Source organism: Nycticebus coucang, chromosome 5 (genome assembly GCF_027406575.1).
Source record: "Nycticebus coucang isolate mNycCou1 chromosome 5, mNycCou1.pri, whole genome shotgun sequence".
NCBI classification, from domain to species: Eukaryota; Metazoa; Chordata; class Mammalia; order Primates; family Lorisidae; genus Nycticebus; species Nycticebus coucang.
The window spans coordinates 21040682-21184860 of record NC_069784.1 but is presented as its reverse complement, the minus strand read 5'-3'; the positions used below and the strand labels follow the sequence as shown (position 1 = coordinate 21184860).

The 144179-nt window shown below is 39.7% G+C and overlaps 1 protein-coding gene across 4 annotated transcripts; it reads right to left on the bottom strand.

Annotated features, from left to right (window-relative positions):
- Positions 1–58385: 58385 nt before the first annotated feature.
- Positions 58386–112654, bottom strand: ZNF326 (zinc finger protein 326). 4 transcript variants are annotated; one of them, XM_053591404.1, is made up of 12 exons: positions 112272–112654; positions 109122–109166; positions 99564–99599; positions 99358–99469; positions 96815–97220; positions 94287–94485; positions 83840–83951; positions 79015–79162; positions 78199–78298; positions 75282–75412; positions 71520–71615; positions 58386–66391 (listed from the first exon to the last, which is right to left on the bottom strand). In XM_053591404.1, exons 1-12 carry the CDS (start codon positions 112285–112287, stop codon positions 66026–66028), a joined length of 1767 nt encoding a protein of 588 aa, XP_053447379.1. In that variant the 5' UTR covers positions 112288–112654; the 3' UTR covers positions 58386–66025. The 4 variants fall into 4 exon arrangements, with proteins under 4 accessions (XP_053447379.1, XP_053447380.1, XP_053447381.1 ...); XM_053591405.1 differs by lacking the exon at positions 112272–112654 and adding an exon at positions 110044–110303; XM_053591406.1 differs by lacking the exons at positions 96815–97220; positions 99358–99469 and having other exon boundaries at positions 99510–99599; positions 112272–112286.
- Between the last annotated feature and the right edge of the window lie 31525 nt (positions 112655–144179).

Sequence of the window (144179 nt, the reverse complement as noted above, 5' to 3'; positions counted from 1 at the left end):
TCCCCCAGAGGTAAATCCTGCATGTTTGTCTTAAAGAACATAATGATCAGAAGTGAAAGGGGATAAAAAGCGCCCCCGACAGAACCGTCCCCAATTTTTTCAGATCCTCTTCTTTGGCAAAATATCAGGGTTCTATTACCCTGTTCACAGCTCTCTCATACCATTGTTACCTGCGCTTTGATTGTTCTAATGAGACAGAAAGGAAGCCTTCTCCATGTTTTGTCTCCCCTGCCCCAAGCAGGATTGGCTGTATGTACCAAAGTTTTGACAATGTTGGTTGAGCTAATGAATGAATGAATGACCCTGAGAAATTACACGTGGATATCAATTTCTTTTCTGTGCCTCCGTTCAAAGTTTCAGAGAAATGCTACATAAAGAAAGCAAAAAGTTGTGGATTTTTTTTTCTCTTCCACCCTCTGCCCCTGCCAGCAAACAGCCTAGCAAGGCGTGGTTGATGACGGCCGACATGGCTTTATTTCCCCCATCTGTAGAATAGTATTACTAAAAAGAGCTCCCTCTTTGGGGTGAAAAAATAATCCATCTGAAGCGCCTACTATAGTGTTTGACATACAGTAAAATTTTCCAAAAATATTAACTAATATTGTTAAATTTTTCTATTAATTAACCAGTATTGTTAATCATTGCTATTATTAGTATTGCTCTTCAAAACGCTTGCAGATATGGTAGCATCAGAAGGAGATTTTAGAAAAATGTCATCAGTGCAATGCAAAGGTGCGTTCCTTTCTAGCGACATGAGTAGTCTGTGTGTGACCTTCTGGCCTCCTCTGTCCTGAGATGTGTTCTTGTTCCCGCCTCATGTAATTGCTCTCTAATTAGAGGTAAGACCTTCCTCTCTTAGATGTCAGTAGGGGAACTTGAAGTGGGTTCCACCAATCAGACACCAGGAAACCCAAATGTGTCCTGTTTTAACCTAAAAAATGAAACACCAATCAAAGCAACACAGTCCTCTGCCCATTTCCTCTCAGATTTCAGTTCAGTACAACATAAAAACTGCAGCTTCTGAGCAGGCAGAAAGGAAATGAGGTCCCAAACCCAACTTCATCTCAGGAAGGCCACAGAGCCCCTGATCCCAGCACCCCTCTCCCAGTGAGTCCTGCCGCAATAGAAGCTGCCAACCACCACTGACCAATAGTTATTCACATGTGTTGTAACTCAAGCACCCCACGTAATCCTCACAACCCTGTAAGAAAGGCATTTACAGATGAAAACACTGAGGTATAAGGGGATACTATCAAGAAAATGAAATTTTCTTACTGACATTTTCGTTTATTTCTCTTCTAACATTTTGCTTAACAACTTGCTGGACTGGTCTAGGGCACTCAGTTTCTCTGAGGTTGTACCAATTCCTCAACTTCTCTGGTCTCAAAGTTCTCATGTCCCTCCCTGGAGCAGGGGGGAATGTTGTGGTCCAGTCTAGCCCATTGTCCTGTATTTATGCCACCCGCTGAGCTCTCCACCCCCAGCTGCTGCCCCCTGCTGGCACTAGAATTTCTGTGAAAACTGCACACCTTATGTAATGATCTTCCTCTCCAATTTCCCAGGCCTTCCCGCCTCTAAAACTGGAAATGGGAGCATGTCAACCATTACCATTACGGAAAGAGGCCATTTTAGCAGAGCGCAAATCTAGGGAACACTATGGCCAAATAACTTGCCCTGTGATTGAGGCATAAGGGAGTAACCGTTTCCTTTTCTCTAGCACACTAACACGGAGAAAGTCAATCCTCTAAAAACAAATTGATTGATGATATAATTTAATATCTTCATCAGATTTCTAGCGGCAGAATCATTCAGCTACCAGCACAAACATCTAAGGCGGAGGAAAAGAAAAATTGCACCAGTTGCTTTTCCTTTATTGCACTTCCGGGTGCTCTAAGAAAAAACTCTCTCCAGAAAATCAATAAGGCAGATTGTGCCCAGCAGTCCCCCATTACAGAATTAAATCCATATGCCAACACAGAACAATGAAGAGACCCAACTAGCAAGGGATCCATTTGCTTTGTTTGACTTTGGCTGCCAGGGAATGAGACCACAAGACTGGATGTAATTTAATGCAAACCTTGGCCTATCCCGGTCATGCATATGACTGACCCTCAGGGCACGACCATCAATTTTCTATTAAAGATCAGAGATTTGACATATCAAAGTCAACATCTAGCTGAATAACTGCAGTAACTTGATAATAATTCTTTTGTGGATTTCACAGTGGCTTTTCAGTAAAGTATCAGAAAGGTAGCCGATTTCAATCCTGACCTGGCAAGATCTGAATATGAAATAAAGGATTTCAGCTTGATCTCCCCATGATGTGAGGATGAATGTTCTGGTAAATGTTAACTTAGTGCTCTGAATAGCTCAGTAATAGATGGGTTTAGGCAGTAATAGGTTTAAAATGTCAACTTATTGAATAATAATTTCATGTTGTACAAATACTATGTGTAAGAAGGGATTTGTTTTGCAAATTTTGAAATAAATGAATGGATTTATAATGTCCTTGACTGTTTCATTGTTCCAGTAAGAATTTTACAGAAGAATCATAATAAGTTTGTGCCTTCTCCAGTCTTCTTGTTTTTCTGCATTTGTCTCTACATCGTCTTTATAATTACTGGGCCTTCTTGAATTCTGGTCCTTAATTGAGCTCTTCCCTGTTTGGGTCTCCAAAGCCAGACCGATAGCATTACTTTCTAGTAAAAATAAAAACTCAATTATCCCTTCCTATAAAATGTTTCCTGACACCAATAGCATAAAAACCTTTCACCAACCCAGCTGTAAAATGTTCAACTGTTCAAAATATGAGAACTGAAAGAAATTCTGTTTCCATAGCTGAACTCAGCCCTTCAGTCCAATTATAAGCTGACAGCTCTATAAATCCTGGAGGACCACAAGTGTGGGTAAAATCGAATTGTGATTGGGACACAGAAGACCAGGGACAAACACCTTCACCACAGGCTGTGGAAAAGGTGCCTAGATTCTGCAACTAGCCCCCCCACCCCCACCCCACACCACTTCCAACCATCCTGTATGGAGTAAATATGTTTGCTTAGGGAAATAGGAGACGCCAAGAAACCCTCCAGATGAGTTGTCTGAATACTTCAGATCTCACTCTTCACCCCAGCAGTCCCCCTCAGCTTCCTGAAATGCTCAGGAGGAGAAACCAAAGAAGCCCTCTCTTGCCCATCACCCTGGCACTCTGAGTAGCTCTTGATCTAATGGACAAAGGACATCTCAATTCCCCACAAGCTAGAACCCCTTTCTTTGGTTTATGAGGCTGCCACCTGGGTAATATATGCACTAAATGGTCCTGGACAGATCTGCTCATGCACTGAGCTCCATGATTGAGCACATCTCTGCCTGGTAACCACAGGGAGGTCCTATCCTACTCTGGGTTCCCCCAAAAGCCGAAATGAGACAAAGATATGACTGCTAATTGAAAGATGAAGGGAACATCGGTTAAGAGAGTAAGACAAAAACATGAAGGCAGCAGGTAAAGGGTGCATTATCAAGCCAGTTACAACCACCTTGGGTAATTGGAACTTAGTCCAAGTGCTCTTAGTACTAAGAGCACTCTGAGCCAGTATAGAACACAAGCCTTAAGATTACCCCACTCAAGGAGCGAGGGCATTGAAGTACTCATACAACTCTCTGATCAGTCATTGGTCAAGGTTGCTTTTGTGGGGCATTAATTTCTTGGCATTTCCAGCCTACTACATGGGTGCCCAAAGGGATTCAGGAGCCAGAGAAAGCCATTAGAAAAAAATGTTCAGACTGGAAGTTGGAAGTCAGGTGCTATGCTTAGAAGTAGAAAAAGAAAGGGATATAGGCAAGGCACCCCCAGTCTCTGCTATAAGCACTGACCTTTTATTAATTCTTGAAAGTTTTCTAAATCGTTTTTAAGTTATAAAGGTAATGGTTTGGTCAGGCATGGTGGCACATGCCTGTAATTCTAGGCAGGAGGACCACTTAAGCCCAGGAGTTTGAGACCAACCTGAGCAAGAGCAAGACTATCTATACAAAAAATAGAAAAAGTAGCCAGAAGTGGCAGCACATGCCTATAGTCCCAGTGAATCAGGAGGCTGAGGCAGGAGAACCAATTGAACCAAGAGTTTGAGGTTGCTCTGAGCTATAATGATGCCACAGCACTCTTGCCCAAGCAACAGTGCAAGACTCTGTCCCAAAAATATCAGCCGGGCATGGTGGCTCACATCTGTAATCCTAACACTCCGGAAAACCAAGGCAGGAGGATTGCTTGAGTTCAGGAGTTCAAGAAGAGAGGAGAATAAGATGTTGGTTTTCCTACCCATAGCCCAAGACTGCACTCGTGCAAATGTGCTCTGACTCAAATGCTTCCAAAACAAATTATTTTTTTCCAAATGGCATCTCAGTTTCACCCAACCAAATCTTTTAATAAATAATTGATAACCAGAATTAATTTGAAATTTCCTTTTTATCAACACTCAATTACCATATGAATTTAATTCTATTTCTTTGTTATCCTATTTTAAATGTTAATAGATTTGTGATACAGTTTATTATCTGGCAAAAATTGTCCTCTCTCTTTAACCTGTAGAATTTTTCCATGTTTATTTCTCCAAAAAAGCTATTATGTCACTTTGTCAAGATCAAAACAAAGTTGGTGGTTTTTTTGGAATACGTGCTTATCTAAATTAATTTAGGGAGAACTGGCATGTTTACAATATTCATTCCCCCTACTCAAGAACGAAATATATTTTGTGTAGTTTTGTTTTTTTGTTTTTTAATTTTGTTTGTTTGCTTGTTCATTCGTTTTTGCTATGGGACATAGAAGAATAATTTTTCCTATTTATAACAAACTATTATCATGTTCTCCCTTGAAAAGACTTAAAGTTGTCTTTATATATGTCTTGTATCTTCCTTGTTAAATTATTTCTAAGTAATCACATTTGTAGCTTTGTTAAATGTTTCATCCCATTATATTTTCTAACTTCCTTTTTTTTTTAGACAAAGTCTCACTCTGTAGCCCTGGGTAGAGTGCCCTCGAATCACAGCTCACCACAACCTCAGTCTCTTGAGCTCAAGAGATCCCCTTGCCTCAGGCTCCCCAATAGTTTGTACTATAGGCTCCCACCACATCCCCAATTAGTTTTTCTATTTTTAGTAGAGACAGGGTCTCACTCTAGTTCAGGCTGGTCTTGAACTTGTGAGCTCAAACAATCCGCCCACCTCAGCCTCCTAGAGTACTAGGATTACAGGTGTGAGCCACCTGGCATATTTTCTAACTTCTTGCTGTTTCTGTGTTAGCTATTGGCTTTTTGTGTGTTAACTATATACCAGCTACCTACTGGATTATTATTACAATTATTCTCTTATTGTCTGTAAAGGCTTTTTTTCCCCTAGTTCTTTTTTTTTTTTTTTTGGATTTTCCAGATACATAATATAATATATAATTACATCTATAGAAATAATAATGTTTAAAATTTTTCTCTTATAATATTCATATATCAATCATTTTTCTTTGCCACTTGCACTGGCTAGTATTTTTTAAACAATGATAAGGAATTTTGTGGTATGGTTTCCATTTATAAATTCTGAGAACAAATGAGTGCACTCGGGAAATGGCTTTTAAAGTGCACCGTAATAGGGCAGTCCAGTGAACTATGGGAGGGCCTGACTGATTGGGACCCATGAGAGGAAAATGATGGTTTGCCATTGAAGAGAAGGGGAAAATTACATCAGATGATTCGATTTCTTGGTGGCAAGAAATAATAATTTTTTAAATGATTATTGATTTGGCAATTTGTGCCAAATTGTTGGCAATTGTCTTGATCCTGACTTTAACTGGAATGCTTCTAGTATTTTAATAATAAGAATGATGCTGGATTTTAAATATACATGTATTTTTTATTATATTTTTTTTTCTTTTTTTTTTGTTATTGTTGGGGATTCATTGAGGGTACAATAAGCCAGTTACACTGATTGCAATTGTTAGGTAAAGTCCCTCTTGCAATCATGTCTTGCCCCCATAAAGTGTGACACACACTAAGGCCCCATCCCCCTCCCTCCATCCCTCTTTCTGCTTCCCCCCCCATAACCTTAATTGTCATTAATTGTCCTCATATCAAGATTGAGTACATAGGATTCATGCTTCTCCATTCTTGTGATGCTTTACTAAGAATAATGTCTTCCACTTCCATCCAGGTTAATACGAAGGATGTAAAGTCTCCATTTTTTTTAATGGCTGAATAGTATTCCATGGTATACATATACCACAGCTTGTTAACCCATTCCTGGGTTGGTGGGCATTTAGGCTCTTTCCACATTTTGGCGATTGTAAATTGAGCTGCAATGAACAGTCTAGTACAAGTGTCCTTATGATAAAAGGATTTTTTTCCTTCTGGGTAGATGCCCAGTAATGGGATTGCAGGATCGAATGGGAGGTCTAGGTATTTTTTATTATATTAAGGAAGAATCTATCTATTTTTATGACAAAAGAGTTTAATTCAGACATAGGTGTTTGATTTTTCAAATATCTTTTCACTATCTATTGAGGAAATTTTCTCCTCTAACCTAGTTATATGGCAAATTATATTAACAGATTTCCTAATGATAAATTATGAATTCCCAAAATGAACGTATTTAGTCACATGCTTTTGCTATGGCATTGGATTCCATTTGCTGTAATTTACTCTGGAAGATGAAAGTATAAGTGGCTTCTCCTCCCACCATCCTTCAGTGGTGCCAGAATGTTGAGTTTTCTTCTGAACCGAGGGGTTCTCTCAGGAGCGACTATCTTGATAGTTCTCCAGCTGAGGAGGCTCCCTGCAAGGGCAAGACAACACCAGCAGAAAAAGCCTGGCAGTCTGGGGTGGCGCCTGTGGCTCAAGGAGTAGGGCGCCGGTCCCATATGCCAGAGATGGTGAGTTCAAACCCAGCCCTGGCCAAAAAACCAAAAAAAAAAAAAAAAAGCCTGGCAGTCTTCCACCTTAGGCGGGAGCTAAGGGAAGAGTTATAAAAGCTCAGCTGGAGAATGGGTATCGAGCACGGGAAACCAGTGCACCCCAAAGGTCCCCACAGGGATCGCCAAAGAACCCACCAAATACCCAAAAGAGAAGCAATTTTGAACTTGTACCATTTGTTAGGAATAGTGGCCCAATTCAATGCCCTCCTGTGAAGCATGGCATTGCCCATTTATCTCTCTTCTCATTCTTCTGACCCTAGCGCAAGAGGATGTAACAGCATAAAGAAAGGGGGCAGAGTAGAACAAGACAGAATAATAGCAGAAAGAAACGCCACTAGCCTCCCCGGTTGGTCTATAGATTTGCAAGTGGAGTCTAAGCTTAAAAGGAAGTAGAGGAAGGGAGAGGTTTGGAACTGGGTGAGAGAATGAAGTTGTGTTTTGAACTGAAATAGGCATTTTAATTCCTACAAATTATACAACTCAAAAACCAAATATGATTGGAGAAGCTATAGAATATGTCCAGGATAGCCAAGGTGTGAGGGAGACCCGATAGTCCATATTTGAAGGCAGAGGTGAGACATATGGCATGGTAAAAAATCCCTTTGACAATCTCCCAGGAAGGGGTTACAGCAGAGAATAACACTCCATCTTTCATTAAATCCCAACAGAGCAAGTTTTCCTTCCAGCACCAGAACAGATTGCATCTATTTCAGTTGAGCACAGATGAAGTAGTTGGCTGAGTTTGCTGCCATGTTGTGGGAAAAATATGTACCTTTAAACAAAGAATCACACCCAGCACAGCAATATGCTCACACTATGAGAGGCACTGCAAACCTGGGTCTGCGTGAGAGAAGGGAAGACAGAGCCTGATGGTTTCCCAAATACTGCTTATTCAGGACGATAAGCTCATTAAATGCAATGATGAACAACATGACTTACTTGCCTTAATTAAACCTTTCTCCTTCCTTTCTCACTCTTTCCTCTCTCTCAACTTCACCCAACTATTTGTACAGTTGGCCCTTGAACAAATGGAGGCATTGACCCTCATGCAACTGAAAATTTATGAATAATTTTTGGCTCCCCAAACAACTACTAGCCTACTTTGACCAGAAGCCTTACCAATATCATTAAAAAATTAACATATTTTGAATGTTATATGTAGTACATACTATATTCTTACAATAAAGTAAGCTACAGAAAAGAAAATGTTATAAAGAAAATCTTATTATGCAGCCTTAAAGAAAGATGGAGACTTTACCTCTTACATGTTTACATGGATGGAGCTGGAACATATTTTTCTTAGCTAAGTATCTCAAGAATGGAAGAAAAAGTATCCAATGTACTCAGCCCTACTATGAAACCAATTTAAAGCTTTCTTAGAAAGCTATAACCCAATTATAACCCAAGAAGAAGGGGAAAGGGGGGAAGGAGGGGAGGGGAGGGGGGAGGATGGGGTGGAGGAAGGGTAATTGGAGGGACCACACTTATACGGTGCATTTTACAAGAGTACATGTGAAATTTACTAAGTGTAGAATATAAATAAATGTCTTAACACAATAACTAAGAAAATGCCATGAAGTTTGATGAAAATATTTCAAATTGTATATAAAACCAGCACATTGTACCCCATGATTGCATTAATACACACAGCTATGATTTAATAAAAAAGAAAGAAAGAAAGAAAGAAAGAAAGAAAGAAAGAAAGAAAGAAAGAAAGAAAGAAAGAAAGAAAGAAAGAAAGAAAGAAAGAAAGAAAGAAAGAAAGAAAGAAAGAAAGAAAATAAATCATAAGAAGCTTGTGTGGTGGCTCAGGCCTGTAATCCTAGCACTCTGAGAGGCCAAGGCAGGTGGATTGCTTGAGCTCAGAAGTTCAAGACCAGCCTGAGCAAGAGTGAGACCCCATCTCTAAAAATATCCATGCCTTGTGGTGTGTGCCTGTAGTCCCAGCTACTCGGGAGGCTGAGGCAAGAGTATCACTTGAGCCCGAGAGTCTAAGGTTGCTACGATGCCATGGCACTCTAACAAAGGCAAAGAAGTGAGAGTCTGTCTCAAAAAAAAGAAAAGAAAATCAGGGCGGCGCCTGTGGCTCAGTCAGTAAGGCGCCGGCCCCATATACCGAGGGTGGCGGGTTCAAACCCAGCCCTGGCTGATCTGCAACCAAAAAATAGCTGGGCGTTGTGGTGGGCGCCTGTAGTCCCAGCTACTCGGGAGGCTGAGGCAAGAGAATCGCTTAAGCCCAGTAGTTGGAGGTTGCTGTGAGCTGTGTGAGGCCACGGCACTCTACCAAGGGCCATAAAGTGAGACTCCGTCTCTACAAAAAAAAAAGAAAAGAAAATCATAAGAAAGAGAATTTATAATTAGTAGTAATTAAATGGAAGTGGATCATTATAAAGCTCTTCTTCCCCATTGTCCTCATGTTGAGTAGGCTAAAGAAGAAGAGGAATAGGAGGGGATGGTCTTGCTGTCTCAAGGGGGCAGAGGTGGAAGCAAACCCACTTACAAGCGAACCTGTGCAGAGTAGGGTCTCAGGGAATCAAAGAATTCAGTGGTTGTCACCCCACAGAAGATAGAAATGGCCCACCCCAAGCCCACCTTCCTGAACAGGAGGCACCAGTGTCCCAGGCAGCAATCCTTTCCTTCTTAGTTGAACTTGGAAAACCATCTCTTAAAATTTATAGCAACAAAAATAATGCCTTTTATTACAAAGATTTGAAAGTAGTTTCTTAAGCCCTTTCAGGGGTTGAATGAGAAAATCCCCCCAAAGGTCAAATCTTATTCAAAGATATTAAATATGGCAAGTTTTGGAGTCCTGGCTAGATCCACGTTGTCTGACTCCTGATTCAGCACTCCACAGCTCACTGCCTCTGAAGTAGAGAGCTGTTAATAAAACTTTAAGACTTATTACTCCTAGAATAATACTGTACTGACACTAACTATAATCAGATATTGACATACTCATAAAAGGTTCTTTTTTTTTTTTTTTTGAGACAGAGTTTCACTTTGTCACCTTCAGTAGAGTGCTATGGCATCACAGCTCACAACAATCTCCAGCTCTTGGGCTTAGATGATTCTCTTGCCTTAGTCTCCAGAGTAGCTAGGACTACAGGCACCCACCACACGCCCAGCTATTTTTTGTTGCAGTTTGGCTGGGGCCAGGTTCGAACCTGCCACCCTCAGTATATGGGGCCAGTGCCCTACTCACTGAGCCACAGGTGCTGCCCCTTATAAAAAGTTCTTAAAAGAAATTTGCAAGGGTGGCGCCTGTGGCTCAGTGAGTAGGGCACAGGTCCCATATGCCATAGGTGGTGGGTTCAAACCCAGCCCTGGCCAAAAACCACAAAAAAAAAAAAAAAGAAAAGAAAGAAATTTGCAAAATATCAAGAATTACAAGCCCATAAATGGACACTAATAGAGGCATGAGGCTAAGGTCAAAGATAACTATGTCTACAGGAATCTCAGGTTTTTATTTATAACTTGATTCCAAGCCCCATGAACCAAGGTGAGATGCATGAGACCATACCTTTGTTGTTGTGGAGTTGTTCTTTCAACTAGGCCTAGTCCAGCTTTGCTCACTGATTTCTTGGACCTCTTAGGGTGTACCTGAAGAATGTGATCTTAGGCTAGGATTCTCTGCTTCTAGAGGCAGCATGATATAATAGGGCTCTGGCTTAGAAGTCAGGAAACTTCCAGGCTAGTCCAAACTTAGTCATGAACTAGCCAAGTGATTCATGTAATCTTTCTGGACCTCAGTTTCACCATCTTTAAAAACTGAATGTAACAGTTTGACTAAGCTTTCTCACAAGGTACCCTGAAATCCAGCCACTGCCTCTGCCCCACTGTCATCTTCAGTCTCCAGAGTCTTTACTTGCTGTTTTCAGGGACAGAATCAGAAATCTGACTAGGATTGTGCCAGCCCAAGAACAACCTTTGGATACAAGCCCATCATTATAGCCCCTAGGCAATAATGCAGGGGATAATGGAAAGAAACACCCTTTTCCTCTCCAACTGGTAATTGGTAAAAAGAGCACTAGGAATCAGATCTTCCAACTCTGCATCGATTGCACTGCCCACTACCTCACAGTTCAGGGCCCTCAGCATGGCATGGAAGGGTCCCCATTGATTGACAGGATAGAGAAGTGTGACACTACAGCATGGTTGGAAGGAGGAAAACCAAAATATTGATGAACATCTTAATAATGCCACCACGTACACCATGCTGTGTCTCATGCTGGACTTTGACCCATTTTGTCACCCCTCCCTGAGACAGTCTGTCCACCTTACCCCTTCACCTGAATATCTTCTCATCCAGATGGTTTCACTTAAAGTTCCTCTGAAGACTTTGTTGACCCTAATCTGCAATCACCACCATCACCACAGCTGGAGAAAGGACCCCTCCAATATGCCCAATCTCACCCTGTAACTGTAATAGATCATACTATTTTGGTTTCAGTTTGATTCTCCTTTTTTTTGGTTGCAGATGTCATTGTTGTCTAGCAGGCCCGGGCTGGGCTCAAACCCACCACCTTCAGTGTGTGAGGCTGGTGCCCTACTCACTAAGCTACAGGCATTGAGCCTCCGTTTGACTCTTCTTCACTAGAATAGAGAAAAGCATCCCAAAAGCAAAATCCAGTCTGCCGCTGGTTTCTATAAAGAAAGTTTTTTTGGAGCACACTCACGCATATCCATTTACATTTTGGCTAAGGCTGCTGTCACCCTACGTCAGAGTCAAGTCATCACAGAGAACATCTGGCCCCCAAAACGTAAAGTATTTGCTATCTAGCCTTTTAAGAAAAAATTTGTCACCCCCTACACGAGACCCTAATCTCTGTGAGAGGAATAGTTAGTTCTATTCTCTGCATCCCAGCACCTGCCAGAGCCATTGGCTCATACTAGTCCTTCCGTACATAGCTGCTGAATAAATGAAGAAAGTACATGAGTGTTGACAAAATTAAAATCATCTTTGAGTAAAAAGGACAAAAAACAGAGAATGGAGAGCATCAGAATTTCATATTTGGGCAAGACAAACTCTTTCAGATTCTCTGTTCCAGCTACACATCCCATCAGTCTTTTAAAAATTATAAACTCTGGGAACCAAAATTAATCTTGTAAGTGTCAAGGCAACTAGAATTTGCCACTACTTAGAACAAATTAAGCAACCATGACACTTATGAAATATTTTTAAATTACAAAATTACAAAATCCACATCCATTTGCTCTGTAGAATATTTCATTCTCTTTGATTAACAAATCTGACTTAAATGAGGTGCAGGCCCTTTCCCTCAGTATTGTACAGCCTTCAAAAGCACCACAACTGGATAGGAATTGCCTTCAAGCCTGATCTACGAGGAAACATCAGTGAACTGGCTCAGAGCTTCCAGAAGTAAACACCCAGCACTGTGTCTGGGCCCTGGTGATTTTACAGCATAGGAAAAAGAAGATCTTAAAATACCGGCCAGACCTGGAAAGTACAGCACCCCAGCTTGTTTATAACAGCAATTTCAGCTAGTACAGATCCACAATTTATTTGCAAACAGATTAATTAATGTTTCAGCAGCTGTTTGCAGCCAGTCTGTGATCTCGCTGAGCACAGATGACACTTTTTCCTCTTCTATCCCATAGGGGTAATGTCAGCAATGCTTAGACTGGGTTTTTACTGTATCAGCCCACATGATAAAATCAGTCAAGTCATGAAGCAGCAAAGATGGCTTTACAAGATCCCCAGGCCACCATGTCTCGGGTGATTCCCCCCTTCCACCTTCTCTGGGCTTCCTTTTAATTATGGCCCCAAAATGCCAGTTTGCAAACCAATCTGCAAGATGAAAACCTGACATTTTAAAAAATTGTTTTTCCCTTCTACTTTTAGGTCCCTCAGGGCTGGTGTTCAGCAGTGTGTTCCAGTGGGGGTAATAAAAGCAAATGCTTGAATATTTTTTGGTAACCTGCCAGAGAATAAACAAATGGAAGAACAAATGCTGATGTGAGTAACACGCCGGATGAGCTGGGCAGATCGCAGCTGACAAAAGCAAGGCAGCTCTTCTGATTCTATTTTGCTTCTTGAAGGAAAAAGAAACAAGGAAGACAAGACAAAATCCCCAAAGCCTCGCTGAGCTAAATTTCCTTACTCTCCTTTGAACAGACTACACAGATTTTGTTGACTAATTGAGATCAATCCCAGTTGTAAATCGCCTAGCTATCCTACAGCTTTAATTAAGCTACCAGAGGGAGCTGTTTATCAATTAACACTTGTTACAAATTATTAGTAATTATATGGACTTTGTGTATATATCATAGCCTGCAAGACCAAAACTGTGTTTCCCAGTTGTTAGAGAAGCAAACTGAATAGTTAATGGGCCATTTGGATGAAGGCACCAGTCATCACCATAATTACAGAATTCCTTCTTTGGCAGAAAGATTTAAGGTGAGTTTCAGCACCATCAGCAGTAGTTAAATAAGTACCACTGTAAGTGATATTGGCCAGGAGTGTGCCAGACCATATTAACTGGTGGACTTTCTAATACGGACTTCAGGACTGTATTTACCTTTGAGTAACAAGCATAATGAAGAAGAGGATATTTGGTAAAAGTTGATAATGTATGCAAGCATTAAAGCTACCTATTGCGGTATGCACCACATTCTGTGATAATTTTAATTGGCTTAATTGAGATGCACAAGCCTGATTAATGTTTAATTCCTTTATATTAAAAAAAAGAGTCAAGTAGTTCGACATTTCTTCAATTATGTTAGATCTTTCTAGACTTCAAAGGAATGTTACATTAGACAGCTAGATACAGGGTGAACTGATTAAAGAATAAAGACTGCTCATTATAATCTAAGAGTACAAAATTGGTTTGTGTAGCCTTTGAAAGTCAAAATTATGAGCTAAAACTTGAGCTACAGTAATTAACCCAATTTATAGCCATTCTTGCTTATCTATTTGCTTATGATTAGTAATTTTAAATGATCCATGAGATTGATTTACAGATAAAAAGCCCATTCAGGGAGCCAAAATGCTTTGTCCATGATTCTTAAAAACGCTGGAGAAATGTATATAGTAACACTAGTAAACATCTATTGATCAGTGAAAACCATCGGTACAAAATTATTGGATAGTTAACCTCATTATTCTAGATGGACAAAATGCTAATTTGTATAATATATTTGCAAAAAAATTGAAATATTAACTTGTATTTGCTGTGGCTTTCTGGAAAAATGAAATCAACATAAAAGTATAGATTTCTTAATTATCAACTCTTAATTACTTTTAATTAATAAGTCCTTTAAAAGGAATACAGATAAAATAAAATCTGCTGTGGCATTTAACTAAGTGTACCACTTTTACTTCTATGGGAGTCACCCCTCCCCCACATGCATGTATTTTCCACTGTGCTTTAAATTTGCTTCAGCTGGTGGTATGGTGCCAGATTGGTAGAGGATGGGGCAGAAACCAAGAGGAATCAGGAGATATTAGAGAAGTATCTATCAGAAATAAATATTCAGAGTGACTAGCACATTTGCTAAATTTTAAACATCTCCAGGACCTCACTAATATGGGAATAAGAAAATTCAAAGATGGCTTGGCACCTGTGGCTCAAGCGGCTAAGGCACTAGCCACATACACCTGAGCTGATGGGTTCGAATCTAGCCTGGGCCCAGCAAAAACAATAACAGCTGCAACCAAAAAATAGCCGGGCGTTGTGGCAGGCACCTGTAGTCCCAGCTACTTAGGAGGCAGAGGCTGGAGACTCGCTTGAGCTCAGGAGTTGGAGGTTGCTGTGAGCTGTGATGCCACGGCGCTGTACCCAGGGCGAAAGCTTGAGGCTCTGTCTCAAAAAAAAAAAAAGAAAAGAAAACTCAAAGCTTTCCATCTGATGAGGGACACAGAAAACTGAGGCAGAGAAAAAAACTTCATCAGAACTCTACTCGGGAAAATCCAGAGGCCCAGAGCAAATCACATTTTCTGGGACCATAATATTATGGTCCATATAATATTATGACTCCATGTTACTTTCTGTATGAGCGAATGTGTGTGTAACAGTACTTTTCAGAGTGGCTTTCGTGGAACACAAATTCATCCAGCTACTCCATAAAAAGGGGATTCCAAAGACAAGTAAGCTTGGAAAACTTTGCACTATATCCCTCCCTTCAAGAATCGTAATACTGATTAGCATATTAAATGCTCTACACTTTTTACTACAGAGCTTCTTTTCCATCAAATACCAATTAATATTAGCCAACATCCTCAGACCAAAATATGATTCTGAATGAAATACTGGTGTTTGTTTTTTCCAGAGCAATGTTTATCACCGACCTCCAAAGACATGAACTTCTCCCATCTCACCTGCTGTATTGGTGGAACAAGGTCACGGGCCCTAACAGCGACACGGTCCTACCCTCATCACCTGTTGCCAGCAAGCACTGAAGAGCAGTGAGGCTTTCACACTCACTGTTTCTAGCTGCCTGCATTGTTCTGTACCTGGTACTCCAGATAGCACATGTGCTAGAGTTTGCAACTATAAAAGAGATGGGGGAAACATGTCCTGAAGTTGGGGAGGAAAAGATGAGCCATTAATAACTAGATGAACATATGATTCCTATAAAACAAATTTAAGAACTAATCAAACACAAAATAATAATAATTCCTTTCTCATTGCTCAGTAACGTGAATAAACAAAAGCTAGGCCCCACAGACGCAGAACGATGTGGATGTTCTGTGTGGGTTTTCTCTAGCTGTACCTGCAGAGAAAGACTAGAAGCACTGATTCCTCAGTCCTGATGACCAATTGGCACCGAGATCTTGGTGTCTAAACACCACTGCTCACCTCCATGAATAGGACTCTATGACAAGATGTGTGGTTCCAGGGCTATGGTAGGATATGTATGACATGCACCTAGAACATTTTGCTATACCAGAAAGTAAGGAAATATTCGAAGGCTGATGGGGACATGTCAGAAGGACACAGAATCTAGCTTCAAAGGACTCCCAGTCTCTTACATCTAGGTCAATTTGAGCACCAAAATAACTAATTATAGTAGCAAATTACAACCTATAGAATATAATAAGACGGTGTGATCCTCTATGAAAGGAAAGGAGGGAGGGACGGAGAGAGGAAAACTTTTCTGAAAATAAAATTGCCAACTAATAAATACAGTAGGAATGATGAAATTCAAATCACCATCTGACAGTTGCCATAAATAATAATAACAGTTTCATGTAAGGATCATAGTGAATATTAAAATTAGTGGATATAGCTTGATGAGAAACAAGATATTTGCATAATCTCCAAGTATTTTTTCACAAAACACTAATGACCAAAGGTAATTTTTTAGTGGAGAAATCTGGCAGACATCAGGTGGACCAAGTGATCAAAGTCATCACCAACACCGACAAGATGTATCGACATCGTGTACCTCCTGAAGTGATGCGCGGGGAGGAACACAGCCACAACACCACTTCTGCAGTTTCCCTGGAAAAGCTGGGCTCTGAATCTAATCACGATGAAATATTAAACAAGCACAAGCTGAGGGACTTTAAAAAAATGCCTAGCCTGTACTCTTCAAAAATGTCAAGGTCATGACAGACAAAGACAAACTGAGGAATTGTCCCAGATTTTAAAAGATTAAAAAGACACGCTAACTAAATGCAAAGAGTAATCCTGGCTTGGATCTTGAATCAAATTTCCTTTTCCTTTTGCCATAAAAGGGCATTAAAAAGACAATTGGCAAAATTTAAGTAAGGTTTGTAGATTTGTTAATTTCCTGATTTTGATCATTATATTATGATCATATAAGATCATTTCATGGTTTTTAGGAAATATATTGTGAAATACATAGAAGCAAAGTTAGATAGCTGAGACTTAGTCTCAAATGATTCATAAAATAACATTTTATATCTATGTATGGATGTATCAGGAGAGAATGGGAGGGCATACAGCATATGGTAAAATTTTAACATTTGGTCAATCTAGATGAAGGATATAGAGGAATGTACTATGATTTACAATTTTTTGAAATTAATTCAGAATTGAAAATAAAATAGAAAAGAAAAGCTGTAGTCCTGGAAAGGAAGTACTCTCAGAAGAGCCCTGAAATGTATGTATTTGGCTGGTTATATACAGCCTTTCCAGTTAGATTCCCAAGGGCTGTGTTGCCTTCTGTTTACTTGAAGGTCATTTTCAGGTATTCGGCCCCTGAACCATTCTTCCTGTCTGCCCACCCCTGGCCAAAGCCCAGGACTAGGTGACTTCCCATAGGATGTGAACCCTAGAAAGAACTCTGCACCTGCTTCAAAGAAAATTCACTGATAGGCCTGTACACCACATGTTGCCAAGGTCACATGGCAAAGCCCAGCTGCTACCTCTGGGAGAACATGAATGAGGGTGGTATAAAACTGTGAGTAATCATAGAACGAAGGTCTTCAAATCATTGTTAGAGGGAAAGAGTAGAGCTTTTGAGTCTTCTAGGCTGTGAGACCAACCATTACTCTTCCCTTTCAAAACCTTGTTGTGCTTTATACAGTGCCACAGCTACAGCAGGTTGGGCAAGGAGCTGCCACCGGGAAAGCAAGATGACAGCTGCTGGAGTAACTAAGAAAATACGCACCAAAGAAAAAAAGTAGAAATGTTTTGCCATTGAGATCCCTGAATGCTCAGTGGTACAAGCTAACAGTATCAGGTAATTAGTGATGAAGATAACTGCTAAGAACAAATGATGACAGATAGTATAGGCTTTTTTTGAGACAGACTCTCACCTTGTTCCCCTTGGTAAAGTGCTGTGACGTCATAGCTCACAGCAACCTCAGACTCTTGGGCTCAAGCCATCCTCTTGCATCCCAAGTAGCTGGGATTACAGGCACCTGACACAACGTCCAACTATTTTTTAGAAATGGGGTCTTGCTCTTGCTCAGGCTTGTGTAGAACTCGTGAGCTCAAGCAATCCATTCACCTCAGCCTCCCAGAGTGCTAGGATTACAGGTGTGAGCCATCACACAGGCCTGATAGCACAGACTTTTAAGTGTGAATGCTTCTCAACTCGTTCCCCTTCCTGATTTTGTCTTCAGAGACTGAATTCATTGAAAAAAAAAATACTAGAGGCCAAGGTGGGTGGATTGCTTGAGCTCACAAATTTGAGACCAGCCTGAGCTAGAGTAAGACACTGTCTCTAAAAAATAGCCGGGCATTGTGGCAGGTGCCTATAGTCTCAGCTACTTTGGGTGACAAAGTGACACTCTGTCTCAAAAAGAAAAAAAAATACTCACTGACAATAAAATGTTTAGTGGTATTAAGCCTTGATAGGTACTGTCCTTATTTAAGGTGTATTACACCCCAAATCACTTTCTGTAACTGATAAAATGCAAGATGTTGCTTATTAAGAAAAGCAGACATCCCCCAGAATTGTAAGGAGGGAGTAATGGTATAATCTCGAGGACTTGGGCAATAGCCTCGAGGAAAATGCAACTGAAGTTGAAATACTATTGCTATGTTAAGAGATTTAAGAGTGAGTCAGAATCAAATTGGATTTAGCCCCGGTAAATTTGGAATAATAGAGCATTATTTCAGAAGAAGAAAGTAGCTCCTAAAGATGTTTTCTCATTCTGTTGTGCTTAGTTTTGCCATCATGAGGCCTTGAACAAGTCACCTGAACATTCTGGGCTTCAATTGCTGAGTGGAGAACTGCATATAGAAGGACAAAAAGTGTGTAAGAGAGATCAGTTAGCGGTCTATTGCTGCAACCCAGGCCAGGACTAATGGAATCTTGGGTGAGGATGGCGACCATGCAAGTGTCAAGTGAGGGAGTTAAACCAAAGAGCCTAGGAACTTACTTGTAGGACTTTCTTCCCAACTAAAGCTGAGGGAGAAGATCAAGGCTATGTATGCCTTTGGCTCTCTAAGCTAACTATCAACCTGACTCATTCACTTAACATTAATAATAATATTTATTAAATACATATTAAGTACTACAACCTATGCAAGGTTCTAGGACCTGTACAGTGGTGAATAAGATAGATGGCATCTCTGCACCCACAAGTTTATAGCCTACTTGAATATAGAGATAAGCAAATTAGCCATTACAGTGCAGTGGAAGAAGAGCTAAGATGGGGGAATTCAGAAGCTAAAAGATCACAAATGATCTCACCCAATTTGGGGAGAATCAGAGAAGACTTTGGAAGAGATAACATCTAGGCCGAGAACTAAAAAATAAAAATAAATTACTCAGTTAAAGAAAAGTGGGCAGGGTGGGAGAAGGGATGATTTCTGGGCAGAATAGCAGAGAGAATAGCAGGAATGAAGGCACAGAAATGAGAAAGGGTAAGTTGGAGTTGCTGACAGTGGTCTGTGTGGACCTGAGGGTGTCAAAGATGGGCAAGCAGGCAGGGGACCCACAACCCCTGTTCAATGAAGGCAATGGAGAGGGCTTGAAAAGTTCTAGCAGGACAGAAACAGTCATTCATTCATTTAATAAATAATTACTGGGCATCTAGTATGTGCCAAAGATGGTTCTAAATGCCTGGGAAATAGCAGCTAAACATGATCAGATATATATATTAGAACAGCAAGTTTGACTACTTAATGAGAACTGTGTAGAGAAGTGAAGAAGAGACAAGAAGAGCAGTTAGCAGTTCATTGCTATAGTCCGGGTAAGGACTAATAATGGCGTGGTCCAGGCCTGTCTGTATACATGGAGAAAACTTAAACATTTAACCCTTTGTCCACTCTTATGTCAGACCTTCTCCAACATAATAATTTTTTTGTTGTTGTTTATAAACAAAAATAAACAAAAAAACACTTTAATTATTTCATGTAACCTAAAATAGATAATAAAATCATCAGGTATGTTCATATTTATGTTTTTCTGTTTTGAAATTGTAGTATAACTACAAGTAATCCAGCATCCTCTTTCCTACCCCAAATAAATCAGCGCTGGGGAGGATATGGGTGGCAGAAAAATTGGACTAGAAAGGGTTTTAAATTTAAAGACTTTAAGAGGCACTGGCTCCCTTAGCCAAGAGTTTCATTGCTATGTTTAACAATAGGAAAAGAAATTGTGGTGATGAATAGCATTTAGCATGCTACAGACTTCATCTCTGAGAAAAGAAGGCTGTTGAAGCCTCCCAGTGAAACCTTAAATTATTGCTTTGATATCGAGCTTTCATCAAGTTCTTTACTGGATCTGTCCCTACTTACCCATACAAACCATTATTAAAAGTATAGGAGCCAATAACAAATAGATGTAAGAAATAATTAAAAACCTTCCAACAATAACAACAAAAAATCCCAGGACCAGACAGATGGCTTCATGCCTGTATTCTACCAAACGTTTAAATAAGAATTACTACCAATACTTCTTAAACTCTTCCAAAACATAGAGCTAGAGGGAACACTTTCAAACACGAATCCAGCATTACCTTGATACCTGAGCCAGACAAAGATGATGAAAGAAAAGAACTACAAGCCAATATCTCTGATAAACATTGATGCAAAAGTCCTCAACAAAATATTAACAAACTGAATTTGACAGCACATAAAAAAAAGATTATGCATTATGACTAAGTGGGATTTATCCCTGGTAAGCAAGATTGGTTTAAATATGAAAATCACTCAGTGTAATACATCATGTTAACAGAATGAAAAATAAAAACCACCATGATCATTTCAATTTATATAGAAAAAGCATTTGACAAAGTTCAGCATCCTGTAGCTGTTTAGGTAGAGAGGTAAACTTTGTCAACATAATAAAAGCCATTCATGAAAAACTCAACAGCAGACATCATAATTAATGAGGAACTACTAACGCTTTTCCACTAAGATCCACTGTAAAGCAGGAATTTCCCCTCTCACCACTCTATTCAACATAGTATTGAAAGTACTAGCAAGAGTAATTGGACAAGAAAAAGAAATAAAGACATCCAAGTCAAAGAGGAAGAAGTAAAAATATCTCTATTGGAAGATGATAGGATCCTGTATTTAGAAAACCCCAAAGATTCCACACCAAAAAAAAAGAAAAGAAAAAAAACCTGTTATAACTAATAAATTAATTCAGTAAAGTTATAAAATACAAAATCAATATCCAAACATCAGTAGCATTTCTATACACACCTGTAACAACAGCTATCTCCCAAAGGATAAGAGATAACAAACATTGGCAAGGGTGTGGAGAAAAGTGAATCATAGTACACGGTTGGTGGGAATGTAGATTGGTACGGCCATCATGGAAAACAGGTTCCTAAAGAAATTTAAAGTAGGACTACCACATGACCCAGCCATCCCTCCTGTGAGAATATACCCAAAGGAGATGAAATCACCACCTCCTAAAGATATCTGCATGCCATATTCACTGCAGCGTCATTCTCAACAGCCAAGATGTGAAGACAACCAAAGTGTCCATCAACAGACAACTGGATGTTTTACGATGTGGTATATATGCAGAATGGAATGTTATTCGGCCTTTAGAAAGGAGGACATCCTGTCATTTGCCACAACATGATGGCCCTGGAGGACAATAAGCTAAGTGAGATGAACCAGACACAAAAAGAAATACATCACATGATCTCACTTATATGTGGAATAGTAAATATCTATTCCATGGATTGGAGGAGAGGAGGAAATAGGGACATGCAGGTCAAAGGATACAAAATAGCAGACCTGTAGGATGAGCAAGTATACAGATCTAAGGGACAACAAGAGGACTAAATAAAATTGTACTAGGGGGGTTTGTAAAAGTAGATATTAGCTGCCCTTGTCACTAGAATAAAGTAACCATGTGGGATGATAGATGTGTCCATCTGCTTTCCTATAGTAACATTTTACTATCTATATGTTTCCCAAAACATTGCATTGTAAACCTCTAATATACACAATAAAATGTGTTTAAAATTTTTTTTAAAGTACATGAAATCAGAAAGAAAATCAGTCTGTCAGCATACCTGGTTTCCATCTATGCAGAAAAGTAAATACAACTCAGAAAATGTGAGCTAAACATAACCTTTTTCTCAGTCACTAGAAATAGCGTTGGAAGCTTCTAGTGACAACTTATTTCATTATATTCTAATGATGTAAACTGCTCCCTCAGGATGATTTAGCTTGCTGCAGACAAAATGCTTATTGCTTCTTTACTCACATAGAACACAAATGAATTGCTGAGAAACTCAAACCTAATATTCAAGATTTTAAGCCAACCTAACAAACCCGCAGAATTCTATGGAGAATAAAGACGATTGAACAGTAATACATTTTACAGCCTGAATTACTGCCATGAGGCATTCTGTATGTGAAGTCTATTAATCCAGGGTTCATTCTGAAGCCTAGAATTTGGGAAGTTGAGGGAATTTCTTGGCATGGTTCCAAACCTTCCTCAGCCAGAACTGGGCAATCAACTGATTCTTCAGCTAGAGTCCGTGGGTAACTCTTGGGAGTAAACGCCTGCAGAGAGACCACATGCCACCTCCAGCCGTGGGTGGTTTTTAGGTAATGGTTTCTAAATATTGTCCAGAAGACCAGGTGTTTCAGAATGGTCTGGGGTGATGTCAGAAGCAAGGATTTTGTGGACCTACCTGAGGCCTCCTGAATAAGCACCTTTAGGACAATGGCCTGCTATTTTAAGGGATCATCTGAGTGGCATCAAGCACATGAGCTGGACAAAAGCATCTCACTTGCTGTATTCACCAGAGCACCTGTTCAAACACTCGAGTTGCCTCTGGTTTCAACTCTGACCCTGCACTCCTGAAATGCTCTCCTGCTTCCATCTTGAGGAAACTAAGGCTCGTTTCACAAGAAAGCCTGAGTGGTCTGGAACTCAAGGTGATGAGGGGAACTGCCAAGATGATATTCTTTACTTCCCAGGAAGCAGGAACCAGAGTCTGTCATGCTGCCTACATAGCAGTGTGCTGGCTGACAACAGGCGAGTGATGATGATGATGATGATGACAGTTACCACTGATTTATCACCACATCTGTGTCAAGCTCCACGGGAAGGACTTCATTTGAAAGCATCTAGGAGATGGGTACTACTAGTCCCATTTTCCTTTTGAGAAAATTGAGACTTATAGAATTTATAAAACTTGCCCAAGCTCACGAGAGGTAGCATCCTGGGTTCTCATATATTAAGTACATATACCCTGATTCCAGCATTCCTTGTTTTCTGCCCAGAGAACTTGAAATCATGCATAACCAATATGGTTAAAATCAGAAAGTATCTAAAATTCCATGTAGAAAGCTCATATCCTCAAGCCAGTGTTATCCCAAGTTAAATCTCCTTACCTTTGAAAGACGATGTTCTGTGAGATAAATACCAAAAAGTGAAAGTCCTAGTCTGCCACTTACATGTGGACAATCTTGGATAAAATCATTTAAATTTTCTGAGCCCCATTTTTCTTCATTGATATAATAGGAAAATATATGCCCAGATAAGAGAAAAACTCAATTCCATTAAAGGATGAGGGAGAGGAAAGGGAGGACGAGGCTGGGTGTGCTCCCACTTAATGGGCACAATGTGAGGGCATAAGGCTCACCTTCTAGGTATGGGACTCTACCTAACAAATGCAAATATTATAACCTAATTGTTTGTACCTTCACATTAATCTAAAATAAAATAAAATAAGATAAAATCTAAAAAATACCTACCTCTTATGGTTGTACATGAAGAGTAAATGAGATAATAAATGTAGCCATGTCCTGAAGTGGACTATAAATTACATATAATAAATTATATTCACTTATTCCACTAATATTTATTCAACATTCACTATGTCCCAGGCACTGGAGATGTAAATGTGAAGTGGACACCATCCCTGCATTTCAACAGAGTTGAGAGTCTAGTCAAAAACAATTATAAAATAAAATGAAAAATGTCAAAATGGAGGGTATATGTAAACAATAAGGGTGCTTAGGAAAACCCAGCCCACTCGTGCGGGCTTAAAAGGCTTCCTGGAAAAGAAAAAATCTAAGTGAAAACCTGGAATTAACCAAAGAAAGAAAGTGGGAGGAGATGGCAGAAGGTAAAGGAGAGTCCAAGATCTCTACTAAGATTTTGTTTGAATAATAACAACTTTGGCAGCACCCATAGCTCAGTGGGTAGGGTGCCAGCCACAAACAACAAGGCTGGTGGGTTCAAACCCGGCCCGGCCTGCTAAACAGTAACAAAAATATGACAACGACAACAATGAAAAACAAAACAAAACAAAATAGCCGGGTGTTGTGGCAGGCGCCTAAAGTCTCAGCTACTTGGGAGGCTGAGGCAAGACAATCACTTAAGCCCAAAGAGTTTGAGGTTGCTGTGAGCTGTGACACCACAGCACTCTACCGAGGGCGACATAGTGAGACTCTGTCTCAAAAAAATGTTTTAAATAATAATAGCAACTTTTTCTGGTACAAGAAACACTGAAAACAAAGCATGTTTGGAAGAAACAATAATAAATTCTGTTTTGAATGTGGAGAGCCCAAGGTAGCTGTGGACAGCCAGGGAAAGCTGTCCAATATTAGGCAGCTGGATAAAAGAATCTGGACCTCAAGAGACTGATTTTGCATAAAGCTATATATTTGGAAATATTTATCATGTAAGATAAAACTTGAAAGCATGAAAAAGTTACATAAAGTAAAAGAGTCTAGTACAGGTAGAAAAAGAGGCTACAAAAGACTTTGGGTTCTAGTCTTTCCTGCTTTCACATGGACCTTATTCCAATAGCCAACACTCTTTGACTTGTTATTTTTTAACCTCTACCTTTTTATTAACTCTTTCTATGGTATTTAAATATACTGAGTCATTGTCATCAGAAAGATGAACGGCTTTTGTCCACCCTGTAACTCTCTCCAGTTACAGCCCTGCTCACTCCCTCTCCTTCTGAGCTGAACCCGTTACAATAGAAGCTGACGGGTGAAGTCTCTTCTCTTCCCAACTCACCCTGTTCCTGCTGCTGTCCCTGCCTCCCCACTGACGCACACTTATCAAGCGTTTATTGAGGTCCTCAGTAACCTACTTGTCGGTTAATCCAAAAGCTGTATCTTGGTTTGTATATGATCTTAACTGACTTCTCTGAGATTTGGGAGACTAGACATGTTGATTTTCCTTCTCCCTTAAATGCCTCTTCCTTTGGTCCCCTTAACATGACACTTTTTAGCTTTACCTCCCCACTCACCGAGTGTTCCTCCCCCATCTCTTTGGTTGTCTCTTCTTTCTCTGTCTCTCTCTTTCTCTCTTTAATTATTCCTCAGGATTCTTTCACAGGCTCTGTTCTTACTATACAAACATGTTCTCTCTCCTTCCCTCAACCTGGTATTTAATCCATACCATTAGCTTAGAATAGACAGAAGCCTGACTCTTTGGTTTTAACAGAATACTAGGGGGAAAGGATGGCTGTAGCCATCAATAACTTTCTTAGATTTGATTATAAGAAGTTAAAAGACTACCAATCTGATGGCTTATATTGTCTCTAAAAAGTACCAGGTAGGGTCTTCTGCTGAACATGTGGTAGAAGGTGATAGGATCTGAGAATATTAGGAAAGAAGGAGATATTGAAATAATCACCGTGGAGGACTAGAAAGAACATTAATCAGGAAAATATAAAAAGATTACTGCTATTGAAAGATGTGGAGAGCCTAGTTGAAGTTGAGAGTGATGGTTTTAAATGTTCCCAAAGTCCTGTGGTTTTCTCTGGAAGTCAAATTATAAGCATGGAGGAAGCCACAAGTGGTTTGATCTAAGGTGGGATTTTCAAAGTGAATCCACAAAGAACAAGCATGAATCCTATGTACTCAATCTTGATATGAGGACAATTAATGACAATTAAGTTTATGGGGGGGGAAGCAGAAAGAGGGATGGAGGGAAGAGGGTGGGGCCTTAGTGTGTGTCACACTTTATGGGGGCAAGACATGATTGCAAGAGGGACTTTACCTAACAATTGCAATCAGGGTAACTGGCTTATTGTACCCTCAATGAATCCCCAACAATAAAAAAGAAAAAAAAAAAAAAAAAAGAACAAGAAAAGAGTAAAAGAATTAATAATAACAGCAAGAGAATGGCCAAAGTGTTGATCCACGTATACCTATGCTTGGATGAGAGTAAAGTATAATTAGGAGGGATCTGAGAGTCTTAACAGCCCCCAGGAACAGTTGTAGCCAGCCATAACTGAGAACAACCTGGGAAGCCCAGTGGGCTCCCAGAGAGTGGGATTAAGGATTTTATTGCATCAAAGGTTGTACAGTCTAGATGAGGACAAAGCCAAGAACATGGCCATGGTGGTGGCTGAAGATGAATACAGGTGATGGTCATTGGAAATAAAAGGTGAGTTTATACCACTGGAGGGGCCAGTTAAAAAGTCATTCCTGGCTCGGCCACATACACCAGAGCTGGCAGGGTCGAATCCAGCCCGGATCTGCCAAACAACAATGACAACTACAACCAAAAAAAGTCAGCCATTGTAGCAGGTGCCTGTAGTCCCAGCTACCTGGAGGCTGAGGCAAGAGAATCGCTTAAGCCCAAGAGATGGAGGTTGCTGTGAGCTGTGATGCCACAGCACTCTACCCAGGGTAACAGCTTGACGCTCTGTCTCATAAATAAATAAATAGTTATTCCTATGAATTCATCATCCCCCATCTCAGACATAATATAGTCTTTTTCTATGCTCTTTCTCAAAAGCTCTTCTATTATTGCCAGATGCTACCATATTCTAATTAGCTTGGTCTCGGTTTATCTCTACTTGACTGTGATCTCTTCAAGAAGAGGTGTCAGATCTTTCTTCCCAGCCAGCACAGCACACACAAGATCAGTTAGCATACAACATGGAATACATGAATGAATGCCTGGTGATAACTGTTTAATGTGACTTCATATCACAGGCCTTTTTCTCCAGTTCCTGAAATATTTCATTGCTGCTATTTATCTATTAATAAAATTATGCATTTTATGTCTTATCTATCCATAATTCTCTTTCAATAAGAATACATTTTCTTTTTTCTAAAGAAATTATTTTCTAAAGTTTAGATATGGAACCATGATTATTATTTTCCCCTCAAATAATATTTCTACATCACTTTACCTTGCATCAGAACCATGCCAAGGGTTTGACTACTATAGAATTTAGTATCTTCATATAGATCCTTCCTTGACATAGAATCATTGTGTGATGTGTGAATGATTTATTAGTTGCCTTCCATAAGTCAGGCAATCCTCTAACAGGGTCTGGGGATAGAATGATGAACAGGACAATTGTTTTCTTCAGTTAGACCTGTAGACAGAGAAGGAGGCAAGACAACGGCCCAGGAATGACTATATTCTTCAAGATACATTGAAATAACCACAACCCCTAAAACAAATGCAGACTCTCACATATGCAGAGTCCAGGGAATGTTTTGGTAACTTTCATGGCAGCTGCCCTCCACATGGTGACTCACCGCTGCTTCTCCATGTCACACATGCTTTCAGAATTGCTGAGGCAAAGGAGGAGAGAGAGGGAATGGAGCACAGAATCAACATGACCAATTCTTCTCACAACTCCCGAAATCAAACCAGATGGCCACAGCTAAATTCAAGAAGGTAAGAAAATGCAATCCTCTCATTTCCTCAGAAGAAACAGATTCTGGTAAACAATGGAAATGCCTACCATAGCAACAACGCAGAAGGGTATTACATGTGTAAGAGAAGATGAGAGAGAGGTTTGAGGAGGCAGGGAAGGCCTGCTGGAGGACTGATATTTAATCTGAGAGCCAAAAGAGGAATAGGATTTAACAAATTAAATAGTTGTTTACAGGTGAGAATCCTAGTCAAAAGGAGCAGTCTCTATAAAGTCATGGAATGTTCATCCCCTTGCCTGGTCCTGATGGTGCTACAGAAGTTACAGTCAACAACACGAAGTCAATGGTGGAGTAAAGCATCAGGGCTGTAGGGATCAGTGATAAGCCTGTACACACACACACAAATGGAGGTGTATGTGTATATGCACACGCATACTGTTTCAATATGCATAAATAATTACACGTACGGATTTATCTGGTCCACATGCCATTGATATTGTATTTTCTCTGAAACTGATTATAAAAAGCAATGTCTCGATATCCTTTTTGTTTTTAATACTTTGAGGGAATGGAGATTAATTAATTTGCTTATGGCACACTGCAATTCACAAATATCTCTATAAAGTTTTATAAAAGTATACTCCAAAAAAAAAAAGTACAGAGGGGAAAGCTGTGCGTCACTGGTGTTTTCATCGTACTGCCTGCCTCCACTACCATTCTAGGGCCATGAATGCCCTGATGTGCTGAGAATTTCCAAGGCTCCAGAACGAAGTTCCTTGGAGTCCACTGACAGGGACAAAGGAATTTCCCAAGCAACTGGATCCACACAAAGGAGTAACAAGTTAGTTGTGTATCCCAACCTATTTCTCCTGCCATCTTCCGCCTGCAGAGCTTCCTCTCTGCTGTACTGTTGCACCATTACACAATTACTTCAAGCAGCATGAAGCTTTTAACATAACTGCCTAGCACAGGGGAAGACCACAATTGTCAGTTATTTACTCTTGAGCTCTCATTGAATCAACCATTGCTTGTTAAGCTACATACTTTGAAACCTCCGCAGTTAGTAAGAACTATCATCCCCATTTTACAGATGAGAAAACTGTGAATGGTAGTATAATATCACCAAAGATACCCACCAAGTAGTAGTGGGAGCAGAGATTTAAATGTAGGACTATCTTGATATGAACCCTCTTTAAAACTATGCTTAAATTATGACCAATCGAAGTAGCACTGCCAGGCTCACTTAGAATGAAGACAATACCATATCTGATTGAAATATTCTTCATGCATATTAAGGAAGGTATAAACCAGGAGCCTAATCCACACTGTAGCGATGGTGACCCACGGCCACACCCCTCAATGAAATACAGTAAGTCTTGCCATTTAATTTTACAATTTCTTTCTGATACTTTTATGACCCCTCCAGATTATTTTTAGTTGGTGAGAAGCAACTCAACTCTCAGAATCCTGAATCTCTTTCACTCATCTTGAACACACTTGTTAGTGCAGATTAGAACTTGTTAAAGATTAATTCTTAAAGCATCCTCAGCTTTCCTTTCCAACAAAGGAAACATCAATTATAGGCTCACACATAAACTTTGCCCCTTTCTTGAATACTTGCTGCCCTTTATAAATCTAGATTTCTTCCCCTTGAGTATTCCTTCAAAGGAGAGATTTTATTGCCTCCAGGGGTTGTTAAACTGATTGCAATACTGCCTATTTAGAGCAGTTCAGTGGGAATTAAGCTGGTTCAATGCTGTCAGACCTAGAATATAGCTGTCAAATAGCATTACAAGTAAAACACCCTTGATAAGAAATAATGACCAAATGTCAATCTGTTTTTCACTACCCTTACTACAGACTTCTCCTGCCACACACAAAAAGCAATGTTTTACACTTTATAGTAATAGGACATTTCTGATATTGCTGTTAAATTTCTAGCAGTATTTTCAATGATAAAAAATACAGTTTTAAATGCAATCTGGGCTCAAACGTTGATGGAAGCTTTCTTTTTCCTTTTAAATAAAGTTTTGGCAAACTGTTTCAAAATGAACACATTTTATTAAGGCAAGTAAGTGCAGAGTTATTTTAAAGCCATTCTTCAGTTTTATTATTCAACTAATATAGTTTGAGTCTCTTCAAGTTTGGTATTGTGGTAGACATTAGGGTACAAACATATGGTTTCTTGTGAGCTATTTTGAAGAGTCTAGATTTAATTCAGCAGGCAATGAGGAGTAAATGAAAGATTAAACATAATCAGATTGAAGATTAACATAGTTACAGTGCAGTCCCTCTCGTCTGTCATTCTCTCTCATCGTCTGTTTTTTCTTCCTAGTACTGATTACAGTTCATATTATGCAGGTTTATACCCTTCTTCCCACTAAATTATAAATCCATGAAGACTCACTTTTTTCATTATTATATACCCAGAACCCAATACAGTGCTTGGTATAGTAATTTTGTGCAAGATTAAATGAATGAATTAACAAATATTGAAGGAGTTTAAGACTGCACTTTAAAACATCAGTTAGAAGACTCTTGCTGTTTATAGACAATTTACGGTGACCTAAAATAAGGCAGTGATATTGTTGCAAAATAGGACTTGATTATATATTTAATGTGGGTAGTATAGAAAAGTAAAGCATTTAAAATAACCCATAAGTTTTTAATTTGATCAAGTGAATGTTGATGCCCTCAACTAGAAAATAAAGGATAAAAGACCACTCAATTACTGACTAACAATTATTTCTAAATGTTAGGCATTATAGAAGATATACCAAGAAACAAATAATGTATAATACATAATTCTTTTAAAATGTGTTGTATATCATTTTTAAAGATTTTTTTATAAAGAATGTTTAAAGGATAAATTACTAAATGATTTAATCAGCGATTTATTCAATTTAATCAATTAATGATCCATATCACACTGATTACCAACAATTAATCTTTCCCCTTTCCTCTCTCCCTCTTTCATCCTCTCCATCCAAATTATTTTTAATCTAAAAGGATAGAATATCAATAAATCATATCAAATCATTTCCTTTTCCTGAAAAGATTATGTCAGTACAATAGAAGAAAATTGCCATGTCCTAGATTGCAGAACAACAGATTTGGTTTCCAAACATTATTCACCTCCCTACATTCATTTTTACTACATTTATCATTCCACTGCCCAAAAAGTATTAATGGATTTCTTACTGCATTTAAAATTACATTCAAAGTCACTAGCTTTGCAGTGCAAGCCTCTGTCCTTTGAATTCTACCTGCCTTTCAGTTTGCCTCACATACATAACCAACGTCACCCAACGTCACCCTCAGAGGCAGTTTTGTGTTTTTGGCAACATGAGAAAATTAATCTCATTACACTGTAGCCATGCTTCCTGTCTTTGACCAAGAACAGCTTGGCTGTTTCAATAGGCTTGTTTCTGAAGGACTTTTGCTGTTTCAAAAATCAAACTCATTCCTCCACAGGAGAGATTTTTTTCCATTACTAAAAATATTACCAATAACAATAAAAAGTACAAGATCTAGAGGAAATTCTAAAGGAGATGTTCTATAAATAATGTAAGTAGGGATACCATCATTACAACAGGTGCCTACATTTCCCAGGTCACAATCTTGAAGGGACTCATTCTCGTCAGATGTGATGCAGTTTTTATAGCTGCTAAAAATATTGGTTTATGGGCAGAACCTGTGGCTCAGTGAGTAGTGCCCCAGCCCCATATACTGAGGGTGGCGGGTTCAAACCCAGCCCTGGCCAAACTGCAACAAAAAAATATTCGGGTGTTTGTGGTCCCAGCTACTCAGGAGGCTGAGGCAAGAGAATTGCCTAAGCCCAAGAGCTGGAGGTTGCTGTGAGCTGTGATGCCATTACACTCTACAGAGGGCCACAAAGTGAGACTCTGTCTCTTAAAAAAAAATTTTTGGGTTTATTTCTTTAGAGTTTCCAGTTGGATTTTTAAACTCTTCACTTTCCTTTGTATAAAATCTTATGTCAAATAAATGGTTGGCATTCTTTTTTCAATTTCAATTAATTTTTATACTATTTAGTGTGCTTTCTAAACAGAAAAGACAAATAATAAAATCAATATATTAAGCAAAAGATTTTAATGTTTTCTGCTTATTATATAAGCAAATAAATTAGATTAGAACAAAATGTTATTACAATACTTACAGAATTTTTTACATCAGTATATCAACAAGTAAATTGTTTTTAGCTCATTGGCATCATTGCTGAATTTACTCTCCAAGGTTAAAACTCTAAAATATTTAAGTATTCTTAAGATTTGTGTTTTACCACTTTATACCCAAAGACAAATAAATAGGAGTATATTCAAATAAGAAAAAATATTTTTAGCTGCTAAATAAGGTATAAAACCAGGCAATTTTTGCGATATGTTAATGGTAAGGCTATGCCTTTGAAATAAATAAATAAATAAGGCATGCCAAGCTTCAGTCATGTTTCCTGGGCTGTTTGGAACATTCTACATAGCTGATAAAAGAACAAATACAGAACTGAAATGAGAAGGGCATCAGTCATAAAAATTCAGAAGATTACTTAAAACAAAAGCTTGTAAACATTATATAGGGGGAAATGTCACCATTGGTTAAGCAAATTACTTTCATGTTCATAGGAAATGAAATGCAATGCCTTTCAAAAAAAAGTCTTTTTTAAAGACTTCAAATCAGTTTCTTTTCAACTGCTTACCTGAGTTCAACTCAGAGTTGCTGTGAGCTGTTTACCACTTTTCTCACTTGGCTTCATTACAGCTAAGTGGTTTCCAACCACTAGATCGCCCTCTCTAATCAACAATCCGACCATTCTCCACACCTGCTCTTACCTACCTTTACGCGGGCTTAAGCATGTAAGTGATCCTTGCCCCAAATATTCTTGGGCAATGGGGAGAAAAGCCAGCAGGCATTGAAGACCCTTGTTGTCCTTTTCCCTTCTCCATTAATTTAACTAAATTTTTATCTGTCCTTCCAGTCAATCCACATCTGAAACTAACCCTTCCATGCCCTCCATTTCCTTCCATCTAGTACTGAGACCTCCGGCCTCAGTCATCCCCTCTCTGCTCTTCTCTCAGCCCTGCCCTTGTCACTAGCTCCTTCACCTCAGCTTTAAAGTAAATACACTCATTTTCTTTCTTAATTTTCTTCTTGGTCCTGTTACTCCATTTATTTAGCACATCTTTCCCTTTACTTCCAAAAGAGTGAGCCAGTGTTGTAATGTTCCAAACACACTGTAGTAAACAAACTATTACTTCACATCCAATTTACGATGCCACCATATATCTATAGATCTGTGTGCCCTGTTAATTTTGTTTCTTTTTTCCATTTGTTCTTATCTATGTACCACATGGTTTATTATAAAATAGCTTCGCACGTGTTCCTTCTCTTCATTACTGTTTTTCACAGAATGACAACTCTACCTGGATATTTGTTCCATGTAAAGTTTTCATAAAGTTTGTTGAGTTCTTGACAAAAATCCTAATAGCACTATTATTGTATTTGCATCAGATAGAGGAAGAATTTGGTATTTTTATAATAACCTCACCTATGAACTCCATTTATTCTGATCCTATCATCATTCCACTTATTCTGATATTTTTGTGTCTCTTAAAAAAGTTTAAAACTTTTCTCTTTAAAAGTCCTATGTATTCATTTTTTTAAAATGATGATCTAGTGTCTTTTGTAACAACCTTGATGGAGCTGGAGACCATTCTTCTAAGTGAAGAATCACAAGAATAGAAAAAGAAATGCCACGTGCACTCAATACTAAATTGGAACTAATTGATCACCCTTAAGTGCATAGGTGGCAGTAAAACACAATGAAAATACAGCAGCTGGAAGTGGGGAAGAAAGGATGGATAAATTCACACCTAACATGTACAATACACACTGTCTGGGGGAGGGGCACCCTTATAACTTTGATTCAATCTGTACAAAGCAAACTATGAAACCAAAATTTGTGTACCACCATAATGTTTTGAAATACATGAAGGAAAAAAATGTCCTTCTTTATTGGTTAATTCCTAGATACTTTACAGTTTTTGTTGCTATTGTGAGTATCTTGTTTTTCATTATCTACTAGCTGGCTACTGTTGGGATAGAGGAGCACTATTGATTTATGTAAGTTGATGTTCTATCAAGTAACATTGTTGAATTCTCATATAGGCTCTAAATTTTAGACTGCTAAACTCTGACAGATTTTCTATGTTGATAATTATATACATACAAATTACATACAAATGATGACAGTTATGTATCTTCCCTAATTTCTATACCTCATTTATTTTTTCTTATTATATTTGTCGGAATCCTCAGTACAATGTTGAGTAACCATTAAAATGTAGATAAGGAGTATCCTTGGATTTTCGTGAACTTTAAATTCATCTTTGTTCAGTATTGTGCTTGTTGAAGATAAGTAAAATAAGATCTTTATTATATCATATCCTTTCTATTGCTAGATTTCGGAGGTTTCTTTTAAAGGATGTTAAATTACATCGAAATTTTTCATACGAATTGAAATTATCACATAATTTTTCTCCTTTAGTCTCTTAGTGTGGTGAATTTCTCTGATAGATTTTTCACCTCCTAAACCATCTTTGCATTCCATAGATAAATCCTATTTGATTGTAATGTTATTATTCATAGTAATGTCAGATATTTGTTAGCTCATATTGCACTTAGAATTTTCTAAAAAATAAATAAATAAGAGGGGAGAGGGAGGGAAAGAAAAAACTAGAATTTTCTTCATAGTTTTAAAACATGTGCATAAGTAAAATGGATCTGTAATTTTTCCCCTCCCATACCATTTTGATCCAGTTTTGAAGTCAAAATTAATTTAACCTTATTTAAAATGAAGATGTCCTCTTTCTTTAAAAACTGATAAGAGTGATCTAGAAAACCACCAGGACTGGGACTTCTGTCACAGTGGTTTTATTCCTCTAGTATTTCCTGCTAGTATTGTATGTTCCTCTAGAGCAGTTGGTTCTAAAGAGAACCAACCCCTCTGGGAAACCTGACCAGTAATGTCTACACGAAAGAGAGGAGCTAAAGCCCAGGCCCTAACTTGTTCCTCTTCTTGTGAGTTTAAGGAGTATAAGAGAGGGGAAATTGTAGTGGAGAAGTAGTGGAGAACGTCTGGCACTAAACTCTAGGTTTGACCATTTCCTACTGGTGTTTCAGGCACCAGATAACCATGTCTCACAGGGAACCCCTGCCCTGGTCCTTCCTGTTACCAAGCCTTTGCAGCGTGAAGACTTCTGGCTTTTATACCCAGCCTGCCTCCAGTACCACCCTGATGTCACTCCCCTACTCCCACCAGTTGCTGGACTGGTACCACAATTTTTCTTTGATGACAGTACAGGTCATGACATACCCAGGACAATGGGGAGGAGGAAAAGAAATGGCACAACTAAAAAGTTTTCCTGGCTTGACGTCCATAGCACAGTGGTAAAGGCACCAGCCACATACATTGAGGCTGCTGGGTTTGAACCTGGTCCGGGCCAGCTAAACAATGACAACTACAACAAAGAAATGGCTGGGCATTGTGGCAGTGCCTGTAGTGCCAGCTACTTGGGAGGCTGAGGCAAGAGAATTGCTTAAGCCCAAGAGTTTGAGGCTGCTGTGAGCTGTGACTCCATAGGCACTCTACCGAGGGCGACATAATAAGATTCTGTCTCAAAAAAAAAAAAGAAAGAAAGAAAAGTTTTCCTCTGCCTCTTCCTTCTCCTTGACTGCCACCTTTGTGCTCTGGGCCACCATTGTTTCCCATAAAGGGGCTTGTTTTTCTTTTTCCCCAGTGATTTGTCAAAATTTTTATATCCTTTTCTCTGATCCAACAACTTTTTGCATGCTTCATGTCACAGCTTCTGTGTTGAGTTCAAGGGGGGAGCCATAGTTCATGTTATATCACCATGAATTTTTCTTTTTTTGTTTTTTTCTTGTTAACGTGAGGATACAAATAGGTTACAATATTTGCATTTGTTAGAGTCCCTCTTGTAGTTGAGTCCCGCACCCAAAAAGTGTGTCATATACCCTCATACTGTGCCCATTAAGTGGGAGAACACCAATCCCCTTCCCTCGCTCCCTTCCCTTATTACCCCTCCCCCAAACTTGAATTGAATTGAGTCTTTCTCTTACATGGGCATGTATTAGATTGTCTACTGGCTTCATATTAGTATTAAGTATATTAGATATTTGGTTTTCCATTCTTATGATACTTTACTAAGGAGAATGTGTTTCAAGTCCATCCAGGTTAATACACAAGATGTAAAGTCTCCATCTTTATTATGGCTAAATAGTATTCCATGGTGTACATACACCACAGCTTGTTAATCCATTCCTGGGTTGGTAAGCATTTAGGTTGTTTCCACATCTTGGCAATTGTAAATTGAGCAGTGATAAACAATCTAGTGCAAATATCCTTGTGATAGAATGATTTCTTTTCCCTCTGAGTAGATGCCTAGTAATAGGATTATAGGATCAAATGGTAGGTCTAATTTGAGTTCTTTGGAGATGTTCCATACTTCTTTCCAAGGAAGCTCTATGAGTGTGCAGTCCCACCAACAGAGTAAAAGTGTTCCCCTCTCTCCACATCTATGCCAGCATCTGCAGCCCTGGGACTTATTATGTGGCCTGTTCTTCCTGGGCTTAGGTGATATTAGGTAGGTAGTTTTGATTAGCATTTTTTCATATGTTTATTGGCCATTCGTCTGTCTTCCTCAGAGAAGGTTCTGTTCATGTCTCTTGCCCAGTGATAGAGGGGATTGTTTGTTCCTTTTTTATTGATTAACACTACTTTTCTTATTTGTAAAACATGATCACCTCTGAAAAAATGGAAGCATTCAGAAAGGCAAGGATTATTGAATAATCTTAACTAAGATGCTCAGATGCATACCTGAGGTTCAGGATACAGCTGAACACCAACACAAGGTAACTTTCATTTAGGGCAGATCATAAGATTACCAAGACTGACACTCTCTATGTGCAAGAAAATTATTGAGTCAATTCCCAAATATCTAAAAGATGTAGGCTGGAAAAATTAAGAAGAAGCAAAGAAATCTTTATCTATCCAGAACACATTCTGCCATAATTACTGATTTCAAGATCTGACTATCATTTGACTACACAGAAATTATTTAACCTCTGTATGCCTTACAGGGCAATAATTGTACCCACTTTGTAGGGCTATTGTGAGAATCAAATGTATTAATAAATGTAAAGAGTTATTAATAACATCTGGAATATAATAAATACTCAATTAATGTTGGGTATTATTGGCATATTTTCAAATATAAATACTAGAGAAGCAAAAGAGCCCCAGGTTAATAGTCAGAAGTCCTCAGTTCTAAGTTTAGTTCTGGTATTAATTCACTGTATGACATTAGGTAATTCACTTTATCTCTCTTGTGCTTAATTTTCTTATGTATAAAATGAGGTGGTTCAACTACAAGTTCTCTAAGTCCCTTCCAATTGTATGATTCCAACTGTATCATGTTCTTCACTAACTGGAAGCTGAAATGAATACACATAAAGCGAGAATCAAGCCTTTTGTTCCATAAACACTTACAAAGGCAGTGTGCAAAGATAAATAAAAAACACACGTTGCCAGAGGAGAATTCACACTATCATAGACAACCTAGGGTTTGACCACAAAAGAATGACAGCATATTCTGTGGGCTAGAGAAGTTGTACCATAGGTTCTGCTTCCAAATTTAACTGTAATGCATACTGCATCACTCCAAGGAACAAGACCAATGCTGGCTAGACAATTAGCATACAGTTACTCTGGCCAGAGGCAAGAATGAGCACACTGACAGGATGCACAATTATAACAAATAGCCTCCTATTTGAAAGTATGTAGAGTTAGGGATCAAGGAGGATTTATGACACTTTTCTGTACAGGAGGAATCAGTCACCCTCCCCAACTTCCAAAATTATATCCTTCTTTCTCTAGCTAGAACATTAAATCACCATTAAAATGCAGTTGACCCCAAGAGGAGCGGGAGTCATCTATACCTGAGTATGAATGGTTTAATCAGTTCTTTTCTCTTGACAAAGGGAAGAAAGCATGAGGACAGAGTGCCCCGTTAGAGAGAAAGGCAAGGCAAGGAGATAACTGTAAAAGTCCTGTAATCTCTTGGAACTCACACTTCACTTAAATAAAATTTAATTAAATTATATATTATAGGTCAGGTGCAGTGGCTCACTGTAATCCTAGCACTGTGGGAGGCCAAGATGGGTAGATTGCTTGAGTTCAGGAGTTCAAGACTAGTCTGAGCCAGAGCGAGACCCACCCTCTAAAAATAGCTGGGTGTTGTGGTGGGCACCTGTAGTTCCAGCTACTTGGGAGGCTGAAGCAAGAGGATCACTTGAACCCAAGAGTTTGAGGTTGCTGTAAGCTGTGACACCACGGCACTCTACCAAGGGTGACAAAGTGAGACTCTGTCTCAAGAGTCTCAAGAAAAATTATATAATTATAATAACAAATAAGCAGATTTAGTAATATGCACAGTGACCCTCTATAAACACACACCTTACAAGGGGAGTCAATGCTCACAAAAACAACAGAGTGGCAAGCTGACACAGGAGCATCCAGCCCAGCATGGGCACAGCTGGCATGATTCCTAAGGGAATGAAACATGTGGCTTTGTAAAGAGCTTCAAATCTACTTCACAATTTTGCTTAGGATTGGGTCTCTTACTATTACCAAACTTTACCTCTGCTAATTCATAAATACAAAATAACACAAAACCCAAATAAGTAAATGTCATCACATTTTTGAGCCACATGCCATGGCAAGTACCTTTATTGTGTGCTAAATGCAAGGCACTGTTAGGTACTTTACTAAGTTTGACAATTAAGCTTGCAACTTGTTCTAGAAAAAGTGCTACATACCTTATAGGTGAATATCATTATGGTCGCCTTTGAAGTACTCCCCTTGGGAAGCTATGCACTGACATCTGCACACATTCACCCTACAAAGCAATCTTAGAACTCCTTTTCTGGAATTACCATCAAAGCTATCACTGTATTACTCTTAATGTCCTGAATGTCATCAAAATATCTTCCTTCCAATATTTCATGTAAAGAAAAAGTCATTGGGGGCCAGATCGGGTAAATAGGGAAGGTGTTCCAATACAGTTTTTTGTTTAGTGACTAAAATCTCCCTCACAGACAGCACTGTGTGAGCTGGTGCATTGTCGTGATGCAAAAGCCATGAGTTGTTAGCCATGATTTTCAGGTAAGATTTTCCTGTTTCTCTATCAATATTTACACGGTCTTCAATGCTTCTCACAGTCAGCTGATGATTGTGATGCATAGTCAGCTATGAATTTTTGCCATGTTTTTGGCAATTCTGCTTGTTATTGGCTACTTTGACCCCTCTCCCTCAGCAATGCTTTGTCTCCTCTCCAAAAAATATTTAGTCCACTTGTACCCTGCCATTTTCTTCATGGCATTATCTCCGTAAACTTAGACGAACATGTCCCTGATTTCACTTCCACTCTTGCCAAGTTTAACAAGAAATTCAATATTTGTTTGTTGCTCTAATTCAAGCTCCAACACCCTCACAAAGGCACACAAAAACACGCAACAACCATAATGAACTCCACTCAGCAAGACACCACCCCATGTGAACACAACCACAACTGGCAGACACTGATATACCAAAGTTGTAAAACCTTACCAAGTTGTATCTACAGTGCTGCCAACATAAGCATACAATGGCAAGTTCACAAACTTAATTGCCAGGCCTCATATGTTTATTACCTTATTTGGTCCTTACCATCTAGTATGGTGTAGGCATTATTTTTTCATCTTACAAATGAGGAAACTGGGGCACAGACAGATTAAGCAATTTTCCCAGAGACAGAACATCTGTGAAGAGGCTAAACCAGGGTTCAAACCCATATCCACCAACTCCAGAGGCTAAGCTCCTTGTTACTATATTTTGCTAAATTTTATGTATTACTGTGAAATATTACCAACAATATATAGGTACCATTCATTAATTAAAACTTGTCAAGCACTGAATGCCAGGCCTTGTGCTGTACACAGGGAATACACGAATGAGCATGAATAGGGCTCTATGTCAGAGGAAATTGGAATCTAGTAAAGAATAAAGCATAGTAAGACCACCTGGGTTCAAATGCTAACTCCACTTCTCATTGGTGTGTAAATCTCAGAAAAGTTACTTAATCTCTTTCAACTTCAGTTTTCCTCTGTACAAAAGAGGATCATAAAAGTTCCTACCACAAGGGATTGTTGGCTGGAATCATGAGGCAAATATGTTAACATTTAGCATAGTGCTTAAAAAACACTAGACCCCCAGTAAACATTAGCTAACATGATGACTTACTATCACCAAAACATGAATACTCACAGGACATAATCACAAAGCATCATTATTTTTGACTTCTACTGTCACTCTAAAATTTATATGGTGGGGGAAATCTCAATATCATAGCAACCTTTCTGACTACTCCTAAGTAATTAAAAAAAAAAAGCATTCTGGTCACTTTAGGCCATAAAGCTATCTCAATTTAGAAATGAGGAAGCCCAGTCCCACATAAGAAGTACATAACTTCTAACCCGATCTAATGTTAAATCCTCTCCCAGGCTGGCCTCATCCTTTCCCCTTGCTCCTACTGCCGCTCCAGTCCTTAGCAGTCCCCACAACCCCCCAGCTTGTTGATCTGGTTTCTGACTCTGCCGGAGGCAAAGAAAGTGGGATGGAGGAGAAGTAAAAGGGAGTCAGAAGCTCTTATTTTGACTGATCCTCTTTGAGGCCGGGTTCTTGCTTTGGAGGTCTGATACTTTTTAAAAATAACTCTTTCTAACAATTGCCTGGGTTCTTCAGAGAGCCCCCTCAGAAAATAAAATGAGGAATATCTGACTACTCCTCATCTGCCTCTGGCGGCCCACCTCTTTCCTCTGTGTCCTCTGTCTCCCCTCTGGGCAGCACTCTTGGGAAGGATTTTAAATGACTCCAGACTGGCTCAGTCCACATGGCTCACATTTGCTTCAAGGGAAACTCCCCAACTCACTCAAGGAGTGTCCCCTTGCTCCTGCCAGTACAGCAGCTGACCAGCCTGCCTTTGCCTTTACAATTTCCAAGGAAGATTCAGAAAGCAGCTGTGAGGCGGCGCCTGTGGCTCAAAGGGGAAGGGCACTGGTCCCATATGCCGGAGGTGGCAGGTTGAAACCCAGTCCTGGTCAAAAAACCACACACACAAAAAAAATAAATAAATAAATAAATAAAATAAAAAATCTATTAAAAAAAAAAAAAGAAAGAAAGCAGCTGTGTCTCCCTAACTGCCAGAGACATACATCTTCACTTGGTCACTGTGGAACCCCTCTGGACCTGATATTGAGATAGAAGCACTCTCCATGCTCCTCCTGGTGGGGGCGGGGCACTCAGCCCAGCATTTGTAAACAAATCCTCAAACACAGTCATGCAAACATCCCTAAATCTTTTGATCCATTTCTTAATAGTCTGCCAGGTCATTATTTGTTCCAAGCTTCAGTGAGCTATTCTGGTGGCATATGAGGAACAGCTCCAGGTGCTCTAAATCACAGAATAGTGCCCCTGTATCAATAAATTCTCATTTAGCCCACAGAAAGAAAGAGAAAGAAGAAAGAAAGAAAGAAAGAAAGAAAGAAAGAAAGAAAGAAAGAAAGAAAGAAAGAAAGAAAGAAAGAAAGAAAGAAAGAAAGAAAGAAAGAAAGAAAGAAAGAAAGAAATCCTCATCAAACTTCTCATCTCCATTCTCTTGATTCTTCAATATCTGCAAGGTGGGTGAGTTTTTTTAAGCATCAAGAAACTCATTTAAACTTCTATCTTTGGATGGTACCTCACTTTGGAATTTCATACTGACTGCAACTTGGTGCCTCAGTCAAATCTTCTGATTTAATATTTGGTTATTTTAGTTTTATTATCATTTTGCAATATAAAGCAACTTTATACAATGAGCTAAGTGCTATACTACAAATACAGTAGAACCTCTATAAGTTGATCACCTCTTGAAGTTGACCTAATTTTCATAAACCAGATATTCACCACATGAATGCATCAGTACAGGAAGCCTAGTTTCTTACATCAGCTACCTCTGTATGTTGACCAGTTTGTTGACTCATACCTTGGGTGGTCAACTTACACAGGTTCTACTGAATAAACAATGTGCTATGGTAACACAGAAGAATAAACAGATTTTACGCAGGATTGAGAGTAGAGGTTGGACATGGAAGGTGTCATTGAAGCAATGACATTTGAATTGAGCCTTCAAGGATCTACTTGCGTATTTAACAAATATTTATTGCATTTTCTAAGCAATATTCTGGGTGCTTAAGACAGATCAGTAAACAAAACAAAGATCCCTGCTCTCACTGAGTGTACATTTTAGTAAGAGGATGAGAGAACAGACGATGAAAATAATAAATTATGTAACTTATTAGATTAGAAAGTGATAAATGCTACTGGCAAAAAGAAAAGTAGGGCAGGAAAGAAAAGCTCATGAAACAGAAAAGAGGAAGGAGATTACCAGGGGGGAAACAGTATGAACAGAGGCCTAAAAGTTTAAGGAGAATGGCATAATCGAAAAACTGAAGATAATGTGGTGTGACTGGAATATAGACCAGTATTAAAGATGTGTACACAGCCTCATCCCAACTCAACAATTTTCCCTGAGCACCCAGTTATCTGCTCCCACCTTTCTCTAGAAACCATGAGTATGTCCTTTGTTCTTATCTCTATGGATACACATCTGACAGCTACTAAAAAATATATATAAGAACTAAAAAAATTGTTTTTTTCTTTTTTTTTGAAATTCCATAAGACATTGAGCTGAAAAGACTTTGGCATCTATTCAACAACAATCAAAAACATAATTATCAAACACCTATCATGTTAGGCAATGAGTTACGAAAATGTGCAAGGTAGATATGGCCTCCCTCCATCTAACATAGCATAATGAAAAAGGAAGAAGCAAGCCCCTCCCCCCTGCATGAGCCCAGCCGGATTTTGGTACACTGAGGGCTGTAGTAGGACCACCAGCTCAGTTACATCACCTGGGGGAAGACATCACAGCCACTAGAAACAGAAATAAGAAGCGTCATTCCACTTGCTTCATAGGCAGTTAAGAAAGCAGATGAAAACTGAGAAATAAAATGGCAAGAGATTGGAATGAACAAACGTAAGGTCAAAAATGGATTAGGTCAAAAAGTGGTAGAATGCTTTCCTTGTCCCAAAGCTGCACATCCTGGCATGCTTGTAGAGAGAAGGAAACACTTTTATACTGTTGGTAGGATTGCAAACTAATACAGCCTCTTTGGAGAGAAGTATGGAGAATCCTCAAAGAGCCTAAAGTAGACTTTCCATTTGATCCCACAATTCCATTACTAGGTATCTACCCAGAAGAAAAAAATCATTTTACCCTAAGGAGATTTGCATCAGAATGTTCAGCACAGCTGAATTCACGTGGAATCAACCCCGAGTACCCAACAACCCAGGAATGAAGTAATAAACTGTGGTATATGTATACCATAGAATACTATGCAGCCATAAAAAACGATGGAGACTTTGCATCTTTTGTATTAACCTGGATGGAGCTGAAACACACTCTTTTTAGTAAAGTATCAAAAGAATGAAAATGCAAGTATCCAATGTACTCAATACTGATATGAAACCAGTAGATGAACAACTACATGCCCACACAAGAAAAAAAACACAATTAAATTCAAGCAGGGAGAGAGGGAGAAGAGGGATTGGGGAGTGTGGAGGAGGGAGAGGATTTGGTAAGTGCTGATATAACAGGTACAAGGTGAGGGTGTAAGGCACACTTCCCTGGGTGAAGGACACAACCACAACTTGGATTTTACCTAACAACCACAAACAATGTAACCTAATTGTTTGTATCCTCATATTAATCTGAAATTAAAAAATAAATTAGGTCAAAAACCAAAGAAATATAAACTATTGTGAATGTGGTTTCATTCCCCACCCTTATCGTGGATCAACCTGACTTGAGAAAACCCAGCCAAAACCAGCAATCAGAACTATGGACTGTATTGACCACGACCATGACTATAATAGCAAATGTATCTTAAAAGTGCGAATGAGATGGATCTAATGTCTTTTGCTCTTTAAACACAAACCAGAAACTTCAGGATGCAGTTAGCCCTCAGACTAAAAATTTTCCATTGCAATTCTAATCCCAGCCCTTTTATTGAAATCGCTTCAGACTATCACCAGTAAAGAAGTTAAAATTCCCTTTTATAAGGAGCTTGCCATAATCAGCTTGAAGATATCCTTCCCCAAAGTTAAGCTTCAGAACCATATGCTGTACCCAAAGGCAGCAACTTAGAACAGAAATTATTTTCTACAACTTTAAAAAGGGGATATTTTTTCATTAATAAAAAGGATACAATGGGGGAAAGTTCTTGAGTTTATATGCGACTCTCCTTTGAAAAGTGGGGCTCGGTTGCCCCCTGCTGTCCATTATAAGAACTGCTTAAGGCAGAACTATAATCGCGCTAAATTATTGAAGAACAAATTTCTCTCTCTCCAACCCTCTCTCTCTCTTGCTCTCATATCACTCCCCTGCCCACACTTAGTTCCAAAAACTCTCTTCTTCTAAACCAAATAGTCATCTAAACAGTGCTTACCTGGATTCAGTAATAAGCACCCTGGGGGCAGCACACCTTCAGCACACGGAAGGCACCATGATTTGTCTCCAGAAATCTGCCCCATCTGTGCTCTTCCTGGAATACTCCTTCAACTTTAGCCTTCATTTTCATGTTGACAAACTTTCCAATCCTCGTCACCCAAGCTTTACTCATAGCTGGATATCCAGCCAAGGCCTTCAACTCAAAATGACCCACACCAAGCTGAGTCTCTTCCCTCAAAAACCAGCCAATACCCAGCTTTCCTTCTGTGAGCTTGATTTCTTTTAATGGTACTACTATTATCCATTCTCTCGAGTTAAATAATCTTATACCATCTCCTGCTAGCCTCTTGCACCGAATTTCAGGTATTCCCTTCTTCTATTCACTTTTTTTTTTTTTTAATGAGATAGTGTCTCACTATGTTGCCCAGGCTGGTCTTGAAGTCCTGGGCTCAGTGGATCCTCATTCCTCAGCCTCAACTTTCCTCTCCACTCTTACCCAGGTGGGCCCTCACCATTTCTGTCTGGAATGTTACACTAGCCTTCTAACTCCCATCTGCACCTCACACCAGTTTGTCTTCACCCCAGTACATCTTGGCATTGATGGCAGATTTATCTTCCTGTAGAAAAGTTCTGTCCATGTCACTCTATCTTCCCCTTGTCACAGTGTAAAATCCAAACTCTTTAGTCCGGCATACAAGGCCTCCATGATCTGATTCTACTACTGTCACCTGAGTGACCTACACTCTCCTGAGCCCCATGAAGCACATGCTATTGCATAGAGACAACACAGGATTTTCTTCTGTGTCTTGCTGACACATTTTCCTTGAATGCTCTTCTTCTACCACTCCCTTCACCCCACTTCTTTATGTTCAAATTGTATGTATCTTTTAAATCCTCAAATTCCACTTCTTTCACAAAGTCTTCCCTAATAGCTTCAACTAAAATCTTTCTTCCTCTGAAATCTAATTAATCTACCTGTTCCTTCATTTGGTTCAAATGAGCAAATATATAGTTTTTACTGTGTACAGGAATATGTTGTCTGAGCACATTGGGGCAAATAAAAACAGATATGATCCCTGTTCCACACACACCCCTTTTCTTAGAGACAGGATCTTGTTCTGTTGCCTGGGATAGCCTTCCAAGTAGCTGGGACTACAGGCAGGTGCCAGTATGCCTGGCTAATTTTCCTATTTTTGCAGAGATGGGGTCTCACTCTTGCTTGGGCTGGTCTCGAAATCCTGACAAGTGATCTTCCTGGCTTGCCCTCCCAAACTGCCAGGAGTACAGGCATAAGCCCAGCACTATCCTTGTGTATCTAACAGTTTAATATTTTTCACTTCCCAATCTGCATGCTTTTACTCCTCAAATCATTTTCTCCTCAGACTGAAAATTCCATAAATGTAGTATGAAATTCTGCATTTATGTATATTTCATTCGTTTTTATGTCCCTCTCACACATAATTACCTAGAAGAGTACATTGCATGTGCTTGTTAATAAATATTTGAACAAATTAATGCAAGTATTAAATGTTACCAGATAGCTAAATTTCAGGGTCATTACTTTCCAAGCTCAAATACCTTATTAATTGAGCATCTCACAAATTCTATGAATTTGCTGACTGAAAAATTCTTTTTCACTTAAATTGTACTGCCACTTTTCAGAGTTAAGGGCATATACCTTGGAATCAGACAAAACCAGACACGAATCCCAGCACTGCTACTTACCAAGTATGTGAACTAGGGGAGAAGAGGTCTGAAAAAAACACTCTGAGCTTCTGTCTCTTTATGAGCTTGGGTGATCAGTAAAATAACTTAATAAATGCAAAGCAATTAGTGCAATGGTGGCACATCAAGTCTTGACAACTTGAGGCCACTACTGTTGTTATTTATTTATTTTTATTGTTGGGGATTCATTGAGGGTACAATAAGCCAGGTTACACTGATTGCATTTGTTAGGTAAAGTCCCTCTTGCAATCGTGTCTTGCCCCCAGAAGATGTGGCACACACCAAGGCCCCACCCCTTCCCTCCTTCCCTCTCTCTGCTTTTCTTCCCACCCCCATGACCTTGAATTGTAATTGTCCTCATATCAAAATTGAGTACATAGGATTCATGTTTCTCCATCCTTGTGATGCTTTACTAAGAATAATGTCTTCCACATCCATCCAGGTTAATACAAAGGATGCAAAGTCTCCATTTCTTTTAATAGCTGAATAGTATTCCATGGTATACATATACCACAGCTTGTTAATCCATTCCTGGGTTGGTGGGCATTTAGGCTGTTTCCACATTTTGGTGATTGTAAATTGAGCTGCAATAAACAGTCTAGTACAAGTGTCCTTATGATAAAAGGATATTTTTCCTTCTGGGTAGATGCCCAGTAATAGGATTGCAGGATCAAATGGGAGGTCTAGCTTGAGTGCTTTGAGGTTTCTCCATACATCCTTCCAGAAAGGTTGTACTAGTTTGCAGTCCCACCAGCAGTGTAAAAGTGTTCTCTTCTCTTCACATCCACGCCAGCATCTGCAGTTTTGAGATTTTGTGATGTGGGCCATTCTCACTGGGGTTAGATGGTATCTCAGTGTAGTTTTGATTTCCATTTCTCTAATAGATAGGGATGATAAACATTTTTCATCTTTGTTAGCCATTTGTCTATCTTCTTTAGAGAAAGTTCTATTCACGTCTCTTGCCCATTGATATATGAGATTGTTGGCTTTTTTCATGTGGATTAATTTGAGTTCTCTATAGAGCCTAGTTATCAAGCTTTTGTCTGATTGAAAATATGCAAATATCCTTTCCCATTGTGTCAGTTGTCTATTTGCTTTGGTTACTGTCTCCTTATGTGTACAGAAGCTTTTCAGTTTAATAAAGTCCCATTTGTTTATTTTTGTTGTTGTTGCAATTGCCATGGCAGTCTTCTTCATGAAGTCTTTCCCCAGGCCACTATCTTCCAGTGTTTTTCCTATGCTATCTTTGAGGATTTTTATTGTTTCATGCCTTAAATTTAAGTCCATTATCCATCTTGAATCAACTTTTTGTGAGTGGGGAAAGGTGTGGGTCCAGTTACAGTCTTTTACATGTGGATATCCAGTTCTCCCAACATCATTTATTGAATACGGAATCTTTCCCCCAAGGTATGTTCTTCTTTGGTTTATCGAAGATTAGGTGGTGGTAAGATGTTAGTTTCATTTCTTGGTTTTCTATTTGATTCCAAGTGTCTATGTCTCTATTTTTGTGCCAGTACCATGCTGTCTTGACCACTAGGGCTTTGTAGTACAGTCTAAAATCTGGTATGCTGATGCCCCCAGCTTTCTTTTTATTACTAAGAACTGCCTTACCTATATGGGGTTTTTTCTGGTTCCATACACAACACAGAATCATTTTTTCAAAATCTTGAAAGTACAATGTTGATTCTTCCCATCCATAGCATGCTATGTTCTTCCATTTGTTAATATCCTCTGCTATTTCCTTTATGAGGATTTCATAATTGTCTTTATACAGGTCCTTCACCTCTTTCATTAGGTATATTCCTAGGTATTTCATTTTCTTTGAAACTATGGTGAAGGGAGTTGTGTCCTTAATTAGCTTCTCATCTTCACTGTTATTGGCGTATACAAAAGCTACTGATTTGTGAAAATTTATTTTATATCCTGAAATTACTGTATTTTTTGATGACTTCTAGGAGTCTTGTGGTTGAGTCTTTGGGGTTCTCTAAGATCATGTCATCAGCAAAGAGGGAGAGTTTGACCTCCTCTGCTCCCATTTGGATTCCCTTTATTTCCTTGTCTTGCAAAATTGTATTGGGTAGAACTTCCAGCACTATTATATTGAATAGTAAAGGTGACAGAGGACAGCCTTGTCTGGTTCCAGTTCTAAGAGGAAAATCTTTCAGTTTTACTCCATTCAGTAAAATATTAGCTGTGGGTTTGTCATAGATAGCTTCAATCAGTTTTAGAAATGTGCCACCTACACCTATACTCTTCGGTGTTCTAATTAGAAAAGGATGCTGGATTTTATTGAACGCTTTTTCTGCATCTATCAAGAGGATCATATGATCTTTATTTTTGCCTCTGTTAATATGGTGGATAACGTTTGTGGACTTGCATATGTTAAAGCAGCCTTGCATCCCTCGGATGAAACCTACTCGATCATGATGTGTGACTGTTTTGATGATAAGCTGTAATCTATTGGCTAGGATTTTGTTGAGAATTTTTGCATGTATATTCATGAGTGAGATTGGTCTGAAATTCTCCTTTTTGTTTGGGTCTTTTCCTGGTTTTGGTATCAGGGTGATGTTTGCTTCATAGAATGTGTTGGGGAAGATTCCTTCTTCCTCAATTTTTTGGAATAATTTCTGCACTACAGGAATAAGCTCTTCCTTGAAGGCTTGATAGAATTCTGGTGTGAAGCCATCTGGACCAGGGCATTTTTTTGGTTGGAAGATTTTTTATTGTTTCTTTGATCTCAGTGCTTGAAATTGGTCTGTTCAGGAGGTCTATTTCTTCCTGGCTAAGTCTAGGGAGAGGGTGTGATTCCAAATATTTATCCATTTACTTCACATTGTCAAATTTCTGGGCATAGAGTTTCTGGTAGTATTCAGAGATGATCTCTTGTATCTCTGTGGGATCAGTTGTTATTTCCCCTTTATCATTTCTGATTGAGGTTACTAGAGATTTTACTTTTCTATTTCTCATTACTCTGGCCAATGGTTTATCTATTTTATTTATTTTTTGAAAAACCATCTCCTTGTTTCATTAATTTTCTGAATGATTCTTTTGTTTTCAATTTCATTGATCTCTGATTTGATTTTGGATATTTCTTTTCTTCTACTGAGTTTAGGCTTAGATTGTTCTTTTTCCAATTCCATAAGAGGGCTTGTGACTTTGTTGATGCACTCTCTTTCTGTTTTTCGAATGTAGGCATCTAAAGCGATTAATTTTCCTCTCAAAACTGCTTTTGCAGTATCCCACAGGTTTTGGTAGCTTGTGTCTTCATTGTTGTTATGCTCAAGGAAGTTAATGATTTCCTGTTTTATTTCTTCCTGCACCCATCTGTTATTCAACAGAAGATTGTTAAATTTCCATGTCTTTGTGTGGAGTCGAGCGTTTTTGTTAGAGTTGAGTTCCACCTTTAGTGCCTTATGGTCTGAGAAGATACAAGGTAAAATTTCAATTCTTTTGATTCTGTTGATATTTGTTTTGTGTCCCAGGATATGATCTATTTTGGAGAATGTTCCATGGGCTGATGAGAAGAATGTATATTCTTTGTCTTTGGGGTGGAGTGTTCTATATGCGTCTATCAAGCACAGTTGTTCTAGGGTCTCATTTAAATCTCTTATATCTTTGTTTAATTTCTGTTTAGAGGATCTGTCCAGCTCTGTAGGAGGAGTGTTAAGGTCCCCTGTTGTTATGGTATTATCAGATATCATATTGCTCAGACTGAGTAAGGTCTGTTTCAAGAATCTGGGAGCATTTAAATTGGGTGCATAGATATTTAGACTTGAAATGTCTTCTTGTTGTATTTTTCCCTTGACCAATATAAAGTGACCATCTTTGTCTTTTTTGACTTTAGTTGCTTTAAATCCACGTGTATCTGAAAACAAGAACGCAACTCCTCTTTTCTTCTGAATTCCATTTGCCTGAAAAATTGTCTTCCAACCCTTGACTCAGAGCTTTAATTTGTCTTTTGAAGCCAGGTGTGTTTCTTGCAGACAGCAAATGGATGGCTTGTGTTTTTTAATCCAGTCAACCAATCTATGTCTCTTCAGTGGGGAATTCAAGCCATTAACATTGAGATAATTGGTAAGTGTGGTAGTATTCTATTCATCTTATTTTGTAAGAGTCCATTGCTTAGTTTTATCTTTTGCATCAGTGTGGAGGTTAGGTTCTGTCCTTTAACTTCTGAGTTCTTACTTTGCTGCTGATCCATTGTGGTGGTCAGTGTGTAGAACAGGTTGAAGTATTTCCTGTAGATCTGGTGGTGAATTTCCTCAACGTTTGTATATCCATAAATGATTTGATTTCTCCATCAATTTTAAAGCTTAGCTTAGCAGGGTACAGAATTCTGGGCTGGAAATTGTTCTGTTTAAGTAGATTAAAAGTAGGTGACCATTGCCTTCTTGCTTGGAAAGTTTCATTAGAGAAGTCTGCAGTCACTCTGATGGATTTGCCCTGTAGGTCAATTGGCGCTTACTCCTGGCAGCTTGTAGAATCTTCTCTTAGGGCAGCACCTGTGGCTCAAAGGAGTAGGGCACCAGCCCCATATGCCGGAGGTGGCGGGTTCAAACCCGGCCCTAGTCAAAAACGCAAAAAAAAAAAAAAAAATAGAATCTTTTCTTTTGTCTTGACTTTGAACAGGTTTATCACAATGTGTCTTGGAGAAGCTCGGTTGTGGAGGTGACCTGGGGTCTGATATCCTTCTGAAAGCAGTGTGTCAGAATCTTTGGTGATATTTGGGAAATTTTCTTTTATAATATTCTCTAGTATGGCTTCCATTCCTCTGGGGCTTTCTTCTTCCCCTCCTGGGATTCCTATAACTCATATGTTGGAACGCTTCATAAAGTCCCATAATTCTGACAGTGAACGTTCTGCTTTCTCTCTCTTCTTTTCTGCCTCTTTTACTATCTGAGTTATCTCAAGAACTTTGTCCTCTACCTCTGAAATTCTTTCTTCTGCATGGTCTAACCTGTTGCTGATACTTTCCATTGCATCTTTAAGTTCCCTAATTGACTGCTTTAGGTCCTTCAGTTCCGCTATATCCTTTCTATATTCTTCATATTGTTCATCTCTTATTTGATTCTGTTTTTGGATTTCCTTTTGATTATTTTCCACTTTATTAGCAGTTTCCTTCATTGTTCTAAATTCCCTTTCTGTCATTCCTAACATTTCTTTATAGGTGGAATCCTCTGCAGTAGCTACCTCATGGTCCCTTGGAGGGATTGTTCTGGACTGATTCTTCATGTTGCCTGGAGTTTTCTTCTGATTCTTCCTCATGAGTGATTTCTTTTATCTGTTTCCTTGCCCTAATTTTCCTTTCACTTCCTCTTGCTCTTTAGGTTCCCGTGCCTGTGCACTAAGGTTTCGATGAGTCCTTTATGGTCCAGGACCAGAAGAATGAGAAGGTTGAGGAGCAAGAAGGGATCAAAGAAAGAAAGAAAGAACGTAAAGAAAATAGAGAAAGGAGAGGGGATGGGTAAAAGGGAATAATGACAGAAAGAAGAGAGGCACAGAAAGAGGGAGACAGAGCAATATAGGTGTACAGTGGGTACTTTGACACAATCTTAAAAAAAAAACCAACCTCTTGGCGTGCCCGGTTGGGTGGTTCCCTTGAGGTCAGCAGCTCTTTGCTAACCTCATCGGACACAGTACCCCACCTCCACCAAGTGGAGAGGGAAGACAAAAATGCTATAAATCAAACCAAAACAAGCAAACAGAAAACTTTATGGGATAAAATTGGGTGAAAAACCAAATAATAGGGGTAGAAACACTAGCAAAAATGAAATTCTAATTATTGAAAAAGGCAGCAATGGGAAATGGTATTTAAACTAGAAAAATGGAGAAAGAAAAGAAAAAATCTGTATGAAAAGGGTTGAAATTAAAAAACAAAACAACAACATCAAAATGAACAAAAAACAAAAAAGCCGTATATATATCTTGTTGAATATTGTCTGGGCAACAGGTGGTCTTCTGGGGTATGAGATGTTAATCAAAATGCTGATACGACTGGAGGCCTCCGCTGATTTCTCAAACCCCACAGGGGTAGACACCCTAAATCTCTCTTCAGCCCTCTTAAAAGGCACTTTAAACTTCTAAACTTGCTAAGCAGAAGCTTTCCCAGGAAAGTGCTTGTCGCTGGGATCACTGCTGAAGTGGCTATCCACTTACCCAGTGTGCCAAAACCAGTCTTACTCTGCCCCTGAGGGTTAAGGCTGTAAGATGGCTCAGTCCCCGCCTTTAGGCTGCTTAGTCACTAGGTTACTAGCTCCTTCCCGATCCTTGCTCTGTGACCCTGATGGCAGAGCTTGCCGGGGCAGTTCTCTCACAATGGCTCCCTGCGGCCCACAGCCAAACACTATTAGCTCCGTCTGGCTCAGCAGCTCAGTTGGGCCCTGGACAACGCCCAAAGTTCTCCACACTCCTGCTCAACCTCTCCCAAAGGCAGTTCACCTGAGTGCCAAGTCCAAAAACACCAAAACAGTTCACAGGTAAGGCCTTTCTGGTTTGCAGTCTCACTGCTACTGTACCTATAGCTGGCGGCAGGATTAGACCAAACACACGCAACCACTTGCCAGTTTTCCACTGTTTTGTCCTCCTCTTGGGGTCCAGAAGTCTCTCACTGACTTCCTGTATCCTCAAAGGAATGATTATAGGCAGATCCCACCAACCAGAGATGCTTGGAGTCTTATCTCCCCAGAATCATGGTGCACAGAAGCAGGGATGCTGTTACTCAGCCACCATCTTGCTCTCTATCCTCTATTGTTATTTATTTTTATTTTTTTTCTTTGAATCATAGAATATCAATACTCTTTCCCAGAGCTTGTTGCTATTTCAGTAGCGGACTTGCTTCCTTAGCTTCTATGACAGATTCTGGTGGAAAACTGCCTCAACAGTCACTCCCAACTCTCTTCTTCCCTCCCATCTTCTACAATACGCAGCTAGGAATAGTTAGGTATGTGACCTAGTTCTGACAAGAGACATAAGCAAATGAATGCTGGAGAATTCCAAGGAAAAAAAATTTTTTTCCCAATTACAAAAATAGGTATGTCAGGGACTGCCTCCACTACCCTTTCTTCCTGCCCCAAGTATAGACATATCACATTGAGCTACAACAGCACCTTGAGAGGATGAGGGAAAGGCCGAAAATTCTGAGATGGTGACTCAGACAATACTGAGCAGCTGAACCAGTATGAGCAGTCATCTATCTCCACATTTCTTGTTATCTGAGAAAAGTAAACCCATTTTGTTTAAGCCAACCTACTTCAATTTTTGTTGTTTGCAGCCAAGAACAATCAAAACTGATTCTCAAGGGTGGCACCTGTGGCTCAAAGGAGTAGGGCGCCAGCCCCATATGCCAGAAGTGGCGGGTTCAAACTCAGCCCCAGCCAAAAACTGCAAAAAAAAAAAAAAAAAAAAAAAAAACTGATTCTCAGCCTCCTAGAGTACAGCATATGTAAAAGAACATTATAAAAAGAAAAATTAATAATAGCTCTGTTCTTTAAATATTCTTTAATGTATAAATGTCAAATATCTTATGAAAACCTCATATAAGAGGGGTTCTAAATGTCTAAAAGGGATTAAAACTAAACTAAGAATCACCCTGAAACCAGTCCTGAGGAATGAAGCTACAAGAACCCATTAAGAAAACCTTGGATGGCCAGGCACAGCGGCTAACACCTGTAATACTAGCACTCTGGGAGGCCAAGGCAGGTGGATCGTCTGAGGTCATGAGTTCAAGACCAGCCTGAGCAAGAGTGAGCCCGTCTCTTAAAAAAAATCAAAAAATAGCCAGGCTTTGTAGCTGGCACCTGTAGTCTCAGCTACTTGGGAGGCTGAGGCAAGAGGATGGCTTGAGCCCCAGAATTTGAGGTTGCTGTGAGCTAGGATGCCACAGCACTCTACCAAGGGGGAGGGGAGGGGAGAGGAGGAAAGAAGGAAGGAAGGGGAGAGAGAAAACCTTGGTTGTTTATTGAGTGTCTGCCACCATTCCAGATCCTGAGGATACAGTGACAATTAAAAGACAAAACTCTCCTTCTCTTGAGGCTTACATTCTAGCAAAGGAAGCAGGTGATAAACCAAGGAAACAATTTTAGATAGTGATGAAATAATCAACAAAGCACACAGACCATCTATAAAATGGGAGAAAATATTTGCAAGCTATACTTCTAATAAAGGGCTAAAGAATCAACAAGATCTCAAGAAAATAAGAAGGAAAAAAACAATCCCATTAAAAAGTGGGCAAAAGACATGAAAAAAAGCTAGATAGACAAATGGCCAATAAACATATTAAAAAATGCTCAACATCACTAATCATCAAGGAAATGCAAATTAAAACCACAAAGAGATATCACCTTATCTCAGTTAGAATGGGTTTTATTAAAAAGCCCCCAAACAACAGATGTTTGTGTGGATCAGAGAGAAAGGAAGGCTTGTACACTGTTGGTACAGACTGCAAATTAGCACAACCTCTATGAAAAACAGCATGGACATTCCTCAAACAAGTAAAAGTACAATTTGATCCAGCAATCCCACTACTGGGGATTTATCCAAAAGGAAATCATTTTATCAAAGACACCTACACTGGAATTTTATGGCAGGACAATTCACAATTGCAAAGATGTGAAATCAAACCAAGTACCTGTCACTTTATGAGTTTAACAAAATGTGGTATAACCATGGAATAGTATTCAGCCATAAAAAAGGATTAATTAATGCCTTTTGCAACGATGTGAATGGAACTGGAGACCATTATCCTGTGGGAAGTTATCTAAAGCATGGAAAAACAACCACCACAAGTACTATTAAACTACAACTAATCAATAAGCACACATGTGCACAGAGGGAAGAAAAACTCTAGTAGAAATCAAACTCCACAGTGTCACACAGACAAGAATTTTTTTTTTCCACAACACTTACCAATGTTATAATGAAATGTGATTCAAAGACCTGCTGTGGTTTCTAATGATTGTACCATTGCCATTAACTTCAAATTTTCTCCAGAAGGAGCAAATAATTTGGGATGTCTTAGCAGAAGGGAAACCCATGAAGTATACAGAGCATGTTTCTTTTGTGCTACCTAGAGGCAGGTTTTAGGCCTTACATAATTTGGGTTGGTTTGGAAACCAGTATTGTCAGACACACACGGGTTAAGTTGGTCGTTCCTGAAGAGCAATTACCTTTTAATTGCCTTTAAGATTGCTAAGGTCAAGGATCATGCCTGTTTTGTTCCTAACTGTATACTTGGCTCCTAGCATTAGTGTATGGCACATGGTAAGCACCCAATATATGTTGCTTGAAGCATTATTTATAAGCATCCGGGCTTGTAAAAATTTAAGAGATACCATACAGTAAAATAAAATAGCTACACATATTTAATTCTTTATAAAATGAATACATACAAGAGAAAAAGAGCTGTAACACTCATTCACCCAACAAATTCATTTTGGGGACATATACTATGGGGCGTGCACTACGTCAGAAGCTGCAGACAGAAAAAAGAGTAAGATCCAGGCTATTCTGGGAAGCAGAGATCTGCAACATATAATGGAGACACGTCTACAGAATTTCTGTGCATGCTTTGATAAAGTACGCTGGGGTGGGGACTGAGGGGGTTGGCAGGATTGGGAAGTGACTAGAGAATAGAGGGAGAGAAAAGTCAAGAAAACCAAGGATGCTCCCTAGAACAGCAGAATCTAAGCTGCTTTTGTGTTTACTTAGTTTTGGGCAAATCCTAATACCTTTTAGCAGAGCATTTACAGTTCAAATTCCACTCCTAACTTCTAGACCAGTGGTCCTCAAACAGGAGTGATTTTGCCTGCCAGAAAACACTTGGCAATGTCTTGAAACATTTTTGATTGTCACATCTGGCTGTATGCTACTGTAATCTATTAGGTGGAGGCCAGGGATGTTGCTAAACATGCTACAAGGCTGTGGTCCCCAACCCCCAGGCTGCAGACCAGTCTGTTAGAAACCCGGGCACACAGACTTGCCTCCTGAGCTGCATCTCCTTTGTCACCCTATCCTTCCCCGACCACTACCACCCCCGACACTAGAAAAACTGCCTTCCATGAAACCAGTCTCTAGTGCCAAAAAGGTCCTGTCTGTGGCCTACCGGGAACTGGACCACACTGCAGGAGGTGAGTGCACATCTCTATTTATAGCTGCTCCCCATCTCAGGCATCAAGACCTTAGCTCCACCTCCTGTCCGTTTCCACCACTCACACCCCTTGCAGGTCTGTGGAAAAATTGTCTTCCATGAAACTGGTCCCTGACGCCAAAAACGCTGAGTGAGGACCCCTGCTACAAGGCACAGAACAGCCTCCCATAGCAAGGAATTATCCAGTCTAAAATGTTAATGGAGTGAGAGAATTAGAAAGTACTACACAAATAAAAACACAAATACATCATTTAGTCAAGGTTTCTCTAATGCAAATAATGTGATCACGGAAATCATTTAATTAGCTGCCTCAACTGTAAATCAATAAAGTACAATAAAACGATTTTTTTGTGATGACTATGAATAAAGCACTTAGGTCTATGATACATACAATTCAAATATTTATATTAATCAGTCATATTCATAACATTACATATGAAACCCAGGCTCTCAGGAAAACACTGCCTGATTAGAATTCCAAACTGAAGAATGTCATACTTAAATAGAAATTGTGGTGAGGTTTTTAGAGTTTTTGTATATATATAGCTTTCAGTTTGTAAGATGGAAAAGGCTTAGCCCATTCCTTTTGAGTTTAAAACTATATTACACAGTCATATGTTCGGCATCCTTTAGCTGGATATATTTGTTCCCTGTGGGAAGTTTATAACTTGTAAAAAGAGTTTTATGCAGAATACGAATTGGGAGTATTACATGACTGCCTCTTGAGGACCTTAAGCTGTGCAAACAATATCACTTTATCCGACGAAGTGGCTTTGGATTGGTCCATCTGTTCACCCTGGGGCTGTCTAGAACTATAGATCAGGGACATCACTGTCATACCCCAGCTGCTGCAGAAAGCTACTGGAAGAAAAAGAGATTTATGAGTATTTTGGTTATACTGAAGCAAGAATAGAGAAGCTATACCACAAGGAGCCTAGTGGCTCTAAATTGTAGGCATTATGCAAAAATAAAATGCAGAGCAGGGTGTCAAGGGAGTCCTCCAAGAGCAATAGGACATCTTTGTAAAATCTCTAAAGAATAAATTTAACAGTTATTAAAGAACACCACCCTGTTGTTGCCGGCACTGAACTTTATACACCAGAAAGGATACATGGGATTTTCAGGACAACATCTGTTATTTAACAGTGATAGTGACCTCAGCACTGACAAGCAATTCAAATCACAGTTGACTGGGGCCACACAGTTGACTGAGGCCACTTGGGGGTGGCCAAGTTTGGAGTTTCATCATTAGCAGATTACTAATATCCATGTCAGTTGAGGAATTTTCCAAAGGGAAAAAAACACCATGGAGAACAACTATGATTATTATATGAGAAATTCGTAAATTATTCCCCTTCATTTTGACCAAAAGGCCTGTACAAACCTTAAAGAGAAATGAGTAGATGCAACACAATCTTCATGTGTTGGAAAGACTAAAACTAGGTCAAAATGAATTTGGGAAAACACAGCCATGCTTCTATATTAACTTTATATAAGGATTTAACAAGCCAATACTTCTTTTTCTCTTTTATCTCTAATTAAAAATAAAAACAATATACCTTGGAGATTTTCCTAAGTCAGAACACACAGATTTTTAGGTAGCAGTAGGAAAACTAAAACTTAAATGTTGAGGACTAAGCACCTCAAAGAACTAAATGCATTCATTTAATCTATGTAACAATCTTGCAAGTAAGATACCATTATCTTCTTTTTATAAATGAGAAAACTGAGACTTTTTTCCTTAATCTAAATGTTGCTCCCAGTATACACAGAAGTAGAAAATACTATAGTTGGGGTAGGCCATGGGAAGCGCAAATAAGGAAGCTCTATTGAATCCCAATGCTAATAAGCTGTGTTACACTATTTTGTCACAGGAATTACATTTTTATTAGTGTCAGACACATGAATATTAAAATTAATCACTTAGAAGAGAAAGCATTAGTACTGAAAGTTGATCATGAGCTACCTGCAGTACTATACCCACATGTCCAATTTTTTACTTGGTAGCACCATTTGAGTAACCCACAAGCAATGCCAATTCAACATGCCCCCAAATTTATTATTTTCCTCACCTACCTGTTTCTCTTACCTCCAGAAATAGGATCAATATATTTACCTTGTTGCAAGGAAAAACAAATGGATCATAAGAAACTATTAGCAGTGCTATTATCTGGGTGACTGGATTCATGGAATTTTTATTCTTTATACTTCTCTGTATTTTCCAGATAACATTTACATCATAATACATCATCGTATCCTTATTGCTTAAAAACAAAAAACAAAAATCGATAGAGCAAAAATTAAGTCCCCACTATCTCAATACTTTAACTTCCTTCCTCAAATGTAAACACCATTTGTATATCTTTTCATACATTTTTCTAGGTAAATACATTTTAAAGCATTTTTGTACAAATATAATTTGAATATTATATATTTACACATACATAGTTTTTTTATAAGTGAAAATCTAATATATATTGTATGTTATATTGTAACTTGCTTTTTCCCCCCTTAACAATATATCTTGGAGATTTTTCTAAGTCAGAACATACAGATCGCCATCATTCCTTCTAAGGGCTATACACTCAGTTATGATGCCTGTACCATAATTTAATTATTCCCTTTATTGATAAATATTAGATTGTTTCCAATTTCTCATTATTCCAAATAATGCTGCAAAGATGATTCTTATAGATATACCCTGTTCCAGCAATTCTTAAGACTAAATTTTTTCCCCAACGTTTTCTTCATTTCTTGTGCTTGGATGCACTTTACAACTGATGGCGTATCACCACCACCAACAGCCCGGTGGTATTTTTGTGTAAAAAACATTTTTTTTTTTCATTTTGACATTTTCCTGTAAGAGTTAAAAAGCATTAGCCTCAATACATTTTAGATGAAATAGGTATCTTTTCATTTATGTGCATGTCAGACACTTGGGATTTTAGCCAAATTACTTAGCTATTTATACGTGATATTGCTGAGATAAAGGGTGTGTGCATTTTGAATTTGCTGGGTATTTCCAACTTGCCCACTATATCAGGTGAAACAATTTATGCACTGCTTTCCTCAACAGTGGGTTATTATAAATTTTTGAATAATTTACCAATGTAATAGTTGACAAATTAGAACTCTCTGTTGACTTAATTTACTCTTTTGTATATGGGTCATTATGAAAGTTTTGAGGTATATACAAAAATCAAGAAATGTAAAATCCGCATAAAATCTGTATGGATGGAAATGAATGAAGCCCTCCCAGAGACACTATTCAGTTGAGCAAGTTGAAACTTGCACAAGTGAATTAGAAAAGACACCACCCGCTGTTTCTTAGAAATGAAATGAACAGGCTCAGCGCCAGTGGCTCAAACGGCCAAGGCGCCAGCCACATACACCTGAGCTGGCTGGTGGGTTGGAATCCAGCCTGGGCCCGCCAAACAATAATGATGGCTGCAACCAAAAAATAGCCAGGTGTTGTGGCGGGTGCCTGTAGTCCCAGCTACTTGGGAGTCGGGGGCAGGAGAATCGCTTGAGCCCAGGAGTTGGAGGTTGCTGTGAGCTGTAATGCCATAGCACTCTACCCAGGGTGACAGCTTGAGGCTCTGTCTCAAAAAAAAAAAAAAAAATGAAATTAACAGACTATACCCAGTCTATCTCAGCTAGCTGGGAGTGGCGGTTCACACATATAATCCTAGTACTCTGGGAAGCTAAAGTGGGAGAATTGTTTGAGCGCAGAAGTTTATGACCAGCACAGGGCAGACCCCATCTCTACTAAAAATAGAAACTTAGCCAGGGCATGATAACAGATGCCCACAGTCTCAGCTACTCAGGAGGCTAAGGCAGGAGGATTGCTTGAACCCAGGAGTTTGAGGATGCTGTGAGCTAACCTGATGCCACAGCACTCTAGCCTGGGGCAACACTGTCCCCCAAAAAACAATCTGTCTCAAAACTTTTGTAATGACCTATATCTATAGTCTTATCTTTATTGCAAATATTTTCTCCTCTTCTATTACTCTTCTTTCAATTTTGTTTATGGTGTCTTTCACCCTGTAGCTTTTTTTTCACGTGTACCAAATTTGTCATTCCTTACGGTTCTGAAGTTGGTATCTTGCTTGGAAAGCCCTTCAACTAAGGAAGGAAAAATCAGTTAAAAAAAAAAAACTGGGAAAGGACAGCCAACAGATTCTTTTGTCTGCTTGTCTTCTAAGAATGAATAAAAAGCCCCTTGTGGTAATCACAAAACACCTGGAGCAGTGTCACATTTCAGTGGCATATATGCTCTGCTTTTTACACTTTTTTGAGTCTCACTTTACTTGGCAAACAGCAAGCTGTTTCATGGCTGTAACTTGGAGTAATTCTGTGGACCACCAACGCTGAGACAGAAGTGAGAATGACTTACCTAGTTCATTAAAAATCTGGCTTACCATACAACTGATGCCCTATCTCACAGCTGCCTCTAAAACTGGAGTAATTCCTTAATTCTCATCTGTATGGCTGTCAGTTACTTGGCTCTTTTGGTTTCATCAGGAGCTAATTCCTTACTTTTCATCTTTCGAAAATACCTCCCAACACCCTTGTTGTCTTTCTAGTGTGTTTATAAATGTATCTTTATTACTGTAATTTTTTATTATATTTCTTCTGTAATTTTAATAGAACTTTAGAAAATAACAACTTAAACCCAGTATGGCATTTTGATCTGCAATTCTCCCAAATTCATACTTTACACTCATTTAATAACCTATCTACTTAAGAGTTGCCTTCCACACTCCATGCTGTCTCATACTTCCCTGTCGTAAAGGAAGGCAATTTGTCACCATCAAGACCTATAATACTTAAAAAAAATTTTAAAACAAAACCCAAGAAAATTAGGGAAAGAGAAAAGGAAAAGTGAGAAGAGACTAAACTATCATGGCTGTTTCTCAGGAGGCCTCAAACAGCGACAGGGCCTACTTAATTTACCATTGCCAAGAATCTGTCCTCTAGCCTTATAGATTCTCTGGTTTTGTTTGCATGCCAAATAGAGGCCCAACTCTCAGGGCAGACACTCTATCAAATAAAGCCAAATTGTTAACACAAAATATTAACTGTTAACTGTTGCGTGAACTAGAACATTTCTGCCTGAACAACTACTCCATTTTCTGTCCATCAATAGATGTCAGACTGTAATCAAAAGTTTGCTTGTAATCAATGCCATTGAGACAGTCCCCGGGTTACAAACAAGATAGGTTCTGTAGATTTGTTCTTAACAGATACATTTACCTATTACCTGTAATGGCCTCTGTTCATAAGTAAGAGTTGTATGTTGACTTCGATGTTTGTAGTTTGGAGACTGCCTATACACTAAAAATGGTTAGAATGATAAATTTTATGCTGTGTATGGTTTACCACAGTAAAAAAAATAAAAAAGTTTGCTTATATTCAAAATAAGGACAATCTGATAGACCAATAAAATGTTAAATAATATAATATGTCTAAGATAATCTGACAGTCTTTATTTCTATGATAAGAACAACCTTGCCAAGAAAAATAGAATTCTTGGCTGGGAGTAGTGGCTCACACCTGTAATCCTAGCACTCTGAGAGACCAAGGCAGGAAAATTTCTCAAGGTCAGGAGTTCAAGACCAGCCTGAGCAAGAGCAAGACCCTCATCTCTACTAAAATAGAAAAATTAGCCAGGCATGGTGATGCATGCCTGTAGTAGTCCCAGCTACTTGGGAGGCTGAGGCAGGAAGATCACTTGAGCCCAGGAGTTTGATGTTGCTGTGAGCTAAGCTGACACCTCAGCCAGAGACTCTGTCTCACCAAAAAAGAAAAAAAAAAAAGAAAAGAAAAACATAACTCTTAAATAAATTTCAACATATGCTATCAACATTTGCCTTTGTTAAGTTCTTTTTTTTTTTGCAGTGTTTGGCCGGGGCTGGGTTTGAACCCACCACCTCTGGCATATGGGGACACTGCCCTACTCCTTTAAGCCACAGGCGCTGTCCTATAAGTTCTTTTTTGGGGGGTCTATGTATACAAGACAGAGCTTGGTACATAAAAAATCTACTATACCTACTAAAATCACAATGTAATTTTAACTATTAAATTTTTTTTTTTTAAACGTTCAATTTTCTGGCTCCTAAAGGTCGGTTAGAGATTCCAAATGCTTTAATAAAATATTATGGAGAATCCCTCAAAACTATGTCTATCTAGGCTCAGCGACTATAGCTCAGTGGCTGGGACACCAGCCACATACACTGGAGCTGGCAGGTTCAAACCCAGCCCGGGCCTGCCAAACAACGACGACAACTACAAGCAAAAAACAGCAGGTGCTGTGGCGGGCACCTGTAGTCCCAGCTACTTGGGAGGCTGAGGCAAGAGAATCGCTTAAGCCCAAGAGTTTGAGGTTGCTGTGAGCTGGGGGCGACAGTGAGACTTTGTCTCAAAGGAAAAAAAAAACCTATGTCTATCTACAAAAGGACAGAAACTCCTATTTTGATATAAAAGAGTAGTTGTAAGGCACCAGAAATTTGTTTGAGGGCCCTATCAATATTCCCAAAGTGCAATCACTGACCACCACCTTCAAAATCACCTGGGATACTTGTTAAAAAAATACATCTCGGGTGGCGCCTGTGGCTCAGTCGGTAAGGCGCCGGCCCCATATACCGAGGGTGGCAGGTTCAAACCCAGCCCCGGCCAAACTGCAACAAAAAAATAGCTGGGCGTTGTGGCAGGCGCCTGTAGTCCCAGCTACTTGGGAGGCTGAGTCAAGAGAATCGCTTAAGGCCAGGAGTTGGAGGTTACTGTGAGCTGTGTGAGGCCACAGCACTCTACCGAGGGCCATAAAGTGAGACCCTGTCTCTATAAAAAAAAAAAAAAAATACATCTCCCAGCTGGGTGTGGTGGGAGGCTGAGGTAGGAGCCTAAGACTTCGCGTCTAGCCTAAGCAACACAACACAGCAAGATCCCATCTCCAAAGAAAATTAAAAAATATATATCAAAAGAATATGCTCTAGTAAATCTAGGGTAGTGCCCCCAAATCTTCACTTTCACAATTTAAGAACTACTGCCCTTTTCTAACAATTAAAATAACCTGAAGAACGAAGATTCCGCCAAGGAAAGCTGGTAGGTATAGGCTACAGAAAAATGCAAAGATCTTTCTAAAAAAGAGCTTCATCAAAAAAGTAACAGAAGGCCATTGTGGCTAGTGAGAAAAATGGCATGATATAAAGTTGAAAAGGTAGGCCAGTCTGATTGCCATGATAAGGAGTTTGGATTGTACAAGTATAAAAGAAAGCAGGAGACTAACTTTATCTGAATTGCATTTTTTGTTGTTGTTGTTGTTTTTGAGACAAAGCCTCAAGCTGTTGCCCTTGGTAGAGTGCTGTGACATCACAGCTCACAGCAACCTCCAACTCCTGGGCTCAAGCGATTTTCCTGCCTCCACCTCCCGAGCAGCTGGGACTACAGGCGCCCGACACAACGCCCAGCTATTTTTTGGTTGCAGCAGTCATTGTTGTTTGGCGGGCCCTGGCTGGATTCAAACCAGCCAGCTCAGGTGTATGTGGCTGGTGCCATAGCTGCTTGAGCCACAGGTGCCGAGCCCTGAATTGCATTTTTAAAAGCTTACAGTTCTGTGTAGTGAACTGAGTCTAGCAAGGTAAAGGTAGAAGCAAGATTAGTGGGTAATTTCAATAGTCCAGGGAAGAGATGATCATGACCGGTAGAAGCAGAGGTGGAAGAATGGGCAAATAAATTTTGGAAGTAGAACAGATAAGACTTTCTGATAGACTGGAGGTAGGAAATGATAAAAAATAGACATCTATCTTAAACAACTGTATAGGTTGTAAATAAACATCTTTGGTTATTTAGAACTATGTATCTCACTTCTTAATATCTTATTTTTTAATTAATAAGGAAAACAAGTAATACTTAGAAAATAGAAGTTGAAAGGTTATAAAAGATCTTATATAAATCCTCATTACAAAAGCAATGGAAATATAAACATTAGGGATCACAAAAATTAATCCACCTATAAATTAAACTGCCCATCTATAAATCATGCAATAGGAAATACAGAAATTTGAATTTCTGAATTAAGCCCAATAAAAAAATACTTTATTAATACTTTGCAATGAACTAGTCTGTATAAAGTCTCGTGCTTTCCACAAAAAATACTAGTTAAATGCACTCTCATTCTAAAACCTTTACCTAGAAACCTAGAGGTTGTTACACAAGGTTCTTGTTATATAAGATTCTTCTTTTTTTTTTTTTTTGTCTTACTCTGTCACCCAGGCTAAAGTGCAGTGGGGTCACCACCACTCACAGCAACCTCAAACTCCGGGGCTCAAACAATCCTCCTGCTTCAGCCTCCCAAGTAGTTGAGATTATAGGAAACCAGCACCCCACCTGGCTAATTTTTCTATTCTTAGTAGAGATGGGGGTCTTACTTTTGCTCAGGCTGGTCTTAAAAACTCCTGATCTCAAGCAATCCTCCCACCTTGGCTTCCCAGAGAGCTAGGTTTATAGGAGTGAGCCACCAAACCTGGCCAGGATTCTTCCTAAAAGTTTTGCATCTCAATCACATTACCAGATACATTCATTTTTTTAAATCACCCTACTTAGTATCTTAAGAACAAAATATTGAAGCCTACAAAGTAAATATAGACTCTTACACAAAATTCTAATTTCTCTAGTCTTCAATTAACTTTCTCTTATTTGGTTTCAAATCCCTGCAATTAGATGTAAACGTCTATTAGATATTCCTAGCTTAAAGGTAAACAAACCTATCTCCCCTCAAAAAAAAAAAAACCAAATTGGTCCAGAAAATCTAATTTTAAAAGTCCCGTTCTATGTAAAAAGTATCTGTGAAATTCTACATAATCATCCACTTAATACTTTCAAATTTAATATGCCCAAATATTCATCCATTCAATGCCTCAAAATTTTTAGAAGCTACTTTCATTGAAATAAAGCACCTGTCTCAAAAGAGGCCAAAGATTCAAAGAAATAGAGCACTACTTTTCAGTAACCTAATCATTTGAAAATACATTGTTAATGAGATCTTCAAGTATACAAGCCATAAAAAGTAAAAAAGAAAAAGAAGAGAAATATTTGGAAAAGAAATAATTATTCTGAATAAAGATAATTTGCTTCTTGCTTCTTCAGCCAAAAACAAACATGACAAAAGAACTTACGCAACTACGGAAAACTTATTTGTATTCAAGTGTATTTTCAGGAAGATTTCAAGATCTGACATAGGAATAGAGAAAAGGAACAAACTAAAACAAGTATAAACAAGGCCAGTTACAAGCTGACCTCTATTTGAAATGTGTTAAAAAAAATATTTTAGTCATACATTTTAAAAATATGATGATTGAGAAAAAATTTTTAATTCAAGTCTTCTCAATCATCTTGAAATACTTGTGACCTGAACTCATATGTTAAGGCAAATCTTGATTTTCAATTATTCATTTAATTGATGAACTGCTTCATTTAAATTGCTAATTCAGGGTGAAAGATTTTATAAAAAACATTTTATTGCTACAAAGGGAAACATGGTCACAAAAAGCCTGTAAGTGGATCTTCAACGCACATTACTATTCAACATCCAAGGCTATAAAAAAATACACAGAGCACAAAATACTTGCCCAATTTACCTCTTCTAGGGTAAGTATTCAAAAAATTAATGCACACTTGAATATTCACTCCCAAGAGCAGCATTTAAGTTCAAATGATTAGAACAGATTACTAACAATATACAGTAATTATCTTTAACACCAATAAAGTAATAAAAATCAAGCTTAAAAATTATACAAACAATTGATCAGATCTAGTTTGGTAACTATAAAAACTAAACTAAAATAGTCTAGTCTTACCTTCATTTTATTAAACAAATGCCAAACATTTAGAAATTATATAAAACACAATTTTAACATGTGGAATGCATGCAAGACGGGTGTTAACTCTTATTTTTAAGCTATTAAAATTCTTACCCTTTTCCACATTAGCACAGAAATTTAAAGCTCCTTGTAAATCTAATACCTTATATTTAATTTTCTTCAGGCTGCTCAATGGGGAAATCAGAAGGTTCTTCCCTTGCTTCTTCTTCCTCTACTGCCCCCGCTTCTTCCACTTCTCCCTCTGCCCCTGCGTCCCCACCTCCTTCTGTGTCCCCCTCGCCCTCTACTCCTCCAGTTTCTCCCACATCCTCTGCTTCCTCTGCTTCCTCCGCTTCCTCTGCTTCCTCCGCTTCCTCTGCTTCCTCTGCTTCCTCCACTTCTCCTCCCTTTGATTCTTCTTCTTCCTCTTCATCCTCCTCTTCTTCAATAGGCTCATCGATCTTTTCTTCATCCTCCTCATCTCCTTCTATTTGCTGATCCTGAGAATGATCTTCAATTTCAAAAGGATTCTCACCCTAAAAACATGTGAAATGCCTTTTAAACCGCCACATTCATTTTTACATCAGTGAAATTTTTATGTGGTATATCATGAAGAATAAATACTATTTAAAGGTTTTAACTTATGACCAGGCCATTATTTATTGAATACCTCCTTCTAACCAATATGGGTACATAATTCACTGAAGCCATTACTTTACATTCCATAAACTGAAATACTTAAAGGTCATATTTTCTTCTTAACTGAATTTCTAAAATCATATATTTATGTGTATGTGTGTAAATATATAACAAATAAGTGGGGGGGGGGGGCTCGGCGCCTGTAGCTCAGCGGCTAGGGTGCCAGCCACATACAATGAAGCTGGCCGGTTGGAATCCAGCCTGGGCCTGCCAAACAATAATGGCAACTACAACCAAAAAATAGCCAGGCTATGTGGCAGGGACCTGTAGTCCCAGCTACTCGGGAGGCTGAGGCAAGAGAATCGCTTAAGCCCAGGAGTTGGAGGTTGCTGTGAGCTGTGTGAGGCCACGGCACTCTACCGAGGGGAAAATACTGAGACTCTGTCTCCAAAAAAAAAGAGTGTGTGTGTGTGTGTGTGTGTGTGTGTGTGTGTGTGTGTGTGTAAAACAAATAAGTGGTTTATGGTAGAAAGAAAATAGATGATGCAAAGATTTACATTGTACTTAATTATACCAGTATTTAGTGTACAACTGTACAACTGTTACAGGATCTCTTTAAAACTCAAATGAAAATCAAGTATCTTCTTTTATCTACTACATAACATACTTTACTTATACTTCAAGAAAGACAAATCTTTAATTGGGTAAACACTTGCAGATACAATTTTATTTTAATATTTTATTTAAATACTTGAATTATGTATCTGTGTCAAATCTCAATATAAATTAGACCAAATGAGAAAGCTATAATAACCTGGTAAGAAATGAAGTGGCAGTAAAGGATATTAAACAGGCAAGTATTAGGAGTGGTTCTACTTTTAAGATGAGCCAGGCAGGAATGTGCAGGAAGAGGCAGAGTAGTAAGAAAAGAAATACTAGGGATTATTCTAATAGCCCAGAACAGGAAAATGTAAAAGTTGCAGTGACAGTATGAACAGAATAGGTAATTAGAATCCCAATTCCAATGGAAAGGAAACAGGAAAGAAGTAGGTAGGTTAGGTGACCCCATTAGAATTTCAGATATCTAACCATCTAATAGGTGGCTATAAATATGCAACTCAAGAGAAAAATTCAAAGTAAGACATTTACATTTGTGAATTGCTTGCACAGAGTGCACAGTAAGCAGGACAGCTCTGGGGTGGCACTAGAGGAGTTAAATATTAAAGGGGGCGGGAATAAAACTATGAAAATACCTACACTGTATGTACATGGGGGCAGAAGTTAGAAGAGAAGGAATACTTGGTGCAAGAAGAAACCCAAGAGTGCAAAATATTATCTGGGGGCGGCGCCTGTGGCTCAAAATATTATCTGGTAAAATAGTTTCAAGAATAAGTGAAAGATGAACACCATCAACTGAGGCAAATAGATAAAAGCACAAAAGGATTGAAAAGGATCACTAGAGCTGGTCATCGTCATAGCTTAATGAGGTTCTTTAGGATTTATTATACCATCCCCTTTACTTTTTTTTTTTTGAGACAGAGTCTCACTATGTCACCCTGGATAGAGTGCCGTGACATCACAGCTCACAGCAACCTCAAACTCTTGGGCTTAAGCAATTCTCTTGCCTCAGCCTCCCAAGTAGCTGGGACTATAGGCACTCTCCACAACACCCGGCTATTTTTTGGTTGTAGTTGTCATTGTTGTTTGGCAGGCCTGGCCTGGGTTGGAACCCGTCAGCTCTGGTGTATGGGGCTGGCGCCCTAGCCCAGTGGTTCTCAACCTTCCTAATGCTGCAATATATTTTCATTGTTTTAAAAAGGGGTCATGACCAACAGGTTGAGAACTGCTGCTAGCCGTTAAGCTACAGGCGCCAAGCCCATCCCCTTTACGTTTGTATGTTTAAAATGCTAAACAATAATACTGTTAAAAGTTTTAAAGGCCCCTAGATTTGATAATTACATCACTGGTAATCTTAGAATGGTTTTAAAAGTATGATGTAAACGACAACAGTCGTCCAAGAATGTGTCTTCATAATTATCTGTGAAATTCTCAAAATACACAGGCCCTGGTTCCACACAATGAGATTTTAATTATTAGTCACATCCTAGAGCTCTTGCTAAAAGCACAAATTGCTAAAAAAAAATCCGACTCAAAATTCCCAGGGGAGAAGCCTGTTAACCACCACATTGAAGAATTTCAGGAGATAGTTAAGAGAGAAATTTGGGAAACATGAGTTCAGAAAGTCTTAAAAAATGCAAAGAATGCTTTTTGGTCATTCTTAGCCTCACAGGTGATTCTGACTATATTCCTCCAATTGAGAATTACTAGTTTAAAAGTAAATAATAGGAAGTAAAAGGCACATGGAAGGTAAACTTTTCAAATGGTGGGAAGGGAAGAGATAACGGGGAGGGCCAAAGTCTAGGAAAAGTTAAGTCATTTTTAGTTTAGGGAACACATAAGCAGTCTGGGGAAGACCAGGAAAAAAACAAGAAAAATATCAGATGCAAATAAGGGAAGACATGATGATAAAACAAGTTCCCAGATGAAAAGCAAAGAAAAATATTTTCCCTCACAGATAACACTAAAGACAACATTTATTGAGCTCACATCTAATGGTCTCAATCTCCCTAATGCAAGAGAAGAAATAAGAATATGAGAAGTGAGAAGAATAAGAATGAAATTTGGGATATGTGATAAAAAGGTCTGGAATAGCCACTACAGGGAACACATACTTTGATAGTTAATATGTAAAATTATTATGAACTGAGTGAAAATCTTGTAAACACAGGACTGGCACAATTATATGGTATTTTTTAGCAAGATAGACAATTAATAAAGCTAACCACAAATAGCACAGTGCTGAAAACTGCTAACTGGTAAAAGAATAAAATTTCTTATTGAAATGAACGCCCATGAGTGCCCAGAGCAGCAAGTGAAGGCAAAACCAAATGATACAGCTGGAGAATTACCAAAGATTGATGGTTATTTGATGGGGGAAAACATTTAAAAGCAGGGCAGCGCCTGTGGCTCAATGGGTAGGACACCAGCCCCATATACCCGGGGTGGCAGGTTCGAACCCGGCCCCGGCCAAACTGCAACAAAAAAATAGCTGGACGATGTGGCGGGCACCTGTAGTCCCAGCTACTTGGGAGGCTGAGGCAAGAGGATCATCTAAGCCCAAGCGCTATAGGTTGCTGTGAGCTGTGACACCACAGCACTCTACCAAGAGCGACAAAGTGAGACTCTGTCTCTAAAAAAAAAAATAATAAAAAAATGAAGAAAAGATTTAAAAGGGTATTGTATCAGCACTTGACAGTGAAAGATTTTTAAACCATGACCAGAGCTGACCATGAGCAGAGGCTAGATGTTCTGAGGAATGACAACAGGAGGAGAAAGAAATGTTAAACAAAGCGAAATCACTGAGTCATGTGACTCCAATGTTTCTTGAATTTTAACATGGATATGAATCTACTGGGATCTTGTTAAAATGAAGATTCTCATTCAGTGGGCCTGGGTATGACCTGAAATTCTGCATTGCTAATAAATTTCCAGGTGATGCTAATACTGTTGGTCCATAGGTCACATTCTGAGTAATAAGGTTCTAGAAGAGTTCTAAACTCAGGTGCTTTCTCTACAATATTCACACGAGCAAGACATGTCCACCAGTGTCCTCTCCCATTTCATGAATGACTCAATAGTGTAGCTTGAAAATAATATATAAAAATTCTAATTTTGTGTTCTTCCCTCATTAAAAATTATTTTCATACATGAACAGAAACTACTAACTTCTCAAAAGTTATGACAAAGAGTAACAATCTAATTTTTCCTAATTTCACCATGATACTCTTATCTTTTTGATAAGGGTATCATAGCTACTAAATTAAGTACCATACCTCCCATAAACCTGGATTTCGATTCAGGACTGTATTCATTTTTTTTTTAATGTATTGTCAAGAATGTAGTAAACAGTGATGATATGATTAACAGATAAGAAAATAGGCCCCCCACAAGGAGCAAGCCAATATAACTGAGATTATTCAGCTTGGAAGTCACTGGTTGAGGGATAATTAAATTGAGGATCATTAAATATCTATCAGGTTTCTTCACAGAGGAGCTGTTACCACAATAGCCAAAATAAATGATACTTCTTTAAGCTACAAAACATTTACTTACTAACATAAGTAACAGACTAATGAAAAACTTTAGCATAACAGATCACTTCAGTATAGAATGATTTTAAGTTATGTATGATTTTCTAATGACTCACAGACTAAATTCTAAAATTTATTTCTGTTAATTTCCTGAATAATAATAATTTCTTATTTGTACAGTATATAATAAATTTTATGTCAAAGTAGACTCAAACAATACCAAATCTCAAAAACGCTAAAGAGTAGTCCAGGTATACCCAATTGTTCACATCTGAGTTGCCTAATATGAGGAGCAAACTTTTTCTCTGCTGCCTTCCTGATTCCATAAGGGGGTGTCTACTGGAGCAAATGTCTGTCCTTGGCAGAAGAAACTGGCTGTACATAATTCATTCCATTCTGGGTCTCCTCTTGTGGGTCGTCCCAGCAAATGAAAAGGTACATTCCAGTTTGCTCTATGCAGTGTGGTAAACTAGGGGAATCCTGTTCCTGTCCATATGGGCTGATAACAGAAGTTGGGGGAATTTACAGCTATCTAAATCAGGAGCAGAATATTAAAGTACACAATAACTACTACATGCCTAGGACATAGTCTCCAAGTTTATCTTATTTTTAAATCAAGAATAAAGCTGACATTCTGATTCTAGCCAACTCTTACGTATCTCTCAACTAATTCAGAGCTAGAAAGGGGATAAGAGAATAATCACTTAATATTCCTCTCCTGGCCAATCACAACAATTAGGAAAAAATCCAAGATGCTAAGTAAAATTTGTGAACATGAGTACTAGATTGAAATATCAAAAAGGGTTACTATGTCACCATTTAATTATTACAGTACTACGTTATTACCTGAAAAGCTTTTGCTCTGAAATCTTACCTTAACAAAACGTTCATATCGTGCCTTCACTATTGGATTATTTAAAATGCTTGTAGCAGTCAAGACACTCTCTCGTTTTATTTGTTCCTTATAAGCCTATTAAAAAAAAAGCACACACACATACACTGAGGGTACTTGAAAACTGTGAGATGAGAACTATTCCTATAATTGAAACAGCATTTATGGGCCAGGCATGGTGGCTCACACCTGTAATCCCAGCACTCTGGGAGGCCGAGGCAGATAGATGGCTAGAGCTCAGGAGTTTGAGATCAGCCTGAGCAAGAGGCAGACCCCATCTCTACTAAAAATGGAAAAACTAGCTGGGCGTTGTGGTAGTTGCCTCTAGTCCCAGCTACTCAGGAGGCTGAGGCAAGAGGATTGCTTGAGCCCTGAGAGTTTGCCCCAGGGTGACAGAGCAAGACTCCGTCTCAAAAAAAAAAAAAAAAGAAAAACAGCATTTATGTTCAAATTCTTAGATTTAAATGATTTACTGTCTCACAAAGCTATGGAGCAGTGATTTTCAACCGGTGTGTCATAGCACACTTGTGTTCTACAAAAGGATCTTAGGTGTGCCACAAAAAAAAAAAAAAAAAAAAAAAAAAAATTTTTTTTTTTTTTTTTTTTTTTTGCAGTTTTTGGCCAGGGGCAGGTTTGAACCCACCACCTCGGGTATATGGGGCCGGCGCCCTACTCATTTGAGCCACAGGCCCTGCCCACAAAAATTTTTAAAGATCATCAATTAAATTATTTTTGAAAGATGTTCAAAGCACAGTACTTTCACTCTTTTTTTGATCAACATAATTTAAACAGTTTAACTATAAGTTCGAGTGTGCCGCGAGATAAAAAAAGGTTGAAAACACTGCTATACTAAAAAGGTTGAAAACACAACTACGACTATGACCGTGATCCGAATCATCTATAAATTAAAGATTCAAGCCCGTCAGCTTCAATAAAAAACTCAGTACCCAAATACTACTAGAACTACTAGACAGTCGCTTTCTCTTCTTTCTGCTCTACATCTTCCTCCCCAGCTTGACTAATTTGCTTTTTTTTTTTCTTGGAAACAGAGTCTTACTCTGTCACCCTCCATAGAGTACAGTAGCTTCACAGCTCATAGCAACCTCAAATCCTTGGGCTTAAACGATTCTCTTGCCTCAGCCTCCCGAGTAGCTGGGACTACACGTACCTATCACAACACCCGGCTATTTTTAGAGATAAGGGTCTCACTCTGGCTCAGGCTGGTCTCAAACCTGTGAGCTCAGGCAATCCACCCACCTGGGCTTCCCAGAGTGCTAAGATTACAGGCGTCAGCCACCATGCCTGGCCTCAGCTCAACTAATTTTCATGCTATAAAAAAGAATAATTTGTCATACAAGAGAAATTAGTCTTCCTCCAGGCTGTCATTATCCAGGGGTCCTCAAACTCCACATGAGGCGGTGTGATTGTATTTGTTCCCGTTTTGTTTTTTTACTTCAAAATAAGATATGTGCAGTGTGCATAGGAATTTGTTCTTTTTTTTTTTTTGGCCGGGGCTAGGTTTGAACCTGCCACCTCCGGCATATGGGACCAGCGCCCTACTCCTTGAGCCACAGGCGCCGCCCTGTTCATTTTTTTTTTTTTTTTTAAACTTTAGTCCTGCCCAACAGTCTGAGGGACAGCAAACTGGCCCCCTGTTTAAAAAGTTTGAGGACCTCTGTATTATACAGAGGAAGAAAGATAATAATATGGAATGTCTAGTTGTCAAGAAGGTATCAAAGGAATATCAAGAAAAAGGAAAAAGATTAATAAAAGACTATATATGCTCAAAGTACCTAAAGAAGTCTGAATTAAATGAGGTTCACTTCAACACAAAATAGAAATTTAAGATTCTGGCACGCTCTACTTAAAACTTAAGTCTTTAATAGTTATTCTTTAAATTTGCTTTTTTTTGGAAACAGAATATCACTTTGTCACCCTGGATAGAGTGCCCCGGTGTCATACCTCACAGCAACCTCAAACTCTTCGGCTAAAGCGATTCTCTTGCCTCAGCCTCCTAATTAGCTGGGACTACAGGTGCCCGCCACAACACCTGGCTATTTTTAGAGACCAGGTCTAGCTCTCGCTCAGGCTGGTCTCAAATTCATGAGCTCAGGCAATCCACCCACCTTGGCCTCCAAGAGTGCAAGGATTACAGGCATGAGCCTTGGTCCTTGGCCCTAAATTTGCTTTCTTAACAAACTATTTCCCCACAACATGAACATTAGTGTTGCTTGAAGTAACTTTGACTAAATAAAGCCAGCCAATATAAAAAAGAATATGCTAATATAATAAAAAAACAAAACAGTACACCTGTAGTCCCACCTACTGGGGAGACTGAGGCAAGAGAACTGTTTGAGCCCAGGAATTTGAGGTTGCTGTGAGCTATGATGCCACAGCACTCTAACGAGGGCGACAAAATAAGACTCTGTCTCAAAAAAAAATAAATGAATAAATAAATAAGTAAAACAGTAAATTGTCCAGGGATACTCTACTCAAAAAACGTAACAATAGTCAGGCACAGTGGCCTGTAACCCCAGCACTCTGGGAGGCTGACATGGGTGGATTGCTTAAGCTCAGGAGCAAGATCAGCCTAAGCAAGAGCGAGACTCTGCCTCTACAAAATAGCTGGGCATCTATAGTCCCAGCTACTTGGGAGGCTGAGGCAAGAGAATTGCTTGAGCCCAAGAGTTTGAGGTTGCTATGAGCTATGACACCACGGCACTCAACCCCAGGGCGCCTAAGTGAGACTCTGTCTCCAAAAAAAAAAATAATAAAAGAAGATAATAACAATCCTACATTTTGGGTGGCGCCTGTGGCTCAAGGAGTAGAGCACTGGTCCCATATGCCGGAGGTGGCAGGTTCAAACCCAGCCCCGGCCAAAAACCACAAAAAAAAAAAAAAAAAAAAATCCTACATTTTAATTTTTTTCCCCCAACCATCAGAAAAAAAAAAATCAGTAATAATCAAATCTTTCCTTTTTGTTCTAAAGCACATACCTATATACTCACAAAATTATTTTGTATCAACTTAAAAAAAGTTAATAAAAATAATAGTTCAATAATTGCTATGATTTCCTGAATACTCACCATTACCAGGTACTATTTTAATTGCCTTATATGTTTTATTGATAATTTAATCATTAAAACAATTACATCAAAGTAGAACGATTACCCATCCTTATTGTACAGATAAGAAAACTTAGACAAAGAAAGGTTAACTTAGTTTAACATGTTATACACTGAACCAGGATTCAAACCCAGGAAGTCTTGCCCCAGAACCTACAATCCTTTTTTCATTCATTCATTTTTGATAGAGTCTGGATCTGTTGCCCAGGCTAGAGTGCAGTGGCATCATCATACCTCAATGCAACCTCAAACTCCTGTGCTCAGGAAATACTCCAACCCCAACTTCCTGAGTAGCTACAACTATATAAGGTACATGTCATCACACCCAGCCAATTTTTTTTATTTTTTCCAGAGACCAGGTCTTTTTTACATTGCCCAGGCTCATCTCCAACTCCTGACCTCAATCTATCCTCCTGCCTCAGCCCCACAAAGTGCTAAAATTATAGGTATGAGCCACTGCACCTGGCCCAGAGCCCACACTCTTAACTACTACACTCTCCAATGCCTCTCTTGAGTATACTCAGTTATTCACATATGAAAATGATAGGATTATATGTAAAACAATGGCAAAGGACTGATGTATAATTCAATGGCTTTATTAAGACAGATCAAAATTTACCTGCTTCCCTTTGATGTGATCAGGCGATTTTAAATGCTGCTGAACTGAACTGTGCAAAGCGGGGATATACACACTACAAGCGCTGCAGTGAACAGTCTCTACTTTCATCATGTGATCATCTGCAGTGACACCTACAAAAGAAATCCAATTGTTAAAGAAATGATTCATACATTTCTGACCAACCATGTTTTCGTTAGTGTTTCCATGATTATTTATATCAATCCTGTTTATTCCAAAAATAGGATTAGTCTATAGGTTTATGTTGAGCTTTTCTGCCATACCTCATAAATCTACATATATACATTTAAAAATACATAAATTAAAATTATAATTACATTGTATTTCCTATTCAGGTTAAAAAATCATACTCTGAAGTTTATAAATCCATCCCCCAAAAAAATATAAAGGAAAAAAATGTTGATTTTGTAAAATAAAAATTTCTATAATTATGAATATGGATAAGTAGGGAAAGGGGAAAAGATAGCAAAATTGGATTCATAAGGAAAAAATATATTTTAGAACTTGAAACTGGTGATTGGGGTTGATTACAGGTGAAGGTATAAATATCATACAAGGGAAAGGTGAAATGTGAGAGAAAGTGGGAACTTTTCGGGAATTGCAAATAATTCAGTACAGCTGGGACGAAGTATAAAGAAAAGACCAAAGGTGACAACCAAAGAAAGAGAAGGGCCTAGATCAGATCAACCACTGTGTTGCGGCATACTGGTTGGTGCGCTATGACAGGATCTTAGGTGTGCTGCGAACATTTTTAAAGATCATTAGTTATTTTCAAAAGAAGCTCAAAGCACAGTAAATATGTTATTTTACTTTTTTTGATCAAAATAATGTAAGTGTGCCATGAGATAAAAAAGGTTGAAAGACACTAGCCTAGATCATAAAGAGCTTTGTGTGCCTCATCTAATAATTTGAACTTTACCCTATAGAAGATGGGGAGCCCCTGAAAGTTTCTGAAGGAGTAAGATCATGAAGTAGAATTAAACATATAATAAAAGACTGAAAGAAGGCAAACTAGTCAGGAAATGCTACAATTGGCAAGAAAACAGATGAGAGTTTGAACAAATGCAATATTTTAAAGAGAAGTAATGAAGTAGATTTGGCAAATATTTAAAAGACAGAACCAACAGGACACAATCTCACAGATATAGTAAAGGAAAAGTATTGAGGATAACTCTAGACGTCTAGCTTTGTAGATGGTGGGGGCCCTTTTTCAAGATAAATGAAGTTGATAATTGCAAATTTTTGTTTTGTTTTCTTTGTGGGGTAGGGTATGCTCAAGGAGATGATAATTTTTGGATGTACTGATTTTGTACAGTACAGTAGAGAGATACCAGCAGTTAGATGTATGAGACAGAGTTTAGAAGAGGGCTGGGCGCAGTGGCTCACGTCTGTAATTCTAACATTCTGGGAAGCTGAGGAGGGCAGATCGCCCGAGCTCATGAGTTCAAGACCAGCCTCAGCTACAGTGAGACTCCATCTCTAAAAACACTCAGGCATTGTGGCAGTGCTTGTAGTCCCACCTAATCGGGAGGCTGAGATAAGAGAATCACTTGAGCCCAAGAGTCTGAAGTTGCTATGAGCTATGACTGCAAGGCACTCTTCCAAAGATGACAAAGTGAGAGAAACTGTCTCAAAAGAAAAAAAAACAACAACAGCCTGAGAAAGAGTGAGACCCCATCTCTAAAAAATAGCTGGGCACTATAGCAAGTGCCTATAATTCCAGCTACTTGGGAGGCTGAGGCAAGAGGATCACCTGAACCCAAGAGTTTGAGGTTGCTGTGAGCTAAGATGCCACGGCACTCTACCGAGGGTGACCAAGTGAGACTCTGTCAAAAAATAAATAAAAAGAGTTCTGTGCTAGAGATATAATGTAGTAATAAACATCTTGATATTAATTTAAGCTAAGTAAATTCATCAGGAAGAAATATGAAGGGAGACAGTAATGGGACTAAGAGTACTGAGAAATATCAAATTCTAAAAGACTGATAGGATAGAGAAAGAAAAGCACCGAGAGTAAAAAAAAAAAATGAGAGAACATTAGACCAGTGAGGTGCCACAGAAACCAAGGAAAGAAAATAATTCAGAAAGAAAACAGTTAGTGAAAAATGTTACAAAAGATGATTCAAAAGAACCTATGGAAGTCAGGGTCAGTAACATCTGTCAGAGCAGTTTCAGTAGACTAAAGTAGTAGAAAGTTGTTTACTATGCATAAAGTACTAAGAAGTGAAGAAGCAGAGAACGGTGTGGGTTTTGGTTATTTAAAAAGAAAAAAAAAATTTTTTTCTACTGGTTATTTAAAAAGGAAAAAAAAAAAAAAGAGCTACTCAGGAGGCTGAGGCAAGAGAATCACCTAAGCCCAGGAGCTGGAGGTTGCTGTGAGCTGTGTGAGGCCACGGCACTCTACCGAGGACAATAAAGTGAGACTCTGTCTCTAAAAAAAAAAAAAGGTTTGGGAGAACTAAACCCTTTTCTTTAGTTCCTTTTGTTGGCTGGGGTTTTTTTGTTGTTGTTGTTTTTTAATGTAATATTTTATTTATAGGCTCCAGAGACAGAATCAAAAGAGAAGGAAAGACTGAAAAGCAGAAGAGCTCACAATTTGAACTTAAGAAGATGAGAGGGAATAAGAGGGACAGGGAATAGACAGAAAATATCTTTCTTCTAGAAGAAAAGATGCCTTTTCCTCTGAAACTGAAATGAAAGAGGTAATGGTAGGTAGTGATAAACTTATAAACATGAGAACAGGAATCAAAGAAGTTCCTTTCTGAAAACTCACTCGGGGATAAAGCAGTATGAAATGTGTATTTTATAGCTCTAGGAGCTATTGTTTTCATTGGAATGGGTTACAGGTTATGGAACATAAAATACACATGTAAATTTATAAAACTATTTAACTATATACCTTCCATAACATCTTTTTCAATTACTTTGACTGCTTCTGTCTGATTATTTGTCTGTTGCTTACGAATAGATGTTTTCTTGAATTTATTCACCATACATTCCTAGAAAACAAAATAGGAAGAATCCAAATACATTTCAATGAGCACTTAGTATATGCTTAGCACCATGCTCTTCCTATAGAAGATACAGTATCTGCTATATAAGAATTAAAATCTTTTCTCAAATTTCTGCATTCTGTGACTGTATTCAATTTCCAATTCTTACTAGTTCATTGAGGATAGTCTCTGGGTCTTCAGTGCTTGACACTATATAGCATCTTTCATAGGTATTTTTAAAAAACTGGTTAATAATACAAAGCAAACTAAAACAGATCCCAGGCTCTCTGCATCTAAATTCAAACTGCCTCCTTGACAAAATCCTCTGTTGAATGATCGTTCATGATAATAATGAGTTGTTATGAGGTTCAACTAAAATAATGAATGAAAGTATGCACCACTAACCCCAGGTGCATAGTAAACCCTCAATGAATGACAGCTAAATCTACATCAATAAATAGTTGTTAAAGGAATTCTTTTTGTGACACCTCAGCTAGAAACTACTATAAAAAATGGAATGTTATTTCTTAAACAGTACCTTCAAGTTCTATCATTATACGAATCCACATCTAATGCTGGGTTAATTTTATAACAATACTTTCTTTAAATAAATAGCATATTAAGTTTTTAGAAACACAAAATGAGATAGAAGATTGTGAGAAATGAAATTATAAGAAAGTCACAACAGATAAATGCCTCTCACTCCAAAAACAGCTACTTACATGCAAAAACTCCATAACTACTTTATCAAATTTGGTTTGTTTCTGAATATGATCTAATGTCTCCTGGTGTGAAGAACTTTCCAGATGCAGTTCAATATCTTTTTCTTCAAATGTTCGAAATTTACAAAATGAACATGTAAATGCCATTCTAAAAAGGAAAACAAGTTTTTCTTTAAATATTTATTGGTTTATTCACTTAGGAAAGAGTTCTTAAGAATATACCATTGAAACTAATTTTACCAGCATAGATGATTTCCTTTCTTCCATTTTACGAATGACTTAAATTTAGTTTAAGTCAGAAAAAACAATACTACTTTAAGTGCCTATTTTAGACAGCACAGTCATGATACCAGTTTGTATTTCTACTCCACCTTGGAGCACTGGGTAAGAAAAACAGAATGAGTGATCTATTAACTATTCACTTTAAACCTAGGCCAATTAAAATGTCCAAAGCAAACCTCAAGAAGTCTCAAGTTCCAAAGCTCTGTAACTTATTTTACATGCTGTTCATCATCAAGCTTCTAAACCACTAAAGTAGTATCAACAAAGTCAAGTGATAACACTGACAACCATAATTCATTTTCATGGAGCTCTTGGTCCTTGACGTATGACAACAGACTCCTAACTAGTTTCCTTTTCCAGTCTCATTTTCCAGTTAACTCTTTGCAATGTTATTAGATTTACTTTCCTAGTTGAGAAACCAGACTCTGAAACTAACGTCTGGGTTTATATCCTAGCTCCCTTTTGTGACCTTGGGGCTTGGTTTTATTATCATAATGAGATGAGAACCTTCGCAGATTTTGTTAGGATTTAAAAAATTAATACCCATGAAGCCCTTAGAACAGTTCCAGGCACATACTAATTATTCAGTTAATACTGTTACTTCCTAAAGGAGGTAAGAGCACATGTGGTTCAAAAGACTTCATTGGTTCAGTAAGGCTGAAACAGCAAAGTCAGAAGCCTTTCAGTTGCCATTCAGGCAATTTTCTAACCTCTCCTGTCTTCTGGTTTTACCTACCAAAACCTCGAACAATATCCCACACATAATGTGCCTTCATTAAATGTTTAAATTAGATTACACCTTTCACCTCACTAGTCACTTCACTCCACACATAGACTTCCATTTCCTGAATATCAACAAAATATTCCTATTTCTTTGCTTTTACACCAAACCACACCGTCTACCTGAGTTGCTTCTCCCCACTCGTCCTGCATCCCTAACATGCCTAGACCAGTTCAAGTATCATTTCCATCATGCAGCCTCCCCTGGTTTCCCTGTCCTCTTATTTATAAGTCATCTCTCATAAGACTACTTTGCACTTCCCTTTTGGCAATATTCATCATATACTATTGTTTGTGTATACCTGCCACACATCCATCCCTATTCTCCGTGTTCCCTTAAAGGTAGGTATACATAGTCACCTTTCCATCCTCTTTATGATGGTGAAGGCATTCAAATATCTGAAGGAATATATCACAAGAATAGTCATTTACTCAATCTCTAATTCTTCTAACAAAGTAAAACTGCTTTGGTAAATTAAAATAATTTTAGACTATTTTAAAGGATTCTTATCAAAAAATGATAATTTAAATGAACTGATATACTTTGAGTTATATCATCAGGTTTATAATTAGAGATAAGGAGAAAAACAGCTAAATAAAAGTTCAATCTTTCATTTTCTCCAAATGGCACTTATACAGACTGTCCAAAAAGTTCTTGGGTGTTAGCCGGGCGTTGTGGCGGGCGCCTGTAGTCCCAGCTACTCGGGAGGCTGAGGCAAGAGAATCGCTTAAGCCCAGGAGTTGGAGGTTGCTGTGAGCTGTGTGATGCCATGGCACTCTACCGAGGGCCATAAAGTGAGACTCTGTCTCTAAAAAAAAAAAAAAAGATTTGTGGATTCTTCCCTTAAAATTTTATCTTTTATTATAAAATGAAAGAAACAAGAAAAAAAATTTTATCTTTTATTGGAGCATACTGCAAGGGTACAAGTCAAATCTATCAACAATAGAACATGTATGTCTTAACACAATAATTAAGTAAATGAGATGAAAACTATGTTGATTAGTTTGATGTAAGCACTCCAAATTGTATAAAAAATCAGTACATTGTACCACACAAATGCATTAATGTATTCATGATCTATGTGTATATGACTTAATAAAAGGAAAAAAAAAATGTATCTTTTAGGTTGGGTGCAGTGGCTCATGCCTCTTCCTAAACTCTGGGCAACCCAGCCAGGTGGATTGCTTAAGCTCAGAAGTCCTGGACCAGTATGAGGAAGAGTGAGACCCCTGTCTCTACTAAAAATAGAAAAACTAGCTGGGCATTGTGCCAGGTGCCTACAGTCCCAGCTACTTGGGAGGCTGAGGCAAGAGGATCACTTGAGCCCAAGAGTTTGAGGTTCCTGTGAGCTATGATACCAAGGCACTCTACGGAGGGTGACAAAGTGAAACTCTGTCTCAAAAAAAAAAAAAAAAGAAAGAAAGAAAAGAAATTTATCTTTTAAAGATAAAGTTTTAGCTACCTAGAAAATTCACTAATGTGAACATTTAGTTCCTTTCATGCTACACAGAGTCAACTTGTAAAGAACAAATATATATTTTACTTGGAAAACATACTGAATTTACTTTTTTTTTTTAGGAGACAAGAGTCGCACTTTGTTGCCCTTGGTAGATTGCCATGGCGTCGTAACTCACAGCAACCTCAAACTCTTGGGCTCAAGCAATTCTCTTGCCTCAGCCTCCCAAGTAGCTGGGATTACAGGCAACTGCCACAACGTCCAGCTATTTTTAGAGACGAGGTCTCACTCTGGCTCATGCTGGTCTCGAACCTGTGAGCTCAGGCAATCTACCTGCCTCAGCCTCCCAGAGTGTTAGGATTATGGGCATGAGCCATGGCACCTGGCCTGAATTTATTTTTAAATTTTATATTCTTTATTTTCTTAGCTTAATTAGTGCTTGGAAAGATTTCACAGAAAATTATGGGGGGGAAAAAACAATTATAGTCCTTTTAAAAGATTTTCTAGGGTCTTTTCTTTTCTATGAACAATTTATATTTTGCATATATACCTGCATTTTCTCCATTTTATTATGGACTTTTTTCATTTTTAACATGGGCCTAAGAGCTGGTAAAGGGATGTATCAAACCTTACATATACTTGATCATTCCCTATAGCTAGCAACTGGTTCCTTTGGGGGCTTTTCTAAGTAATATTATAATGGGCATCTTTTTAGATTATTTTCTTGGAGAGATCAATGGGCATTGGAAATTTTCAGGTATTTTTAAAAACTGGTAAATTGCTTTCCAACAGTTACATTATACAGCCACCAGCAAACTAGGATAGGTCCTTTGCACGTTGGCAAATCAGTATTTCTTTTATATTCACTATTTAAACTTTCAGTTTATTTAAATTACCGCAAGTTTCAACAACATCCCAGACACACTCGCACTCTGTTCCCCAGGCTAGTGTGTAGTGGAGTCATCTTAGTTCACTGCAACCTCAAACTCAAGCAGTTCTCCTGCTTCAGCCTCCTGAGTAGCTGGGACAACAGGTGCAGGCCACCATACCTGGCTTATTTTTCTATTTTTTGTACAGACAGGTTCCTGCTCAGGCTGGTCTCAAGTGCGAGGATTACAGGCATAAGCCACTGGGCCTGACTTTCCTAAAATTATTAACTAGCTATCATTCCTTCACCAAATTAAGTATTAGACATCTTAGTTCTCTTAGTTTTTGAAAAAACTTAGAATGATTTTTACCTAATTTAGACATTAACCATTTCTTACATTTTCCAAGTCTGTGGGCTTTGAAGTTTTAAGTTTTTATTTAGCCAAATCTATTCTATTTTTTCTCTCATAACTTATTCTATAAGTAACTTTTATGACTGGGGGGAAAAAAAATCTCCTTTCAGACCAGTTTATTTTCTATAATTTTCCTTGTTTAAAGTTTTCCTTTTTTTTTTTTCATGTTTTTAATCTAACCTATTTGGATTTGTTCAAGATAGTATATGAACAAAAACCTAAACCCTTTTTTGTTATTATTTGTTTAACCAATTCTTCTTTTGTTCATGTCTTTGGTATATTTTATATTCTTATATATAATGCAGTCTATTCACAGTTAATAATTCTATCCCATTGATTACCTTTGACTATATGTTTAAGTATTACCAATGTTTAATGTTTCAATACATAGAAAAGCGAGTACCTACTCATTTATTCTTTTTTAGAATTTTCTTTGGAACACAGATTGGAAAAATTATGTATTTATAATATTTAGTATCTTTTCCAAGAATATCACTATTTCACCATATATGCAAATTAAGTCTTTGTGGTTTTCTTCAAATTGCGACATGTATTTCTTTTAGAAATACTATTTCTGGCTGTATTTTTCAGAGTACCATTATGAATAGAATCTTATGCTTTTTAAGTGGTAATTACATATTTGATCAGATGTTTCCTTTGAATCAATTGATATATTTGCCTTTTCTAGGAAATTATCTTTTAATGGGCCAAATTTTCGTTTGTTTGTTTGTTTGTTTGTTTTTGAGACAGAGTCTCACTATATCACCCTCAGTAAAATGCCAGGGAGCTCACAGCAACCTCAAACTCTTGGGCTCAAGTGATTCTCGTGCTTCAGCCTCCCAAGTAGCTGGGACTACAGGTGCCCACCACAACACCCGACTATTTTTTGTTGCAGTTGTCATTGTTATTTAGCTGGCCCCGATGGGTTCAAACCTGCCAGCCTTGGTGTATGTGGCTGATGCCACAACCAATGTGCTACGGGTGCTAAGCCATTGGCCAAATTTCCTAACTCTACTATGCACAAACCTGTATCCATCTCCATACTTCTCGCTGTTTTTCTCTCTTCTGCGCCTTTGTTTCTCCCGTCGAGCCTCAATTCGTCGCTTTTCTTCTTCTTCATTTTTAGGATCGGTTTTTGCTAGGATATCATATAAAAAACTAAAATCAATTTTTTATTTTCCCTTTCCAATCACCAGTACATTAAGTACATACTTACGAATTTACTTAAACATGGTAATCTAAATTGAAGTCACAAAAAAAAAACAGAGTTTGAGACTCCACAGTATTTCTGAAACTTCACTGAAGAAACTTCATTTACTTGAAAGCCATTATCATGAATTTTGCCATATTTGCTTCTCATTCACTGTGATTATGTGCTACATATTTTTCTTTAAATGTGTTCATTTTTTTCTTATTATTCTGAGCAATGATATCCTTACCACCTAAAATCATGTTAAACACCACATACTTTGGGAAGCATTAGAGTAACCTCACCTAACATGTTAATGTAAAGGAATCCAATGAACACTGGGAAGCCCTGGATACAAGAATTCGGATTTATACTGCAGTAGCTCTCCCCCCAAAAAATTTATTTTTGGAGGGCGGGGAGACAAGGTCTTACTCTGTTGCCCAGGCTGGGATGTAGTGGCACAATCACCACTTTACTGCAACCTCCAACTCCTGGTCTTTGCTTCCTGAGTAGCTAGGACTACAGGTGCGTGTCACCACACCCAGCTAATTTTTTGAATTTCTGCAGAGACAGTCTTACTATGTTGCCCAGGCTAGTTTCAAACTCCTGGCCTCAAGCAATCCTCCCAGCTCTAACTCCCCAAGTGCTGGTATTACAGGTGTGAGCCACTGTGTTCAGCTCCAAAATTTCTTAAAATGTATAAACTCCAAATTAAAAGTAGATTCTTTTTCTTTTACATTTATATTATGACAAAATACACAAAATAGAAAATTTACCAATTTAACCATTTTAAAATATATAATTCAATTGAATTAAGTAATTCACAATGTTGTGCAGAACTTTTGCATCACTCCATTAAGCAGTCACTCCCCATTTCAATTCTACCCCAAGGTCCTGGAAACCATTAATCGTATTTCTGAATTTGGACCTATTCTGAATATATGTCATATAAAGGCAACCACGTTGTCTGCTGTCTTTTTGGTCTGGCTTCTTTTATTTAGCATGGGTTTTTTGTTTTGGGATTTGTTTGGGGTTGCTTTTTTTTTTTTTTTTTTAAGACAGAGTCTCCCTCTATTGCCATGCAGTCAGCCTAGCTCACAGCAACCTCAAACCCCCAGGTTTAGGCAATCCTCCTGCTGCAGTGATAGCTGAGACTACAGGTGCCTGCCATAACACCTGGCTAATTTTTCTATTTTTTTGTAGAGAGTGGTCTCAAACTCCTGAGCTCAAGAAATTTTCCCTCCCTGGCCTCCCAGAGTACTAGGATTACAGGTATGAGCCACCATGCCTAGCCTATTTAGCATGTTTTCAAAGATCATCCTTGCCTAGCTGGGTGTGGCTCACGCCTATAATCCCAGCACTTGGGAGGCCAAGGCTGGGTGTGATGGCTCACGCCTGTAACCCTAGCACTCTGGGAGGCTGAGATGGGTGGAATGCCTGAGCTCACAGGTTCAAGACCAGCCTGACCCAGAGTGAGACCCCCATCTTGAAAAACTAGCCAGCCATTGCAACAAGTGCCAGTAGTCCCACCAACTTGGGAGGCTGAGGCAAGAGGATCACTTGAACCCAAGAGTTTGACATTGCTATGAGCTAAGATACCATGGCACTCTACCAAGGGTGACAAAGTGAGACAGAAAGAAAAACAAAAACAAAGATCATCCATGTTGTACCATGCATGTCTCAGTACTTCCTTCCTTTTTATGGCTTAATAATATTCCGTTATACAAATACACCACTTTTTAATTCTTCACCTGTTGATGAACATGTATACTGTTTCCACTTTTTGGGTACTGTGGATCATGCTGCCATAAGCATTCATACACAAGTTTTTGCTTGAATACCTCTTTTCAGTTCGTTGGAGTACATACCTACAAGTGGAACTGCCGAGTCATATGAACGCTTCATGTTTAATTGTTAAAAGTTGTGAGAAACAGATTAGTGGTTCCTGTTTCTAATCTGTTTCTCACAACTTTATTTTCCCATTAGTTTCTCACTAACTTTATTTTCCCATTAGTAAAATGTGAGGGTTCCCATTTCTCACTATCTTTGTCAACACTTGTTATTTTTCACCTTTTTAATTATGACCATCCTAGTAGATAGGCATTGCAACCTCATTTTGAGCAGATTCTTTCTTATAATACATTTAACTTTACACTTGAAAAAAACACATCTATTTTCTTGTAAACTTTTTATTTTATGCGTTATTTATCCTTTTGGATTGTGTCTGGCCTGAGTAGCTGCAATTTTTTTATGTCATTTTTCTGGAATGCTACTTCTTTTTTTTGAGAGAGTGAGTTTCACTTTGTCACCCTTGATAGAGTGGCATGGCGTCACAGCTCACAACAACCTCAAACTCTTGCGATTCTCTTGCCTCGGCCTCCCAAGTAGCTGGGATTACAGGCGCCTACCACAAAGCCTGGCTATTTTTTACAGATAAGGTCTCACTCTTGCTCAGGCTGGTCTCAAACCTGTGAGCTCAGGCAATCCACCCACCTCAGCCTCGCAAGTGCTAGGATTAAAGATGTGAGCCACCACACCCAGCCTTGGATTGTGTCTGGAAAGGTACCTAGCATAAAAATCATGAAAACTTGAAAACTCATAAACTTAACAGTAAACAAATATTTAATTAAGCATTTGCTATGTATACGGTGAGATGAATTTCAAAATTATACAAAATACCTCAAATTTGGGCGGCGTCTGTGGCTCAGTGAGTAGGGCGCTGGCCCCATATGCCGAGGGTGGCAGGTTCAAACCCAGCCCCAGCCAAACTGCAACAAAAAAATAGCCGGGCGTTGTGGCGGGTGCCTGTAGTCCCAGCTGCTCAGGAGACTGAGGCAAGAGAATCACGTAAGCCCAAGAATTAGAGGTTGCTGCGAGCCGTGTGACGCCACGGCACTCTACCCGTGGGCGGTACAGAGAGACTCTGTCTCTACAAAAAAAAAAAAAAAATACCTCAAATTTGGCTTGGCACCTGTAGCACAGTGGTTACAGTGCCAGCCACATACACTGAGGGTGATGGGTTTGAACCCAGCCCCTGCCAGCTAAACAACAATGACAACTGCAACAAAAAAATAGCCGAGCATTGTGGTGGGTGCCTATAGTCCCAGCTACTTGGGAGGCTGAGGCAAGAGAATCACTTAAGCCCAAGAGTTTGAGGTTGCTGTGAGCTGTGATGCCACAGCACTCTACCACTCTACTGAGGAAACATAATGAAACTGTCTCAAAAAAAAACAAAACAAAAAACTATATGATACGTTGTACCTCTAGCCAAATGACAATATAGTTCCCTATTTACTAATTTTCTACAAGTTATGTATGTACTCTACAATGTAGCAAGACCTTATATCCTGGAAAATTCAGATGTCTTTTAAAATGCCCATTTACATCTGACAGAGAAGGTCTAATTTAACTAATGGATTTTTGCCTTCATTCTCAGCTACACCATACTATTCTCAAGTTTTGTTTGAGACAGAATCTCAAGCTGTCACCCTGGGTAGAGTACCATGGCATCAGAGCTCACAGCAACCCTTGGGCTCACTCCTACTCTTAGGCTCAAGCCAATCCTCTTGCCTCAGGTTTTCTATTTTTAGTAGAGACGGGGGTCTAGCTTTTGCTCAGGCTGGTCTCAAACTCCTGAGCTCAAGCAATCCACCTGGCTCGGCCTCCCAGAGTGCTAGGATTATAGGCATGAGCCACCAAGCCCAGCCTATTCTCAAATTTGTTAAAAGGTTGTGGGCAAACAGTGACATATGTATCTGATTTTTTTTTTTTTTTTTTGAGACAGTCTCAAGCTGTCGCCTTGGGTAGAGTGCTGTGGTGTCATACCTCACAGCAACCTCAAACTCTGGGTTTAAGCGATTCTCTTGCCTTAGCCTCCCAAGTAACTGGGACTATAGGTGCCCACCATAATGCCTGGCTATTTTGTTGCTGCTGTTGTTGCAGTTGTCGTTGTTTTAGCTGGCCTGGGCTGGATTCGAACCCACCAGCCTCAGTATACATAGCCGCTGAGCTATGGGCACTGCCATACATATCTACTTTAATGGCAAATAAGTTCCTGTACTCAACTTTGCAATATATATTTAAGTACACCTGCAAAAGATATCTTTGTAATATGTCCCAAGAGGATCAACTGAATTGTCTATTATAGTAATATCTAGTACAATTTCAAATTTGATACACCAATCAAAATACTGTAAAAGGCATCCCAACAATAAATATTCCACTTAGTATCAAGTTTCCAGAATTTCAGAACATTATTTGTTTTTAAACAATAAAGATACCAGTTACAAAGCACAACAGGAAAAGTGTATCAACCATAGCATTTAACCTTTCTTGAGTTTTACAGTTCATATTCTAAGGAAAGAATACAAAATTATAATTTCTATTTTTTTCAAACATGATGCATTAAAATTCTATAATGTTATAATTTTTTAAAGCTTTTTTAAACATAAAAGGGGAGGGTGGCACCTGTGGCTCAGTGAGCAGGGCGCCGGCCCCATATGCCAAGGGTGGCGGGTTCAAACCCAGCCCCAGCCAAACTGCAACAAAAAAATAGCTGGGCGCTGTGGCGGGTACCTGTAGTCCCAGCTACTCGGGAGGCTGAGGCAGGAGAATCACCAAAGCCCAGGAGTTGGAGGTTGCTGTGAGCTGTGTGACGCCACAGCACTCTACCAAGGGCAATAAAGTGAAACTCTGTCTCTACAAAAAAAAAAAAAGACATAAAAGGGGAAAAAATAATACAAAGCAAATTTGTTACAACTGTATGGTTGTTTAAGAGCAGGGTTTCTAGAGCAGACTTGCCCTGGAATAAATCCTGGCTTTGCTATTTACTAGTTAGTTGACCTGGGCAGCAAATTATTTAACTTTCTGTGTCAGCTTCCTCAGCTGTAGAGGGTTTGATACTTAACACCTGAGAAAGTTGATGTGAGAATTACATAAGTAATATATGCTATGGCTCTTGAACACAGTACACTGTGTGCAGTAAGCATTCAGTAAGTGCCCGCTTACTATTATTAGCAATTACTATAATTCCACTTTTATCAAATTGGGTATTTTTATTAATCCATAACCTACTTAAATGGAGATAAAATTTAACAAAGAAAACAAACATACTGTCAGTGTTTTAAAACTATACACCCAACTGTGAACTAGGACTGACCTTCATCTCCTTGCTTCTTCCTCTCTACCCCCCTTTTTGGAATTATTTGAAGGCTATCACTACTTGTTTATCAACTCCAGCAGTAAGGAACACTCTCTAATAAATCCATTATAACAGTTACTACATCTTAATTTTTAAAACTGGATATAAAAAATTTGACTACAGCAACAATTTTGGAATACTCATCCATTACAATTATCTGAACCTTTTCTGGCCCCAACTGTATTTAGTAATCAAACATTAACTCTAAAGAGGAGAATAATTTGTGCATACTTGCAATATCACCTACTTAGAAAATAGTCTTTAGTCTTCAAGGCAAAAAAAATAAAAATAAATAACAGTGTATTATACAGGCAAAAATAGACAAAATATGTATTATTGTGTATTATTTTACTATTACGTTTTCATACAGAATGCTGAAAAAGATATTCCCTAGGCTTTTATATTTATATCCTTGACTTGATCCAATTTGGTCAAATACATTTGATCCCATTTCAAGATACATTATAAAGTTAAAAATAAAAGTAACACAATAATTTGGCTCTGAGCTTTTCTATTTGTTTGAGACCTGGGTCTTGCTCTGTTGCCCTTGCTAGAGTGTACTGAGGTCATCACTGTAACCTCAAACTCCTGGGCTGAAGGAATCCCCCTGCCTCCCAAGCAGCTAGGTCCATAGGCAAACGCCACCATGGCCAGCTAATTTTACTATTTTCTGAAGAATGGATCTCACTCATGCTCAGGCTAGGCCTGACCTCAAGCAATCCTCCTGCCTCAGCCTCCAAAAGTGCTACGATTACTGGAGTGAACCAATGGACCTGGCCTGAACTTTTTTTTTTAGACAAAGTCTCACTTTGTTGTCCTCAATAGAGTGCCATGGTGTCACAGTTCACAGCAACCTCAAACTCCTCGGCTTAATCGATTTTCTTGTCTCAGCCTCCCAAGTAGCTGGGACTACAGGTGCCCACCACAACACCCAACTATTTTTAGAGACGGGGTCTCACTCTTGCTCAGGCTGGTCTAGAACCTGTGAGCTCAGGCAATCCACCGGCCTCACCCTCCCAAAGTGCTAGGATTACAGATGTGAGCCACCACACCTGGCCAAACAGAAGACCTGAACTTAAAAAAAAAAAAAGATTTATAGAGATATAATTCATATACCTCACAATTCACTAATTTAAATTGTATAAACTAGTGGTTTTTAGTATATTCAAACATGTACAACAATCACCATAATTAATTTTAGCACTTTTTCTTCACCTCACAAAGAAACTGGGTATCCTTCACGTATCACCCCTCATGTCCCACCCCATATCCCAAAATAAACCACTAATCTATTTTCCGTCTCTATAGATTTCCCTATTTTGGACTTCCAAATGAATGGAATCATGTAATATACAGAATTCTGTGACTGGTTTCTTTCATTTAGCACGATCTTTTCACAGTTCATCCAGGCTGTGGCATGTGTCAGTGCTTCATTCCATTTTATGGACATTTATCTACTCATACTTTGATGGATATCTGGGTTGTTTCCATTTGGGGGCTATTAAATGCTGCTATAAACATCCATATATACATTTTTTCACATATAAATTTCTGTGAACCTATATTTTCATTTCTTTCGTGTATATAACACCGAGTGGAACTGATGGATCATATTAGTTTTGTTTAATCATATTAATTATTAACTGATGGATCATATTAATTTTGCTTGAGAAACTGCCAGACTGTTTTCTAAAATGGCTGCCCTGTTTTACATTAGTACCTACCAGCAGTAAATGAGAGTTCTCATTTCTCCACATCCCTGCCAAAGCTTATTATCTTTTTGATTCTAGCCATCCAGTTGGATTTAAAATGGTATCTGATTATGGTTTTGATTTCTATTTCCCTAATCACTAATTGTTGAGCATCTTTTCATGTACTTACTGACTATTTATCTCTTTTGGAGAAATGTCTACTCATATTCTTTGCACACTTCTTAATTGAGTTGTCCTTCTATTATCGAGTCTAAGAGTTTTTTATGTATTCCAGATACAAGCCCCTTATCAGACATATGATTTGCAAATATTTTTTCCCATGATGGTGTCCTTTCAAGCACAAACGTTTTCAATTATGATGAAGTCTGATTTATCTCTTCATTTGTTGCTCATGCTCTTGGTGTCACATCTAAGAACTCTTTGCCAAATTCAGTCATAAAGATGCAACCCTATGTTTTTTTCTAAGAGGTTTTATAGCTTGCATGTTAGCTTTTGCAAATGGCTACCCAGTTGTCACAGTACCATTTGTTGAAAAGACAGACTATGTTCTTCCCATTGAACAGTTTTAACACACTTATTAAAAAAACATTTGACCAAAGGCAGGTGCAGTGGCTCAGGCCTGTAATCCTAGCACTCTGGGAGGCTGAAGTGGGTAGACTGCCTGAGCTCAGGAGTTTGGGACCAGCATCAGCAAAAGTAAGATCCCATCTCTAAAAATAGCTGGGCATTGCGGCAGGCGCCTGTAATCCCAGCTACTTGGGAGGCTGAGGCAAGAGAATCCCTTAAGCCCAAGAGTTTGAGGTCACTATGAGCTATGACGCTATGGCACTCTACCAAGGGTGGCAAAGTGAGACTCCATCTAAAAAAAAAAATTTGATGTGTATGTTTATTTCTGGACTCTCAATTCTATTCCACTGATCTATATGTCTATTCTTATACCAGTACCACACTATTACCACTGCTTTGCAGTAAACTCGGAAATTGTGAAGTACAAAGTCCTTCTACTTTGCTCTTCTTTTTGAGGATTATTTCGGCTATTCTAGGGCCTCTGCAATTCCCTATGAATTTCAGAATCAGCTGGTCAATTTTTGCACAAAAGCCAACTAGAATTCTGATAGGATCTGTGCTGAACTATAGATCAGTGTGGGGAATCCTGCCACCTTAACAATGTTAGTCTTCCAATCTAGAAAAACATTTATTTAGCTTTTCCATTTATTCAGATCTTCTTTAATTTCTTTCTTTTTTTTTTTTGTAGAGACAGAGTCTCACTTTATGGCCCTCGGTAGAGTGTCGTGGCCTCACACAGCTCACAGCAACCTCCAACTCCTGGGCTTAAGCGATTCTCTTGCCTCGGCCTCCAGAGCAGCTGGGACTACAGGTGCCCGCCACAACGCCCGGCTATTTTTTGGTTGCAGTTTGGCCGGGGCTGCGTCCGAACCCGCCACCCTCGGTATATGGGGCTGGCGCCCTACCGACTGAGCCACAGGCGCCACCCCTTCTTTAGTTTCTTTCAATGATGTTTAGTGGTTTCTGAGTGTAAGTTTTGTACTTCTTTTGTTAAATTTATTCCCAAGTATTTAATTCTTCTTCATGCTAACATAAATTAAACTGTTCTATTATTTTCTTAATCTTATTTTCAGATTGGCTCTTAATTTTTTAAGTCAATGTAAATATAGAAATATGGGGCAGCACCTATGATTCAGTGAGTAGGGCACCAGCCCCATATACCGAAGGTGGCAGGTTCAAACCTAGCCCCAGCCAAACTGCAACAACAAAAAAAAAAGCCAGGCGTTGTGGCAGGCGTCGTGGCAGGCGTCTGTAATCCCTGCTACTCGGGAGGCTCGGGCAAGAGAATCGCCTAAGCCCAAGAGCCAGAGGTTGCTGTGAGCTGTGGTGCCACAGTACTCTACCAATAGCAATGAAGTGAGACTCTTTGTCTCTTTTAAAAAAAAAAGAAAGAAATATGATTACATCTACAAGTCATCATGTTCAGAAGATTAAAAGCAAATTAATTTTCTAGAAGAAAAAGATTTTTCTAGTACTAAGGACTATGAAAATTTTTCTGCTTTGTCCTCACAAAGGAGATTCTATGTTATATGACATACCACTTCCTCCATAATACCTCCAACAATAAATATTACACCCTAGAAATAGTTTTGAATCAAAATAACATACAAGGGGCCGGGTGCGGTGGCTAGGGTTACAGGTGGCTCACACCTGTAACCCTAGCACTGTGGGAGGCTGAGGTGGGTGGAATGCCTGAGCTCATAGATTCAAGAGCAGCCTGAGCAAGAACGAGACCCCCTGTCTAAAAAAAATAGCCAGGAGTTGTGACAGGTGCCTACAGTCCCAGCTACTCCCGAGGCTGAGACAAGAGAATAACTTGAGCCCAAGAGTTTAAGGTTGCTGTGAGCTATGATGACACAAGACTCTACCGAAGGTAACAAAGTGAGACTGTCTCAAAAAATAAATAAATAAATAAATAAATAACATGCAAAGCCTTTTTAAAAATATAGATGCTCTGGGGCAGTGCCTGTGGCTCAGTGGGTAGGGCGCCGGCCCCATATACTGAGGGTGATGGGTTCGAACCTGGCCCCAGCCAGCTAAAACAGCAGTGGCAACTCCAACAAAAATAGCGAGGCGTTGTGGCGGACGCCTGTAGTTCCAGGTACTCGGGAGGCTGAAGCAAGAGAATCACCCTAGCTCAAGAGCTGGAGGTTGCTGTGGGCTGTGATGCTACGGCACTCTACTGAGGGCAACAACAACAACAACAAAAATATATATATATATATATATATACACACACACATACATATATAGATATAGATGTATACACATATATAGATGCTCTGGCCATACCACATAAGATTTAAGAAAAAGGAGTGAACCCCAGCATATAAATTTAAAAAACACCTTATTCAGGGCGGCACCTGTGGCTCAGTGAGCAGGGCGCCGGCCTCATATACCAAGGGTGGCGGGTTCAAACCCAGCCCCGGCCAAACTGCAACAAAAAAAAAAAAAAAAAATAGCCGGGCATTGTGGCGGGCGCCTGTAGTCCCAGCTACTCGGGAGGCTGAGGCAGGAGAATCACCTAGGCCCAGGAGTTGGAGGTTGCTGTGAGCTGTGTGACGCCACAGCACTCTACCAAGGGTGATAAAGTGAAACTCTGTCTCTACAAAAAAAAAAAAAAAAAAAAACACCTTATTCATGTGTGATTAATAAGTGTACTAGGGAATTCAGATCTATTAATAATTTCTATAATTATGTTTTTTTAACTGTTTTTATATGTAACGTGGAAAAATTTTCTAAGTGTATTAAATTTTAAAAGATAAGAAATATCTTGAACCATAGCAATTACATTTTCTTACTTACTAGGTGACTTGCTGAGGCTCATCTTCTCCATAGGTTTTGCTAGCTTGAGTTTCTTGATAAAAGTTCCACCAGGTTTATTAAATGGCTGCATGATTTTTCTCTTTATTCCTCTTGCAGCAGCAACTGTCACATTGGTGGGTTTGTTTTGATAGTCAACAACAATTCCAGGTCTATGAATGCTTCCAAAATCACCCATATGCTGTAAATTTGTGAAATCAAGAAATATTAGCATGTTGTCCAAAGATAAAAAATGAATTCATACAAAATTTTCATGTTATCTATCTACTAATTTTCACCTGAAAATTCCCTGGAATATAGCTACATTTTACCTGTCCATTTTGAAAAAACACATTGCAAAACTTTGTATTATTACATGAACTCAAATCCATCGAATCAATATTTTTATTTCCAGTAGAACAAATAATGGGTATTTGCTACCTCCTTTTTCATTCTTACAATTCAAAATTACTTAAGATCATAAACAACATATGTGCCTGTCAGAATGTTACCACTTGTACAACTCTCTGACAACTCCTCTTCAGAGTTCCTAATTGATGTTTTCCCATGAAAGACCTTGAAAGAAATCTTTATTTTACTAAAACTTGGCTTAAAACTAAGATACACAAAGAAGACCATATTTGTAGTTTGAAGTAAAAAAGATCCAGAAAACATTTAGTATTTCTCCCTGTTGAAAAAGGGAATGAGAAGGCGAGATGGAACATTAGTATGAAATAGGAGAGTTAAAGCATAACCATGCATCAACTTCCAAGACACACTTCAGATAAAGAATTGCATCTGACGTTCCATTCACATTCTTACCTAGAGAAACATATTCTGACCCCAAAACCCAAGAAGCAAAAGTTTACAGATGAAGAGTCATGCAACCAAACGACTCTTTATGTCCCTTCCTCTTCTCCTGTCATTAACAAAATCCACTACACCAAGAGGCCACATGTCCACATAAATTTATTCTGCTAATCTTACTTTTGGAAAATAAAGATTGAGGAGTAATCTGAAGAGAAGGACCCAATGGGAATTGTACAAGTGAAGATTGAAAATGAAGGTCCTATGGATGCATCTACTTCATTAACAGAAAGGAAGAAACCAAAGTCCATTTAGACTAGAATGGTAAATACAAACTGCAGGACTACTTGTTTTACTATCATGAAAACAATATTGATATTTGAAGTCTCATCAAAAAAAAAAAAATTCTCCTTTGCCTAAAACAATATACAGCATGGAAAATGTTAAGTTTTTTCCAAATTTTCAAACTGGAATGGATTTTCAATTTCAAAATCCAAGGCCCGTTACATCTACTACTTTCAATTAGCCTACAATCATTAAGTGTCATGGAACAGCAACCTATCAGATGCTTACATTTGTATATTATGCTTAGGAATACCTATCAAACCTAACAGTGTTTCCAGGTAACTTATGTAGTCACATCAGAAAAGTCTTCATTAATAATCCATTAAAGGTGCAATGCATTTTTACATAAGCAAAGAGTAACTGCAAATTTTCTACACCAAGTATGACAGGCTATTCTGATATACCAAAGGTTACTGAACAGTCAAAAACATGTACCCTGCTACATTTTTTTTATCCTAAATACCTTCCTCTGCAAAGAGAATATTAAGAACAAGTGACTTTAAAAAAATTCTTACAATACTCTTTAAATGATCAAACTACCAATAACCCCACACTCTACATACACTTACTAGGTAAAATTTCCATATCAAGTTACCTATGAACATAAAGCATAATCTTTACACTATACACCCTAAAATTAAACACTTGAAAACTAGTAAATTTATCCATTTAAGCAATAATTTACAAAGTATTACTTCCTAAGAAAGAGCCATAAACATGTCTGTACAGGTAGGAAATTGTAACTCAGTAGTAAAGCTAGTGACACAGGAAAAATGAAACAACCAGCAAAACGTATTGTAAGAGAGTAAGTTAGGAAAATTACACTCAACACAAATTCTACAATCTGTCATACACAGCAACTTTTTCACCCTGTATACTTAGCTAAACTATCCTGATCACCAAGTTTTAGTCTCTTTGTTTAATGTAAAACATGGAGCTTTGAAGAAATTCTATTTGCTAGAGTTTAGCAACAAAATATAAACATTTTATCATACATTGCACCTTTAACCTACTCAAAAATTCAAAAAGCCCTCAGTGACCCTTTCATAATAATCTAAGTACTGTTCCACCAGCAAAACTGCTAGTGTTTACAAGGAAAAATGCAACTCCTTTTAACCCCTTTTAGACCAAACCTAATGTCCTCACCTTTTTAATAAAGGGAGATTTGGCACAACTTTATAATTATCTCAAACTGCCACTTATTTTCTCAGGTGCTGAAAAAACTTTTACCATCAACCTAAAAATTACATTTATGACTCAGCTTTTGCTTCAAAATACACTGGGATGAACAGTGTTTACTCTAGTTGAAAACGATGGTCTTGAAAGGGTTTAAAAGAGTGACTAGTGAAAAGAATCTGAAAAGATTCTGTTGTACTTACTCCTCGGCCTCGGCCTCTGCCTGTTGATGGTCCTCCAAAAGCATCATAGTTTCTGCTTCCAAACGTACTTTCAGGATAAGCAGGCGTTCCTCTCCCCCGAGAGCCTACAGGTGCAGGCTTCATATGGGGTGAAGAAAAACTGCTGTAGGAAGAGTAATTCTCTCTTCCTCTGTCCTCCATAAACCCAGGCCTCAATTTTGAACGGGAGTAAGGTGCTTCCCAGCTAGCCCCGCCCTGGTTTCTACCTCCGAAAGAGTCAAGGCTATTCCGGTAGGAGCTCTCAAATCGACCACCATAACTACCTCCGAAGCGGCTTTGTTCGGGTTCATTAAAACCATAGCCAGATCTGTACAGATCTCGCCCACCCAGAGAAGACCTGGAGTCGTAAGACTCATAAGGTCCAAACCTGGAAAAGTTGCACAGTGAGGGAAAAAACAAAAGTAAGCTTACTAATGTTAGACAATTCAAAAGACAAATTATCAGATGACATTTATCAACTAAAATTCATTTATATCATACTGCTTTGCACTCTACTTTTGTTTACACTTGATTAGGGCTGGGCAGTTAAACATGAGACCAGATAGAAAGCTATCTGAGTCAAGTTCTAAATAGGAATTGAGTTTAGTAAACCTTAGCTTAAAAAATCTGATTTTAAGCAGCTTTTCTATTTTATTAGGAAGAAAAGATTTGCCTGTCATTATTCAAGCCCAGCCCTAGTCTTGGAAAAGGTCATTCGCTCAAGTTCACAAGCTATTCAAATTTTCTTTGAATCCATCCCTACTATTAAAAATTACAAAACATTTACAATATTTTGGCTTTCAAAGGGACACAAATTAAGGACTACATAGATGAAGGCTCTTTGTGACACACAGAGATCTTTTTGCACCCTCGATAATCTATATCACAAAACTGCTTCATTTTGTCTGTAGTAGTCAAAATTGAGGAATTATCTCTGGTTGTAAGAATTTGACAATCTGCCAAACTTCAGCCAAGGTTCATAAACAATCCTCAATCACTTTTTATTTATAGACTAGAAAATCTAACAAATCTAGAAGGATAAACACATAAAATGAAACATAAAAGTAAAAGATCACCGACATATGTGTATACCCTCAGCATATAAATTTCAAGGCAGATGAGAAAGAATACATTTATAATGTCTTCAATTATTTGATAAATTATTTCCTGCCAGGAAATTATCACATAAAACTACTCTAAAAAAGAGAGAACAGTCTCCTTAAGGTTTTAATAGAGACAACAAAAGAAACAAATCATCTTCCTTCTCACAAACCCAAAGCATGGATTACAAGTTACTTGATGTCTTACAATAGTTTTATAAAGGCTCACAATTACACGAGATAAAACAGTTAACATCTACAGAAACAGTTTATGCACATTATATTTACAATATAATAGGGCAATAAGTGATATATTAAAACATGTAAATGTATTACATTACTTCAGTTATTTACAGATCACTAAACAGAAGGTGTACCATTTATTTCTGAATCCTTATAACCATATAAAAATTATTTCTTTTCAACTACATTTTTCAAAACATCTATCACATGAATAAAATTGAAATAATTGTTCATTCTATTGATTTTTCTCTACTAAAAACCATAGTGGCCACTGGAAGCAAGAAGGAGGAAAGTAAGCATCAGTCGGTCCATCATTAAGGAATCTGGATCCTTCAATTTATGAAGAAGGACGACGGTGTCAAATGTCTCCTAACTAGTTTTATTTATATTCAGCAGGAATCTTTGTACCTCATAAAGTAGACACCCTTTCCCTGAAAATATAGTCAACCGTAGACCCTGTAGTTGTTTAAGTAGGTTTAACTTTACACAGTATCAACAGTCAAATACGTAGTATAAATACAACCTAGACTATGGTCAAAGGTATTGTTCATGGCTTTAATACAATGTTCCTAGCCTAGAGCACACGTGTTCTTAGTGTAAATAAAATAGTACCTGCCAATAAATAACCTGGACGTGACTTAAAGAATATTTTTATTTTTACAATATGCTTTTCCTAATACAAAATTAATAGAATACGTATCTTAAATGTTTCTTAGAAATGGAATGCTGCTAGACTGATTCAATTAAATCCATTCAAGTCAGAGTGTTTTGTTGCTTTACATAGCACCCCACATTAGGAAAGGTTTTTTATTATTATTATTAAGAAAAGGCTTCACAAATAATATTTTTAATAACATATTTCTGTATCATTTGTTCAGGACATTTTGATTGATGAGGAGTTAAAAGTAAAAGAAGTTTTAAAAAAAGTTGACCCCTAAAAATATTATCTTACTCTATTATACTAAAATGATAATAGTCTTTTGGGGTTAGCCTAAAATAATGTTTGCCAGTGATCCTGAGATAAATTCTTATACCTATTAACACCTTTAAACATTAAGGTGATTATTCAATACCCAACAATGAAGTTTAAGTATCATAACATGCCTAAGAAATACTTAAAATACTATGTCCAGAATCTTATAGTTATCTAATTATATTTGGCCAAGTGATTAAGCAATTTACCTGCTACCCCCACCACCACCACTGTGATTGTCCATGCCATATGACTGGTTTAGGTAGGAATCCATGGATCTTTGACCCCCATAGGATCCATGGCCATAGTCACGATCCATCCCTATAAGAGTTTAAAAAGAAAAAAATTAAAAAATGCTCACCTTTACTGGCACTCAAAAGAAGAATTTTTAGATAAATATCCTTGAATGTCAGACCTCCATAAGATCCAGGACCATAGTCACGATCCATTCCTAAAAAAGAGTAAGGAATTGTCAGTAAAATGCACTTAATTATCTTGAAGAATCTCTGCATAAAACATAAGCTATTCACATCAATCACCTGAGATAACAATTCTTCATTAATATTTAAACTAAACTCACATGAGACATTGAGGTAAAAAACACAAAGAGGATAAAATACTGAAAAATCAGACTTGCTAACAAAGCCTGGTATTTCAAAGAAAATATACTATCCAACTTTTACATTAGAATTATTTTCAATTTAACCAATACTAATTTGACTACAGAACTAAAAGGCCTTAAATTAGGTACTATAGCATATGTAAAAATACTTAAGGAAAATTTTTGTCATAAGTGTACTATACTTTGTTTTCTGCATCTAATTGCCCTCAAAATGTTTGAAAACTCAGAAATCACTTTTCAGTTAGCCATGTTCACAGAAAGAGATTTTTTTTTTTTTTTTTTTTTTTTTGAGACAGAGCCTCAAGCTGTCGCCCTGGGTAGAGTGCCATGGCATCACAGCTCACAGCAACCTCCAACTCCTGGGCTCAAACGATTCTCCTGCCTCTGCCTCCCAAGCAGTTGGGACTACAGGCACCCGCCACAATGCCCGGCTATTCTTTGGTTGCAGCCGTCATTATTGTTTGGCAGGACAGGCTGGATTCGAACCCGCCAGCTCAGGTGCATGTGGCTGGCGTCTTAGCTGCTTGAGCCACAGGCACCAAGCCGAAAGAGGTATTTTTTAAAAGTAAAGTCAGACTGAGACTATACCTACAAATAATAAGAACTCAACAAGTATTTAAATCCTCAAATTCCCTTGAATAAAGAAAATGAATGTAAATTCTAGCAATGTGAACACTATAAAAATTCTAATACATTAGTATTGCATATTTTATTACACTGCAATTCTACCTATATCCCAACTCTGACATGAAAAATAAATACATCAAAAAAGGTAACAAAGTTAATTTAAAATGACTATGAAAATAAAAAATTATGGCATTTGTTTCCTATGAAATCCTTTAAAATCCTCCATTACTACCCCCTGAATTTTATGTATAACCACAATAGTATATACAGAGCAAATGCCTTAATTTACATTTTAAAAAAACTAAATTAGGCTGGGCGTGGTGGCTCATGCCTGTAATCCTAGCACTCTGGGAGGCCAAGGCAGGTGGATAGCTTGAGCTTACGAGTCCAAGACCAGCCGACCAAAAACAGCCGGAGCAAAAGCCAGATCCCTGTCTCTACTAAAAATAGAAAAACTGAGGCAAGAGTTGGAGGTTGCTGTGAGCTATGATACTACCGCACTCTACCGAGGGCATCAAAGTGAGACTCCATCTCAAAGTAAATAGACAGATAGATAAATAAATAATAAAACAATAAATTTTATTTATAATCATTTAAATATTTCTAGTCCTAACAATAATAATGACAACTTTTTACTACTTAGAATCTTGTAACTTAAACCTTAAATCAACAAATTCAGTCTTCCCATTTTATTGATTTGGGAACTAAAGTCCAAAGAGATGAAATGATTTTCCCAATATCCCATAGTTACCTTCCTGTCTAGCCTCATGCTTTCGCTTCTACATGAAACCTTTCCCTTTACTACCTCAAATACCTGCTTACTGAAATATTCTGATCTTTTAAAGTCCATTTAAAAAAACTGAATTCAAGAAAACTTTTATTGAGGTTCTCTCAGCTATGTATCACTATGGTTCTGAATATTTACAAAAGCCTGTTAACTCTAATGTGGTACTTATGATACTCTGCTTTATACTCTCTTTTTTGGTGGTTTCATCTTAAATTTATACTAGTCTTGTGGTAAGGGTTTGTTATTAATTTTTCTATGTATCTTAGAGCAGCAGTTCTCAAGAAGTAGTCTCCTGACCCCTAAGAGTTGCTGAGACCCTTTCAGAGATTCACAAGGTCAAAACTATTGCCGGGCGTGGTGGGTCATGCCTCTAATCCTAGCACTCTGGGAGGCTGGGGTGGGTGGATAGCTTGAGCTCACGGATTTGAGACCAGCCTTAGCAAAAAGCAGGACCCCATTTCTACTAACAATAGAAAAACTGAGGCAAGAGAATTACTTGAGCCCAAGAGTTGAAGGTTGCTGTGAGCTATGACGCCACAGCACTCTACGCAGAGCAACAGCTTGAGACTCTGTCTTTAAAAAAAAAAACTGAAATATTAGAACATTATTTGCCTTTTTCACAGTTTGACAATGCCTTGAATACATAAAAGCACTAGTGGGTAAAACTGCTGGTACTTTAGCACAAATCAAGGCAGCGGCACCAGTCTATACTAGTCATTATATTCTTTAATATCAGTCACAGTAAAAAATAATAAAATAAAAATGCCACTTTTTTTTTTTTTGGAGACAGTCTCACTTTGTCGCCCTTGGTAGAGTGCCATGGCATCACGGCAACCTCCAACTCTTGGGCTTAAGTGATTCTCTTGCCTCAGCCTCCCAAGTAGCTGGGGTTACAGGTGCCCGCCACAACACCAGTTATTTTTTGGTTGCAGTTGTTATCATTGTTGTTTGGCAGGCCCGGGCTGGATTCAAACCCTCCAGCTCCGGTGTATGTGGCTGGCGCCCTTAGCTGCTGAGCTACAGGCGCCGAGCTGCTTAAGAATATTCTTGATGAAGCAGTAAGGATTATTAATTTTATTAAATCATGACCTTTCGGTAAACATCTTTTTTATATTCTGTATAGTAAAACAAAAGTACACATAAAGCAATTTTGCTACATATCAAAGTATCACAATTCTCTCCAGGAAAAGCCATTATGCAAGTGTTTGGTTTGTAAATTAAATTATCCACACTCTACAGGGAGCACTCTTTTTACCAGAAAGACTGACAAACAAAAGCCATGGTTTTCAGATTTGGGGATTTGTAAGACATTTTCTGAAAAATCAACTAAATGATGATTGCATTAATGTACACAGCTATGATTTAATAAAAAAAATCAACTAAATAAAACTATTACTTCAAGGAAAACAAATGACAGTCTTTGTTGCCAATAATAAAATATATGCTTTCAAGTGAAAATTAGAATCCTCTAAAACTTTGACCACCTTGAGCTTGACAGCTTCCCAAAGCTTTTTTATTTTATTATTTTTTTTTGGAGAGACAGTCTCACTGTACCGCCCTCAGGTAGAGTGCCATGGCGTCACACGGCTCACAGCAACCTCTAACTCTTGGGCTTACGCGATTCTCTTGCCTCAGCCTCCCGAGCAGCTGGGACTACAGGCGCCCGCCACAACACCCGGCTATTTTTTTTGTTGTTGCAGTTTGGCCGGAGCTGGGTTTGAACCCGCCACCCTCGGCATATGGGGCCGGTGCCCTACTCAATGAGCCACAGGCGCCGCCCCCAAAGCTTTTTTCTAATAAGATTCGTGGTGGTATCAATGAATATTATTTTTTGTATTGCACAATAAAACCTGTCAATATTTGAGAAATCTGGGCAGGTGCGGTGACTCACGCCTATAATCTTAGCACTGAGGGAGGCCAAGGTGGGTGGATTGCTTGAGCTCAAAAGTTCAAGACCACCCTGAACAAGAGACCCTGTCTTAAAAAAAAAAAAAAAAAATTGAGGGCGGCACCTATGGCTCAGTTGGTAAGCGCTGGCCCCATATACCAAGGGTGGCGGATTCAAACCCGGCCCCGGCCAAACTGCATCCAAAAAATAGCCGGGCGTTGTGGCGGGCGCCTGTAGTCCCAGCTACTCGGGAGGCTGAGGCAAGAGAATCGCTTAAGCCCAGGAGTTGGAGGTTGCTGTGAGCTGTGTGATGTCACAGCACTCTACCAATGGCCATAAAGTGAGACTCTGTCTCTACAAAAAAAAAAATAATAAAAAAAATAAATTGAAAACTCTGCATAACTCAGTTTCCAAATAACTAATGCCTGATATTACAGTAAAAAAAAAAATTCAAAGTGTAAGACACATCAATGGATTTTAATATAAGAATACAAAAAGTTTGTCAATATATAAAATATGTTAATGAGATATTTTAAATCTTTTTTCATACTAAGACTTCAAACCCAGTGTGCAGACTATTCACACTCCAAGTGCTCATAGTAATATGTAGCTAGTAGTTACTATATTAAAGAACAGTTCTAGACTAATAAAACAGTCAACTATTTGTCTCAGAGGTGGTAAATACATAGTATAATTTATACTTAGATCTCTCAGAGAACAATTGTGAAATTAAAATTTTCAAAATAAAAAGTTTTCATCTAAAGCCTCACATTAAAAAATAATCTTAGTCGGGCACAGTGGCTCGTGCCTGTAATCCTAGCACTCTGGGAGGCTGAGGCCAGTGGATTGCTTGAGCTCAGGAGTTTGAGACCAGCCTGAGCAAGAGTGAGATCTCCATCTCTACTAAAAATAAAAAAAAATGAAGCAAGAGAACAGCTTGAGGTTGCTGTGAACTAGGACGCCACAGTACTCAACCAAGGACAACAAAGTGAGACTCTGTCTCAAAAAAATTATAATAATCTTAAAATCAGGTTTAGTAAAGCACACAAAGCTATTTTTGTTATTTCTGCTAGTTTCTGCTTTGAGTTAGTAGAGGCTGCCTTTGTACACTAAGCCCTTTAGTTTTTTAAATTCTAAATGTTTTTTATTTCACTATGCAATCATATAGTTTTTAACATTTATGGAACACTAACCACGTTGTGACAGGCACTGTAAAGTGCAAAAAAATTATTAAAGTTACTTTTGTACAGCAGTGATTTGGGTTTATTGTCCACAGTATTATTATTCAGTTAATTAAAGAGAAGTCTTTATATTGTACACAATCTGTGTACATTTTATAGAAATACACAGTCTATAAAATGACTATCTATAAACAATTTCTCTTCCTAGCCGGGCGTTGTGGCTGGCGCCTATAGTCCCAGCTACTCAGGAGGCTGAGGCAAGAGAATAGCTTAAGCCCAGGAGTTGGAGGTTGCTGTGAGCCGTGAGGCCACGGCACTCTACCGAGGGCCATAAAGTGAAACTCTGTCTCTACAAAAAAAAAAAAAACAAAGGGCGGCGCCAGTAGCTCAGTGAGTAGGGCGCCGGCCCCATATGCCGAGGGTGGCGGGTTCAAACCCAGCCCCGGCCAAACGGCAACAAAAAAATAGCCGGGCGTTGTGGCGGGCGCCTGTAGTCCCAGCTACTCGGGAGGCTGAGGCAAGAGAATCGCGTAAGCCCAAGAGTTAGAGGTTGCTGTGAGCTGTGTGATGCCACGGCACTCTACCCGAGGGCGGTACAGTGAGACTCTGTCTCTACAAAAAAAAAAAAAAAAAAAAAAAAACAAAACAATTTCTCTTCCATATTACAAAAATGAATTTTTAAAATCACTTTTAAGTAGGCTGGGCGTGGTGGCTCTCACCTGTAGCATTCCACAAGGCCGAGGCAGGTGGATCTCTTGACCTCAAGTTTCAGATCAGCCTAAGCAAGAGCGAGACCCTGTCTAAAAAAAATTAGCTGAGCCTTGTGGCAGGTGCCTATAGTCCCAGCTACTTGGGAGGCTGAAGCAAAAGCATCACTTTGAGGCCAAGAGTTTGAGGTTGCTGTGAGCTAGGTATGACACCACAGCACTCTACCAAGGGCAACAAAGTGAGACTCTGTCTAAAAAAAAAAAAAAAACTTTTAAGAAAGTAATTTACTAAGAAAAATAAAACTGATTTAATAATTTAAATCCAATCTATTTCATCACTTGGATCTATCATATAAATAATAAGCACAAAAATTTTTAAACTTAGTTACAACTAAAAGAAGGAAATAGCTGTAGAGTAGTGGGAAAAAAACTGACTTATGACCAAAATAATTCGATGTGTGGCATTAAGCTTGAATGGGACTACTTTTCACCATCTCTGCACTTCCAGCATCCTAGTGCAGGCTACTAGCGTCTAACACCGAGATTATTACACAGCCTCCTAACATTTCTCCACTTCTACTTTTGCTCCCTATTTATTATTTTATCAAAATAATTCTGATAAAATATGAGTTAAATCACATCCAATGCTCAGTACCCCCCAATGGCTTCCAATTTCACTCCAAGTAAAAGCCAAAGCCTTAAAATAACCTATAAGTACCTACGCTGGTAGTTCTTAACCAGTTGTCCCCAGGAGACACGGGCAATGAATGTCTGAAAACATTTTTGGTTATCAACTAGACAGCAGGTTCTGCTGCCATCTAGTGCACTGAAGCCAGAGATGCTGCTAAACATTCTATAATGCATAGGACACCCCATTACAACAAAGATTATCCAGTCCAAAATTCCAATAGAGCACAGAAATAGAAACCCCACCCTATATGATCTCCCCCTCACCTCAACATCATTATCTACTACACATGCTTGTTTATTCCACTCCAGCCACTCTAGGCCCTAGCTGTTCCTAGAAGACAACCGGTATACCATAAAAACCTATTTTTGCACCTGCTACTCACTCTGCCTGGAATGCTCTTCCCATCTACTGCACTGTTCGCTCCCTCAACTCTTTCAGGTCTTTGCTTTCTACTCCTTCTTATATATGTGCAAATTATCTTTCATTTTCAACACCTCTGGCTACACCTCATCGCTCTAACCTTCCCTTAAGATTGCTCAGCAAAAATCATCTGCTCTAGTCAGGCCAATCTTCTCAAGTCTCTCTGCAGTACAATGTGCTCAACCCTACCTTTATTTCTGCTGTCCCCACTACCTGGAATGCTCTCCCTTTTATTGTCTGCTGTTTGTATAAAAAGTATTAAGAAGAAAGAAGAAGAAAAAAAATACATGGAGACACTGGAAATATAACTTCCTCCCAAGACATGGTGGGAAGAAAATCTGCATCTTCTAATAATTTCAATTTCATTTCAGTTACTGGAAAACACAATGCTAACAATGAAGTGTATTTTGGGCTTTGGTATCTACACATCTTTTATTTACTAAAGCCTGTAACAGTCTCCCTATAGATAACCTCGTAGTTTGCACACTCACCTCCCTTAAAGTTTATGCTCAAATGCCATCTTTTTGGTGAGTTCTTCCCCCAACAACTCTAAAATTACACACACATATATTTGTCCTGCTTCCCTATGTTATTTTTCTCCCTAGCAATTATTATCATATAACATACAATATATGTCACTTCTTTACCTTGCTTACCCCTATTTCACCCACTAGACTGGGAACTCCACAAGGGTAGGAATATTTGTCCATGTTTTCACTGGTATATTCCTACCTCTGAAAACTATACAAGTAGGCACTAAACAAATATTTGTTGAATGAAGTCAATCAAACCAAGTCCCTGAAGTTAAGTTCCTCATTTGTAAAATATTGATAACCTAGACCTCAAAGTATTATCAAGCAGTGGTCTTTAACCACAGGTGCATTCCAGAAGTCAGAGTGCTTTCACACAATACACACAGCCAAGGATCACTGGCTCTGAAATTTAGACTCAAAAGATCTGGGATATGACCTAAACAGACAGACTTTGGAAAAGCTCCACCTGCCCAGAGGATTCTAACAATTACCCCCAGATAAGGATTCTTCAAACTAAAATTAGGAGGAAAAAAAATAAATAAAAGTCATAACAATAGATCTTTTTGCAACACTGTGCATTAATTAAAACTGTGCATTAAGTAAAAACACGGGTGGCGCCTGTGGCTCAGTGAGCAGGGCGCTGGCCCCATATGCCGAGGGTGGTGGGTTCAAACCCAGCCCCGGCCAAACTGCAACAAAAAAATAGCCGGGCGTTGTGGCGGGCGCCTGTAGTCCCAGCTACTCGGGAAGCTGAGGCAGGAGAATCGCCTAAGCCCAGGAGTTGGAGGTTGCTGTGAGCTGTGTGATGCCACGGCACTCTACCGAGGGCAATAAAGTGAAACTCTGTCTCTACAAAAAAAAAAAAAAAAAGAGTAAAAACACTTCTGGCCCTGCATAATTCTGTATTTCAAGTCCTATGTTTAGACATTAAATCCATCTCTCCAGTAAATCCTACTGGAGGTCATGACCATCTATTATTCTAAAACTCTCTCCCTCTATCTCTCCCCATCTCTGGCAAAATTTCTTACTTCCAGTTTAAAATCCTGGATTCCCTTTTACTCAACCCTCTCAATTTTCCACCTATTACTAGTCTGCCTGCACATTAAGCTAATTTTCTCTAAAAACCACCTTAATATTTTTTAAATTACTATTGTCACCCGCCAAGTTCAGATCTTAAAATCCTTATATCTAAATTCATAATAAAATGGCTTTCTAGCTGACTTTCTAGTTTTCAATCTAACCTACATGTAGATGCAAATTAAACTTCCTTTGGTAATTTTATTACATCACTCAAAAACATAGTCTTCAGCACTCACTTAGTATATATTAACTACTTCCTATATTTGAGCTTTTTTAGCCCACATTAAATCCAAAATTTCTCTTCATCTGTAAAAATAAAAATTAACTGTACAGTAATTATTCCCATAAAATGGCATTGTCTTCTTCGGTAGTACATTTGCTTCATTTTTACTTTGTAAATAGATTCTATTCTGTACAACAGTCGGCTTTTGCATTTCTCTGGCAGTCAAGAACATTTAATGCCACTCCCTGAAGTCCTTCAGAAAATTTTTTTTAATCTCTGAATTGTTCTGTGTCATTTTTATGTGTGTTGTTATCATAGCTGGCAGGGCCTTAACTCAAATAACTATCAAAATGACATTCAGTTGTATTCTGCCTAGTTTTCATAGTTCTATCTAGCTTGATAGTTACAGTTTAATACCATGTTTTTTATCAATAAATAATCAGGCTTCTTCATGTGCTCCTCTAGACAACGCTTCATACATTAACACATTTAGACACATTGAGGAAAATGACCTCAAAAACAAGGTTAAAATGCACTACAATATAAGCTATACAGAATCAAGCCAATAATTCACTTAATCTATATTAAACAATTTTACCAAAGCCTCTAATTCAACAAAAGAACTCAGCCAGTGTCTTCTAAAACTCATCACTCAGAATGCAGCCCAGGGCCTTTTGGAGAAATTAAAAGAATCATAATTCTTTTCACAGACAAAAAAAAAATCAAACTAGTCTGAATAACTCCAAATTTTTTCTAATCCCACATTCAAATACTAATATAGTATGACACCATTAACACTGAGAAGTGATATATCAAGAGCCAAAACAATGACTAAAATAGGTAGAACTGGCCTTTTACAGTGGATACTTTATTTTTATGAGGAGGAAGAGAAACGTTGCTGATATGAAACCAGGAGATGAACAACTACACACCCACACTATGAGAAACACAACTACTTTCAAGAAAGGGAGTAGAATAGAGAAGTAAGAGGGGAGAAGGGGGTTTGGTGTGTTCTCACCTAAGGGGGACAATGTAAGAGTATATGGCACACCATTGGGTAAAGGGTTCAACAACAACTTAAGACTTTACCTAACAAATGCAAACAACGTAACTTAATCGTGTGTACCCTTATGTCAATCCAAAATATAAATAATAAAGAAAAACTGAAATTATTCCCTTGACAAATTTAAGATAAAATAAAAAAAGATACTTACCATTAAAGCCTTGGTAAGTATTCCTGCAAGCAGAGTGTGTATAATCTATGAAGACACATTTAACAAAAAGAAATTAGGACAATATTAGCAAAAACCCTAAATTATATATCCATCTAGTCAATAACAAACACAATTTTTTAATGCTATTAACTCAACCATCTGCAAAAATGGGGCACAAATAATTAACCAATGCCCCATTTGAGAAAACACTTTTTTTTTCTTCACTACCTCCTCAAATGGCAAGTTTATTATCCAAGTTATAGTAATGTAAGAATTAGCTTATAACACCTGATATACAATAATAGCCAATAGAAGGGATCCAGTACTAATTAACACTGAGTAACAAAAAGGAAGGCAGATAGGCGGCGCCTATGGCTCAGTGACTAGGGCGCTGGTCCCATATACCGAGGGTGGCGGGTTCAAACCCAGCCCCGGCCAAACTGCAACAAAAAAAACAGCTGGGTGATGTGGCGGGCGCCTGTGGTCCCAGCTACTTGGCAGGCTGAGGCAAGAGAATCGCCTAAGCCCAAGAGCCGGAGGTTGCTGTGAACTGTGACGGAACAGCACTCTACCGAGGGTGACAAAGTGAGACTCTGTCTCTAAAAAAAAAAAAAGGAAGGCAGATAGAGTAAATTATGTAACACAAAATGCAAAGGCAGAGCCTTGAGAATTGATTTGATGTAATACAAGATTTCTTCCAAGTATTTCTTTTACCACTTCATTTGCTTGCTAAAGACATCAAGATCTTATCTGAACCATACATATGCATGTATGTACATGAGTGTGCTATATCCATCCAAAATAGGGCATCACTGAAAATTACATTGCCAATTTTCTTGTCAAAATGTAACAAATGCTAAATCCTTTAGTTAATTTTACAAATAAATAACTGAAAGAACTGAATATAATGCAATGGTCATACAGGATTTGATTTAGATACAATTCCATCTTCCTTTTGATTTAGTCAAATTCCATCTTCCAAATACAACAGTGGTTGAGGATGGGCAATGAGAGGGAACATTTTATCACTGACATTTAGTTTTATCACTGACACAGTTTAGAATTGCAGGCATATGCCGAAAATAAAAAAGACCTAATGGGCTACGCCTGTGGCTCAGTGGATAGGGTGCCAGCCCCATATACCAAGTGGCGAGTTCAAACCCGGCCCCAGACAGCTACAACAGCAATGACAACTGCAAAAAAAAAAAAAAAAAAAAAAAGCCAGGCATTGTGGATTGTGGCAGGTGCCTGTAGTCCCAGCTACTTGGAAGGTTGAGGCAAGAGAATCACTTAAGCCCAAGAGTTGGAGGTTGTTGTGAGCTGTGACGCCACAGCACACTACCAAGGGTGACAAAGTGAAACTCTGTCTCAAAAAAAGACCTACTAAGTTTTCAATTATCTACAGAAAATGGATTCTCTTATTGCCTTGGGGGGGTAGGAGAGAATTGCTCTTCTACCTAGTTAGCGTGGGCTGCACGTTGGGTGTTGGCTATACAAATTTTAGCACAAAACATAATAATAAATTGTTTATTTTCACTCCCAATTCTAGCCACTTCATTCATAGTTTAAAGGTATCTCCATCAAAATGAGCCAAAGTCCAGCTAAAACAAACAAAAACAGCAGTGTGCTACTCTTAAAAACTAAAAATTCCTGGGCGGTGCCAATGGCTCAGTCGGTAAGGCACCGGCCCCATATACCGAGGGTGGCGGGTTCAAACCCGGCCCCGGCCAAACTGCAACCAAAAAAATAGCCGGGCGTTGTGGCGGGCGCCTGTAGTCCCAGCTACTTGGGAGGCTGAGGCAAGGGAATCGCTTGAGCCCAGGAGTTGGAGGTTGCTGTGAGCTGTGTGATGCCATGGCACTCTACCGAGGTCCATAAAGTGAGACTCTGTCTCTACAAAAAAAAGAAAAAAAAACTAAAAATTCCTATTTCAAAGTAACCGAAAAGTAATCACAAAAGGGTTATTCCATTCCCCTTTCATTTACTTAAGATATGACAGCTTTAACTCTTTGTAGCATGAAATCATACCAACAACCAAAAGCTCATTCGTTAAGATATATGCAGAGATCACACCTCACTTAATGTTAAAAATAATTTTTTGGTGGGGTAGAGGATTACAACTACTTAGTGAACTGGTTTTATTTAGCAATGCCTGGTTACCCGGCATTAAGCCCAGTTTAATCACACAAGACCTTTCGCAGGTTTCCCTAATGCTGTCACTCCATACCATTTTATCTTGGTATAAATTCCTATGAAAACTTGGACAAGATTTGAAGTTAAGATGAAGACCACATTAATTTTACTTTGTGAGCCTGTGAAAATGATTTAAAGAACCGGTGTCAGAGACGACTGGAAAGGTACGGCCAAAATAAGAGTCTATTTAATCGGTAACTCCCACATGGGCGGCGTTGCACAGGTCTGGCTGTGAAGGGCATTTGATGCCTGCTCTGCCAACATTCTGCCTGACTTAAATCTTTTCCACACACAACCCAAAGAAAAGCACTCTGGTTACAGATTGCTAGGGATTAACAATCAAATGGGTTTTGTGGATAAATTTCCCGGTCCGCGAAACAGGAAATACCTACTTTCCGCTCTGTATAAGCCTAGCTATACAAATCGCTTACAGACGCCCTTTAAACTCACCTTAAACTAACACAGTCAAAAACATCCTCGCGAACAAGCCTCTGAGAATTTTATTAGGGAACAAGTAAGCCGGGGTTGGGGATTAACTGAACCGACGACGCGGGGCGCTGCCCCGCAGGGCGAGCGCGAGGCGAGGTGGGGGAGGCCGGGTTCGCCCGTCTGCCCCACACCGGGAAGTGGGAGGCGTCGGGGCAATTTTCCCGCACCCGGGCCGGGGCGAGTCCGGGGCCGGGCCCTGCGGCCCTCGCGCTCCGGGCGCGTCCTCCTCGGCACTGACACCGCCAGGGAGTTCCCCGGTCCCCGCCGGCAGCAGGCGCCGAGGGGGCCGAATCTGGGCGTACAGGGCCCCCAGAGGGGCCGCCTCTGGGCGCTGGGCCCGCGGCGGGCGGGCGGCCTTCAGGCCCATAGAACAAAGCCCACACGGCCATCTTGAGACGGTAAACAGACCCCCAGCGTCGGCCAACCCCCCTCCCGCCAGCCTGCAGACTAGCCACAGGCAGCGCTTACCGTCCTCGAAGTCCATGGTGGAGGCTGGGGGCCGACGGCGTCGGCGGCGCTGGGCTGAGCTGTAGCCGGCGACAAGCGCCCGAGACTCGCGGTTCCACACACGAGATCAGTAAGCTCGACCGCGAGCGGCGCTACTCGCCCGGGAGCCGCAGGCCACAGCGAGGCTGGAGGGTGGGGCCGAGCTGCACCTCCCGCCGCCCCTGCGCGGCCTACTATTGGCTGATGCAACTGGTGGGCGTGCCCTCGCGTGGGGGCGGGAAGCAGGTCTGCTTTTCACGCCGCAGGGTGCAGAGCCTCTGGAACTACCCCAAGGGAAGGAAGGTGAAAAGGAGACGCCGAAACCTGGCGGGGTTGTGGGAAAGCGAGCCGAGAGTACTAGGAGGGCTGGCTGCGGCCCGCCATGTTTGAACCTGGCAAGCGCGAAAGGAGCTAGTTGGAATACCTTCTTCCTCCTGCCCAAGCTAATAAAACCTCATGCTGCTTACCTTTGGCTTTTCATTGGCTGGCTAGTGATGACTGATCAGATTTAAGTATTGGTGCAGTTTCCGCCATGGAGATGTTTTTAGAACTCTGGTAAATTTGAAAAGCAACATAAAAAATTGCATATAGAATCTGATAACTGCTATGTCAATAAATGTTTTTGAAAGATAAAGAATGGAAATAAAGTGGAAAGAAAAATTCCAAAACATGAACTATGATTCTTTTTGTGATGAATTTTTATATACACCTGCATATTTATTCATCAATGTGCTCCAAATTTCTTGAACTGTTTGATAATGTAAAGTATATACTTGAAGCCCCATCCTGGTAGCTCATACCTGTAATCTTAGCACTCCGGGAGGCTGAGGCTGGAGGATCCCTTAAGCTCAGGAGTTCCTGACCAATCTTAGCAAGAGCGAGACCCCTGCCTCTATTAAAAATAGAAATACTGCGTGGCACCTGTGGCTCAAAAGAGTAGGGCTCTGGCCCCCAACCGGATGTGGCAGGTTCAAACCCGGCCCCAGCCAAAAATTGCAAAAAAAAGAATACAAAATATATATATATTTATATATATATATATTTTGAATACAAAATATATATATATTTATATATGTAGCTATATATATATATATTGGCTGAGAGTCCAGGCAGGTGCCTGCAGTTCCAGCAACCTGGGTTGCTGAGGCAGGAAGAGCACTTAAACTCAGGAGTTTGAGGTTACTATGATCTAGGCTGACACCACAGCACTCTAGCCAGGGCAACAGAGTGAGACTTTGTCTCCTATGGCCAGGTGCATTGGCTCACGCCTATAATCCTAGCACTGTGGGAAGCCAAGGTGGGTGGATTGCCTGAGCTCAGAAGCTGGAGACCAGCCAGAGTGTCTTTTTCTAAAAAAAAAAAAAAAAAAAAAATGCTGGGCATTGTGGCAGGCACCTGAGGCAAGAGAATCCCTTGGGTGCTCTTGAGCCCAAGAGTTTGAGGTTGCTGTGAGCTATGACTCTATGGCACTCAACCCCAGAGCAACTGAGTGAGACTCTGTCTCAAAATATATATATATGTGTATATATATGAAATAAAATGAGATGTAATATTTATTAGCAAATAGTGTTTATAAAAAGTTCTCTTTAGTAAGAGGGTCTTTACCTAACAAATGCAATCAGTATAACCTGATTTCTTATACCCTCAATGAATCCCGAACAATAAATTTTTAAAAAAATAAATAAAATTTTTAAAAAGTTCTCTTTAGCCAAATATTATATTTCATTCTTTTTTGGAGATATAGTTATTAACAGGGTGGAATCTATTATCCATCTAAGTCAGTGCTGCTTTTTTTTGTTTCTGTTTTTTTTTAGAGACAGAGTTTCACTTTGTCGCCCACTGTACAGTGCCGTGGCATCACACAGCTCACAGCAACCTCCAACTTCCTAGCTTAGGCAATTCTCTTGCCTCAGCCTCCCAAGTAGCTGGGACTACAGGCGCCTGCCACAATGCCCAGCTATTTTTTTGTTACAGTTTGGCAGGAGCCAGGTTTGAACCCGCCACCCTCGGTATATAGGGCCAGGGCCCTGCCCACTGAGCCACAGGCGATGCCCTTGTTTCTGGTTTTTGTTTGTTTACTTTTGTTTTGAGACAGAGCCTCATTCTGTCACCCTAGGCATTGGAGTAATATGACGTCATAGCTCACAGCAATCTCAAACTCTTGGACACAAGAGATGCTCTTGCCTCGGCCTCCCAAGTCAGTGGGACTACAGGTACCTGCCACAACACTCAGCTAGTTTTTCTATTTTCAGTAGAGAGGGAGGCTCACTCTTGCTCAGGCTGTTCTCCAACTCGAGAGCTCCAGCAATCCACCCACCTCCCAAACTGCTAGGGCCATAGGCATGAACCACCACGCCCAGCAAGTCAGTGTTTTCGATCATGGCACTTTTAGCAAGTGCCAATTCTCAGCCCTCTCTTCAAGGATTCTAATTTGATGATAAGCCCAAAACTGTCACCAAAGTAATTTTTGGTTTATTTTCAAGATACTTACAGGAAATACTTTTGGAAAAAGTTCTCTTCTATTTCAGTAACTAGTACTTCTTGAGAAAATGTTAAGTCTAGAAAAAGAAATTTGGAGACAGACTATGAACTAGTTATGAATTTGAAGATGTAAATAAAAGATTTTAACAGTTCACAGAGAGGGAAGATTAGTGACTGAAGGTGTAATCCAGAACTTGAAGGATGAGCTTCAAACAAACTGTCCGGAAAAAGACAATTGCTTTGGTAGTTCGGATATTGACCATAGGCTTTTTTTTTTGCTCACCGCAGCCTCGAACTCCTGGGCTCAAGTGATTCTTTTTATATATATATATATATATATATATATATGAAATCTATATATATATAATCTATACATATATATATATAGAAAGTGGTTGCAACAATGAGTTGACGATTGATAGAAAACCATAAATCAAACTATTTGCTCTTCTTCAGGGTCTACCCAGTTGCTGGAACCAAATTCCAACAAGGTAACCTCTGGAAAACCAACTGGGAAAACCAACTGGGAAAAAAAAATCACTGATACAGTATATATCTTACTGTCACCCCAAATCTGGGCAAGGCATTGTTTCCTCATCATTTTCCTTCTCCATGGTGATTGAATCATCCCATTCTCTACCCATTTCTTGTTACCTTCTTATTTTCCTTCTGTACAGATGCTCCTCAACCTACTGAGGGTTATATCCCAATGAACCCATCAGAAATTGAAAATATCACAAGTCAAGAATGCATTCAATACACGTAACCCACCAAACATTATAGCTTAGCTTCACATACTGTAAAAAAGTACTCAGAATGCTTACATTAGCTTACAGTTGGACAAAATCATCTGGCAGCACAGCATTTCAAGAGAGTACCCTAATGCATATGGTTAGCCAGGGAAAAGACCAAAATAAAAAGTTGAAAGTACAGTGTTTATTAAATGCACATAGCTTTTCCACCACCATACAGTTGAACCAGTTCTGTACATTTTCTATTCACTTGTGCTAAACATGTTAAAAACTGAACTCATAATTTTCCTCCTCAAACCTGCTCATCTTGCTGTGTTCTTTCACCTCAGTTAATGGCATCCTGGAGCAACCACCACTAATCCCAGCCAGAAGCCTACAAGTCATTCAGTCAAGACTCAGCCCTCCCTTGCCCTTCCACCCCCATCAATTCTGAAGTCAGCTGATGATCTCCCACAATTTCTTTTTGGTTTTTTTTTTTTTGGCCGGGGCTAGGTTTGAACCCGCCACCTCCGGCATATGGGACCGGCGCCCTACTCCTTGAGCCACAGGCGCCGCCCTCCCACAATTTCTTAAACCTGCCCCTTCCTCTTTATCCCCACTGCCACTACCTGAGTTAGTCTCTCATTATCTTTCTCTAAAACTATTGCCTTAGCTTCCTAAACTCTATGCCCTTCAGCCTCCTCAGGGTTGTGGTGCTCTAAATGCAACTCTGAACATGTCACTGTGCGTCTCTGTCACGGATCAGGTCTCGTGAAAAGCTCCTTAACCTAGAGCACGCACGGCAGGATGTGGCCACTACTTCACCTCCACCATCTCTCTATATTTCCTTTGCTCCCTCTCTCCCACACTCTCTCTTTTGATTAGCAATGTCAGGCTACTGGGTCCCAAACATCCCTATGCTTTTTCATGACACTGAACTTCTGCTTCTGTTGTTCCTTCTACTTGGAACACCACCTAGTTAACCCTGCTCATCTTCAAAACCTAGCTCATGATTTATTTCTTCTATCAAACATTGCCAGATCCCATCCCCACCCTCTAGGCCAGTACTTCTCAAATATTAATATGCATAGAATTCACGGGGAATTTGTTAAAACAGATTCACATTCAGTCAGTCTGTTGTGGAGCTGGAAAGCCTGAATTTCTAACAAACTTCCAGGAGATGCTGCTGCTGGTGGAACCACACTTGGAGTAGCAAGCAAAGCCTGTGGCTCTGTTATTGTACCATCTCCCATGCAGTAAGTACCCTGGCTTGATGTAGCTTCACATCAAAAGCCCTTTGAGATTAGAATTGAGGCTCCTTTGTATGCTGAGTGCTAAACACACATGTTTACCAAGTAAGAGTGAATTCTCCCTGACTGTTCACTTTTCTTTCTTCTTACCATTTTCCCTTCAATTTACTTTTTGGCAAAGGAAGGATGCTATAATCTGAGGTCTTCAGGTCTTGTCATGACTGGAAAGAAATGAACATTTCACTGTATCTGTGTGCCATGTGTGAACATATATGCACATACACACACTCTTTTCTTTTTTTTTAATTTTTTTTATGTGTTTTTGGCTGGGGCTGGGTTTGAACCCGCCACCTCCGGCACATGGGACCGGTGCCCCACTCCTTGAGCCACAGGCGCCGCCCAACACACTCTTTTCTTGAAAGAGAAAAAAGTCAGACAAGGAATTCCTAACTCCAGAAGAAACCTGTCCTTACCACAAATGCATGGGGAGCCAGAACACACATGCCTCTTCTCCCCTGCCTTCCTCTTCCCAAACAGCGCTCTAACAGGCAGCACTGCATGAGACTCTACCACGCTGTTCTCTAATTCACTTATTCAGCAAATAATGATTGAGTGCCAACTACAGGCCGTGCTACATTTCCTTTCTCCATTGTCCTCTTTCTCCCACTAACCCCTCCTCAGATCCTAGCTAGGGTAGCTGTCCTGTTCTCACTTTTGGGGGCTCAGATTTTTACCCTAAGGGATTGATAGTTTGTACAAAGTCTTATGCCATTTCGTCTTCCACGTATTTCACCGAAGTGATGGGTAAGAAAAGGGCCAGACCAGCAAAGCCTATTGGAAAATTAAAAAGAAGAGGACTTTTTATATGCAGAGGTGAAAAAAGGACTTAGGGGCTGAGATCAGGAGAAAACTACAGGGAGAAGGAGGAAATGAGAGGCCGCACCTGGGACCTAATCCTGAGAGAGTTGCCAGAGGAGCCCCACCCTGGAACCCGAGAAGAGTGAGGTGAATGGGCTCCCTGAGGATCCAGAGGCCTTTGTTTCTCTTTACCTAACCCTCTGCTTACACTCGTTCTGCTCCAACAACCCAGAGCCATCTGCCCCGCCCTGAACAAGTTATGTGTTTTCGCACGTCCTGCGTGTTGTCCTCTCTGCTTCTGTGATGTTACCCTCTCTCCCTTTGCCACTCTTCAGGCTCAGTATACATGTTGCCTCTTTCTGTTTTTATTTATTTATTTTTTTCTTTAGCCAGAGTCTCACTCTGTTGTCCTGGGTAGAGTGCTGTGCTGTCATAGCTCACAGTAACCTCAAACTCTTGGGCTCAAGCAATCCTTTTGCCTCAGCCTCCTGAGTCGCTGGGACCATAGGTGCCCACCACAAGGCCCAGCTGATTTTTCGTTGTTGTAGGGGATTCACTGAGGGCACAAGAAACCAGGTTACACTGATTGCATTTGTTAGGTAAAGTCCCTCTTATAATTGTGTCTTGCCCCCAAAAGGTGTGGCAGACACCGTGATTTTTCTATTTTCAATAGAGACAGGGTCTTGCTCTTGCTCAGGCTAGTCTGGAAGTCCTAAGCTCAGGCAATCCTCCCGCTTCAGCCTCCCAGAGTGCTAGGATTACAGGCATGACCCACAGGGCCCTGCCTGATGCCTCTTTTTAAACCTCTCCCTACATTCTTAATCATTATCCCCTTCACTCTTTATAACCTGATTAGCAGTTATCACAGTTGGATTTCTGCTATAATTGGTGAATAAGTTAGGTATACCCTGTCCAGTTCCTCATTTACATTTTGGGTGGAAACCTTCTTTAAGACGGCTGTCCACAGCACACTGTCACTAAATATGCAGAGGCGGGAGGAGCTTCGGCCAAATCACTGCTGCAGACAAGACTTAGACTGAAATTGGGTGCACAAAATTCATCTGCACAAAACTACTACACCTGGCCAGGTGAGGTGGCTCATGTGTGTAATCCTAGCATTCTGGGGGTGGATCGCCTGAGCTCAGGAGTTCAAGACCAGCCTGAGCAAGAGCAAGAACCCATCTCTAAAAATAGCCAGCATTGTGGCAGGCGCCTATGCTCTCAGCTACTCTGGAGGCTGAGGCAGAAGCTATGATGCCATGGCACTCTGCCCAGGACACGGAGTGGGACTCTGTCAGAAAGAAAGAGAAGGAAGGAAGGAAGTTAAAGAAAAAAAACAAAACAAAACAGTATGCCCTACGATTATTTGAGAGAGGAAGAGACCGGGTTGCAAAGGAAAGTCTTGGTTACTGCTTTCCTAACCGCCCCCTCCCCAATTTTTCTCCCCCGTAGTCTTTTGAGAATCCACAAATAGAGAAGGAAGTCAAGAACTAAGAATTACTATCTCACAGCAAACTAGCCAAACTTGTAATTTCTCCTGAGGGCTCTGAGGACATCCTAGGAGAGGTGGCTGCTGGGCCTATGGCAGTGTTGAGTGGAATATATTTTATACATGGGATGATGCCTATCCCTGGTTTTAACATAAAACTTTAAAAATATGACAGTGTCTCTAAAAGCTAAAAGGAATAGCAATTAAAATAATAATTAGCATTTATTAAGCCTGATGTATTAATAAATTTTCCAAAGCATTTCACGAGTATTACTCATTTTATCTGCTCAACAATCGTATAAGGTAGATATTATTATCATCCCCAATTTACCAATGAGGAAACTGAGACCCAGAGAGGTAAAGTTATTTGTTCCAGGTCACATAGCTAATGAAGAGTAGAATTCAAACCCACTTAGCCTGGCTCTAGAGCCCACACTTGCATCCCTATGATTTTAAAGTAGTTATTATGCTCTGTTGAGCAGCCACTGTATCCCAGAAATTTTCATGGACACTTCACATGACTTATTTCTAATTTTTACAATAAGGTAGGTTATATCCTTTTTTTTTTTTTTTTTTGTGGTTTTTGGCCGGGGCTGGGTTTGAACCCGCCACCTCCAGCATATGGGACCGGCGCCCTACTCCTTGAGCCACAGGCACCGCCCTTTTTTTTGTTTTGTTTTTTTGTTGAGACAGAGTCTCACTTTATGGCCCTCGGTAGAATGCCGTGGCCTCACACAGCTCAAAGCAACCTCCAACTCCTGGGCTTAAGCGATTCTCTTACCTCAGCCTCCCGAGTAGCTGGGACTACAGGCGCCTGCCACAATGCCCGGCTAAGGTAGGTTAGATCCTTTTCCAAACAAGCGAACCTGAAGAGAAGTTAAGTTACTCACCCAAACCATGCAACCAGTAATTTCTAGCTTTTTACTTATGATAAACATTATATAGTCAAGGGTGGCGCCTGTGGCTCAAAGGGGTAGGGCACCGGTCCCATATGCCACAGCAGATTCAAACCCATTGCCAGTGGCAGGTTCAAACCCAGCCCCAGCCAAAAACTGCAAAAAAAAAATAATAATTAAAAAAAACATTATATAGTCTATGATTAGGCCTACTGGTGTATGGAGCCAACCTTGTAGACCCAATACCATCCAGATCCTCAGGTTAAAAAAAAAGACTTTGCTAATCTACATATGATTTTACATAATTATGCATAATGTGGTCAAAGAGAACTACATACTGAAATAAGTGATTATGAATACTTTATTCTATATTTCAGGCCTTTTTCAGATTAGGCCTGATTAGTTTTTTATTATTTTCTTTTCCAAGGAATCAAGGTAAAGTTCCAAATGCAAAGATGATGCTTTCAAAATATTATCATTATCTTTCTTCCTTAGTTGCATATTATTTAAAATATGCTTTTCTAGAAAATGAGATAGATTCCCTTGAGCCCTTAAGGGGCTCAACTTAAAACTTTAAATTATTGCCATTTGTCTTATCTTACTAATGCATTATAGTCCCTCATAAATTTTAAATTACCAAGTAAATTGAGAGCAAAGTAACTATGACATCCATCAACCCCAGTGATTGCCCGAACCAATTTGGTGGATCTATCCTGCTAGAACAGTGTACCATTTCTTCCTGGTTCTGCCACATGTGTTTTTCCCAAAGCTGCATGCTTCACTGGAGAGGATGATTTTTCTAGATAAAGAAAGATGAGGGTTTACAGGAGATCAAGTTTGTCTGCTGAGATAGCCACTCGTTGAATAGATTACCCCACTTGGCTGTGTCTCTCCTACAAAAGAGCCACTTGAAGGTGAAGATTTCATCTTGGTATCTCCAGCCTCCTAGCATCAGACCTGGCACATAGTAGATTCTTTAAAATGTGTGTTGAATGAATAAAAAGGAAGCAGACTCACATTCAGTTCCTGTTTTCAGAAAGCTTCAATTCTATATCAAGGCAATAGTTATAAATAAAAATACAGACATACAACATGGAAGTATGCACAGCTGAGATCTAAACTTTAGAGTCCTTACCATTTACTGTTTACAAACTGAAAAAGGGCACCACTCTACAATAGCCAGTAGAGGGCATCACACACCAAATAAAGTCAAGATTTCCCTACAGAAATTGAGCGCAAGTTCTAATTGCTGCTGATATGAAGGGTTAGACAACAAGGTAGAAAACACTCCTGTGGGGCTGTGCTCTGAAGGTATCTGTATTTCCATTTTGATGTAAACTTGAGTATAAATGTCCCTGGTTCCCTCATTTCATTAAATTTCATTTTCAGAAATGACTTTTAGAACATAAAATAAGAAAAATGCTTATTATAATGTAAATTTGACAAGTAAGGTATAAAACTGAACATGGAATCTGACAACTGCTATGCTGGCAAATTTTTTAAAAGATGAGGCATAGACTTGGTGCCTGTGGCTCAAGCGGCTAAGGCCACATACACCTGAGCTGCCGGGTTCAAATCTAGCCTGGGCCCGCCAAACAACAATGACGGCTGCAACCAAAAACTAGCCAGGTGTTGGGGTGGGCGCCTGTAGTCCCAGCTACTTGGGAGGCAGAGACAGGAGACTCGCTTGAGCCCAGGAGTTGGAGGTTGCTATGGGCTGTGATGTCATGGCACTCTACCCAGGGCGACAGCTTAAGGCTCTGTCTCAAAAAAAAAAAAAAAAAAAAAAGGGCGGCGCCTGTGGCTCAGTCGGTAAGGCGCCGGCCCCATATACCGAGGGTGGCGGGTTCAAACCCGGCCTCGGCCAAACTGCAACCAAAAAATAGCCGGGCGTTGTGGCGGGCGCCTGTAGTCCCAGCTACTCGGGAGGCTGAGGCAAGAGAATCACTTAAGCCCAGGAGTTGGAGGTTGCTGTGAGCTGTGTGAGGCCACGGCACTCTACCGAGGGCAATAAAGTGAGACTCTGTCTCTACAAAAAAAAAAAAAAAAAAAAAAAAAAAAAAAAAAGGATGAGGCATAGAAATAATGCATAGAATTACAAACATGAACTATGATTCTTTTGTGATTTTTTTATATACACACATATTTATTCTTCTGTATTCTCCAAAGTTCTTGAACACTCTGATAATATAAAATATATACAGTAAAACTTCTGTAAGATGACTACCCAAAGGACTCTAATGAAGTGGTCAAGATACGGAGGTGGTCAACGTGAGTAACTAGACCTACTGTGCTGATACACATGGTGCACGTCTGGTCTATGAAAATTGTGTCAGTTTAAGAAGGTGCTCAATGAGGGGAGGTGACCATGTATGGAGGTTGTACTCAATTTGACGTAAAAAAAGATGTGATATTTATTAACAATTAGTGTATATAAAAAGGTATCTTTAGCCAAATATTGTATTTCATTTTCTTTGGAAATATAATTGTTGATGGGGGTGGGGAAGAGTCTCTACTGGTCATTTAAGTAAGTGGTTCTTGATCACGTTTTTTTTTGCAGTTTTTGGCCGGGGCCAGGTTTGAACCCACCACCTCTGGTGTATGGGGCCGGTGCCCTACTCCTTTGAGCCCCAGGCGCCGCCCTTGATCATGGTTTTACTCAGGAATTCAGTAAATGCCAGTACTCAGACTTCACTTTAGGGATTCTGATTTGATGATGAACCTAAAACTGTTACCAATGTTTAATTATTTTCAAGATACTTACAAGAGATGCTATTGGAATAAGTTCTCTTTTGCTTCAGTAACTTTTACTTCTTCTTCTTCTTTTTTTTTTTTTTTCACTTTTTTTGAGACAGAGCCTCAAGCTGTCACCCTGGGTAGAGTGCCGTAGCATCACAGCTCACAGCAACCTCCAACTCCTGGGCTCAAGTGATTCTCCTGCCTCCACCTCCCAAGTAACTGGGACTATAAGCACCCACCAAAACGCCCAGCTATATTTTGGTTGCAGCCATCACTGTTGTTTGGCAGCCAGGGCTGGATTCAAACCCACCAGCTCAGGTGTATGTGGCTGGCGCCTTAGCCACTTGAGCCACAGGCGCCAAGCCAATAATTTGTACTTCTTAAAAAAAAAAATGTCAAGTCGGGCGGTGCCTGTGGCTCAAGGAGTAGGGCGCCAGTCCCATATGCCGGAGGTGGTCGGTTCAAACCCAGCCCCGGCCAAAAAAAAAAAATGTCAAGTCTAGAAAAAGAACTTCAGGCTGGGCGAGGTGGCTCACATCTGTAATCCTAGTACTGTAGAAGGCTGAGGTGGGTGGATGGCTGGAGCTCAGAGTTGAGACCACCTTGAGCAAGAGCAAGATCCCTGTCTCCACTAAAAATAGAAAAAAATAACCAGGCACGGTGGCACACTCCTATAATTCCAGCTACTCAAGAGGCTAAGGCAGGAGGATCACTTGTGGCCAGGAATTAGAGGTTGCTGTGAACTAGGCTGATGCCATGACACTCCAACATGGGGCAAGAGAATGAGACTCTATCTCAAAAAAAAAAAAAAAAGAAGAAGAAGAAGAAAAGAAAAAAGATCCTCTATCATACCAAAACAAAGAATGAAATGAAAAAAGGAAAGAAGGAAAGAGAAAAAAAATAAACTTCAGAGATTGAATAATTACACATAAATCGATCAATGTGTGGAAAATTATACTCCGACTCAGAGCTGGTACAGATTTAAGTACATTTTACTGCTCTAAAAGCTGGCTTGGTTCCAACATTCCCTCTAACTGCCCTGCAGCCCTTGGGAGATAATTAGCTAATGACAATAAAAAGCTTTTAAACTTGAGACATGTTATATAAATGCTAAACACAGGAAACACAGAGGATTTCCACTGATTGCCAATACTTTTCAACCAGAGGTAATTTGATGCATCTTCCAGCCAATCTCTTTTTTACAACTGAAATCTTCCTAATCTTTAATCCAAGGGAAACAAAAGTTCTTTTCTTAAATGCCTTTCCTGCAAATCAAAAACCTAAGAAGACTGCTCCTTTCACTATCTCCCAAGTGAGGTTCTTGCCTCAATAAAACACCACGTTGTAATATGCCTTGTGTGGGTGAAGTTCAGGCACTCAGTTGGTTTGCTTGGAAAATTAAAGGAGGATGCTACCTAAAAGAGGGGTCACACTAGGTGCACAGTAAGAGTCTTAGTACTACCCAAGACGTCAGCTTTTGCGTTTTGTTTTGTTTTCTACAAAGAACTTCATTGAAAATGGACAGTCTTGGCCAGGCAGATGCAGTGGCTCACACTTGTAATCCCAACACTCTGGAAGGCCAAGGCAGGTGGATTGTCTAAGCTCATGAGTGTGAGACCAGCCTGAGCAAGATGGAAACCCCATCTCTACTAAAAATAGAAAAATTAGCAGGGCGTTTTGGCAGACACCTGTAGTCCCAGCTGCCTGGGAGGCTGAGGCAAGTGGATCACTCAAGCCCAAGAGGTTTTTTGTTTGTTTGTTTGTTTTTACAGTTTTTGGCCGGGGCTGGGTTTGAACCCACCACCTCCTGTTTATGGGTCTGGCGCCCTACTCCTTGAGCCACAGGCGCCACCTTTTTTTTTTTTTTTTTGGGGGGGGGGACAGAGTCTCACTTCATAGCCCTCAGTAGAGTGGTATGGCATCACGGCTCACAACAACCTCAAACTCTTGGGCTTAAGCGATTCTCTTGCTTCAGCCACCCAAGTAGCTGGGACTACAGGCACCTGCTACAATGCCTTGTTATTTTTAAAGATGAGGTCTCACTTTGGCTCAGGCTAGTCTTGAACCCGTGAGCACAGATGATCCACCCACCTCAGCCTCCCAGAGTACTAGAATTACAGGCATAAACCATCATGCACAGCCTTAATCTAAGAGATTGGGGTTGCTGTGAGCTATGACACCCAGAACTCTACCCAGGGCCTACAGACTGAGACTGTCTCAGAAAAAAAAAATTAAAAATTGCTAATATTTTCATTGTACATCACAACCATAAAAAGGTATTCCTTACTTTATCCATATGTTAACTTTATTTTTATTCATTTATTTATTTATTAGAGACAGAGTCTCAAGCTGTCACCCTGGGTAGAGTGCTGTGGCATCACAGCTCACAACAACCTCAAACTCTTGGGCTTAAATGATTCTCTTGCCTCAGCCTCCCAAGTAGCAAGTAGCTGGAACTACAGGTGCCCACCACAACACCTGGCAATTTTTTTTGTTGCAGTTGTCATTGTTGTTTTAGCTGGCCCGGGCCAGGTTCAAACCCACCAGCCTCAGTGTATGTAGCTGGCGCTCTACCCACTGAGCTACGGGTTCCACCCATAGGTTAACTTTAGAAGTTAAAAATCTATATATTCCCTTCCAGAAAGTATATCATGGTGGGGGGGGGAGTATTTTTACAGTAGAGAAATCTGGCAAATTCTAGCTTAGCCAGGTGATCAAGGTCAACGTGAGGAATGATAAGTCATACTGATAACATGTGTTATCCCTACACAGTATGTATGTACTCTTGATTTGGTGCGATAGAAATGGCACTTTACCTCTGGGTATTCCCTGAAAAACCAATAATCCCAGTCTAATCATAAGAAAAAACCATCAAATTCCAAGAAAAGGACTTTCTACAAAACCCATAACAAGTACTCCTTAAAACTGTCAAGATCATCCAAAACAAGTCTAAGAATCCGTTTTAGCCAAGAGGACCCCCTAGAGACATGATTACTAAAAGTAATGTGATATCTTGAATAGGATCCTGAAATAGAAAAAGACCTTTTAAGTAAAAACAAAAGATATCTACATAAAGAATGAACCTTAGGTAATAATTATGTATCGATATTCATTCATTCATTGTAACAAATGGACCGTACCAATGTAATATGTTAATAATAGAGGAAACTGAGGGAAAGATATATGGGAATTCCCTGAACTATCTTTGTAATTTTTCTGTAAATCTAAAACAATTCTTAAAAGTAAAGTTTATGAAAATATTAAAAAATGAAGGGCGGCACCTGTGGCTCAGTGAGTAGGGTGCCGGCCCCATATGCCGAGGGTGGCGGGTTCGGACCCAGCCCCGGCCAAACTGCAACAAAAAAATAGCTGGGCGTTGTGGCGCGCGCCTGTAGTCCCAGCTGCTCGGGAGGCTGAGGCAAGAGAATTGCTTAAGCCCAGGAGTTGGAGGTTGCTGTGAGCCGTGTGACGCCACGGCACCCTACCCGGGGGCGGTACAGTGAGATTCTGTCTCTACAAAAAAAAAAAGAAAACAGGCCGATATCCTGCACATATTTTATTATGATCAATATAAATATTGTTCAGCTTTACTATGCTAGGGTGATATTTTTCTTTTTTATTTTGAAACAGAGTCTCACTTTGCGCCCTTGGTAGAGTGCTGTGGCGTCACAGCTGACAGCAACCTCAAATACCTGGGCTTACGCTATTCTTTTGCCTCAGCCTCCCAAGTAGCTGGGACTACAGGCGCCCGCCACAATACCCAGCTATTTTTTTTGGTTATAGTTGTCATTGTTGTTTGGCAGGCCCAGGTTGGATTTGAACCCACCAGCTCCAGTATATGTGGCTGGCGCCCTAGCTGCTGAGCTATAGGCTCTGAGCTGGTATTTTCTTTTTCATGGACCTAATGTTATAACTCTCAGGTCTCTCAAATGATGCTATTTCTAGCATCAAGGTCAAATGGATTACCTTTTCTTACACACATTCATTCTTTATGTTCATGCCTGTTTACCGTTTGCTTGGGCATGGTCTGTGACTTTATTGTTCAGAATTGCTTATCCTAAGCTTCTAATTGTCACTTTGTCTTGTGTAGTCTGGCCTGTGGCATTTTCTGCCTATTTTAATCATTAATTCTTCTCTTCCACTTTCTACCTCTTAGAAACTTGTTGAAATATTCAGGTGTTGGTTTCTACCCCTCTCCACCATGTACTTTTTTTTGTTTAACTTTTACATTGATTTCCATGGAGTCGTGGGGGGAGGTTAGTGCATATAGGTTTACTTTCCTGCCTTGGAAGGGAAGCTTACTTACCCTCTCATGCAGTTTCATCATCAGTACTTACTAAGTAAATAAACTGAGATCTGACTCAGAGCAAGAGCTATGTGTGCTCCTTAAGGGGAAAGAAATAGTGCTTTGGATCAATCACTGGTCAAACTGCCATCAGGTATGGAAGTTCCTACAAAAGTTTTGAGACAGACTGTGTTATGGTCCATTATTTCAATTCCAAGAAACACAGTGGACAACATCCCCTCTGATTCACCCATGTGAGTTCCAACTTGTTCAGCTTATCAGCATTGCTGAGAGGACTTCATTTGTTTTGGTCTAGGCAGATTTTATATTTCTTGATTTGTGGGTATCTCAAAACTATCATAATGACCCACTTATTTCTAGAAGCAGATTATTCTGATCAAAACAATTCTCTTATTTGTCTTTCGGGGTTTGTTGTTGTTGTTATTGTTTGAGACAGAGTCTTATTCAGTAGCCCTGGGGTTGAGTGCCATGGTGTCATCATAGCTCACAGCAATCTCAAACTCTTGAGCTCAAGTGATCCTCTTGTCTCAGCCTCCCAAGTAGCTGGGACTATAGGCGCCTGCCACAACACCTGGCTATTTTTTAGAGATGAGGTCTCGCACTGGCTTAGGATGGTCTTGAACTCCTGAGCTCAAGCAATCTGCCCACCTCAGCCTCCCGGAGTGCTGGGATTATAGGCGTGAGCCACCTCGCCTGGCCGTCTCTTACTTGCTTTTAAGGAGACACATACTTGGAGGAAAATGAATGGTTTGGGAGGGGGTTGTCTTTGTTTTTGTTTGAGACAAAGTCTCACTTGGTTGCACTGGGTAGAGTGCTGTGGTGTTATAGCTCACAGCAACCTCAAACACCTAGGCTCAAGTGATCCTCTTGCTTTAGCCTCCCAAATAGCTGGAACTGCAGGTGGCAGCCACAACACCCAACTATTGAGCTAAATAACTATTTCTATTTTTAATGGAGCCAGGGTCTCGATCTTGCTCAGGCTATTCTTGAACTCCCGAGCTCAGGTGATCCACCTGCCTGGCCTCCCAAAGTGGGAAGATGAGTTTTAAAAGAAGGGGTTAAAGGTACTTGTCCAAGATCACTCAGCTAATAATGGAAAGCATTCAGAGTAGAAAACAAATTAGGCTGACCAGGAAAGCTTTCTGACACACCCAGCTCTCAACCTGGAATAGCTCTTTGCGTCTTGCTTCTCTTCCTTCTCCTCCCCTCCAACCATATCCTTTTCAAAAATTCTAATAAGGGCGGCGCCTGTGGCTCAACGGGTAGGGCGCCGGTCCCATATGCCGGAGGTGGCGGGTTCAAGCCCAGCCCCGGCCAAAAAAAAAAAAAAAATTCTAATAAAAGGAGATCTACAGGGGAGTAAGGTGTGAGGCGAGGAGGACTATAGCTCAGAAGGAGCCTGCTTTTTCCAGGTCTACCTGATGTGGCCGAGATCCGCCAACAGAACTTACTAACGTGGGGAATTACTCTACACCCCCTCCGCTCCCTCCCCTACCCCATCCCTGCCTGGGAGGGGCTCAAAGAAGGCAGGCTTGGCTTTACTTGTTTCAACAAAGCACATGCCCTGGCTTTAACAATGAATAATCTCCCTTACTGGAGGCAGTAGGGGTTCCTATTTACATAAAGGATCATTCTCCCCAAAGTTTTCTAACATCCTAAATATCCATGCTGATATAAATCACTAAGAGAAGAAAGGTCATAATTTTATGATAGTTCAGTCATTAATATGAAGCAAGAGGAATTTTTCTCCATACCCTTTAATTTCTTTCTTTATAATTATTATTATTATTTGCTTTAGGAAACTGGAGAGGAGAAAGAAAAATGTTACCAGCACACTCAACTGTTTAATTTTTTTTTTGTGATTTTTGGCCGGGGCTGGGTTTGAACCTGGCACCTCCGGCATATGGGACCAGCGCCCTACTCCTTGAGCCACAGGCGCTGCCCTCAACTGTTTAATTTTTGAAGCACAAAGTAATGAGGGAGAGTTTGTCCTACAATTGCCTTCTATAACTCTAAGACATTGTCCCCCAGGGCAACTGTTAGAGTGAACTCTAAAGGATATAGTTGGAAAGCCTGATAACAAAGCCACATTCAACCTTCATAAACCATGGCAGAGAGATGGTGTTATAATCATCTCTCTGAATCCCATGTTGAAAATTCATCCCTTCCTAGGAGCCACCTCTGGGATGCACCGAGAGTCCCCTTTGCTTGCTTCCATTATTTTCATTAATTTATCTGAAAATGAAAAAGGACAGCTGTGACTCGGCAAAATTTCTTATTTATGAAGGACAGCTCTGTTTCCCTTAGCAACTTCTCTCCATCATTCCAAATCCTTGTCTTGTGAACTGTACTTTGCCAATGAGTTTAAAGTTTCAATACTAGAATCTTCTCGTTTTTTTACTTAAGAATACTGGCAAATGTGAGTTTAAGACTTAAGTCCCAGGCCAGGCATCGTGGCTCATGCCTGGAATCCTAGCACTCTGGGAGGCCAGCTCAAGTGGATTGCTGGAACTCAGAAGTTCAAGACTAGCCTGAGCAAGAGTCAGACCCCACTCCACTAAAAATACAAACATGAGCTGGATGTAGTGGCACAGGCCTGTAGTCCCAGCTACTTGGAGGCTGAGGCAAGAGAATTACTCAAGCCCAAGAGAGTTTGAGGTTGCTCTGAGCTATGATGCCATGGCACTCTACCCAGGGCAACAGAGACTCTGTGTCAAAAAACATAAAAAATTAAAATTAAAATTAACTCCCCACATTGAGGAAATTCTTCTCAAGATGGTTTTACCTCAAAACCCGTGAATGCCTAAACGTGATGAGACAACCACATAAAACTATTTTTCAAAAAAGAATATGTGGTTGAACTGTGCTAAAGATCTATTAGAGGCATCAAGTATTGGTGTTAAAAAATATTAAGGGAGAAATTGGGAAATCAGAATATGAATTGAGTATTAAATAATCTTAGTGTGCAATAGTTTAGTTATTAGGTTAAGTTATTAAGTATGAAATACTCAATTTCCTTAAGTATTAAGTTTGAGGTGGCACTTGTGGCTCAGTGAGTAGGGTGCTGGCCCCATATACTGAGGGTGGTGGGTTCAAACCCGGCCCCGGCCAAACTGCAACAAAAAAATAGCCAGGTGTTGTGGCGGGCGCCTGTAGTCCCAGCTACTCAGGAGGCTGAGGTAGAAGAATCGCCTAAGCCCAGGAGCTGGAGGTTGCTGTGAGCTGTGACACCACAGCACTCTACCAAGGGCGACAAAGTGAGACTCTGTCTGTAAAACAAACAAACAAACAAAGTCTAAAGATTGACAGTTGATATCTCTGCCATTTCACTTTGACATTTCTTGTTTTATTTATATTATATTGTGAAGGTACATCCTTATTCTTTTTTTTTCTTTGAGACAGTCTCACTGCATTATCCTGAGTAGACTGCCAAGGCATCATAGCTCACAGCAACCTCAAAGTCTTAGGCTCAAGCTATCCTCTTGCCTCAGACTCCCAAGTAGCTGGGACTACAGGTGCCCACAACACCCAACTAGTTTTTCCATTTTTAGTAGAGACAGGGTCTCTCCCTTGCTCAGGCTGGTCTCAAACTCCTAAGCTCAAGCCATCCCGAGTGCTAGGATTACAGGCGTGAGCCACTACACCTGGCCTGCAATTGAATTTTTTGAACAGTTGTCAAAAAAAGCTAACAGTATCTCTTTGGTGGTCATGCTGGTATTATTCATTATAGCTTCATGAAACCTGGTCAATTTATTACAGCAAATGCCCACTGCAACCACTTGCACAATATGATAAGGATGCTAACAATTAAGCAGTTAAGATTGGTCAGGAAACAGGACAATCCTCTTGTAAGACAACACTCAATCACATGTGGCACAAACAACACTGCTCAAACTATGGAAGAGGGACTTCGAAATTCTCTGTCATCTACTGTATTCACCAGCACTTGTACCAACTGACTACCACTTCTTCCAGGCTTTGGACCACTTCTTGCAAGGAAAAATATTCAACTCTCAACAGGCTGTGGAAAATGCCTTTCATGATTTCATCACCACTCACTCTCCAGGTTTCTTTGATGCCAGCGTGACAAGCTACTGTTGAGATGGAAAAACTTACATAGATAGTTTAGGTACATACATTGATTAATTATACTGTTTCTGGTTTGATATAGTAATATAATGATCTAAACTTTTGATTCAAAGTTGGACATTTCATGTTTAATGAACTAATACGTTACTGGGCTAATTTTATCAATGAAATATATACATCTCTTAATGCATCAAAGAAACCTCACAAAATAGGTAAAGAATGGATGGTAGCTAAAGCACACAGACATACATACATCCTGGGTTTGGATCCTAGCTTTGCCAAAACCAAGTGAACAATTTTCATTCTAAGATCATTTCTTACTCCACAAAAGGGAATAACATTGGTGTTCAATAGGGCATTTTTGTGCACATGGGGTCATTGTTGTGAGATGATCCAATTAGCCCAGTGACTAAGTCATAGTGAGCACTCAATAAATATTTTCATGATCAGTATCTTAGATAACCTACTTCTCCCCTATCCTGGGAGTCTCAACATCAGCGTCACACGGGGTCTCAACATCAGTGTTACATGGGGTCTACCACATGTGTATGTACGTGCACGTGCGTTCACATGCTGGTATATTCTTTTTAAAAGAATTATTTTGACTCCCAACAGACATTTATAGATTGCTCATTTAGGGGGGAAAAATTCTGATGTAAATGATTAAGCAGAGATCTGATATATTCTTTTCTCCCTACATTTCCCAAGTAAGTCACTTTTTTTTTTTGTAGAGACAGCGTCTCATTTTATCACCCTCAGTAGAGTGCTGTAGCATCACACAGCCCACAGCAACCTCCAACTCCTGGGCTTAAGCAATTCTCTTGCCTCAAGCCTCCCAAATAGCTGGGGCTACAGGCTTATGCCACAATACCCAGCTATTTTTTTGTTGCAGTTTGGCCAGGGACGGGTTTGAACCCACCACCCTTGGTATATGGGGCTGGCGCCCTACCCACTGAGCCATAGGCACCGCCCAAAGTCACATTTTTTTAAGAAAAGGTTTCAGAGTCACTGCATAAGGACACATAAATACAGCAAATTCTCTTATCCAAGGCAATAAGAGAAAGAAATGTTTTGATTAATCCAACACTTTAAGAATACATAATTGACAATTTTCAAAGAATTGAAATTTATTAAAACTGGACTGACTAATATTTAATCAATCTCTCTTTCAGTGTTTCAAAAAATAATTCTTGGACTTTACTAAAATTAAAAACATTTGCTCTTTAGAAAACATTGTTAAAAAAATTAAAAGCAAGCCACAGATGGGGAGAAAGTATTTGCCATGCACACATCTGACATCTGACGTGTATCTAGAATATACAAAGAATTCTTACAATTAGGTCATAAGAAGACAATAACCTAATTGTTTTAAGTGGTAGCATATTTGTACAGGTACATCATAAAAAATATACCAATGGTCAAAAGCTCATGAAAAAAAGGTCCAACATTATTTGTCGTCATAGAAATGCAAATTAAAGCCATAGGGATGTATTACTATGCATCCGATAGAGCCCTAACATTAGAAATACAGGATAACGGGAACTCTAACACATGGCTGGTAGGAATGTTAAATGATAACCACCACTTTTGAAAACAGTTTGTCAATTTCTTATATATGAATACATTTGTCTTTATAAATACTTCTACACAAATGTCTTAGAAGTTTCATTCATAGCAGCAAAAATTGGGGAAAATGCACATAGCCATCAATAAGTGAATAGATAAATACATCATAGTTCATCCGTACAGAGGAATGCTATTCAACAATAAAAAGAAACAAGCTGGGCGGCGCCTGTGGCTCAAGGAATAGGGCGCCGGTCCCATATGCTGGAGGTGGTGGGTTCAAACCTAGCCCCAGCCGAAAACCAAAAAAAAAGAAACAAGCTATTGATAAAGGCAACTGCATGGAAGAATCTCAAAAGCATGAATCTAAGAAGCCGACTCAAAAAAGTACATACATTAGTAGTATATAATTCTAGTAATGTGAAAGTCCAGGAAATGTAAACTAACTTATAGTAACAGAAGACAGAGCAACAGTAACCTAGGGCCAGGAATGTGGGCGGACGCTGACTGCAAAGAGGCATAAGGAAGCTTTGAAGGGGGATGGAAACTTTTCATAGCTTGATTGTGGTAGAGGTTACATGAGTGAATACATGTTTTAAAACTCAGTAAGCTGTATACTCTTAATGGTCTCAGTTTACTTTGTATAAACTGCACTCAATAAAGTTAATTTTTAAAAAAGCAATAATGACATTTGTCTTTTTTTCTTTTTCTTTTCTTTTCTTTTCTTTTTTTTTTTTGAGACAGAGTGTTATTGTCGCCCTCGGTAGAGTGCTTCGGCATCACAGCTCACAGCAACCTCAAACTCCTGGGCTTAAGTGATTCTCTTGCCTCAGCCTCCTAAGTAGCTGGGACTACAGGCGCCCACCACAATGCCCAGCTATTTTTGGTTACAGTTGTTATTGTTTAGCAGGCCTGGGCAGGGCTCCAACCCGCCACCCTCAGTGTATGTGGCTGGCGCCCTTACTCACTGAGGTATGGTGCCAAGCAGCATTTTTCTTTTTTTAATATGCAAGAGCTGCTAAGAAGTCATTGAATAATTTATTATAGTAACAAAGAATAGGAAATAAGCTAAATAGTCATTAACCAATGTTTAGTGAAATTAACTAAGAGACATCTATACTATGGAACAATGTGTAATGATTAAAAATGTCAAAGTAGGCTCGGCGCCTGTGGCTCAAGTGGCTAAGGTGCCAGCCACATACACCTGAGCTGGCGAGTTTGAATCTAGCCTGGGCCCGCCAAACAACAATGACGGCTGCAACCAAAAAATAGCCGGGCGTTGTGGCAGGTGCCTGTAGTCCCAGCTACTTTCTTGGGAGGTGGAGGCAGGAGACTCACTTAAACTCAGGAGTTGGAGGTTGTGTGAGCTGTGATGCCATGGCACTCTACCCAGGGTGACAGCTTGAGGCTCTGTCTCAAAAGAAAAAAAAAGAAAAAAAGTCAAAGTAGTTCTATAAGTTTAATGTGGATGTTTATGACATACATATAAATTGAAAAGGCAGGTTAATCAACAGTATGCATAATATCTTATTGGCATAAACATAGTCTGTAGTAAATAGTTGTATATATTTATATTATGAAAATTTCCAAGGGATCTATACTAGTCTACTGAGTGGTTAACTGGAAGGTCAACTACGAGAGGGACCGCTTACAAAGGGATTTTTCACTTTCCTGTTTTCCAGTGTTAAATTGTTACAATAAATTAAATTAATATGCATAATTAGCAGGAGCAAGTGTGTGAATTTCATGACTGGGCACATTCCAGGCACCATTATAAACACCGATAATTTTGTCCTCTCTAAGTGGGGAAATATTTGCTTGTTTATTTTTGAGGCAGTCTCACTCCATTGCCCAGGCTAGAGTGCCATTCCATCAGCCTAGCTCACAGCAACCTTAAACTCCTGGTTCAGATGATCCTCCTGCCTCAATCTCCCAAGTAGCTGGGACTACAGGCACCTGCCGCCATCCCCAGCTAATTTTTCTATTTTTAGTATAGATGAGGTCTGACTCTTGTGCAGGCTAGTCTTGAACTCCTGAATTCAAGAGATCCACATGCCTTGGCCTCCCAGAGTGCTAGGATTACAGGCTTCAGCCACCATGCTCAACCTCAAGTGGGGAAATGTTGATTAATAGAGGTTTCTAAGGCCGTGCGAGGTGGTCCCCACCTGTAATCCTAGCAAGACCGAGGAGGGTGGATTGCTTGAGCTTAGGAGTTTGAGACCCGCGTGAGCAATTCAGAATTCTATGTTTAGAGACAAGGTATTGTGGCAAATGGCTATAGTCCCAGCTACTTGGGAGACTGAGGCAAGAGGATCACTTGAGCCCAAATAAGAGTCTGAGGTTGCTGTGAGCTATGATGCCATGGCACTCTACTGAGGGTGACAAAAAAAAAAAAATAGAGGTTTCTAGTTAATTGAATACCAATAAACAAGAATTTACTGTATGCTGGAAAGGAAAACATTCTGCTCAATTCTTCTACCAACCAGCTGGATGGAGAAAGCAGGTAACTCAATTGTGACAGGGAAAATACGTCCACATGTGGCAAAGTAGCAGGTCTCTGTGCCTAATCATTTTTCCCACCTCTTCAAATGAAGCAGTCAGTATCTTTTAGTCACAAAAGTCTGAAAGAGTCTACCCCTACCACCCTTTTATAATGATAGACTCTGAGGGTAAAACTGACAACAAATCAGAACACTGTAGCTCAGCTTTTTCTGAGAAGATCCTTGGAATCTTCTAATGAGAATTCTGACAAACAAAACTAAGACAAAACACCCGAGACTCCCTTACATAGCGGACGACGTCAGGGCAATAATGAGAAATGCACATCAGGATAGCACTGTTCTCAGGAGAGACCTTCACAATCCTGCCATCTTCCTGAGTTTTCTCAACTCCACAGTTAAATATTCTCTCACTGCCTCCTGTATTTCCCCAAGTCTGGACACTATAATTACCATGACAATTTCTCCAATGTCCTAATTAACAGAGGACGAAAATCCATGGAAGAAGAAAGTCAGGACCCTAGAACTTACACGCAGAAGTTATATCTGCCAATGTCAAGGAGAAAATTAGCCAAATACAGAGGAGAAAGATCCGTCTGTTCTTTATGTCCCTATCTCCTCTTGCTGCACTTTTCCTGTGTGCTTCTCAAAGGAACATATCCGAAGTTTGCTTCTCCTTTTCCTGATCTCCATTTCATCTTCCTACCCCACATGTTCTGCAGAGGCCCGTCTAGGCCATCAGAATTCAGTAGCTAGTCCGTGCCGAACCAAGACATTCCATTTACAGTGTAGTTTTTGTTTTGTTTTGTTTGAGACAGAGTCTCACTTTGTCACCCTCTGTAGAGTGCTGTGGTGTCACCACAGCTCACGGCAACCTCAAATTCTTGGGCTTAAGTGATACCTGTGCCTCAGCTTCCCAAGTAGCTGGGACTATAGGCATCTGCCACACACCTGGCTAATTTTTATATTTTAGTGTGTGTCTGGTGGGGGGAGGGTTGTCTCACTCTTCTCAGGCTGGCTTGACTTCCTGAGCTCAAGCGATCCTCCCTCCTCGGCCTCCCAGAGGGCTAGGATTACAGGCTTGAGCCACCACGTCTGGTCTGCAGTGTAGTTTTGAAAGCTTGTTCTTATGCAAAAATTATTAATTTCTCCAGTGTGCCTCAGTCCATCTTTACATGACAGCCTAAATGTGAGCAGCCTGAATCTATTCAAATAGGACCCAGGTTCTGGATTTGGGACTGAAGGCCTGAGGAAGAACCACCTACCTAACTCCTCCTTCCCTTCCATGCCCACGTGCAGTGAGGGACTTGGTGAACTTCCCAATAAAGCTGCTGTGCTCCAACCTGCCCCAGCCTTGTTTAGCTACCTCAGCAGTGAGTCAGGAGATCCAGGGGTACCCAGATGGGGCTCTGCCAAAGGTCAGAGCCACGGTTCTCATACAAAGAGCTTGATGTTTACTGGCAGCTGCAGGATGTTTAGTTATGAGCCAAAATTCCCCAGCAGTTCCGGTCTGTGCTTCTGCTTTTCTGTGGGCAGAACTGCCCAGCCCTTCTGGAGAACTCATAGCTGGTATCTTACTACACCTGCCTATTCACTAGCACCTCCGTCTGCTCAACTCACATTTTCTTACTTCCTGTCTGCTTTTCTCTTTGTTTTAAAGCAATTCACGGGGGTTAGCAGTGAGAAAAGGGGTGTCAGTAGGGGACAGAAGAGGGAATCTTTTTTTTTTTTTGGAGACAGGGTCTTACTATGTTGCCCTCGGTAGAGTGCTGTGGCATCACAGCTATCAGCAACCTCAAACTCTTGGACTCAAGTGATTCTCATGCCTCAGCCTCCCGAGTAGCTGGGACTATAGGCACCCATCACAACGCCCGGCTACTTTTAGAGACGGGGGTGGGGTGGGGGGTGGCTCACTCTTGCTCAGGCTGGTTTCAAACCTGTTAGGTCAGGGCAATCTACCCGCCTCCCCTTCCCAGAGTGCTAGGATTACAGTCGTGGGCCACCGCACCTGGCCTTAGAAGAGGGTTCTTTAAATTCATTTTATACACATACGCAGATCAAGAACCTGGGCCTTGTGAAACCCTGAGGAACAGGATTCCTGGCTAGCTACCTCTGGACACCCTTAACACAGAGTAACAAGAGATTCCTGCCCACCCCAGCACTTTCCACTAGTCTCTTTTTGTTTGTTTGTTTGTTTGTCTGTAATACGGATTTTCAAGCTATCACCCTGGATAGCGTGCCCTGGCGTCCAAGCTCACAGTAACCTCCAACTCCTGGGCTCAAGTGACCCTCTTGCCTCCATTTTTCTCTTTTTAGTAGAGATAGGGTCTCACTTTTGCTGAGGGTGGTCTTGAACTTGTGAGCTCAAGCAATCCGCCCGCCTCAGCCTCCCAGAGTGTTAGGATTACAGGCGTGAGCCACCACGCCCAGCCTTTCCACTAGTTTCTTGTCCCTCCACCCCAGGCTTTCTGAGAAGCCAAGTGAATCAAAATGGCTTTAGAGGTTATCATTTTTGATAACAATATCATTAGCACAATATTTAAAGTTTACAAAGCTCTTTCACCTATACATTACCCTGTTTAAGCTTCCCCAGAGCCCTGTGAAATCACTTTTTTTATTATCCCCTATTTATAGATAAGAAAACCTGAGTGGTGACTGGTTAAACAAATTAGGCCCTTGATGGCATTGGAACTCTAAACGCAGGCCCCAGGGCCTGGGTCATTGAACAGCTGCTTCTAGTATAAACAGCCTTAATCATAGTTCTTGGGAAAGAATATTTTCCTTTCCAACATATAGTAAATGTTTGCTTATTGTAATCCAATAGACAAACCAGATACATTAGGCCAGAATCTGTGCAGAAGTGACTATTAGGTGGATGAGAGGTGGACACCTGGCCTGGGGCAGCCTGCCATTGGCTGGTTAATGGCTGATGATGATGCCTTGGGCAAAGAACTCTTCCCAACGGCATGTCAAGGAGCAAAGTCTTTTGGTCTAGGTCTTTTAGGCATCTGGGTTGTTGACAAAGAGAGGAAAACAGCACAGAAGAGAATCATTTGGAGGAATTTTCTTTTTTTTTTTTTTTTTGTAGAGACAGAGTCTCACTTTATGGCCCTCCGTAGAGTGCCATGGCCTCACACAGCTCACAGCAACCTCCAACTCCTGGGCTTAAGCGATTCTCTTGCCTCAGCCTCCCGAGTAGCTGGGACTACAGGCGCCCGCCACAATGCCCAGCTATTTTTTGGTTTGCAATTCAGCCGGGGCCCGGTTTGAACCCGCCACCCTCGGTATATGGGGCCGGCGCCTTACCGACTGAGCCACAGGCGCCACCCTGGAGGAATTTTCTATCCCAAGGAAAAACTTACTTCAGGAGGATATTTTTCTACTCAGATCTTTTTTTTTTTTTGAAACAGAGTTTCACTCTGGGTTGAGCGCCATGGCATCATCATAGCTCAAGGCAACCTCAAACTCCTGGACTCAAGCGATCCTTCTACCTCAAACTCCCCAGTGGCTGGGGCTACTGGCACCAGCCACAACGTCCCACTAGCTTTTTTTTTTTTCTATTTTTAGTAGAGAGAAAGGTCATGCTCTTGCTCTGGCTGGTCTCACACTCCTCAGCTAAAGCAATCCACCAGTCTTGGCCTCTCAGAGTGCTAGGATTATAGGAATGAGCCACTGTGCCTGGCCTACTCACTTAGATCTTACAAAAGGAAGTATAATCTTACATACATACCACCTAAAACTGGCTTTTGGTACTTTTGCCTTGTTTTCTTCCTTCCCTTTTCCCTTTAGCTGTAATTTTTTTAAAGCCGCATCACATTCTATTGTGTTCAAACTTTGGGGAGGGCCACTTCCCTGAATACTCTTTACCTGTTTTTTTTTTTTTTGTAGAGACAGAGTCTCACTTTATGGCCCTCTGTAGAGTGCTGTGGCCTCACACAGCTCACAGCAACCTCCAACTCCTGGGCTTAAGCGATTCTCTTGCCTCAGCCTCCCGAGCAGCTGGGACTACAGGCGCCCGCCACAACGCCTGGCTATTTTTTGGTTGTAATTTGGCCGGGGCTGGGTTTGAACCTGCCACCCTCGGTATATGGGGCCGGCGCCTTACTGACTGAGCCACAGGTGCTGCCCCTCTTTACCTGTTTTAACAAGAAGCTTTAAATACGAGAGCCCCAGGTGTTTAAACCAGAGCACTTCAAAAGGCAGCTGGCTCTGCAATCCTGGATATAATAGTCTAAACAAATATGACTCAGCTTGAATTTGTGGCAATGCCAACAGCTTTCTAATCAGGACTATCCTGACATAATACAAAATACAGAAAGTATATGCAATCTTTCAAAGCTAAGGTATAATGGTTCAAGCCTCTATTTTTGGTTACTAGGGAGGTAGGGCAATGAATGACTCAGTTAAGAAATGTATGTTGCAAATAAAAACAACAGGGAAAAACAAACAAAAACACACATGTAAGTGAGAGATCTAGTAGTCTCTCCCAACACTTAAGTCGGGATAAATACTTTGGTTTTCTGGCTCCTGTAGTAGAAGGGCAATAAGGAAAAAGGTTTTAGGTAAGCCAAGCCAACCCCAGCACCCATATAGACAGAAGAGTAGAGAGAGGAAGAGCCCTAAAGTCACCCACGGGGATAGAAAGCCCTCAGGCTCATCCTCTATGAGGCAAATCCCATCCTAGTCAAGACCATGCTGAAATACTAATAGCTGTTTGGTTAGTGGCCAATTTTCTACCTGAATGTCATAGTTATGGTCAGGCAGAGAAAAGATAACTTTCAGAGAAAGTCTACAGGGAGGAAGCCCTGTCTGAAAAGGAGATGGCCTGAATGAAGAAGGGTCCCCACACCTCTGCCTGGCTCCTGGCTGCCTGATTCTTCAGGCCTCAGGATTCATAGTGATTCTTCTGGAGCACTGACTTCTAAGGTTAAATTAAATAACTTTGCTAAGCGCTCCTATATAACCTTGAAATTACCTCATCATCTATTTTTCTCGGGTACAGTGGCTCACTTCTATAATCCTACCACTCTGGGAGGCCAAGGTGGGAGAATCTCTTGAGGTCAGGAGTTCAAGACCAGCCTGAGCAAAGGGAGACCTTGTCTCTACCAGAAATAGAAAAAGGAGCCAGGGGCGGCGCCTGTGGCTCAGTGGGTAGGGCGCCGGCCCCATATGCCGAGGGTGGCGGGTTCAAACCCGGCCCCGGCCAAACTGCAACCAAAAAATAGCCGGGCGTCGTGGCGGACGCCTGTAGTCCCAGCTACTCGCGAGGCTGAGGCAAGAGAATCGCTTAAGCCCAGGAGTTGGAGGTTGCTGTGAGCTGTGTGAGGCCACGGCACTCTACCGAGGGCCATAAAGTGAGACTCTGTCTCTACAAAAAAAAAAAAAAAGAAAAAGGAGCCAGGTGTGGTGACAGGTGCCTATAGTCCCAGCTACTTGGGAGGCTGAACCCTGGAGTTTGAGGTTACTGTGAGCTGGGCTGAGGCCACGGCACTCTAGCCTGTGGGATAGAATCTGTCTCAGAAATAGAAAATATATACATATACACCCATATCATTTGAAGTTTTGACATCTTTTTTTCTCATTAGACATGAACTTCTATGAGAATAGAGTACCTCTCTTTCAAGTTCACTGGTATTTCTTTAAGTACTTAACATAATTTTAGGCACATAATAGTTGTTCAGTAAATTTTTACTGTGTAGAAATAAACTGATTTGGCTCTCCTGTGTGGGATTAAACTGTTGTGCTCCTTCACATTTATAATTATCATAATTATATTATTTGTAATTATTTGCCTAAAATCTGTTTTCCTCATTAGATTATTAGCTTTAGGAAAGCAGAGACAAAATTAGTTCAATTTATCTGGTATTTATTATAGTATCTGGCATATAAATAGGCATAAATATTCAATAAACACTTGTTGAATGGATGAGTACTTTTTTTTTTTGAGACAGAGTTTCACTATGTCACCCTGGATAGAATGCTATGGTGTCATAGCTCACAGCAACCTCAAACTCTTGGGGTTAAGCGATTCTCTTGCCTCAGCCTCCCAAGTAGCTGGAACTACAGGTGCCCACCACAGCGCCCGGCTGTTTTTTTATTGTTGTTGTAGTTGTCATTGTTCTTTAGCAGGCCAGGGCTGGGTTCGAACCTGCCAGTGTATGTGACCAGTGCCCTAATCGCCGAGCTAGATAAATACTTACAATACATAAAACTGTAACCTCTCTGACACTCAATTTCCTGATTTATAATGATAATCTCCCATAAATTACCATAATGATTAAATGCTATGCATGGATATAAACTCAATAAATACTTGTCCCCATTGTGAACCCAGAGACTGAAGCTTTGGAGTTTGCAATAGGATAAAAATGGAGAACAGGGAATTCAGGAAATTTATCTGGGATTTGGTCTTAGAAGCATTAATCTGGGGCGGCGTCTGTGGCTCAGTCAGTAAGGCGCTGGCTCCATATACTGAGGGTGGTGGGTTCAAACCCGGCCCCGGCTGAACTGCAACCAAAAAATGGCCGGGCGTTGTGGCGGGTGCCTGTGGTCCCAGCTACTTGGGAGGCTGAGGCAAGAGAATTGCTTAAGCCCAGGAGTTGGAGGTTGCTGTGAGCTGTGTGATGATGCCATGGCACTCTACCAAGGGCCATAAAGTGAAACTCTGTCTCTACAAAAAAAAAAAAAAAAAGAAGCGTTAATCTGCAAAAGGTCCAGATGAAGGGAGTAAGGGAGTGTATTAGTTTTCTAGTGCTGCCAAAAAAAGTCCCACAGACTGGGTGCCTTGAACCATAGAATTAATTTTCTCCCTACCCTATAAGCTAGAAGTCTGAGGTCCAGGTCTCAGCAGTGTCCGTTTCTTCTGAGGCCTCTCTCCTTAACTTGTAGATGGCAATCTTTCCTCAGTGTCTTTTTTTTTTTTTTTTGAGACAAAGTCTTAATTTGTCACCCTCTATAGAGTACCATGGTGTCATAGCTCACAGCAACCTCAAACTCTTGGGCTCCAGTGATCCTCTTGCCTTGGCCTCCCAAGTAGCTGGGAGTACAGGCTTCCACCACACGTCTAGCTATTTTTAGAGATGGGGGTCTCACTCTGGCTCAGGATGATCTCGAACTCCTGAGCTCAAGCAGTTACCGGCCTCTGCCTCTCAGAGTCCTAGGATGGCAGGTGTGAGGCACCGTGCCTGGGCTTTTCTCAGTGTCTTCTCACGGCCTTCCCTCTGTGCTGTCTGCTTTCTAATCTCTTCTTGTGAGGACACCAGTTGTCCTGGGTGAGGGCCTACCCCATTGACTTCATTTGCCTTAATTATTACTTTTAATAATTTATCTACAAATAAATTCTGAGGTACTGGGGGTTGGAGCTTCCACATGTGAATTTGAAGGGAACATAATTCAGCCCATAACAGGGGGCACTGGCTTATGTTACCACTCTCCCCTCAATTCAAAAAATATCTCATTAGGCTGGGCTCAGTGGCTGATGCCTATAATCCAGCACTTTGGGAGTCCAAGGTGAGTAGATTGCTTGAGCTCAGGAGTTCCAGACCAGCCTGAGCAAGAGTGAGTCCCTGTCTCTACTAAAAATAGAAAAATTAGTTGGGCATCGTGGCAGGCACCTGTAGTCCCAGCTACTTGGGAGACTGAGGTAGGAGGTTCTCTTGAGCCAAAGAATTTGAGGTTGCTGTGAGCTATGATGATGCCACAGTACTCTACCCAGGGTGACAGAGGGAGACTCTGTCTCAAAAAAATAAAAAACAAAACAAAACAAAACAAAAAATATCTTGTACATAATCTTTTGGTGGAGGATAACAATTTTAAAAATGCATACAACTTGCTCAGAGGGTGGTGTCCCAGCCACTCACACCTCAACATGAATTGTTTTATTGAGCAGAATCAGTGACCCGGGTCAGAGAGGAGGTCAAGAAATGAGAAATGAGTCATTTTGACTCACAAGTTGCTACTGGGAAGGTCAGAGTTGGGTAGGCCTAGGAACAATGACAAATAATTTTTTTTGAGTGACATTAGCCCATTTCTTTTACTTATTCTTCATGTTAACTCAATGATGCAGATATATTATTATCATCCCCACTTTAGAGTGAGAGAAACTTATACACAGAATGATTAGGTCAGAGCAGGAATCAGAATCAAAGTCTTCCTGAGGCCAAAACCCACACTTGTACCCTCTAGACTGTTTGGGCACGGTTTGTAACAAGAATATAGGAGTGTTAAGAGGAGGTGGGAGGGCAGCAAAAATAAACAAAAAACTTTATGCAACCATTTGGCCACATGGATTGAAGGCCGAGAGTGCCAGGAACAGAGATGTCAAATGCCCTGTGAGTTACCCTCTTACCCCAACAGTACCTCAGCTTCGTAAGTACAAGCCACATCAGTGCAGGAAGGGCTGGGCTCAGCCCTGGATGTTCCCCATTTTGGAAAGCCTGTGGGGACAGATCTTGTTCTTACGCCGCTCCATGAATCAGGGCTTTCTCCAGGGCTGTGGTTCTCCACTCCATCGGACCCTGTAGCCCTTTATTAAAACAAATATTTATAATACTTCCCTTGCCAACATGAAATTAAATACTTAGATAATAAAACCTACCAACACACATAATTCCAGGGAAAAACAACACTAGCTAGATTGACCAACAATCCTGGTTTGCTGGGAGTGAGGGTTTCTCTGGGACATAGGATTTTCACTATTAAACCTTAACTGTAATACAAAGGACAAACAGGCCAGGTGTGGCGGCTCACCCTGATAATCCTAGCACTCTGGGAGGCCAAGGTGGGTAGATTGCCTGAATTCAGGAGTTTGAAATCAGTCTGAGCAAAAGTGATACTCCATCTCTACTTAAAATACAAAATAATTAGCCGAGCATGGTGGTACATACTTGTAGTCCCAACTACTGAGAAAGCTGAAGCAGGAGGATCGCTTGAGCCCAAGAGTTTGGGTTGCTGTAAGTTATCATGACACTATGACACTCTACTTACCCAGG

Excerpts from the sequence above, each read along its gene's own strand:
- ZNF326 (XM_053591404.1), bottom strand. Across the intron at positions 83,952-94,286 it reads GAGCCTCAGCAAGTCACCTA|CAAAAACCGATCCTAAAAAT; the intron begins GTAAGTAAGAAA and ends ATGATATCCTAG. Across the intron at positions 75,413-78,198 it reads TGAAAAAGATGTTATGGAAG|GTGTCACTGCAGATGATCAC; the intron begins GTATATAGTTAA and ends TTTCTTTTGTAG.